This window comes from Vidua macroura, chromosome 5, assembly GCF_024509145.1.
Source record: "Vidua macroura isolate BioBank_ID:100142 chromosome 5, ASM2450914v1, whole genome shotgun sequence".
NCBI lineage: Eukaryota > Metazoa > Chordata > Aves > Passeriformes > Viduidae > Vidua > Vidua macroura.
Genome location: NC_071575.1, coordinates 7,475,452 through 7,619,630, shown reverse-complemented (window position 1 = coordinate 7,619,630; position 144,179 = coordinate 7,475,452). Strand labels below are relative to the sequence as shown.

The window sequence follows — 144,179 nt, the reverse complement described above, 5'->3', positions numbered from 1 at the left end:
TGGAGTTAACAAATGCACGTGACTAAACTCCTGTGGTAACTGGAAACTGGGCAAGGTTTTCTGTGTAACTTTTGGGTTGGTTTTCTTTGTCACTTTGCCATTAAGAATTTATGCTGTTAGTTAAAAAATAGCTGCTTGTAGGATTGAACTTTTTGTTTTATTCTATTGATTTTTCTTTCTTATTCCTTACCCTCCCCATTCCAATTCAGTTCTTAAATTCTTCTTGGTGGTTTTCTTTTTCTCCCTTCAGTTTCTTCTCTTTTGAGAACTGAGGAGGAAATATTGCTGAATAGAAGTTGCAGTATTGAATATTGTTCCTTTGAAGCTGTTGGTTCTTAAGATGTCATGTGAGGTCTCTGAGAAAAAAAGTGGTATGGAATTATATTTCAAAATGAGCTGTCTATTTTTTGCCATTCTAGTGAGGTCATTGACTTTAGTGCCTTCTGTGAGATGGTCAAATGAGCAAGAATAGGGTTTCCAGATATTTCTGGTTACAGACTCTTTGTGTCCTTGTGAGGTCTCTGGTCATTTCCTGCTGATCACACCACAGATTGCTCCATAGCTTGGGAAGCCTGTGAAAAATCACTTCCCCTTTCCACCAGCATCTCTTTTTTTGCTTCATAAAATTTTTCCTGTGGACCTGGAGTGATGTTCAGGTTTTGCAGGTGGGAACTGCTGCTTTAGACCACAGTGGATGGGTCACCCCAGCTGGTGTCACAGGAAGCCTGTTGTTCTTATCCATAAGAAAACTCTTAACAGGGCTTTAATTGCCAGTGGTGTTGGGCTGCAGCTTATCTTTTAATGAAGGGAGGCTTCTTACCATCTCACCTATTTGACATGCTGAAAATCAGGAATACCTTTCCTACAAAAATAAAGGGAAACAGAGGGATGGAGGCTGGCCACAACAATATAGATCCAGCGGGGATTGAGTTAACAAATGCATGTGACTGAATTCTCGTGGTGACTGGAAACGGAGCAAGGTTTTCTGTGTAACTTTTGGGTTGGTTTTCTTTTGTCACTTAGCCATTAAGAATTTATGCTGGCTGTTAGCATCAGTAATATGGCTTCTCTTAAGTTTCTAAAATTAAGGATCACAGAAGAACTTTGGATAACTCCCCTCCTACCTTTGTATTATTAAGCTTTTTATTCTTGTACTGCGTTAAAGCAACTCTCATTAAAATTCATGGGCAGTAACCTTTTGATCAGAGGCAAGAAATGGACCTGTTCAATAAAAACCTCTTGTGAGTTTGTAAAACAATTAAACACTCCCCATTCACTTGGCAAATTAAGTTATGAGGAAGAGAAATGCAATTGTACATCTTTAGTATTCTCGAGAATTTGGAAGGAAAACAGTGCTGTGACTTGGTTTTTTTTTTTTTTTTTTATTCCATACAAAAGATCTGGAGAGAACATTTATGTTTCACTCTTCCAGGGTGTGGCGATCTGGTAGATGCAATTCTCTGACCACACCTGAACTTCTCTGACTAGTGGAATGAGATAGCAATCAACCGAATTTCTGCGTAATAGAAATCACTAATGGAAATTCATGACCCTTGTAGAAGTACTTCAAACTGATTTATTATTTTGACACTTTGTATTTGCATGGGATAATAGGCATTTTGCATGAAATATTTATTATCTGCACTTAAAATTGCCCTGGGTGGTTAAAGAGTTATTTTGTCCTACTGGCACAGAGAAAAGCAAATTCAGGATATTGCTGGTAAAAAGAAATCAGAGTTTACCAGAAGCCTTTTAAAATTACACTTTCAATAATCTAGACACAGCACTAACTATCTGTAGAGCTTTTCTCTACAGGTAGGCTGAGTTATTTTATCCTGTTTAAATGTGAAACTGAATGTCTTGTTTGGGCCAATAATGAAGAGGAGAAGCATTTGCTTCTCACCAGGAAAGATTTTCTCCTCAGACTGCACAATCCAAAGGACCCTGATCCTTTGATTAATATAGGAAGGCAAAGGAGAGTAGGGGTTTCTCTCCTGACTGTATTTAAGGATGGTGGGATTCTCTGGTAAGAACTGCAGAATTCCTTGCCTCCTTGACCTGTTTCCCCCATATCACTACCTTAAGAACATGTGGAAGAACTAGTGTCAGCTGGCTTGAGGCCTTTAGCCTTCTTTGCATAAACAATTCCAGGTCTTTTAAAATGTTTCAGCTCCCTTAAAAAGCCAGGCATAAACGGTGGGAACTGTGGAGAGATAAAGTACAAAGCTTTCCCCACTAAAGGACAGGGATTAAGAGTTTTTGAAAGGAGTTAAAGGAAAAATACAATAACAACATTTTGTTCTTTGTAGAGAAGTAACATCTTTGACTGTACAAGCCAGACACAAGAGAAAACCTAAAGGTTGTTTTGCTTGCTTTTTTTGATTGTTTTTTTTTTAACAGTGACTGTGATGCTGGGCTGGATCTGTCTGTCTGGTGAAGGGTGGGGCTGTACAAACACATCAGTTCTCTGCTGTCAGGGAGTTGGGGATAGATTTTTAGAAGAAAGAGGAGATAAGAAGTCACAGATCCTATGCTGATGTCATCTGGGTCATCCTAAACTCTTGAGCTCATCCATGGAACATAACACGAAGTGCCTTACTTCTGGTCTCACCTTTCCAAACAAATTTTAAGGTACTTTGGTTTATTTCAACACAGCAATATTTTGGAATGGTGATGGGTGAGTGGTTCCTTCCACATCTGGGGCTGTGAGGGAGAGGCTGGTCTTGGAGCTGGAGAGTCAAGACTGGCATTCCATTGCAAAATGGAATGAGTCACTGCAAAAATGACTCACAGAGTCACTCATGCTGATAACACTATGTGGAAGGCACTGGCCTTTTTTCCAGTGCTGGTAGAAATGTGTTTGGTGTTTGGTATCCATAGCAGACAGATTCTGGAAGAACTCATGCCAGGAGTAAATCTGTGCATCCTAGAAGTGTGTCTGCTTTCTGCCACGAGAGAAAGGCTTTGAAGAAACCGCAAAGCCCTGGGGGATTTCACTAGAAATTAGGTCTTCTGCTATAACTGGAGGTGTATCTGGAAGTGAAAATCAAAAGCCAGACTTCTTAATTTTCCTTGTTTTTAAAACACTTTTTTGGTTTTTTTTAACTGAGATTTGAAGAAGTTTAGAAGAGATTTGGGCACATCCTTGCAAATATTTGGCATAAGACATTTGTGTATGATGTATGAGTAGTGATAATGTCAGGAGAGCAACTGGAAAACCTCAATATGAACTTAGGAACCTGTACAAAATTGTTTCATGATCAGTTATAATTTTACTGGAAAACCTCAATGTGAACTTAAGATCCTTTATGAAATTGCTTTGTAATCAATTATAATTTTCAAATTTTGAGATAAAATGCAAAAATTCCAAAAATTCCACAAAGCATCCATTCAAAATAATTCAGATATCCTTACTATTACCAATGATGAAAGTAGACTCCTTCAGGAAGGAAGGGTGATAAAAGGATGGAACCAGGCTCTGCTTGGTGGTGCTGGGCAATAGGACAAGAGGGAATGGACAGGAATTGATGCCCAGGAGGTTCCACCTGGACAGGAGGCAGGACTTCTTCTCTGTGCAGTGACCAAGCACTGAACAGATTGTCCAGAGAGTGGAGTGTGGAGTCTCCTCTCTGGGGATATTCCAGACCCCTCTGGACACAGTCCTGTGCCCTGTGCCCATCTGGAGCAGGGAGGTGGGGCCAGATGAGTCACTGTGGTCCCTTCCAGCCTGCCCCATTCTGGGATGTGGAATATGTCATCATTGCTTAGGGAGAAGGAAACACACTTGCTTTTTTAATTGTTGTGAAATCCAAAAAATTGTCTGGATGCCCCTTAATTTCTCACAGCAGCAGTTTGACATCACTGGAAGTGTAACCCACTCCTTTTCAAGTTAAATTACCATTTAAGCCCCCCATGCTGCAGACAGCACTGCTTGTACCTGGTTTCAGTGTGAGAGCAGGATCATGACTGGAGGACGGGAGACCAAAGCTTTACCAAACAAAAGTTACGACTCTGGAAGATTGCAAAATGCCCGTTTGGAAATCATGGCTGTAACGTGTGCAGCTCCAAGGGTGATTCATCTAACTGCTATGTTGATGTCTGCATGTGTCAGACCTTTCTGTGTGGGTGAAGTTATTTTAGGAGCAGGGGACAGGAGTGGGGCCACAGGCTGTGGCTGCTGTCGAGGGAGGTGCTGGCAGGTTAGGCAGGTCCTTGAGCACAGGGCCCCGTGATGTGACACATCCCTCTTGCCACAATACAGCACTGTGATGTGTGTGGGGACTTAGGGCAAACCTTTCTAGATGGCAGATTAAAAATCAGGTATGTGAGGCTCAGAAATGATTGTTGTGGAAAAATAATCCTGGTTTTTCTAGCACACGTGAGAGAGAAATGCAGGCAGCATCAGAAAAGAGTGAGATGGCTTCAGGTCTGTGTCTGACAGCCAAGAAAGCCACAGGTAACAGGTAACTTAACAGTCTCACTAGATGCTTTTATTTCCCTCTTCAAAGGAATAGAATAGAATAGAATAGAATAGAATATTTCATTTATAAGGGACACACAACAACCATCTAGTCTGAGTACGTCAGGCTTAACCAAAAATTAAAGCATGGTATTAAGGGTGCTGTCCAAATGCCTCCTAAACTTGATTAGTAACAATGATCCCAAAACTGAAAATATTTCTGGTCTTTGTTCTGTTCCAGCCAGAGGTGGATTTCCAGGTGTTTTCCTCTAATTCCCCTGGCAGTCCCAGTTTCATGGATCCACAGAGCACAGGTTAGGGGGGTGCTCAGGCTGTTCTTCCCACTGCTGTCAGGTGTATGACTAGGAAATTGTCAAGATATTATTTTTAATCAGATTCATGGTTCCATTAAGAATTTTGCAATTTAAATTTCTGGTGCAAAGTAATCTGAACACTCTGGCAGAGTCTCAACTGTATTTATAAATCCTTTCGTATGTATAAGTATAAATATTTTTCATACCTAGCTAGAAACATTAGTTGTGGAACTGATCTTTGAAATGCTGGAGAGTTACCTTTCAGTCAATTTAAGAAAGCAGGAAAAGTAATGATATCCAGCAATGGAGAAAGGGGGAATGTTTCCCCCCAGTTTTTCAGTTATGCAAAAGTGTTTCATGACATTTTTCCTCCTGTCCTCTCAGAAAGAAAATAGGCTTTCTTTATGCAAATGCCAAGAACTAAAAAAAAAAATCAAAAACCCCAAAAAGTCATACATGAAAATTAAAAAAAAACCAAAACACCAGATGCTTTTCAATTTTAGCAGTAATGGTTTAATATTAGGATCTGTTTTGGCACACAGAAAAGCTCCTTAATCTCTGTCCTCACTGAAAATTAGCAGGACTTAATTATTTAGTGGCTATTTTAGATAAGCTGTCACAGAGTAACCTCCTCCCTGTCCGCAAGGGAAAGGATTCTATTTCTGAGTAACTACACAGCACTTGCAGGTGAAGTCAAATAATTTTTAATTCTGAATTAGCACTCGTGTGGGAGCTGATCTAAACATATATTCCAACAAAGGTCTAATAATGTTGGACTAGATAAGGTTGATTATGCTTTTTGGGTTTGTTTTCAACTTCATTTTCCAAACATGGATTTGGATTTTAGCTTGCATTTCACTCTTTGGTAATTAAAGCAGCTATGCATGGCCTAAAGTGTGTGACATAAAAAATAGCTGCTTGTAGGATTGAACTTTCTGTTTTATTCCATTGATTTTTCTTTCTTATTCCTTACCCTCCCCATTCCAATTTAGTTCTTAAATTCTTCTTGGTGGTTTTCTTTTTCTCCCTTCAGTTTCTTCTGTTTTGAGAACTGAGGAGGAAATATTGCTGAATAGAAGTTGCAGTATTGAATATTGTTCCTTTGAAGCTGTTGGTTCTTAAGATGTCATGTGAGGTCTCTGAGAAAAAAAGTGGTATGGAATTATATTTCAAAATGAGCTGTCTATTTTTTGCCATTCTAGTGAGGTCATTGACTTTAGTGCCTTCTGTGAGATGGTCAAATGAGCAAGAATAGGGTTTGCAGATATTTCTGGTTACAGACTCTTTGTGTCCTTGTGAGGTCTCTGGTCATTTCCTGCTGATCACACCACAGATTGCTCCATAGCTTGGGAAGCCTGTGAAAAATCACTTCCCCTTTCCACCAGCATCTCTTTTTTTGCTTCATAAAATTTTTCCTGTAGACCTGGAGTGATGTTCAGGTTTTGCAGGTGGGAACTGCTGCTTTAGACCACAGTGGATGGGTCACCCCAGCTGGTGTCACAGGAAGCCTGTTGTTCTTATCCATAAGAAAACTCTTAACAGGGCTTTAATTGCCAGTGGTGTTGGGCTGCAGCTTATCTTTTAATGAAGGGAGGCTTCTAACCATCTCACCTATTTTACATGCTGAAAATCAGCTGACAAAGTGTGCTTTTTGTGGGCCCCTCTTTTAAAGTGCAGGTGAGTGTTCATCTCTGAAATTACCAGGAGGTACTTGAGTATCTTCTCAAGCTTTGGTGAATATTGTCAATGTCATACAGTGTTGCCATTTTTACATTTGTTTGTTTCTAATGCTGTCAAAGTGTAGTGGGCAGACCTCCAGTGAGTATATGCAACATGTTTTGTAATTTATTTAGCCCCAGCTGCTATGAAAAGCGTGATAGGAGGATACCTTTGCTGCTCTCAGCACTTCGGAGCCTTTGAGCAATCACAATTGCTGTTGTCAAATGTAAATCAGCTGGGAAGCTCTTGCAGGATACTTTGTACAGGTGATGGATGTGATGTTGCCAGCTGAAATCCATCTGCTTTGATTCTTTTGCTGCCTGTGCTTCCTTGGGCATTTATTTTTTTATTTCAGTGATGGAAGCAGAGAAGCATAGATCATCAAGACCTGCTTGGGGCAAACCAATCTGTGTCTTTCAGAGCAGAAGTGAGAAATAAGGCTGCTACAATCAATCTGTGAGTTTCAAGTATTTTAAAATGGAAACAACTCCCACCTTTCCTGGAAAAAAGTCTTAAGAGTTCAGTAAATAGCATGGAAAAGGAATACATCATGTACTGGGGCTGCTCTTTAGAATAGGCAAAAGGTGTAAAAGCCAAGATGGGAAAACTCTGGATGTTGTGATTCAGTGTAGATAAGGGAGGTCACACCAAATTTGAGCTGATTTCCCAGTGTTCAGTCAGTGAGTGTATTTTCATTAAATCCAGCAACTAAGCATGATATTCATGAAGGAACAGGTTGCTAAACATGCTTTTCCTTTTCCATATGATGCCATCAGGGGCAAGGTAACATCCTCTCCTCAAAGACAAGATGTGGTGGGTAGAGCAAAGTAAATACATTTATAGTAAAGTAAACATGTTTATAGAAAAGTAAATACAAACATATTTATTATACTATAGGTTACAATTATTCTCTCATGTGTTTCATGTTATGAATCACACTGCCTTGGAATGAAGGACACACTTCTCCAAGTGCTCCAAATCACCATTAATTAAATGATGATTAGTTAAACCCTCCTGAAGGAAGCTGGGCTAGCACATACCCTGTGGTATCCCTCAGGAAGGTTTGTTTTCATGGGAAGGGTTTCAGAGATTAAGGGATGTTTTTAAAGTCTCAGAATTGTGTTTCTTCTTCTCTCAAGTTCAGCTTGAGTTGTGTTAAACTGAAAATCTTCCTGTAAAGGCTGTTGCTCTATTTATGTTCTACACTGGCATAGTATGTGAAGCTTTCTTATTGTGGAGTAAAATTATTGGGCTTTTGATTGTTTGGTGAACCCATAGGTGGGTTTAAATTTGGCACTAACAACTGCAGTGCCACAACCTCCTTTGATTAAATCTCTGATGAAACTGGTGGATAAAAACAAGGGTCAAGATAGGGCATAATTGAAGACCATCCCTTATATAGCTATCAAATGAAGTAAGGGCTGAAAGCCTCCTTAGAAATGGTATGTGCATTTTGGATTTTTTTTCACTTTTGCAAGGAGGCAGCCTTGCGTTTTCTAAGTTTAAAGTTCTGTTCATTTTCTTATCTTAAATTTGTAATATTTCTGAAATCACCACCTGAGAAGTTAAAGAGGTTGTAAATAAGCATCACTATATTATTTCAGTTATTTTTGCATTGACACAGTTAAAATCCTTTGGGTTTGATTTAAGAAGTCATCTTGTTCACTTCACTACTAAATTTGAAGTTACATTTATACTGTGCATAACTATAATACTGAGGGGGAAAGAGGTTAATAATTAGTATAACTGACGCAGGGGGGAATAATTTCCTCTTCAGAAATCCTTTGAAATAGCTGAAGGTGTGCTTTCTGAGAGCTAGACTAGGTATTCTTATTTTCTAAAAATATTTTAGCTGCTTTGATAAAATCTATGAAAGCTCCTTCTGGAGGAAGGAGGGATAGTCTCTTCAGATCACAGAGGGGATAAAGGTTTGAAATAAAATAGACCCAGACCTGGATAATCCAGACTTGAGGAAAAAAAAATAATATAGGAGCAGTAGACCTTTTATAGAGTCTTGGGAAAAAGAGGAGTAGAATTTTTAACTCTAGCAACCAAGTCTTTAAATGCCAGTAGGCAGAGGCAGACTGTGAGGTGTGTCTCAAAACTGGCATATGGTTCTAGTCTATTAACGCTCCAAAACTTCAAGAAATGCCAAGTAATAAATCACCTTTCTAAGAGAATACTGTGATCCTACTTGTCTGGGTGCTTTGTGGGGTTCCTTTTGAGTACATTGATATTAGAGTTTGATTTATAGCAAATCAATTTGTTCCTGAACATTGAAAATAGCCTATTGTATATCTGAACCTGGACACCCTGTATGCAAAGCAAACCTCAGTTCTGCCTGTCTAGGTATGGTCTTTAATATGGTATAAAATCTGATATGTCTAGTTAATATGAAGTGTGGATACAGGTCTTGTATAAATACTGTGGATTTGTGATTTTTTTTTTTTTTTAGGGATTTCATTTTTACCTTCCATTACTTGCATAAAAACTTGTTGCCATGAAGGAAACCAATGTTTGGTGTGACTCCTCACAGAAACTTGAGGGAATGTTTGGCTGGAATTTCTAACCTGCCAGCTCTATATAAAACAAGAAAGGGTTTATTTTGTTCAGTTGCAGAGTTTGGTATTGACTTTAGGCTGTAGTGCTCAGATGTCCTCAAATCACAGGGCTTTGATCTCATTAAAAATAAGGGTCTCTTAATGATGTTTAGCAATGACTCAGGTGTGTGGATATCTGAATTTAAGTTTCTATACTTGGAATTAAGGGCTTGACTGGAATTGCTAAGCTTGAAGATTCTGTGAAGTATCTTTATTCAGAAGCAAATCACAGAAAATAATCTGAAAAGGGTGTTTGATTTTCTTTAAGATTACCTTTGTGAATTTAGCAATCATAAAAGGTAGTGGAGAGACAGGAATGGAAATAGATCAGAAACAAATGGATGTGGCATGAGTTGTAACAATGGATTTAATGTGGCTCCACCTTGAAATTAAGAGTCCTGCAGAATGGCACCCTTTTACCTGGCATGGCTATCCTGTTGCCTGTCACGTGCCAGGAGTAGGCATATTCCCTGTGGGTATGGCTTGAGGTTTCAGTTTAGGGCATAGCAGTTGTCACTCTGCCTGAAACTCTGATTTCCTGAGCATTTTGCTACCAATTCTTTGTATGGAAAGCATGAGAGACATAGCTTTTTTTTCCGTGTGCCCTCAGCACCCTCCCTGCTCTAATTTCTGATCAGAGCTGCTGGTTTATATATTTTTTTCTCTATGGAATTCTGTTCTCCCTGCTTTACACTCCCCTTAGCTAAAACACAAACTTTGTATTTCCACAGCGGGGCTTGAATCGCTTCTTTAACTTTCTGGGTGGAGGAGGGAAGTCTTTTGAGAAGAATATGGGAACACTTTGTGCAAAGGGCTGGGTTTATAATTCAGCATTATCCTGGAGCACACTAGGATAGTCAGCAAGTATGTGATATTGAAGATTTGCCAGATACCAGAGCTCTGGATGACTGGAATATATTCTTCAGAAGGCTGTGAGATCTGACTACACAGCTATTCTTTTCTAACCACAGAACTAACAAGTGTGTCAAAGCTGGGTTTTCCACTGCTCAGCTGCCACTTGGAAATAAAACTTTTAGGAAAGTCCCACATCCTATTTGAGTACCTGAATTAGAAATGCATATTTCAAAAACTCTCCACATGTAATTCAAATTACATTAATGTAATGTAATTTGTTAATTTTGGCATCTAAATGTGTGTTGTTCAAGTGCTTGATCCGACCGGGCTCAAGCCTGGAGTTGGATGATCTAAAAACAAAGCTAAAAAATCCACTGCCAATGATGTGATATTTGTGATGGATATTATTAGTAGTTTTTTTGCCATTTAATATGTTTTGGTCCTTTCAAAGTCAGGGGCCATGCACCTAAGTGGGGGCATCTCTTTGCCTTGCCTTGGCTGCTGTGACCTGGGTCAGGAATTGGTGGGGAATGGAGAGGGGGAATTGTGCTTTCTGAGGAGCTTCAAGCCCAGGGTGTGAGACTTTCTATGTCTTAGGTGTCCAGCTTGAGATACAAGGTCAAGAAATTGAGAATATTTCAATCCTCAGATGTTTATGCATATAATTTCACAAAATACCTTCTATATGGAACACCCCCACCCCAGTTTCTCCAAGGAATGTGTGGAAAAATTCCAGCTAAACTGAGGTGTCTGATTTTCTGGATAATTGTCTCATGTATTTAATAGATATAATGGAGATGTATAGTCTGCAAGGAATATACAGGTGTCCTGTTTGTTGTGTTATGGGTTTGTCTTTTCTTTCTTTTCTCCTTCCTTCCTTTTATTCACGTCAATAGACCTGATCTCTAGTTTGGGATGAAGGGGAGGAGAGGAATGTCATTCTCTCTGCAGATGATTTACTTTATGTGTCTGTGACTAAAGCAAATATTTCTTTTCTCCTATTATATTTCATTCTTAGGGTTGAATCCAGAAGTGACAGCCTTCCCATTAGTGTGATTTGTGGTTGGTTTGTTTTCACTTCAAGGGCTCCTCAGCACAGCTAGCAGCAGCCCAGTAGGTACTTTTCCACTGGATCCAAATCCAGGTGTGCTCTTGTAATTTTAAAACTTCACAGTTAAAAGTGCAGAGAAAATATTTCCCCAAACCAGCTGGAATTGTATTTGCACAGTTAGAATAATGTAACTTGCCTTCTCTTATCACAGTGATCCTAGTATTGGTGTTGAATCAGTACCAAAAAGAAATCAGTGAAATAAATTTAAAAGTTCAAAGACATTTTTATCTTAATATGCCATCATGTGATCTGGGATTATAACAAATACAGTCGTGCTTCAGAGCCTGACACATCCTGGGCTGGCAAAATTAGTGCTGTCTAGTGAGCAAATCCTCTGCTCAAAATCGGTATTAATAAACTTCAGGTTTAATCTGGCCCTTGCTGGACTTGGTCTCATGATGCTGCAGGGGCTTGTGCCTGTCAGAAGGGGAGTTTTCCATGTATATGAAGATGTGCCAAAATACTGCCCACAGCAAGACTGGTTCTATGTCAGCAGGAGCTGCAGAAGGGTAACAACACACTTGCTGAAGAGTGGGAAAAGTGAGGAACCAGGGAGAAAAGTCCTGGCACCTGGCAAGGGAAAGCCCTCAGAACTTGTCCTTCCTCCCTCTTCCAGTGAACACAGCTGGGCTGGAAAGCTCAGGGTGCTTGGGGCTGGTCTCCTCCTGCTCTGTCTCTGCACTTACTCTGGTAGAAATGGTTTATTAAGGCCAGAAATGACTGCAGGGCAGCCTCTCTAACCACCACCAAGAGAAGTTTAAATTTATTCCTGCTTCCTGTAGAGCAGGATGGATTTAAAGTACCCATCTCCCCACAAAGCAATCTCTAACTCCATATTTCTTGCTTCTCAGCAGATGGCATTTATAGCACCTTGTTAAGCCCTGGGTTTGGAGATTTCTTTAACACTGGGAAAAACTTATTGCTGCCCATCCTTACCTTTCCGTGAACAAGGATTTTTGAAAATTGCTGTTTCGTACAGACGTGTGCATTTTTGAAGGGGAGTTTTCAGGATACTTCTTTAACCCTGGCTGACTATTTTGGAGTCTCTGGCTTCCTGGCAATGACTGTGTGGGACACACAGTGCTTTGTCTTTGTGCTTGTTCTTTTCCTGTTTCTTGATCTGTTATGCTCCCTCTTCTGGCTTAGTGCAACAGTTTCTGTTATTTCCCATGCGGGGCATCCTAGGATGTGTTAATTGGTTAAAATGTTCAGAGAAAGCAAGAATCAGGGGAATTGGCTGGTCTGGTGATGAGGCCATAAAGGACTTCCAGAAAACATGGTTGAGGACCATCATGTTTTCACTGCAATAGCTAACAAATGCAGTGTCCCAAAATTTGGGGCACAAATATGCAAAATGACCTTTGTAAATAACTGAGGTGGCCTTGGTAGATTGTTATCGGAGGGGCTTTTGGTGTGTTGACAAGGAGGGGGGAAGTCAGCATGAACCTCTGGTGCTTAAAATCTTCTCTGAAGTAGTCAGTGTTTGTTAATGAAGGGCATGAAGCTGTATTTCATGCTATGGCATTGTATTTTTACTCCTTTCAGTGTACAAAGCTTTGTCTAGACTAGGATTTATGTCATTTGTGTGATTAGCTCCTTGGTGTCTGTAAACTCTAGCCTAGGTATGAATGTGTCTTTCATCACTTGCAAAGGCTTTTACCTTCCCTCCATTCCATGGGATTAAACTTGACAGGTTCAGTGTGCTCAGTTTTGACTTTGTTTTGTTATAGGTTTTTTTTTTTTTTTTTATTGCCCACATAGTATGGTGCTGATGCTATTTGTAAGGTAGAGTTGTGGACCCAATCCCTACTTTAAGTGCTGCACAAACTGAAAACAGCACCAAGGTGCCAGCTCCAGATCATTTGCAGTGTATGAAAAACATGAAACAAAAATTCCTGGTAGCCAGGAGGACCACAGAAATTAGTGAACCAATACTGGTCATGTCCCTGGCAATCCCTGCAGTCCTGTTTTGTCCTTTTACCCTGACGAGGTGATGGTCTGAGCAGATCACCCTGCCATGACATGTTTTAATCTTTGTCAAGATCAATGTTGTGAGTAGCATTTTTTGGTGCTGCTGAACTGCTCAGCTCTGGTACAATTCAGCAGTGACCAGATAAAACCAAACTGAGAACAGCTGGAAGCATTATTCTGTTCAGAACATCCGTATCAGACTTATCTTCCTGCATGGTTGAGTAGCATTTCTGGGGAAGTTCACAAGCCTTCCTTTGTCCTCACCATGAGTCCTTCAAACGGCCTCCTTGTTCTCCTGGTGCATTACTTGTAAAGCAAATTAATTGATGAGAAGGGACACTGACAGGAACTGTGGTTCCTGAGTTGGTCAGAGGCTTTCTAGCATTATCACTGGAAAATTCTAGTGAGGGTACAATGTGCCTGTGGCACCTTTGGTTCAGGTATCCATCTGTCCCCTTGCCAGTTCCTTTATTTTTCAGCACACTGGTTGATTAGACTCCTAGGGATCTCAGGAAGCCTCCCAAACTGGGATGAAAACTTTCTGGAAATGCAAAATTATCTAATTTCCACCCCCACCCCCAGCTTAGCTCAGTTATCACCAGATTTTGGAGTTTTACAGGTCTAATGGGAATTTCCAGACTGCGCTTCTGTGCTTCTTCCTCTTTGATCAGGAGGCAGGACAGGAACTTTGCAAATCCCATTATATTTTCCAGATGGAGCATTAAAAAAATATGTCTGTTAATATATAAATAATTTTGGGAACAGTAGCACAGTTAAATATCCCTTCTTTGTTTACAAACTACAGTCAGGGGGAAAAATCCCAAACATGGACTGGTTTATAGTGAGGCAATGCTGGTAACTGTTGAGTAGATGCTTCAGTTTTCCTTTTCTGGGAACAAGATTCCAAGATTCCCTCTTCGCCCAAGGTTGCCAAGGGAGCACGTAAACCCCCATGATTTGGTCAAAAGTGGCTGAAGAATTAAATATATATTAAAATATGTATATAAATAAAGTTTAAACTAGCCTTTAAGTACATATCTTTAGGAAATTTTAAATTTTACTTTCCAGTGCTGTTAATTCCCAGCTGTCAGCCAGGAGCCCAAGAGATTTCAAAGAACCTGGTCCCATAGGAGGAGCTCAGCATGAATTTGAGTTCACTGCCCCAGAACCACCTTCATGGCTGAGCCCTTCCATAATTTAGTGGCATGCAGAGCTTTGGACATAATAAAATGTCATATGAGATGTTTTCTGCTGCTTAACAAATATGACACCTTGATGTTTTTAAGTCTCTGGAAGGATTAAATCTTTGATTTAGTAATTTTGTTGTTCCCACCACTAGGCTGATTCTTGCTGGTTCTAGTTACTGGAAATACAAGCTCCAGTGCTTTTCAGCTTTTCCTTGAGGAATGCTTTGTTTGCTTTGCCTTCTCTGAACAGCCCTTTTTGCTCTAACTTGAGTTACAAGTTTTAGACTGCGAAGCTACAAATAGCTGAAAGTAGTGTTAAAATATTTAAAGCTTAATTTGCTTGTAAAGCCAGTAGATTCCCAAGCCATGCTGAGGTCTGCTCAATGATCTTTGTGATTTTTTTAACATACCTTCCTCTCTCAAGCCTTCTTTCAGTGGTGCTCCTAATACTTTGGTTTGGACAGTTTTTTGTCCTAAATTTGTGCAGCCCTTAACATAGTGAGACACTGCGCTGTGGGTCTTGTAGGTGTTCCTAGGGGTCGAAAATCGAGGTATTTTTATTTCCTCTTTATAAATGACACTCTTTAATAAAAAATAATAAATAAAACTCCTTTTTTTCCCCCTCTTTATAAATAAAATGTAGTGTAGAAGGTGTTTTCAGTATGAGATTTAGGCAATTGGCTCCATGCTTTTGAGTCTGGAGAAAATCAGTGTGTGTTTATAAGAACTAAGTTCCACGCTGAACTAAGTTCAATAAACAAGATGTGACTGTGGTCCTGATTTAGAGAATTAAAAGGTATTGTTCTTTCTTTTTCTTTCTGTTTTCCCAAAGAAATGACTATACTATAATGTTTTGTAATGGCTATAAAATATTTTCAATGTTTTTTATTTACGGAGAAGTTGTTCTGGTTTTGCCACCATCCTGTTTAGAGTAATTGATGGCTCTGCATCTTAAAGAAGTAGTTTATTTACAGAATCACAGGATAGTTAGGGCTGGAAGGGACCTCAGGAGATCACCCAGTCCAAACTCCCTGCTGAGGCATGATCACCTGGAACAGGAACACATCCAGGTGGGTGTGGAATGTCTCCAGAGAGGAAGACTCCACACCCTCCATGGGCAGCTGTTCCAGTGCTCTGCCACGCCCAAGGTAAAGAAATTCTCCCTCATGCTGAGGTGAAACTTGTTTCAGTTTATGCCTTACAGTTGTAATTAAACTCGTGGCTGCTCATTACTTGTAAGTGAGGAAAAATGCTCCCTGGAAGCAGTTTTGGCACTTCTGCTGTCACTGTAATGGCTATAAAATTGTCTTTATGCAACGAGTGTGGCACCTGCTCTAGCAGTGCCTACTGTGCATTTCTGCCTCCTGTCACCTGAGAGTGATGACGTGACCTAGGACGTGATTCCTAAATCAGGGGTGTCACAGCATGTTAATTAAACAGTCTGCATTAAAGTAAAATGGCTGAAGATGACTTAACTTTTGGAAATCTTTGGTGTTCATTTTCTGAAGGAAATTTGAGGGAAAATAATTTTCATACCCAGTGTTGGAAGGTGGGATGAGAAACAGCAGGAAAGGCACTGCAGCCACCATGGTAATCCACCGGAATACCAAGTCCTAAGGGTGGGTGCACTCTCTTCTCATCCCACCAGCTTCAAATTAGACCTGATTTTTGCCATTCTTTGTATTCTGTAAAATCTGCCTTAACGTTCCTGAGATCCCTCCATATCCATGTGTGAATCTGTCCTTGCAGACTGCTGGGATCCATAGCTCAGATGTGTAGGTGCCTTGGGGCCTGAGGACTTCTGGAACTGTTTGAACCAGAAGGATGTGAACAGAAATAAAAAGCCAATAAGATATACAGATATATTCATCCTTGCAAATATCCTCAGGCACTGTTCCTTTGAATACCCTGAATTTTTCTGCTGAACAAGAAAAGGAGAAAGGAATATGTCCTGATTACTTTTGTTTGACAAAGAAAGGAAGCCTAATTTTTAACTGGTTTGTATTTTCTGAACAATTTATGGCATGATTTTGTTATTCAAACACACAAACAAGATCCTGTCTTTTTATAGTGCTTCTAAAGATAAAATCTTTGGCAATGGGCTCATAAAGTAGTAAGCTCAAGGTATCTCACAGCTTTGAGATGTTCAAAACCTAAATTTTTATTAGGATGCAGTTTTGTACAGTTCTTGTCCCATGGCAAATGGAAAAAGATTGGATTACTTGGTGCATTTTTTTTTTAATCAAGTCAAACTTAGAGGGTGTTTATAGAAATTGCATTAACAATTAAAAAGTTCCATCGTATTAGGAATAGTCCAGTGGAGAAACACACACATGCTCTCCATAACCTCCAGTCTGTGAGGGGTGAGTACCTGTCTGATGGGTTGGGCATGAAGGGTTATAGGGAATTAGTGACATCAGGCTGATTCCATGATCCTTGGTCTCTTCCAGCTCAGGATATTCTATGATTCCAATCCCTATCCATATTGTCAACTTGCTTGATGATGTTTTGGAATTGTAGAGTATTTACTTTTATTTGGATGTTAAATGTGGGGATTGGGAATTCTTGTGAATGTCTCAGCTTTGCTTTTCATCTTGAAGCCTCTACCCTTCATGTTTCAGGAGAAAGATCTTGTAAGTGCTAACCTTTGATGGTAGAAAAAAAAAAAAAAAAGCATATGAGAGAGCCAATTAATATTCTAGAATTTCAGAGTCCCTGTATTGTGGTTGATTGTCTTGTGATTGATATCTTTTCTTGTGATTTTAGGGTATGTACTATATACCAATACATGAGGAAAAAGCAGGAACTGGTGGAAAATTTCACCATCTGAGCTTTTTGTCTTTTTTTTTTTTTCCCTACTCCTTGTGCTTATATTGGATGACTGCAGGAAAAAAGGGTGGTGATGGGAAATGCACATAAGACACAGATTTGTTGATCACATAATGGTGTCAATTGTTCCCAGCAGAGCAGTGAATGTTTCTGGGACTTAATTGTCCTCCACAATGAGTAACATGCTCTGTCTTGTACTGGGGTAAATCAGCCTTTCAGAGGGAGAAACACATGATTTTTGTCTTAGTGATCTGCTTTTTCTTAGAGTTGGTTCTTCCTTGGCATTATAAAAACAAGCGAAATAGATTTTGTATGGCTATGACTTCTTTTCTTTTCAAAAGTGATTAAGATAATGCTATAAATGTTTCAGGTAATGCAAGGAGTTTCCATAGACCAAATTTCAATCTTAAGGGACCAAGATCATCCTTCCTGGTGAAGACTTTCAGAAACACCCTATTATTTAATGGGAACTGGCATCTCTCAGCAGTTCAGTGGAATTCATAGCACTATTCCCAAGTTTTTTCAACTGTTTTGTTTGTTTGATATATTAATATTTACATTATACTGCTTGAGGGTTTTTTAATGAATTTTGATGGGTTTATGAAAAACACAGTGTATAACAAACCTTACACATCTTTAGTGAAATCACAACTTTGGCAAGTTGTATTGATGCAATCATGCCTGCATTAGGTGCCTAAAGGTGTTTGGGCACCTTTAAGATTTGACATAACCTCATGTAGGTGAGTAGAAAACATACCAACAACTGAGTGCTCATCACATTGATTATATGTTGGCAAATCATAATTTACCCTTCTGTTTTGTTTCTGATTATTGATAGTATCCATCTCTGCCTTGTGCTATTTAAACTGCTGAAGTGGTAGGAGATGCTGGTGAAGGGAGGAAGGGATATGGATGATGCTGCATTCTAGGAATAGCAGCAGTGTTAAATATTTAAACCTGGCACTAGCTCTGGTATCTGGAGTTAGAGATGAGCTGTGAAAACCACAAAAAGTGAAGAGAAATGCACTTTAGAGAGGCAACCTGGGAGCTCAGTTCATTGAACTTAAACTCTGCTGGGGATGATGGAGAATTGTCTTGAACTCATTATCCAGGAAGGGATGTAGAGAAAACATAGTAATAGATGTTTCTTAAATTTCTATTAAGGTGCTGTCTGAAGCTTAGGCTAGCAGAAACCCGAGTTAGAGTTTTTAACATGGTGTGGCTTTACTTGTCAGAACAGTTTGCTGACAGTTGTGTTGAAATTTTAAATGAACTCCTGGTGCTGTTCTTGTTTGAAAAAATAATTAATTTGGGACAAACCTACAGGGGTCAGCCTTGAACACAGAAGTTCCAGCTGGCTCCTGAGCTGGGCATTTTATAACAGTTGTGACCCTGTAAAGAAACCTGTGCTTGTTCAGGAGCATCTCAGGAAGTCTGTCATTAGTGATCTTCTTAATTAGTAAATCTCCCAGGGCCCTAGACCAGCCCTGTGTGTAGAGCAGAGGATGTTAATTAATTTATCCTTGTTTACATGCTTGTGATGCAAATATACAAAGTATTGTTTACTGCACGAAGGGGAGAGGGGTGAAATTGCTTCTCAAAACAGCAGCACAAGGTCTGTGTTTGCTCCCTTCTGTAATGGCAAAGGAAAAATAACCACTTAGGCTTTTTAATTCTCATCTGGGAAACTGTTGCTCTTGTTTCAGTTGCCAAAACTGCTGAAACTCCTGGGTTCGTATGGATGATCAGCTGTGATTTAGGACTAGAATCACAGGCGCTTATGAGATAGATGATTCAAAGTCAGACCTTTTGGGTTTTTTTGGTCAGAACACACACGTGAGAAAGAAGGCTTCCCTCCTCTATTTATTTTCATCTGTCTCCCCACACTAAGAGGATATTTCCCATCTTTTGGCTGTTCCTGTTTATTTTTCCTCCTTTCTCAGTATATTAATATTTTCCTGTCAGGACAAATTTAATTAGTGGATATATGCAGGTGGGTGCAGGTATTGGTGTATATCTGCACATGCATGCATTCATCATCCTTGATTAAACCTCATATTAAAAGCTGAAAGACCAACTGAGGACATTTTTCTTATCTGAGATTTGGAGATCTCTCTGTGTATCTGAGGATGACTGGCTCATTTAGTAATTAATTATTCTACTGAATCTACAGAGTCACAAAGTGAATTGTTACTGCAACTGTTTTATAGACCTGCAGCCCAGAAGTGTTGGCTACTCCTTATTTACATGGTTTCAGCTAAAGACATTTCAGCAGCCATGCATTTGGACAAATTTAATCCCAAGGGGAGGGATGAACTGCTTTTAAAGCATGGAATTGGAAAACTGACTGGGCATCACGCTGCATAATACAGGTTTTCATTTTCTCTTATTATATTAATGGAAAAACTCCTTTGCATTTTATATTTTGGGTGGTTTTTTTTTGGTTTTTTTTTGTTGTTTTTTTTTTTGTTTTTGTTTTTGTTTTTTTTTTTTTTTGTGGTTTTTTTTTTTTTTTTTTTTTTTTTTTTTTTTTTTTTTTTTTTTTTTTTCCTTCAGCATCCTGATGGTGATTTTGTGGTGGTGGAGTGGTTGGTGTCTACTGTCAGTGCTGATGTTAAATTATGACAAAGATGCTAAAATGTTTTGCTGTCTCTGGAACAGGCTCCAAAACCTCCCACAGGGTAATTGTGAATAGCATGCATGTATTGGGTACCCTGCTTATAAAATCTTGTGCTTGTAAATACACCCTATAAACCAGTAAAATTATAGAGTTTTAACTAGTTGGGAGTGGAGGGGTGGGGGGGAAATCGGAAAAACACATTCCAGAGGAGGGGGAGGAAATCGTTGAGCTGGCCTTGGCCGGCTCTCTGTATGCAGGGAATTTCAGCCCGGGGTGGAGGTACGAGACATTAACAAGGAAAAGAGAGAGAGCAGTGACCGCCTGTCTCCAAGCCCTTCCAGGAGGAGGCTGGAAGTGGGCGATGCTGTTCTGCCCTAGGAGCACACGCCCTTCCCGGGAATGCTGCGTAGCTGCCGGGTAGAAGTCGGGCGCATCTCGGCGAGGTGATACCTCACTTACATAAGGAAAAAACTGCCCACAGACCAGGCGAAAAATCATCTTCCCTCCTGCTCTTCTGTTTAATTTCTGACGGCTTTTTGTAATGTAATCCAAATTTGTGAGGCTTTTGGCTCTTCAGCCAGCACGGAGTAGAGTAGTGCCGCTGACCTCAGCAGAGCAGTACTAGCTGGCACCGGCTGAAAATTATGTTGTGCAGCTCTAGTGTCCTCATTCCCTGCATATAGAGGAGGGGCGTTTTGCTTTGATGTGATGCTGCAGACCGCAGGACTTGCGGGATGCACCTTGGCTCATAAATTCCAGGTCGGGATGCCACCTGGCAGGTTTGGAGCCCCAAGAGCGGCAGCCAAGAGCATCCCTTCACCCGCTGCAGCCTGCGGTCCTGGCGGCTCGGCTGACTCTGTCATAACCCCGGGAAGGGCTGTGAAATTGGAAATCCGTGAGCTTGCCACCAGGGAAGGTCTTAAATTGGTAAAAAGGATTATCTCGGATAATGCCCTTCCCTGCCCAGTCAGTAGGGAGAGTGTTCAAATGTTGGCTTTGCCGTGTGAACTTCCCAGCCTGTGGAAGGATGTCCGGAGGCTGGGGGCTTTCAAATGCAAAGTGAGGGTCGTTAGTGCCTCCCATCCTCTCTGAGGGGTGTCTTTCTTTAAACCATGATCGTTAACTGTGCCAGGAAAAGGAGCTGAACACTGATGACCCCCAAAATGCACTAAAGCCTCTGCAATTCATAGGAACTAGCGCTTTAGCCCCTTTCCTGTTTTGTTGGGGTTTTTCTGTTTGTTTGTTTGTTTTTCTCCCTTCCTGGTATTTTTTTCTTTTGCCCCTTTCCTGGTCCTTTTGCTTTGTTTCACTGTTGGATCTGTAATGGGAAAGTTAATTTGAATCTCACTTGTGGAAAAAACACTGAAACATATTTTCTTGGAGACTGGGATAGGATAAAGAAATCTGTCTAGTTGATTTTTTAATTTGGGTGTTTTTTGTTGGTTTGTTTTTTGGGTTTCTTTTTGACCAAAAAGTAGGATTCTGGTGGCTAGCAGCAGTTGCTTAGGAAAAGAGAAGTAAGAAATAAAGTGTAACATTAAAGGATGGGATTTCTGCTTGTAATACACAGCAGGGCAAAGACTTTCTAAGCCAAAAGCTGTCTCTGATTCATCACTTGATCCCTGAGATTTGATTCCTGTAATGCAGGGGCCCTTAATTAGTTTGTCAGACTCCTTTTTGACACAGTGACCTGTGCTGATACCTTCCAGTTATGTGTTTTAAAGGCAACAACCCCCTGAGGATTTTATTGCTTGCTCCTGTGATAAACTGTGGTAACTTGTTTGTTCATCAAAAGAATTGGAATATTAAAGGAGGAAATATAAAAATTAAAGTATAAGGGACTAGCCTGCTTGTTAGGAGATAGGGGAGGACAATAAAAAAAAGCAACTGCTACAAACCGCAAGGCTATAGACATATTGCAAAACTGCAAGATCACAAGTATGATTAATCACCATATAGGGAGCTTTTTGTAGCTTTTTTGCAGACACAGGCTAAGGATGTTGGGGGATGGCCGGAGCTGATTATGAAATCAGCGACCACCAGGCAACGGCCACCGGACTAGACAACGTAGGAGTGCTCCAGGTACGCCCATCACTGTCCAGAACCGATTGTGAAATCAGCGATCACCTGCCTCGACACAACGCAGAAACGACGCAGAGAGATGCTCAAGCTACGCACACCGCTATCGCAAAAGACGCGAATGAAGAAACCTCCAAGAAACTATAAAAAAAAACTGAATAAGGGAATGGGGTGTGGGACACTGCAGGAGGGGCAGTTTGGAGACCCCTACCCACCCAGCGCTGTTTTGCTTGCTACTGCTTGCTGTAATTAATAAAATTCTAATTGACCTTAAAAAGGCTGAATCAAATTATTCGCCTCAATTTATCACAGCTCCCAGCCTTTACCTTCAGAGAAGAGAGGAGCACTCATTTCCTACCTTCTCTGAACTGCTTGTGATAGGACTCACAAAGATCTTCTATCATTTCTCTGATTTTCCAAGACTGTAAGTTTCCTCTGCTCACAGAGAAGTTGCTTCCTACTGCTGATCATAATTTTATCTTTTCTCTTTCTGTCTTTTCCTATATTTCTGAGTGTACCTTCCTTCATTTGATTTTTTTTTTGAGTGGCATCAGAAGATGTGGCATTTGGGGTTTCTGTTTACTCCGAATTCCAGGAACACTTTTTTTAGATCCTATAAAAGCAATCAGTGCAGTTGCCTGCAGAAATTAAGTGATTCTCATGCTGACTTTGTCCAGGATAGAATATTTCAATTCAAACATAGTTGTAGCAGGGCCAGGACTTGTTGCATGCAGCCTGGTATTTGAACAAAGCAATGAAAAACAGTATTATGGATAATTTTTCTCAGAAGTCCTTCCTGTGATGGTTCTGAGAATGGTCTATAGGTGTTTTTTTGGCAGCACTTCGTAGCTGTTTATATATTTTTCTCCCGTGTCTCAGGTGTATTGTTTGGAAAATTACATGTCAGATGTGCCCAAGCATCACCAAGCTTTATGTATGAACAATGGACAATATCATTAATAAATGCACTCTTTAATTACCATTCCTTGTTTTTTGGGGGGGAGAAAAATGAATCAGGATGAAAAAAGGAAGTTTGTTCTTTATGTGTCTGTCTCAATTAATTCTGTTTGTTATGTTCCCCAAGGTCACTAACACGCTTAAGAAGTGTCACAAGGTCTGGCTTATCTGATCACTGTTCTTATTTTTAAGGAATTTTCCCAGGTATTCTCACTCTACCTTCCTTATGTGCCAAACAAAAAAAGTGCAAATCAAAGCCCTGCTGGATTTAGATGTGCAAGAGGAAGTTGCCAAATGAAATTACTTATTTGGGACTCAGGAAGTGAAAGGATTAGAACTGAGAAGATGACAAGAGACCATGGTGACAGAAGATCCAATTCCCCCTATCCTGAGTAGTGCTGGCATTCCCATAAGGAGAGGCTTAGGGAACATCTAGCTGGCATCACTCATGTGCAGGCTCTCAGGGGTAGGAAAGACCTGCTGAGATGTGGCAGCTGGATCCAAAATTCTCAGTCAGTGCAATGTGTTGCCTCCTAAGGTCTTTGTTAATCCTAGAAGTTATTGAAAATGTGAGGAATAGGACATGGAAAGTCAAGTAAGACTTCACAAACTCTGTTTTTTGTGTATTTTTGCTCAATGCTGTATACATGCCCATAGATTTGGTGCCCACTCTGAAAATAAGTCAGAGCAGGACATGCTGTTCTAGAGGAACATTTCAAGGAGCAAATGTGTTGCTCTGATAGAAAGTGGCAAAAATCAACTAGTTTTGCACCTAGAGAATAAACCCAGGGCATTACTAGCTCTGAATTTTTTTCTCCTTTAAGGCAGTTGTTTAGAGAAAAAGCTTAATTGTTCTGTGGCCTTTGAGGTGGGGAGCATCCTACTATTCCCTTTGAATAACATTGTGTGAAATAAATATGCTGCCTGTTGGCTCAGCCAGTGAGATTTGTCACACATACACATGTGAAAGGTATTTCAAAGGCTTTATCTGTCAGTTTTTAAAACTATTTCCCCTCATTGTACCTTCCTGGCGATTAAGAGTGCCTGATTTCCACGATAGCAATTTCATCTATTGTCTTGAGAATCAGGTGGATATGACGTCTGCATTTTTGTCTTTCCTCTTAAATGGACAAGAGTTCCTGGCTTGTACAAAAACAAGAGATTTCAGACTAAAGTCATTCCAGTCTTGACTTCTGAAGCACCAGGGGAACAATGGTGTTGTAGGCTAGAGGTGGAAACTGGAGGAGTTTCTTTCTCATGTGCAAGAGGAGTCTCGCACAGAAGAAGGTATATTCATTTCTAATTAAGCCAGTGATAAAACTGTAGATGGTTTTATACTGGCAGATCTTACTGGATTGTATTCTGATTTGTTAGTGGCACCTGCTCCATTAGAATTGGGGGAAACTCCATCTGCAGTTCAGAACAGAGTGGGAGGTGGACGGGGACTGATGGGAACCTTGCCTCTTTTCTCTGCCTGCTTTGTAAAGCAAAAGGGTTAACAAAGATCAGCAGTATCTGATTTGCCACAATAACACTGTGCATGCACCAAAAATACAGTAGCAAGTGTGTATTCTGAGAATAATAATGCCCACTGTTTCCTTCACCATTCTTTGTAGTGTCATTCCCATGCAGTTGGCACTTCTGAGCTATCTTGCAGCCTTATGTCAGTTTGGGATTTGCAGCATTATATTAGACTGAGTTATAGAATAGATCTTTCTTTTCCTGTGTTGTGTATGAGTCAAACTCCATGTTTATTTATGTGGCTGTGAGTTGGACCTACATAACTAAGAGCATAAGAAGTATGTGTCTATACCTGATATCTCAATTTGTCTTTACAAAATGCAGTCTAGTCTTTAATTGGAGAATTCCTTTAGGAAAAGGTGTGTCTGGTCTTCTAGCATTAATATATTAACTTTGGTATATTTAAGCTTCTCTAGTTGCTTATATGATCACTGAAATTAATTCCCTTAGATGGAGCTCCCTGAGCTTTCATTTGTAACACTTGATGTTTTGCCACTGAACCCATGTAGTTCACAATCTGCATGAACCTCCTATCGTATTATTAATTATTATTTTTAAAGGCCTGGTCATCCTGGAGGTAGTTTATAGACATATGGAAAACAAAGACTGATGTTCTGGTTGTAGAAAGGAGGAGGCAATGCTAAAACTGATTTTGTTGAATGAAAATTTTCACCCTGGGTCTCTAATCTCTGCAAGATTTCCTCCCTTTCCTTCTTGCCCTTTAGCTCAAGCATGTTATCACCCTGAAATCAGTGGATTATGTGGTTACAATGGTCTGCCAAGCAAACCTGCTGGCTGCTGCAAAACTTGTATATTCTTTCTTTCCCACTGTGGCTGTTTGGGTGCAAATCTTGTGCTGCAGGGGTGACTTCTACTGGAGCCAGCTTGGCTGAGCCAGTCTGGGGTGCATCTTCACATCAGGCTGGCTGAGAAATAATGCTGTGTGTTGAAGGGCTTTGTGTGCAGGGTGTTAGCTGAGGGGAAATGGGATATGGGTCTGTGTTGGGTTGCATTTCCCATGGAGGTAGCTGACTTCCATGCCCTGAGAAGTGAAAATGCAGGCAGAGAGTAATTAATAGCTCTCCTAGATTACCTAGTTAAAGCAGGATGGAGGGCAGCTGAATTACCATAACTGTCTGCATGGGTTATGGCTTTTTGAAATGTTGCAGAGCCTCAATAATAGTCTTCTTTATAAAGAAAGGATAGAAAGTGATGAGGAGTTGTGAAACAGACTGTGTCTCAAATGAAGAATATTCTAAGCTATCTCTTTGATTTTTAACAGATGCTCCTCTTGACAGTGCTGCAAACAAACCTACTGCTGGCCACTGTAATCACAGGTAAGAAAACTGGTTTGGACTAGAATATATTTTCACTATTTTTCTTGTGAGATATGAGCCCCCCTTCCCCTTTTTGTACTGACTTGGATGACTCTCACCACGCTGAAGGCATCAATAAAGTAATTATTTTTGTCTGTTTACCTAGAAACAGGCACTGTGTTGAGTCCCAAACACTCCCTGAATTCAGGGACATTTGACTGCACAGGATATGGGGCTTTCCTCGTGCCCTATAGGCTTTAGTGGGCTTGCAGGCAGGCACAAATGAACACATGGCATTCCTCAAAGGATCAGAACTTAAATTACTCCTGCAAGGTTTGGGCTGGTGGAAACAAAGTAAAAAAAGGCATTTCAGTAATGCATATAATAATTTAAAAAAAGCTGTGATCCTATGGACTGCCATGCTAGGCTTACAGTCTGCCTAGAAGCCACCAGGACATCCGTGGGGATAAATTCCAGCAGAGAAATTCCTGAACTGCAAAATGATTGTGTTAAATTGCAGGTTAATGTTGTGTTTTGATACCTAGGGTTATCAGGGGTTTCACTTCAGGAGTCATCAGTTGCCCGTTGCAGCCTTTTTGGGAATGACCACATCAAAACATTTGATGGTTCCTTGTACAATTTTGCTGGGTACTGCAGCTACCTCCTTGCTGGGGATTGTCACAAGCACTCCTTCACGCTCTTAGGTGAGTCTGAGCTGGGTTCCATTACTGGGAAAAAAGACAAATAGTTCCCCTTTGTCAGATAGGATGGACCACTGCATAAAAGGGGTTTTTTGTTTGTTTGTTTGTCTGTGGGTTGTATTGGGTTTTTTTAGGCTTGTTTTGGAAAGTGGGATTACTTCTGGGGCTTCTGTTATCCCTGGTACATTCTGGTAATGTAGCTCGTACATAAATAAGCTGCTGAGAAGCAGGGATTTTCTTACTACTCCTACTAAAAAGAAGACCTTTACTAATTTTGTATTTTTCAGGGAGATGTGGCTGAGTTAAAGCTGAGTCCAGGAATAAGAACTATACAACTCTTTAGAATGAATTTTATCTGTATTCTAAACACACACCAGTAAGAAAAATCCCACCTTCTAGGACAGAAGACCTTGGAATTAGCATAGGCCTCTGCAGAGTTATTCTTGGGCATAGAAGTGATGATATATGTACCAAAACTGTATGTGACTTTCATACCAACTGCTTTGGTAGATGTTTTTATATTCACTAATAACTGTTCTGTGTTGGTCATAGTTTAAAATAAGTCTTTACTGGCCATAAATTGTCTTCCTGAGTCCCAGAACTAAGAGTATTTGGTTGTGTTTCATATCCTCAGGTGATTACCAGGATGGGGACAAAATTGGTTTCTCTTTGTATCTCAGAGAATATTTCAGTCTTCGCCTCTCTTTAGATGGAGTTGCGATGCAGGAAGAAAAAAGGTACCTGTAGGAACTATTATTCTAGCAGAAAACAACCTGATGGGTTGTGTGTGTCACATGCTGAGAATTTCCTGTTTTTTCTCCACAGGGTTTCCATACCTTTTGCCTCCAATGGTATATTTATAGAGAAGGAGGCAGGTTATTATAAAATATCCAGCGATGAGCACGGCTTTGTGGTGAAGATTGATGCCAGTGGAAACATTCAGATACTCCTTCAAGAAAGGCACTATAATAAGACCTGTGGGTTGTGTGGCAATTTTAATAAATTCCTTGAGGATGACTTCAGAACTCGGGAAGGTAAGGTTACCACTAACTGATTGTATGTTAATGGATGCTCTGCACACTTTTCCTGATTCAACAAAGATGTTGCTGATCCAGCAAAATGTTTCTACAGAACCTGTCAGGTACCTCAACTTGGTGAGCTGAAAAGCTGTCCAAGTCCTTTCATCTTCCTTTCTCCTGAAAGGAAATGGCAGTCACATCTCATTCCTGAGGACAGCCCAGGCATCTGAACGCAGCATGTTTAGAAACCTGGAAACTTTCAAATGCAAAGATAAAGCTACAGGTTAATTCATGTGGGGAGACTGGCTAGAAGAAGACCCAGTAAAAAAGCTGTGTGAAATACCCATTGATTCCACATCTAATTTTTCATGAATTAGCCAAGAGGTAGTAAGAATAGATAGTGTAAGAATAGAAAGATGCAACAGCAGAAGATTAAATTCCTGCTGCTTGCAGGTTTGGCGTGGGATGCTGTTCTATAAAGGGGTTATTTTTAATGACATTGCACCACCTATAAGGGCTGTTGGATGGGGGGTGCACCTTATATCGCAGCAGCTCCTGGTGAGAATGAGAGGCAAGACCACCTTTGCTGCTCAGTACACCTTTGTGTGAAGATTCAGAGTTTCTGAAAAGCCCTGAACGAGACTTTAAGGCATTGGTCTTGATTTGTGGTATTTCAGAGTGTCTTTTAATTCTGAGTGCTTACCTGAAGAGGAGAGGTTTGAAGTTAGTTAATACATTAATATATTAGATTGATAACATGAAGTGTGCATTAAAAATAAATAATACTGAAGATAGAAAGGGAGGCAAAGCAGCTTGGAAAGGAGCCTGGCAGTGCTCCAGAGATGTGTCCTATTGGCACTCAGGATACATAAGCATAACTTCAGTGTACAGAAAAAAAAGGAGATCTCATGGTGTGTTAAAATGATTAATCTGTCCTTCAGCAATGTAAATAATAAGAAACAAACTCTGGTCACAAATCTGCTTGCCAGGGCTTGGATCCCTTGATGTCCGAATGAGATGAGATAGGAAGTTTATGGCTTTTTCTTGAGACAGTAAATAGTAGTAAGGCCCTTAGAAAAAGCAGAAATAAAAAGGAAGACTGTAATGCTTTGGATTATTCAAATGTACAAAAGGCCCCTCTGCTGCTCATGTTTAAATGTGTTTCATGCTGTATTTAGAACGAATACATTGTTTTACAAGCTGGAGGCTGTATTTTCCCTCTTAAAAAAAACAGTCCATTCACAGCCACAGATTTTGGAATGTAATAAAGTCCATGACAGGGTCCCTGCTTGGAGGAGCTGTAAAATAATAGAGGTGACAGAGAAAATGTGTTTTCTGTGTCTCTTACAGAAGTCAGGGATCTTCTCATGTTTACCCACCTGTGTGGATACACAGATCTGTGATTTTAGCCTGAAGAATAGAACTGTGTCAGAAATTCTGCCAGTTTTTCCAGTGATACAAAAGACCTTTCATTTAAACTAATTTAGAAGGAATTAGACTGAATTATGTTTGAATTTGTTGTATCAGTGAGGGATGTCACTACACCCACACACTGTTTGTCTCCTTGGCAGCTCTGCTGGTTTGCTGGAGCATTTCTTAACTTGCTGCAAGTAAATCAGTTATGGAATAATTCAGATCACTTCTTTTTTGTTTGCTTTTTAATATACTGTTGAATCTAGCTTCCAGGTGGGGGGCAACACAAACAGCTGGGAGAGGTAATATTTTTTAAACAGAAAAAGTAGGCAGCCTCTTGGGAGCCTGTGAAGCATTTTACCCTTTTCCTTTCACTGAAAGGATCAAGAGTTGTTCTCCTTTCAGGCTGATTAGATCTCCTGAAGGTCAGCCTATCCAAGGATGTGAGCTTGGTGTAAGGACTTAGTGATCTGACGACAGTGAATGGTTGCCTTAAGGTTGCCAGCAGGCTGAACTGTCCTGTTGGTGTGTCCATTGCTTCCTGTTAAAACCTGGAATTTATCAAATTGAGGCCTCAGTTCTAATAAATCACATTTCTGGGATGGATTTTTGTTGGTAAGAGATGTGTTAAGATCTTTGAGCTTCAGAATAACATGCAGTGGAAACAAAAGAAAATATGATTTTTCCATATTTTAGGGAAAGAAAGTATTGTGGTTTAAGAGCACAGTTAATCTGATTTTTCCCTTAAGAAAGTGGAATATAATATAGAACTTCATTGATTACATCTGAATTGTTTTTAGGGTGGTGGTGAAAGAAGAGGCAAAGCACCTGTTCTGTAAGTGGATATTACCACTTACAGCAAGTAAATAAAGGAGGCATGAACAGAAGGGTGTTTAAAACTTAATGAATGCTGTAATTGCTTTTCTTTTCTCTTGATATATTTATATATCTGTTCTATAATCTATTTAAACGTGCTGTTGTCATGATGCTCTTATGACTCCTTGCTGTGTTTTTAGTGTGGAAGTGGAGACTGATGAAAATCTGATGAGAGAATAACACACATTGTTTCTGTGTACACTTTGGATGCTCAGCTGTTGAGGTCTGGAGCTCTGAATGATGAGAACAAAAATTACCCTGGTAAATTAACACTGGTGTGACTGAGCTTTGAAGGCCTTAGGTGTTAGTTCTTGAACCCCCCAAAAAAGTCTTTCCAGTAGGTTTTGGAGTTCATAGAATATCCTGAGTTGAAAGGGACCCAGCAAGTTGAAAGGATCAGCAAGTCCTGGCCCTGCACAGGACACCCCAACAATCCCGCCATGTTGTCCAAATGCATCTTGAGCTCTGGCAGCCTTGGGGCTGTGATGATTTCCCAGGGGAGCCTGTTCAGTGCCTCACCACCCTATGGGGGAAGAACCTTTTCCCAAAGTTGCAGACCCACTGCCCTTCAGACAGGCTGGGGTGCCATTGACTGCCATTGACATGGTTCCTACAATAGCTCATCCTGTGGAGAAGTGCTCATGTCCTGTCCAGACTGACAAACAACATTGATTTTATTCTATGGACTTGCTTGTTTATTGGAAGCAAAACCGAGCTAAAACTTGAAAGTTTGTTCTCACACTTTAAGCATAACTAAAATATAAAAAGAAATGTCTCAGAAGCTTTCTAGGATTTTTGTTTGGTCTTTTGTCTGTTTGTTTTTCTCCTAGACCCTAATGAAGGGTTTCCTCTCTTTCTTGACAGATAAGGTCTGGTACTTTATTGCCATTCTGTGAAGGCTTCTAAGACTTGCCAGTTGATTAGGCTCTGCTTTCTGACCTCAACATGCACTTCTAACTGGTTGACAGCCTTTGCTCATACCAGAAACATGAAGCTGAGTTCTTTCTAGATGCTCAGATACCTATTTGACCACCTTCAGCCCATGTGCTTTATTCAGGATCTGGGATTGAAGTTAGATCTTTCTGTTGTGAGGAGTGTGGCTGCATCACTAGGCTGTAGAGTTCTGGAGGGGGTTCTTTCCCTCTCCTGTTCAATATTACCGATTTTACATTCATTGAACTGGAGAGGGCAGGAAAGATTTTGCAGCCTGTGACTTTGCTATTTCATATCATTAATTTGATGCAAACTATGAATCAATTTTTGGGCAGCCTTACCAATAGTTTTGCCGGTCTGGAATAATGTAAACCTGTGTAAAAAAAGTCCCCAAAACAACAAACAAAAAAAAAATCACCCTCACCTCCCCCGCCCCCCCCCCGCCTCTCCATTGCTTGATAAATAACCAACATGTGAAAGTTGGTTATTTACTGACTGAGACTCCATTTACCAATTAAGACACACAGGACTATAGTGTCTTGACCAAATTTCTGCATTTATTTTTATAGATGAGTTAACAGAGCCAGAGAGAGTTATCTGATGGGCCTGTGGCAATTTGGAAAATCTACAGGAGGTCCAGGGAAGGAGGTCAGGGTTCCTGGGTTTCTGCTTCCCACTCCATGCCCAGAGCATGAGGTGGTTTTTCCTGATGCTTTGCTTGCCTGACCATCAGTGTCAAAGTAAACAAGCTAGTGCCAGTTTCAGATTTCTGAAAGAACTGTTGATTGGAGGCTCAGATAATCATAGTGAACAAGGATTTTGCTGTGAAGAGTGGCCATCACCAATCTGAAAATTGTTCTGAAGGGAGACAGACGTGAGGGCAGCAATTGAAGCACTAAAGGCATAGTCCAGCAGAACACCCCTGGAGACCCTCCACCCCTGGAGGCTGCTCAGGTAGTGGGGGAGTGGCCCTCTCCTCAAAGACCTCTGCAAGGTCACAGATGTCATGATGTGTCTGGGGTGTTAGCAGCAGGTGGGATTCATGTTGTCCTTTAATATCTGCCTCCTGAACCCATCTTGCATGCTACAAGGAGATTCCACCCTAGCTGGCTGCCTGGGGGTCTCGCTTTTGAGGAGCCAGTTTACCTGCTGGGATCCGTACTGTGGTCCATATCAGGCATCTGATCGTCCCTTCTTCAAGCACTTCTGTCCAAATCCTTTGTTTTCATTACATTTTGTGACAACTTCTGTTTTCCACACATTTCCTGCAAGTCTTAGGCAAAACCAGTGCTTTAGCCAAAGTCCACCCAGGCTGCATGGAGGCCTTCTGGGTGTAGGGTTCTGATGAGCCCTATGAGGGAGTTGTTTTGTTGCTTCTGCAGATTCTTGGGTGCTTCCAGAAAGAAGAGGTGACCACAGAAAGGACAGAAGGCAAAACAAAACTCTGCTCTGCAAGAGATGAGGGCAGTCCCACTGTGTGGTGGGATTGCCGTGCCAGATTATGTTGACAGCATCACCTGCCCACTTAAACCCCAGATTAGTTTTTAGGCTGTTTTGTTGTCCCTTCCATTGCCTTTCCTCTTCTCCCTTCTCAAGTTGTTCAGCAGAAGGAAATGGAGGTGTCAGGTGGGAAAGGCCAGGGATGTTGGCAGCTGCTCTCCCCTCTACCCAGAGCAGTCAGATGTGTTAGGGATATTTGTCTCTCCCCATTTTTCTTCCTGAATCTTCATCAAATAAGTGAAGTATTTAGGTTGGAAAAGACATCCAGGATTATTGACTCCAACTTTTTAGAGATCACCACCTTGTCAACTAAACCAGAACGCTGAGTGCCATGTCCAGTCATTTCTTGAGCACTTACAGGGGTGGTGACTCCACCCCCCTGCTCAGCAGCCTGTTCCAATGTTTGACAATCCTCTCAATGAAGAAATTCTTCCTGGTGTCCAACCTGAACCTCCCCTGGTGCAGCTTGAGGCCATTTCTTCTCATCCTGTCCCTTGTTTCCTGGGAGCAAGGGAAGAGCCTGATTCCCACTTGCCTGCACCCTCCTGTCAGGGAATTGTGCAGAGCCAGAAAGTCCCCCCTGAGCCTCCTTTTCTCCAGGCTGAGCCCCTCAGCTGTTCCTCACATGACTGGCTCTCCAGACCCTTCACTTGAAGTGTGAGTCATAGAATGCAGCAAACAAAGACTTAAAACCACATAGTGCAAATGTTGCGTAAAAGAACTGCATAAGAGTCATAAATTTACAAGCACTGCAGAAGAAAAAAAAAAGAAAAAAATGGAAGGAGAGAAATGAAAAAACAAGTGACCAGTATTTTAGGGCCAACAGTTGTCCTGACCTTCAAACCTTAGCCTGTGGGTGAGGGAGCCCCGGGGGTAGCTACCAGCTGGAATCCTGGCATGGATGTGCATCCAGGGCTGGAGAAACATGGCTTCAGAGCAGAGCCCAGCTCCTGTTTACACACCTGCTAGGGAAAGGCTGCCTTACTGCAAACAAAAGGGAATCTGGCACCTTGCTTCTCCTCAGGCTGGCTTGCATTGCTGCTTTAATGTTTATAATATGTGGTAAGCTAAAGGGTTGTGTTCTTCTTGTTGCTGCATTTCTTTTCTTCTTCTGAGTCCTGTCTGCATAGATGAAAATTTTCTTTTATCCCCTTTCCCTGGGAGTCCTTTGCTATGTGCTGTGGGCCTGATACATGCTACCTTTAAAAGCCCCTAATTTCTAGTTTACAAAAAAGTCTCCAGATCTTAATACCTCTGCCTTAGCATTCTCAGTGCAGTTTTCATGACTACTCCATAGTTTAGGAAGAGTTTTAGTGGTCTATATATTCCTTGTATTTGTACTAAACAGGGAGCTCAATGGAATCTTTATTATCTATACATGTATATATTATTAAATAGTCTATAGGTATACTTGGGAAGAATTTCTTTTCATTTCTTTTGGTTTTCAGATACAGCCAGGCTTGTATTTCAATATATCCTCTGCATAAGGTCTTGAGAATGCATTAACACTGGCAATTGATATTCTCACAGGCATCACAATGGGGTGTAAAAAAATTTTTAAAAAAAGTAAAAAAAAAAAAAATTAAAAAATACAAAAAAAGGTCACAGATTTTTTTTTTAGTAACAGGTACCCACACTAGGAAGCTGGAACTAGCAAGGCCATGGGTGGCAAAAGAGGGTGGAGGAAACATTCCCTCTCTGGGAGGATCCCCCTTCTCAGAAGGATGGAGCAAGAGCAGCAGAGAAGTGGTTTGCATCTCCTGGGAAGTCATAGCTATACAAACTCGTTCAGCTTTGCTTTAATGCAAAATTTACGCAAATTTTGGTAAGCCTGGGCCAGGAGCTGCTTGTCCTGGTACAGAGAAGCATGTTTCAGGACATCTTACCCAGGAAGAGGATGGGCCCAAACCATGATGGTGCATATTAAGCTTCTTTGCACACAAGATTTAGTTTTGGACAGGAGAAAAATCAAGGCCAGCTAGGATCAAGAGTGCTAATGCTTTCTTCAGTTAGGGAAAGCAGATGGGTTTGTTTGCCTCTCTAATATGTTTTGTGTTTTATTGACAACTTTTAAGTGGTAAGAAGATGTGCAGGCATGCTTTGGCTCCTGCAGATTGTCGCTGACCAGCAGCAACTCCTACCATGTTCATGCAGGCATGAGGGAGGTGGGAGCTGCTTTCTGCAGGCTTTAGTCTGTCCTTGAGTGTAGAGACGACCTTAGCAGAACAAAATCCATATCACTGATAGTGGCTTTCCTACAGTCAATCTGTTTGGAATAAAAATCCATTTGATACAACAGTTTATATTTTTAAAGAGAGCTTTCGGCAGACTATCACCTTAATAGCAGTCAATAATGCCCACCTGTTGCTAAAACCCCTCAAACAGCCGTGTTGCTTCTCCTCTTCTTCCTTCCCAGGGACCCTGGTGGGGAACAGTTACGATTTTGCCAACTCCTGGGCTTTGCACAGTGAAAACAAGCACTGCAAGAGAGTGCAGACTCCAAGCAACACCTGCAACATTTCATCTGATATGGCAGAGAAGGTTGGTGCTGCAAGATGCCATTCTGGTTTCAGTCCTCCCCTACCTGAAAGGCAACTTGCCTGCCCTTTGGCAGAAGAACAGAAATCACAGACTATTCTGATTTGGAAGGGATCCACAAAGATCACTTAGTCCAACTCCTGGCCCTGTACAGGACAGCCCCAAAATTCTACCCCTGGGGCTACCCCACTATTCCCTGGGGAGCCTGTTCAGTCCTCCAGCACCCCCTGGGGGAAGAACCTTTTCTGATATCCAACCTAAATTGGATTGTTATCTATCTACCTACCTACCTATAACCATCTTCCTCTTCCCCCCACCCCAACCATTAAACAGACAAACAAAGAGAACATCAGCTCGTTTGAGGCTGAAGTGTGAATTACTGCTAAAGAAATGATGATGTTACTTGGGAAAGGTGTGTTTCAATGATTCTTGCAGAATGAGGAATTAGTTAATTCCCTTTCTGATTGTGCCAGCAGGGAAGCATCAGTTCTGAAGCCTCTGTGGGCACTGCCTCCCCAATGGTATTTGTGAATTTATTGCAGTTTATATACTTGGGAGTCAGCAGAGGAGGGAGATGCTCCAGCCAGGCTGTTTTTGACAGAGGAGATGTTTTCTGTTGGTATTCCAAAAGCCCTGTGTCACCAGGCTATTTTCCTTCCTGGGAGGAAGTTCCTTCAGCTACGTGTACAGATAGTAGTGCTGATTTAGTGAAGAAACACAGAACTGTTTGCCTTGGCCAACTCTGTGACCCCCTCTGCTGCATCAACCTTTTTCTTCTTGTCTTTTATAAGTACAAACAAGTTTCCTGTTTCCCTTAGACAGGGTGTGGATGCAGGCAGATGGTCACCAGCTCAGGGAAGAAAGTAGCTTTGAATATTTACTGAAGCATGTGATGTTAACAGGTTATGACTGTCGTGGTAAATTGAGCCTTCATCCCTTGAGGGGTTACAACTGATTCCATGTACTCTGTTGTAAATCAGAATGATTTCCTGGGTGCCAGGTTTAGATTTATACCAGAGTGACTGAGGCTGAAATGTAGTTGTTAGTTTCTCACTATTCAAGTCCTGTAGACAGGTATTTGCTAAACTAGACACAAATAGCTTCTCAAGAGTAGTAGCACTTCCTGGAATATATCTACTCTCCAGCTAACCTGGATGCTGGTTTCTTAGCTCCCTGGAAAAGGCTAACTAAGAGTTGGACAAGTTGCAGAGTTCTGACTCTTTATACTTCCATTAAGATGTTGGATGGGGATGCTTCAGATGTGTTGTGAAATTCAGTGAAGGATGTTCATGCTCCTCAGCAGTTCAGCCTCACTACCTGCAAAACTGGCTGAGGAATTATAGCAGTGATTTCAGGCTGGAAATCTCCAGCTGATGTTTCTTGCTTGGGCAGAGGTGGTGTGTGGGGGGTGTTTCTGTCATGGCTGGGGCAGACTGAACACCTGACTTGAGTAAAGGTGTGTTGTGCCAAGCACCAAAGCATGAGAGTTCCAACCTGGCTTAGGCTTTTTTAGGGACAGGGTTGCTCAACAGGAGCAAGGAGCTGCTGGAGCCAGGCCAGAACAGGGACACCCAGGGGATCAGAGGGATGGAGCAGCTCTGCTGGGAGGAAAGGCTGAGGGAACTGGGATTGTTCAGCCTGGAGAAGAGAAGGCTTTGGGGTGACCTCACTGTGGCCTTGCAGGGAAGGTGCCTGAAGGGAGCTCACAGGAAAGATGGAGAGAGACTCTGGACAAGGGTCAGGAGTGACAGGACAAGGGGGAATGGCTTCACACTGACAGAGAGCAAGGTTAGATTGGATCTGGGAAGAAATTGTTCCCTATGAGGATGGTGAGGCCCTGACACAGGTTTCCCAGAGAAGCTGTGGCTGCTCCATCCCTGGCAGTGTCCAAGGCCAGGTTGGATGGGGCTCTGGGCAACCTGGGCTAGTGGAAGGTGTCCCTGCCCATGGCAGGAGGTGTGGAGCTATGTAATCTTTAAGGTCCCTTCCAACCCAAACCATCTTATGATTTTTTAAACCTGATTACAGCTCTAGAGAAAGGGTAGTTCTTGTGACTGGTTGTTGTCCCTGGAATTTTATCTGTTCAGGTGAGTTTAGAAAGTGTCAACATTGCAGCTGGGGAGTGGCATGCAGGGTGGAATCCAGTCTGATGGGTCAAGTACAACTAATTTGGATTTTATACAGATGCTGTTAAATATTGATGCTTTGTTGATAAAATTTTCTTTCCCACAGACTGAATGAAATTATATTCTCTCGTGTGAGTTCATAAGCTCACAGCATTTAACACTGCATTAATTTATTCACTGTGCAAGAATAAACACAGCACTATTAACAGAACTCTGACCAAACAAGTGTCTGCTGAAGAATGTAGGGCTTTTTAATAGTGTGCTTTGTTTGCTTGCCTCAGCTTCAGGAATGTAAATCTCCTTGGTCTCCCAGTCTCCCTCCCTGCCAGGCAGTCAGCTGTTAGGTGAGGGAAACAACAGCTCTGCTTCAAGGCACTCCTCCCACCCCAGTGCCCCCACACTGGGTAGGGCTGTGGTTTTCTTTACCCTCTCTATCTGCCCCCCCCTCCCTGGCCAACAGCATCCTTAGGAGAGATGGCTTCTGGCTTCTTTCAGCAGGAATTGTAATGACAGGATGAGGGGAAATGGCTTCACAATGACAGAGAGCAGATTTAGATTGGATATTAAGAAGAAATTCTTTGCTGTGAGAATGGTTGGGCCCTGGCACAGGTTGCCCAGAGGAGCTGTGGCTGCCCCATCCCTGGAAGTGCCCAAGGCCAGCTTGGATGGGGCTCTGGGTAACGTGGGATAGTGGAAAGTGTCCCTGCCCATAGCAGGGGGGTTGGAATGAGATGATCCTTAAGATCCCTTCCAACTCAAACCACTGTATGATTCTATGCATTGGAATCAGAAAGCCCTGCTGTCCCTTTATCTTTAAATCCTAACAAATGTTGAAAAATATTTTTTTTGAACTTTCTGTCTTGTTTAATGGCTCTGTGTGTCAGCTGAAAAGTCTTGAACCAGCTCCCACTCTTACCCCACTGTTGCCAGGGCCTTTCCCTGCCCTCCACCTCTAAAACACACACACACTTAGTGTGATTAGCTGCCTTGCCTCAGGATCCAGAGAGCATTCCAAACTGGGCAGTGTTGGAGGGAGGAAGAAAGCCTTCCTACCTTGCCCTGCCAGCTGATGTTTAGTTTCCCAAAAGGAGCCTCACTGCATTGTCTGATCCTTTTTTTCACTGGTTTAGGCTGTTCAACAAAGTACTGCAATTTAACAGGCTCTAAGATGACCAACAGCATGGGAAACATGGATTTGAAAGTATAAATGGGTGATCTGGAAAAGGAAGGCAACGAGGCAGCCTTGAAAACAAAAATGTGTATGGTTTAAAGTATTGCAATTGACTGCTGTGTTCTTATTCGTTACCTTTATTTTGTAGATTTCACCTCTAATAGAAATGATGTGTGGTGGCCAGAGGTCACTGTATTATTTCCTTTTTTCTTCTCTTATTAGGAAATTATACCTATAGTACGTTAGATGTGAAAATTAGTGAAATTAAAATTCAGCTAATTTCTGCTTTTGCTGAAATTCAGCTCTTACTGCAGTTGGTAAGGAACAGTTCCCCCACTATCCTATTAAATACTTCCATATGTAATAAAGAAATAGCATTCATTCCCAGATCTGAAAACAAGTAAAAATTTTAGCTTTGGACCATAATTCATCATGGTTGGGGTCCAGCCCTGTCCCTGGATGTGTTCAAGACCAGGTTAGGTGGGGCTTGCAGCAACTTGCCCTAGTGGAAGGTATTCCTGCCCATGGCAGGGGATTGGACTAGAGGCTCTCTAATGTCCTCCAACCCAAATCACTCTATATAATATAATAATATATTACATGGGTGAAAATGAGGCCTGCTATATCTAAAATATCTTTTTTTTTTTTTTATCAGATTAATCAGCATTCAAGGGAAGTGATTTCTTTCAGTTGTTACCTAGTCTGCTCAAACATACAGCCAGTGTTTGGTGTATTAAACATACTGGGTTTGGATACTTTTAATTTGAAAAGGTGGGTGGCTAAATCTTTCTCCATGAAATATATTTTCTGAAAAACTATACCCAGTTAATGGCACCAAAATATACCCTTCCTGAGTGTTCTGGAGAATCCATATGTGTATCTGCACACCACTGGGTTTAAATTCAAGGGAACGAGAGTGTCTTTGGTTTCTTCTGTTATTTGTTAGGTTCTCTCTCTTTAACGGTAATTGTTGAGCCATGGACAAATGCAGTTCATGCAGCAGCAGAAGGAAATGCCACAGAAATGGGAAGAATGTACGAAATTCCACCTCCAGCTCTGTGTGGTGGGCCTGGGGCAGAAGGAAGGTCAGCAAGTTTTGTGGTTGCTGAGGGTTGCCAGTGCCAGGACCCCGCCAACCTATTTAAAGAAACATTTAAAATAGGACTAGTGCAGAAGGGAAGGGAGAAATTTTACAACCTTCACCTGCATTTCAGATACTGCAGTCAGTCCTGCTAATTTTAATCCTGCAGCCACCTTTACCCTAAGCACTGTTTCAGCCTGAGGCTTCACTCCCCAATCTGTTGGGTTTAACTATTTCTTTGTGTGGAGAAGCTTCCATGAGCAGGAATGTTTACAGCAGTGACTAAGGCTGCCAAATATCTAATATTCACCACTGTCCTCTAAACGAAAGAGTAAGGATCTCTTAGTCCAGCCTGAGCAGTGAGTTTTAAAGAAAGGAAGGAATGAAAATAAAAATAGTTTGCAGAATGGTTAGAGTTGGAAGGGGTCATTGAGTCCAATTCCCTGCTTCCAACAGGACCATCCTAGGTCAGGCTGCTCAGGTCCTTGTCCACTCACATTTTGAATATCTCCAAGGGTGGTGGTTCCACACCCTCTCTTTGGCTGCCCTCATGGTAAAATTTCTTGGTTTTGCATCTATTTAGATTTACCCATACTTCAGCTAATTTGTCATGATAATTGAGATATGTCTGAGAGATGGGAAGATTTCAGCTATAACTTTTTTCCTAAAGTCACTGGAAAATCTGATGAAATTTGAATGGCAAGAAAACCTTTACACAGAGAAAACGAACTGTTTGTTGCTTTTCAACATATATCACTTGGTTTCTAGATAATCATCTGGAGCTCAGCCTTTAGCTATGCTGTTAGTGAACAAATCCAAGACCAAAGAACTACAGGAAAATAAAAATGGGTTAATTTTTTTGGTATGTAACTTCCTTTGTTTTTTAAGTCACTTTCCCATCTAAAGTGTTCCTTTTAGTGGAATATACAGTCCGAGTTTTGCTGTTTGAGTTGTATTAACAGGCTATTACCTTAAGAAACTTCATTCGCTCAGCCCCTAAACAGGATTGTTGCATATACTGGTTTTCTGCTGTACTTGATACTATCTGGATCAAGGCTTTGATCCAGGACTTGCTGTACTGCTCATCCTCTGACTGGCTCTGAGCTCACTTTTGGTTTTATCAGTTTCATCTCCAAGCCCTGCTTTAATAGCTTTCTTGGCTGCTTCTGTTGTTGTTACTCCCACCCTTAGGGCACCTTTTCAGCTTTTTTGTACTTCTGTGAGTCTTAGAGCAGCACCAACCACCATTTATGTAGTTCCTGCTCCCCCCCCTTCTAGTGTCTTTTTTCTTTTCCCATCTGGTTCAGCATGGTGGGTGCTGTCTGAGGATCAGAACTATTCAGGCTGGAGCTGAATTTCTGATTTTCACCATGTCCAGCTCTCAGTTAGCACTGTTTTAAGTTCCCTGAGTCCTTTCTCAGAAAGCTCAAAACCTCTTTGCACATGTGGTTATTCCCTGAGCCCTTTGCTAAACTTGGAACACATTCACAATGGAGTAGACATTTCTGGTTGGTTTGTTTTCATAAGCAAGAAATTCTGTCTTGTCTCAGGCATGTACTAGCTTGAGTGGATCACCTGAACAAAACACCCTTTAGACAAAATAAAAAGGTATTTTCTACTCAGCAGTTTTCCTAAACAGGCACCATAGCTGCCATTCAGAGAAGACATCTTGATTTTTTTCCCTGTGGGGTTTTTTTGATCTCCATTTTTAATCTCCCAGAAAATGAGAAAATGAGGTGCTTTTTAATTATTATTATTATTTTTTTACACAGCAGCTTGCATGTGCTGTCACCTCAGGTATATGTAAAGTTATTTAGAAGTAATGAATTGTAACTGTGAACCACTATGAAGAATATGCCATCCCCTCTAACCACTGAGTATAACACCTACAAAATACACCATGGTTTCCATTTGCTTACATAAAACACTGACAAATAAGTAGAAGAAAGTTATGTTCCAACTCTTTGTTGTGCTGGGGTTGTATCAGGAAATTGTTTTTTCACTTAGCTAAACGCAGTGCCATCCTTTCAGAAAGTTGTGCTGAGGACCTCAGACTCATTGAACTGTGACATAATGTGCACATAAGAGTTTATCTGGGAGCCTTCCCTGGAGAATTTAATCATACTCTTAAGTTTTTCTTAGGTTTTGTTTCACATATGTAATAAAGAAATAAGTTAAGTTTCTTCTTAGGTTTTTGCTTTCTGAAAGAAGAGGTCTGGATACCTCCTCCCATCTCCCTGTGCTGTCCTCCCCTCATGCTGGCTCTCACCACACTGATTTAACTTGGGAGAAGAGCAGAACAAATTGCTTGTCTTCCCTGGGTTATTGTTCTCCTATTTATCTGAGCTAAATTGACCTGTTGTGCTTTGGACAAGCCAGCAGGAGCGATGGGAACGTGTGGCCAGAAGTGGAAAACAAATTTCATTCCTGAGATTTCAGTCAGACTCAATCTTTCCCTCTGACACCCGCTCTGGTCGCTTGTTATCCAAAAGATTGGCTGGTTGTTTTTCTTCCTACCTACCTTAGTTCCCTTCTGTTACTGTGTGCACCTTCCTGGGAATCCAGGCACCATCCAGTTCTTTTCTGGGAAGACAAAGGAAGTAGAATGCCTCCATCCTTTTGCTGACTGATGGACGTGTTTCTGTGTGAAACATCCCTTATGTGATACTCCATTCTACAACAATCAGTATATTAATGTATCCGTGCATGTAGTGAATAAATGGGCAGAGCTCACTCTTGGCTCTTGACTATTATTAACTGTATGGTGGTGTTCAATAAGAGCTGTGATGTTGCTAACAACAGTGGTGATGGTATGCTTGGAAAAGTTGAGTTTTCCCTTGTCTTCCTGAGACTATAGGAAGTAATTTTGTCTCCTTTTCTCTGTCTCTGTCCCTTTGCCTCTCACTTCTCGTGCAGGGTGTCCTGGAGACCTGCCAGCTGCTGAGCACATCGCTGACCTTCTCCCGGTGCCACCATCGAGTGGATCCTGAGCCGTACATCAGTCTCTGTGAAAGGGACATCTGTGCCTGTCCCCAGGGCATGGACTGTCACTGCCCTGCCTTACTGGAGTATGCCAGGAGCTGCGCTCACGAAGGAGTCATTTTGGAGGGGTGGCCTGAAGAGAGCTCGTGCAGTAAGCTGGCAGATTTATTCCTAGGCTGCTCATCCCCAGTAGGATCGTGCCTGTCTTGCAGATTTTTGTCCTGCAGTTAAAAGCAGCTGGTGCTTTTTTAGGAGGTTGGTTCATTTATAGGAAGTGCCTTTGCTCACTCCCCCTTTCAGCTCTCCATCACTCACCTTTTCTGGAAGTTCTTGTCCCCAAAGCAGTATTGTTTGAACTATTTATAAAGAAGATCCTGAGCTGTTACCTGTCCCACCACAGTGTACACAGTCAGTGAAGGCTTATTTGATACACAAAGGTATAGACTAAGATGTTTTGGTGCTATTTTACAGATGGTTCAGATGTAAGACATTTTCCAGCCTGTATTTTTAAGTCAGCATCTTTGTGAAATGCTCTCTAACGTTTTTGCATAAAGACAATTGTTTCACCCTTTATTTGCTTGAATCAATTACCTTGAAATTGAGATGTTGCCTTTTCTAATCTAATTTTTGTCTAGGTTAGAGATCCTGATTGCATCTTGAACTGCTGCCTATATTAGCCCAATTCTGCTAAGTTCAGAGGTCCTGATTGCGTCTGTGCTGAGGTTTTGCAACAAGGAAGTGCATAGACTGAGATGGATTTTATTTATAGAGGAAAAGTCACGTTTGCACCTAGTGCTGAGAACCGTGGTTTAATACAAAGCATTCAATAAAATAATTTTTAAAAATCCACTAATATGATGTTCTCAGTGATTTTTCTAATTTTTTTTCTTATGAGAAAGGCCATTTTCCTTGGGATGTTTGTGTAAATTGACTTAATGGGGTAAACTGTTTGATTTGTACCGACAACACTTGGTTTTCTGGTAAAGATATTCTGCTATTTGCCACTGAAGAAAATGGTGCCTTCAGTGTTATAAAGGCACAATAGTTAGGGCAGCAAGATGCTGCCATCCACTTATTCTAGGGATTGTACAGTCTGAGTTCTAGCGGTAATTTATTACCTTTCCATTGGGACATAAAAGGGATCTATTAAAGCTCATCTCCTTGCTCAGGGTGTGAGCCAGAGAACCCATTTTTGCTGGGGCTCTTTGTAAGTCTGATTAAAAGCCACAAGTGAAATGAGCCTTTCTGTGATCCCAGGAGCTTTGAAGCTCATTTCTAACCCTTGAATTCATGAGCTGCAGTTTGTTTTTTTCTCCTGAGTCAGGAAAGAAGGAGCTTAATTTTCTATCACCCTTCAGCTGTGCTATGGTGCTTTCTCAGGAGATGATGATGATGATGATGATTATAGAAGTATGGAATGCTCTGCTGTGTGGGAAGGGCTCTAGTGCTGGGCACACTGTGCAAGTGTGAGTTGGTGCCTGAGCCCAGGGCAAGATCACTCCTTTGTTACCCTCCCACCTCTGCAGCAGAGGATTGGCTTGGAAAGGGCAGGCTCTAACCTTTTCCTCCCACTTCATGCCCCCGCAGTCTTGTGTGTATGCATTGAAGAGAAGGAATGCCTGTAATAGTATGTTTGCATAATGGCCTGGCCTAGATAATGGCAGCAGTGGAGATACCAGGCATGGGTGTTATCCTGAGCTGGTGGTTCTCTGGAAGAAGGAGGATGGGATTTCAGAGTTTTAACTGTCTCCTGGCTCTCCCTGGAAACACTAAACAGGATAATTTCACAAATGAGTGGAGTAAGTGCATGGTTTAAAGGTGCAAAACAACCATGTCTGTCCAAATTGCTTAGATAGTATTGCACAACTTCTCCCTGGGTTTGATTATTCTTAATGCACTTGGGCTTAGTTATTAAGATTCAATTTATTAGAAAACAAATTGACTTTAACCTCCAAGTATTTACTGACAGACGATATTGCAGCAAATTGAAAATCAAATATTTCTAAAATGTCTAAATAAATGTCTAAAATGTCTAAAATTTCTAAAATGTCTGCTTCTAAAAAAGAAATAATCATTTGGAAGCTGACATAACTTTTTGTGTCTCTGTGGTTCAGCCCTTGATAATGAAGGGATTTGTTGGTTTAAGAGTTACTGAGGAATTTGCATTTCTAATTTGTTTTAATTGTTTCAGGGCCAAGATGTCCAGTTGGCATGGAATATAAGGAGTGTGTATCCCCATGTGCCAAAACCTGCCAGAGTCTGAATATCAATGAAGTTTGTCATGGACAATGTGTTGATGGCTGCAGCTGCCCTGGTAATTTATTTACTAGGTTATTTACAGAGAAACATTTGGCAATCAGGCTACCTATTTTATTAGAAGAAGGAAAGCTGTGTCTTCCCTTAAATTTTCTTGAAATCAGAAACACTTCTTTTTTTCTGGGACCATGCCCTAGAATAATCCAGTTTCTGTAGTGCCTGTATGCTCACTCCATGAAAGGGCCATTTTTCAGGGCCAACTAAAAAGTAAATGTTACTGTGAAAATTAGTACCAACTAATATTCCAAGATTGCCTTTATTTCTTGGTGAGACACTGCTTGCCTTTGATGTACTCCTTCTGAATTGCTTGGGTTAGAGGCAAATACAGTTAGGGGAAGAAACAGCAGAGAATGCATGAAAGGAATTTCTTGCAGAAAAGCAGTACATGTAGAGCTTGCACTGAAATTTCAAAGGTCTTCATTATTTAGGTGAATAATTTAATTTATTATTGAATCTTCCATACAGGAGATTTGATTTGATTAAAGGGAACAGCCCAGCCATGCCAATTTTCTACTTCTGTCTGTTGTACTTAAAACAACTGCAGGAGGAGAGCTTGATTCCTGGCTCCAAAGCTCCATATGCTTCCATTTCTAGCTGGTTTTTTTTGTTTGTTTTTGTTTGTTTGTTTGTTTGATTTTGTTTATTGGGTGCTTTGTTAGTTTTGAATACAACTGTCTCTGCATTTCAGCCTGTCTGGGCTTTGTGAATGCGCAGAGGTGTTTAGTGCTGCCTTGTACAAGATGTCAAGTGTGATGGAGGTTTGCAGAGCTTTGCTTTCCAAAACAAGGCAATAATGACGATGCCAGCCTCATTTGAGGAGTCACTGCATTCAGAGTTTGGTAGTTTCCCATTCAGCTGCCTGCCTCTTCCTTGCTGGAGGTTCAGAAGTGTGGCAGGACCTGCAAAGGTGACAGGTGATGTAACCAGACTCCGGAGATTATTTTGTTGTGAAGGATACAGCTACTGTATTTGTGCAGTCCTGGAAGTGTTGGAGAAAGCTGAAGGAGATGAATCCACTGGCTGCACAAGGGCTCCTGCTGTACTTTTCCTTTGGTAGATGCATTGGTCTGTTCTGGGAAAGGTCTAAGGAGAGAGGAACTGAGGAGCAGAGAAGCAGGAGCTCCACAGAAAGGGTAAAGGGCATGAGAATAACAATCAGCAGTTCAAAACTTTTACTGCTATTTGTTGCAAAGCCAGAAAGGAAGAACCTCGATTTGAGTTTGATAGAAAACCAGGAGGATCTGACAGATGACTAGAAGGATTTTTGATGAGGATTCTACCTTCACTTAGCTTCCCTCCAGTGCTCCAAGGGCAAACAAGATCTGAAGGATGTTTGACAAATGTCTTCTTTCTTTTTTACTTTTTTCCCCTCTGTTAAATGCCCCTCATGATTACATTAATTGCTGTAAATGGAATTACTCTTGCCAGGAAAAAAGGCAGGCACTCTGTTTTCTTGTGTTCTCTGGAGACCACACCACTCTTAAATGCTCAGATCTTGTGGTGATTCTCTCTCACTGGAAGGATTTTCTCTACAGCCAAGATCTTTCCAGGCAGCTCTATGGGAAGAATAGGAGAAAGAAGACATATCTGGGTGTTGCTGCCAGGGAAAAGAGACAAAATCTCTGCAGGCAATTGGAAGGAGTCCCTCAAAGAGAAGGCAGAGTGGTGTTCAAGAAAACAAATGTTTTGCCACAGCAGCTCTTTTGAAAATGGGGGAATATCAACTCTCTCTCCATATAGGGATTGAATAGTAAGCACTATAAACTAACAATAGAAGCAAGGACAAGTTTCTACCTTAGAAAAATCTTGTAACTCCTTTGTGCCTCTGTTTATCCTTGGAGGATAAAGAGCTCTCTCTATAGAACACATAATTATAGTTGTGTAATATGGAAACCTCAGCAGCTGGACCAAAGTTGGGAAGTTGGCCCTTTTGCTTTTTGTCTCTGCAGAAGTTCAGAAGTGGCTTTTTTCTCTCAGACTGTCTCTGTTAGATTTAAATGGTGTCCAAATTAGTTTCTTCATTCCTCACTTTGCCTCATCTTTGGTTCTCTTATGACAAATACAAGACCTGTGTGGAGACCCTTTACTGCAGCCAGTGAAGTTCACGGTTTTTCCAACAATCAAGTCCCAGGCCAGCTCTTACTAACTTTGTGCTCCCTCTGTTTAAATTGCCCATGTCCCAACATGTGTTCTGGACCTGAGGATGTGCTAAGCAAAGAGCTTTTCTGGGAGCACCAGGAAAGCTTTGTTCAGCAGGTCTGAAGGAGAGGCAGCACCAGAAGGAAAGCAGACACCAGCCCCTGTGAGGCTTTTTGGCAAATCTCATTCCTTTTTATTGCTGTCTGTGACTAAGTATGGATAATAATGCATATGAAGTCTTGGCAAAGCATATGAAGAACAAGAAAATCTAATCGTATTTATGTTTCTGTCCCTCTGTGTGTGTGTGATATGGGTGTCTGATGCTACCTTGACCTATCCAGAGGGGCTGCTCCTTGATGGTGAACACTGCATTGAAAGCTCTGACTGCTCCTGCATCCACTCTGGAAAACATTATCCTCCTGGCTTCACCATCTCCCAGGACTGCAACTCATGGTAAACCCTGTGCTGCTCTGGTGTGGTTGCTGTAGATATGTACTGCACACTGGTCAGTGACTGTTTTGCATTATCTTTCTAGAAATCTCTCTTCCTTAAAAAATTTCCCCTTCACTGGCAAAGGACTTGCTCTCTTACTGGAATTCCCAGCCCCTTCCAAGAAGTGAGCTGTTCACAAAGGCAAAATCAGCTCTGTTTTTAAAGGGATATTTGATCTGATAGAACAACATGAAGGTCACACTCCTTCAAAGAGCAGAGAACTACCTGTTTCCTGTGGATAAGACAGACCAGCAGGTTCCCATGTCTGGGTAGTGTCAGTGGTGGCGTCTTTGTTTTGACTTCCTACTTGTATTTAACCTTTAAACCCCATTTCTTTACAAGAGGAATTAGCCAAAGGCACGTCCTTGGAACTTGTTACAGGACTAATGAGTCTTCCTAGCATGGCTCACAATTTTTCTTTCACCCCTGAGTACCAGACTGGAGGGGAAAACCAGCACTTTAAAGAAAGGAAGAGGAGTTAGTCACATATTCCTGATCTGGTTTTGTGTTCGGTGTGGACATATTTGTGTAAGGAGTTTGGACAACTCTTTACTCAGAAGTTTCCAATTGGAGCACAGAAGGAGGAGGACTCAGTGAAGGCCATGACTTGCAGAAGAAAGGTGGTCTGTGCATCATCCCTGTTAATCAGAAGCTTTTCATTACCTGCACCATGTGTCCCAGAACACAAGCCATAACCATGATATCAGCATTTTATCTTTTTCCCCACAGAACTCTGCAGCTTTGAGCTTGGCCACATTGTTCAACCTTAGTGCTCTTGGGAGATGAGTGTAGCCTGACAGGCTGGGTTTTTTATTGCTTGTGTTTTGTTACTGCTTCCTATTATTCAAACTTGATGCTGCTGTGGAGAACATAATTCCATTGACTCTACATTTAACATCCTCAATAATCTGCCTCCCCACAAATGGTTTTCAAGGGCTGGGATAATTAAAGGAATGAGAAGAATATAGTGGCTCTTGAAACAAGGAGTGCAGAGAGGGCTGTGGAAGACACTGGAGGTAATCACAGCAGGGGAGTTTGATGTAAGAAGAAGTAAAGGGGAATATATTTGTTTAAGGGCTAGTGAGGCAACTTTCACTGCCTAAAGATGGGCTGTGAAGAGGATGGGGCCAAACTCTTCCCCAGAGGCAAACAGCAAAAGGTTGTGAAGCAATGGACACAAGCTGCAAAGGAAATTCTGTTTTGACACAAAGAAAAATTCTCCCTTCTCCAGTGCTGTAGTGGAACAGCTGCTCAGAGAGGCTGTAGGGCCTCATCTTGGATATTTCTAAACTCAAATGGGCAAGGTCCTGACCCACCTGATCCAGCTTTGACATTGCTTTCTCTGAGTTGGGGATTGTAGTAAATTATTTTCCTAGAAGTCCCTTCAAACATTTTTTCCCCAGTGATTCTGTTGTATTGACAGATATACCTTGAGAACTGCATTGAACCCATTCCACATCAGTGGAATATAGCTGAAAACTCCATTAAACACAGAGCTTTGACAGGGAAAACCAGAAATCCTTGAGTTCTGCAACCATACCCATTCATATTATCAGCAGTTGCTGTCAAATGACGGGAAGAAGGGATGAATACATTAAGAAATGAGGTTGTGGGAGATGGAAGGGATGTTGGGGACTGATCTAACTTCCCCGGGACAGATGACAGTTTTCAGTTTTTTTGGGAAAAATGTGCAACAGAAGATTTATATTCATGTACTTTTGCTTAACTTGCTGCTATCTCTTTCCTAGCATTTGTCGACGTGGCACGTGGATTTGCAGCAACGGGGAATGCCCAGGTATGTTGGCTTCACTCTTTCCAGGTTTTGACAAATAAGCCTTACCTATGCCCCTCCCACTCATGCCCCACTTATGTTTTTGTTTTTTTTTTTTTTTTACCTCAAAAAGCAAATCTTTGTTTTTCCTTGCTTGCTCCTGTACAATCCAGTTGGGATCCTACTTTTAAGTTCTTCTCCTGAGACAAGTCAGACTTGCCCTGTGTGGTTTATGTGTAGCAACGAAAAATCCTGTTTGGTGGGAAGGCCAATTCCTGCTTTGATTACTTAGTTTGCCAATTTTAAGAGTCTGTATGTTCAGAGGATTGGCTTGCAGGTAGAGGAGCACTCCTGGCTTTCTTTGACCAGGTACAATTTCTCATTGTACCTTATTGACCATGACAATTCCCTCATGGTCATGTTGCAGCCAGAGCCCCAGGGAGAAAGTGGCTGCCCTGCCTTCCATGGGTGCTGGCAGACTGGAGAGGCAGCTCTGCAGATGCAGACTAGGGTTATGGCTGGACAGGAAAACAGCAGATTTCGAGGCTATGGTGATTTTTTGTTGAGATGAGATTGTGCAACCCTCACAAGTTGGGGGAATTGCAACAATCTTAAGGTGTTCTATCAAAATGTCTGTCTTTTTCTACTAACATGAAACTTCCCTGACCCATCGATGCTCTGTTTCATCCTGCTTTAGACCAAAAGAGCACTTCCCCCAAAGTATCAGCACTTAAAGAAGAGGATGAGGGTGGTGTATGCAAATACTCAAAATGGAGATGACATTTTTTAGTGAGCTGTCCCCTGTGCTTGCTCATTAAGGATCTCTACAAGTGCAGAGAATCTCACTGTCTAAAATACAGCCTCAAGCACACAGCCCAGGCTGATTCATTACATCTTTTAGCTAATGGGCAGTAGCATGATTACAAACAAGAAATAGGCGCTTTTCTAACTTCAGTTTTTCCTTACGTTATAGTTTTTAATGTCCTTGCTCTCTAGGCTGTGAAGACCAAATTTTTATCCTTAACTCTGGCCACATTTTCTTCATAGTAATTATAGAAGTGAAGATAAATCTGGTATTGAGGCTTGCAAACAGATGTTGATATCCAGCTCTGTGCAAGAAGTAATATAGCATTGCAGCCTTTTTCTGAATTGGGAAGCTGTCCCAAATGAGCAGAAATGGAAAAAAAAAAAAAAAAGGCAGCTTATTTTTGTACCTTCTGACAATATATCTGAATCAGTTTTCTGCTAGGCTTGTTCAAGACTGAATGTTGTCTACCTGCAGCTGCTGTACATGTGCCTGCTAAAAACTATAAGCTGTACTGGGACAGTACGGGAGGGCAGCAAAGCCACACAGAGTAGCCAAATTTATGTTGTTACCTGTGATGTTTGTCTCTACTTGAAGTAATATTGCAGCATATTTTCATTGTTGGTTAGTTGCCACAAATATTTCTAAAATCATGTGTCCAGAAAATTTATGTAGTTACTTGTATAAACTCTAGGTAGTTCTGTTTTTCTTTTGGCCAACTTTTTTTGGTCAGGAAAGATTGCTTTTATGAAATATTGCTTTTATTGTGGGAGTGAATTGCCCAGCTGTAAATTTGGTGATAAGATGAATCCAAAGCTGGAGCTGGCTGGCACTACCAAGAGGCTTTCAAGCTGATATCATAAAGGAAATAATTATGAAGGCAGAAGGTTTCAGGAAATTTCATGGGATGCATTATATCAAATGGAGTAGACAGAGGGACCCATAAGAAAAGACTTGGCCACAGAAAAGAAAATTCCCTTTCAGGAGCAATGCCAAAGGCTGGGACTTGTCTTAGATAGCAGCCCTCAGTTCTCTGTACTTCAAACCTGTCCTTGTTTCCTTGTTGCAGAGAATGCCCTGAAAATCAAACTCCAAGGGATGACAAAGATCCATGAAGTGCTGGACTTCTGTTAGGGTCGATCAGAGCTGTGCAAGGCTGGGAATCCTCAGGATCTGTACTTTAGCATCAGCTGCTTTAAGATAGTAAACACTGAATAATATGCTGAAGAGGGAAATGTCCACATGATGTTCATTAGACAGATCTTCTGTGGGACTCAAAGGCAGCAAAGAGAGAGTAACTCATGGAGTTCACCTGCCAACTTGTAACCTTTCTCCAACCTTTGGCTGGTGATGGCCAGTGTAGACCCAGCACTTGAATTTTGTTCTGGATGAGGAAACACCTTCAAATATTGATATGTTTAAATAGCTCCTTTTTCTAGTAGAAGGATGGTCTAGCAGGCTTTCACATTATTCTGTGAGGATTGTACATGTAGCTATAGAATTATTTTTAACTTTCTGTTAGTTGAGATGATGGTTCAGGGTGAAGTCCAACATAAATTCTACCCTTGGAAGGACTCCCATAGACATTATCTTCCAGCTCTTCATTCTCGTAAGGTATTTTATGTTAAAATAACGTATTGGTATTTAAGGCATCCCAACAAAAGAATACAGGCTTTTCCATAGGCACAAATTTCAACTCTTGACTGCAATTTATTCTGTATTCCTCTGTTACTACTGGTAATGCCTTACAGAAATAAACAGTGAGATAAGGATCTTGCTGGTGCTTTCTGGTCTGTGTGGAGCTCAGGCCTTGTACAACCTGTTCCACCAGGGCTGCTCTTCCCCCTCAGAGGCTTGTAGGGGCTGAGCAGGATTTTGCTTAAATCTGGCACTGGGATGATTAATGGCTTTTTGCTTTTTCCAGGGGAATGCTCTGTCACCGGCCAGTCCCATTTCAAAAGCTTTGACAACAAGTATTTCACCTTCAGTGGGATTTGCCAGTACTTATTTGCCAAGGATTGTGTGGAAAATTCCTTCTCTGTAATCATCGAGACGGTGCAGGTAACAGCAGCCTTGGCTGGTGCTTCTGCGCATGCTCTTCAGAGATGGGGCAGGGCTGTAGGACTATGACATGAATTGCAGAGGCACAGGCCAACAGAAGTAATTTCCCTATGAGATAATTAGTTTAAATAACAGATATGCAGTCTTTCTCCTTAGTTAATAAGTGTTTTGCTTCTCCTCACGACCATTCCCAGGAGCCTGCCTGGGGATGGAGACTCGTGATGAGATTTGGAGAATGGGCCGTTGCAGACTTTGCCAACTGAACAGAGGCGAGGGTGCACCCCTTGCCAAGCACCCTGGTTGCTGGTGCCTCCTTAGTACCTGTGGGGAAAGGACATTTCCTTGGACCCCAAGCAGAGTGTGCTGGCAGAGCAGTGCCTTGCTTCATTTCCCATTTAGTCAGATTGGCTGGTGACTTTTTTGTACTCACACAGCAGCTCCTGACTTCGCTGCCTCCCCAATGGATGTGAGAGAGGCAGCTGCAGAGAGGCAGGAAAGGGAGCCAGACCAGTGCAGGGAGGGATGAAGGGGAATGTCACAGGGAGGTTACACAGTTGTGAAATGAATCGACCAGTTGTGCTTGGGAAAAGGTGAACAAACCTGGAAACTGAAAAGGACCCTGAGGGAAGGAGAGGGGAAGAAAGGTGATGGGGACAGAGGAACTGAAAGCAGGGAGACAGGAGACTGACAGGAGGGAAGGGGAGTATCAGCCTGTCCAGCAGCACTAGGGAAGTGCAGGCTTTGGAGAAACGGGCTGTGACAGTTCTCCACACCATCTGTGTCTGTCTCCTGCATTAGAGAGCTCTGATAGTGCAGCTCTGAAGTCATCAGTGCTTGGGAACCTGCAGGACAGGTTTCCACTGAAACTTTCCTTTCGAAACCAGGGAGGAGACGTGGGGCCCCCGCAATCCCTGTTCCTCATCTGGTTATCCCACAGCCAGGAAAATAAACACCCCAGGAGCCTCGGGTAATGTGACCTGCGTGGCTCTTTCCCAGGCTGTGTGGGTCAGGTGTCCTTCCTGCCCCTGCCACAGCTCTGGGGCTGGTCACTGCCAGGGGTCTGGTGGAACACCCACAGATCCCTCTCTAAGTTCTGAGATGGGGAGCTCGGCCCTGGTGTGTGATTAGCAGGATAATGGAGGGAAGGCTGCCAGCCTGCTGTTTGTGGGATGCAGAAACCAGATCTATAAAACCAGTGTGACACTCAACACCTCCCAAATTAGATACTAAAATGCCTTCTGGGACTAAGTCACCAAGAAAGTGAAAACTGGATGTTTGAGGCAGATTTTCCCTTCTCTGCAGTGTGCAGATGATCCCGATGCTGTGTGCACTCGCTCTGCTTCTGTCCGGATCCGGGATATGGACAACAGCATCGTTAAAATGAAACACGGAGGAGGAGTTGCGCTGAATGGACAGGACATACAGATCCCTTTGCTGCAAGGTGTGTTCACACGGGCTGACTCTGGCCAGCCACTGAAAGGCTCCTGCTTAGTAGTGGTTTTAGACATGCCTTAGCCCAGCTTAATCAAAGAGTGTTTTCAATGCCAAACTCTCTTGCAGTCTCTTCCAGAGGCTCTGTCATTTCAGCTTCTCTCCATGCAGCAGACAGATCTTGACTTGGCTCCTCTAAAATCAGGAGAATTAAGCTGGTCTGCAGTTGTGAGATGTATGGAAATCACTGTTGGTCTATTCTTTTTTGAAATGACTGTTTTTCAACCAGAAGTTTGAAATCATGGAATCACAGAATGATTTGGTTTGGACCTTAAAGATCATCTTGTTCCATCCCCTGCCTTAGGCAGAGACACTTTTCACTATCCCAGGTTGCTCAGAGCCCCATCCAATCTGGCCTTGGACACTTCCAGGGATGGGACAGCCACAGCTGCTCTGGGCAATCTGTGCCAGGAACTCAGCACCCTCACAGGGAAGAATTTCTTCCTGATATCCAATCTAAACCTGCTCTCTGTCAATGTGAAGCCATTCCCCCTTGTCCTGTCACTAGATCTTGTAAAAGCTCACTGGCACCCTGTGGTTGCCTTCAGGTGCCCTCCGTGTCCAGCGCATGGTGAGGAGTTCAGTTCGCCTCACCTATGGGGATGATCTGCAGATTGACTGGGATGGTCATGGAGAACTCCTAGTGAAGGTACGTTTTCTGTCTGTTTTATTTCTGCCTGTTTGCGCTCTCTCTCATTCCACCCAAGTATGTACAAAGATTTTCTTGTCTGAAGTCAAAAATTGCTTTATGTTGCATGTTAGACATTCCTTTCTCTTTTGCTACCCCCAGAGTAATATACAGGTTCTTTTGTATTCCAGAAATAAACACTTCATCTTAGACATCTTAGAGCAGCTTGGTAGCTTTTTTCTCCTCCTTTTTTTTTTTTTTTTTTTTTTTTTTAAATGTGTGTGTAATGACAGCCATTATTAACCATGAACCGTTTTGTGTTTTGTTCAGCAGATATCCTCCAAACTGGAGTTTTGTTTTTGTTTGCTTTGACTGCCCTGTCTAAACCAACAGATGTGAATGACTTAAAATAAGGGAAGGAAAGGCCCCCAGAGACACAGTTACTCATATTTTCCAGGAAATAGAAATCAGCTCATAGAAGATGTGTTGTGGGCTCCTTCTACTGTGAGGAATATTTGAAGTCAATCTTGATTAACAATTAGGTTTTGTCAGTGCTGCAGACACAGCGAAGTGTAGAAAAACCGAGCCAGGTTTAACAGAAATGATCTGTGAGGAAACTGTAAGCACAGACCTGCTGCCTTTGAACCCCCCTTTTAATAGAGGTCTGCTCACTGAGAGGAGTCTTGCCAAGAAAACCAGTTTTCCTGGGATTTTCTGCCGAGTGGTAAACACTGCCCTCCTTGAACCATGGCATTGCTTTTGCATTCTCCTTGCCTGCCCCAAAATCTGGTTTAAATGTCATGTCTGGCACAGCACAAAGGGTTATCAAAGCCAATTCAGAACTGAGTTCAAGAGTTGAAAAGAAAACATATAAGAAAGGTCTGGAATAATTTTAGAAAGCATCTGTGGGTTTGTGGTTGTTGTTTTGATTTAATCTGTATCTCTGTGCTCTGAGGGTCCTAAAAGTTCTTTTGGGGCTTAGAATAATTCACTTCAGTCCCTTGGCACATCTCAGGAGTTTTGGTTTTCCTCAGTATTCGAAGTATTTTTTTCCCTGGTCAGAGACCCATATAACCTGGCAAGTTTTTTGTCCCACTGAAAACAAACCTAATTTTCTGCTCCAGATCGTCTACCCATAAAAGCAGTGGAAGTTTCTCCAGTTGTCTGCTTCTTCCCTTGCTGAGCATCTAAAGCATCTATTTAATTGCTTTTGGAGAGTTATTTTATGCTGGATTTGGAGACTGACCTGTTGCCAAGTATTGCTGACAATAACTGGAGGAAGTGATAACACTTCCATTACCTTGTTCTGGCAAAAATTCTTCCTGTGTTCCTCAAGAAGGCTCTCCTTTCTGTGACTGTCTGATATTTGTGATTTGAGCTTCCACTCCAAAATACTCCACAATCTGGACTTGTGTGAGTCACTGCTCCATCTGCAGAGTACATGAAAGAGTAGTAATACTCCTAGTATTTATTTATTTTAGAATATTTATTCTCTAATTGTTCTTTTTGATGCTCCATATTTATTCTCTGACCACCGTATTTGAATGCTGGGTAGTATTAGGTTGTATTTTGGAGGATGCTTTTTATTTATACAGAAAAACTGTTTTCTTTGAAAATGTAGATTTTTCTAACTTTTTTTTTGTTTGTTTCACTGTTTACTCCTGCAAGCCTGCCTACACTAGCACTCAGCTACATGGATACAGAGGGCTAATGTAGCATCAGAGCTCCTGTGCTTGTAATGTACCTGCAATGTACATTACAAACAGAAACTAACAGAAACTGACAGTTCCTACTAAAATAAAAGGTATTGGTGCCTCTGTGATGCAGATGTTGCTTAGGAGATTTCTCCCTGTTTACCTCTAGGTTTAGGGTCATCTTTCAGCTGCCCCTTGATTTGCAGCAGGAATAAAACAGGGTGAAAAGTGCACCTGCTCTGTGGATTGTTGGAAATTCTGCTTTTAGTGTGCTTAAAGTTTCTCTGGGCAGGAGGAAGGTCTAATGTGAGGTAGCTTTAGGGGGTATTAGTTTATTCCTTATTTTATCCAGGGTCCTCAGTGTTGAGGGGAACATCTCCAATATTGCCTCAATTTTGTGATAAAACAGCCTGTTTTAAATTTCCTTCATCATCCAATTTTCCTTTAAAATATGAAATGCTCCCAGGTGCCATTGGAATGGCATGAAAAAAAAAAAATGCAACCTCCACTGTTGCCCTGCTCATTTATATGAATGAAGGGTGAGAACAGGGAAAGACTAAACTGGACTGCTGATCAAGGCATAAAAATAAGTTATTTTTCCTCTTAGTTGCCTTCTGAAATTCACTGTACTGTGCAAAAATTGTCCTGCAGCTACTAATAGTAGCAATTCTGTTAGAAGTTTGAAAATACAGTACAATGGCATTGTGTCTGTAGCATTTTGATGTGTGTTCAAGAATTTTCTGGACTGTTAAATTGTGTATGGTTCATTCCTTAAAAAATCTTGCTCTAAGTGGTAACCTGTTCTGGAAGATGACCAGGCTAATGTTGTGTTCCTTAGGTGTCCCCAGTCTACTCTGAAAGGATGTGTGGGCTGTGTGGAAATTATGATGGGAACCGAGGGGATGATTTCCTTACACCTTCTGGCATGGTGGAATCCCTTCTGGAAGACTTTGGAAACTCCTGGAAGCTCAATGCAGACTGCCAGGACTTGTTAAAACAAGACAGTGACCCCTGCAACCTCAATCCTCATTTAGGTACTGAACTCTATCCAAAATTAACGTGTGCAGCAAATGGTGATCTACCATTTACATAAAAAAAGGAAAATAAAGAAAAAAAAGAAGGAGCTAATGTTGCATACATTACCACCACGGTGGCTGTAATGTATGTTTTAAAAAACCTAATAAACAACAGCAACAAAAAAGAAAAGGAAAAAGAAACCAAACCCACACACACAGACTTGTATTGATGCAGGCTTTGTAAGCAAAACGTATATTTTGTGAAAATTGAGAACAAAAATTAGTTTCATTTTGCAAATATAAAAAGGCAGCAGAAAGCAAAGGCCCTGTAAAAGGAATTACAACACCAGAAATAGTGCTAACAGAATGTAAAAGCATTGCTTTTCCTTGATTTGTTTTACTAGTGAAACATTATTCTTTCAGTAGAGCTCATGACATATGAGCTATGGTGTTATCTGTGCCTGCCTGATCCTGTTTTATTCTTGTGGGGTTTGTTTGGGTATTTTTTTTTGGTTTATAAAAGGAAGAGAAAATGCTTACTGTGGCTCCTCTGGCTTTCCTTGAAAGCCATGTTGATTGATTGATTGATTGATTCAGTGTGAGCATGTCATTTTTCTCTTTTTAGCCAAATATGCTGAGGATTCCTGCTCAGTTCTGATGTCTCCTGCCTTTGAACCTTGTCACCGTGAAGTGTGTCCCACTCCCTACGTGAAGAACTGCCGCTTTGATGTTTGCTCCTGCTCCGGTGGCAAGGATTGCCTGTGCTCTGCCATTGCTAATTATGCAGCAGCCTGTGCCAGGAAAAACATCCTGGTGGAGTGGAGACAACCCGACTTCTGCCGTAAGTGCACTGCTGCTCAAACCCACTTATTGGCCTCCTCCTGAAGGAGTTTTTCTAGAAACATTGTGTGAAAGATCTAGAATGAGATAGCAGATTTTCCTTATGCCAAATAATGAGAGTACATCTTTCCTCCACACTGGTAAGGATGCAAAAAGTGTTCCCAGGGACTGCTCAGCACTGGGGGAGAGAAGCATTGATCTCACACAGATCCACAGAACTTTTCCCTGGATTTCCATTTTCAGTTACTCACCTGGAAACTTTCTGAATGTCCTAGGGTAGGAATCTCCCAAGTGATTTGTCGTAATCCATGAACTGTCCTTTTTTGAGGCCCAAGCTTCCCAGGTCCTGACCTCATCAATGACTCCTGAACGTGGGGTTATGGAAGAAGCACAAAAGGGCAAGACAAACTTGTATCAGAAGAGAATTTTGGCAGTCTTGTGGCACCACCCCTGCTCAAAGCGAGGCTAAATTACTGTAGATTGCCTGAGGTTTTGTCCAGACAAATTCTGAATATCTGCAAAAAATCGAGGTACCACAGCCTCTCCGACATCTCTCTCTCTTATCCAGAACGAGATTAATAACCACATTGCCAAGAAGCTGGAGCAGAAGAGTCCAACACCTTTAATTTATTTTAATTCTCTCTTAGGTCAATGTGGTAGTAAAAAATCCATTGCCATGTAATTTTGATTGAGCACGGACATACTTTTCCCATAAATATTTGTGAAGTGAATGTTTTTCCATTTTCCTGAGCAACTTTGTTATTAAGGAAAGAAGACAATTGAAAAATCTGGGGGAAAGCATGTGTGCTTGGCAGCTCTCCAGATTTGTTCTGTTACTTTTACCCAAGCAGAGGGTGGGAAAAACATTTATAAACTGGGTGTGTAAAAAGTGGAAAAGAGAGATCTCTGGCCTTCGACCTGGTAGGGTCTGCAAGGTCAGTAACCACAACTTTTGCAGACTGGAGAGTGCTTGCTGCAAATGAGGACAAACCTAGTTTATATTAAACTACTGCATGGTTTTATAATATTTTACCTAGTTTATGTAAATGTGCAGATAGTGGAACAGTAATGTAATCAAAATCCTTTCAGAACTCTGCAGGTCTGGAGGCTGAAAGAAAGAGCAGTGATAATGCCCCATTGCTCTTTCTGTAATTGAACAAGTCAATTTTCACAATTAATCTTTAATAGTGCAGAGCTGCTTCTTCCTTTCTGTGCATTACAGAGAGCTTTGTGCTCTCACAAAGTGACGATTTCCCTGATTGCAGATCCATCAGCCCCCCTTAAATAATCCTGATGCCCTAGACATCTCCTGACACATGAAGGAGAGCAATCCCTCTTTCTTAATGGGTTTGAGATGTGAATGTGCAGGTTGTGTAATTTGTGCTGATGGCCCAATGCACTGAATGTGTGTTCCACCCCTACCTTCATCCCCAGAGATTTGGTTTCTTGGGAAATGACTTGACAGAGCTTGCTTGATTTGGAGTGGATAAGTGTCAGGGAGCAAAGTCATTAGTGTAGCACAGCATTTCTGCTGTGTGTCAAGCTATCAAGTGCATTCAGCTCCCCTATCTTTGACATTATTTCAGTTGCAGTTTGATTATTTAAGACCTGACTCATACTCCCGTAACCCACCATGAATAAGCACCAGAGCCAATCCCTTCATGCTGCAAGGGAGGAGCAGACAGGCCACACTGTGAAGGGCTGTGTCTCTTGTGCAGCTGCATGTAAAAAATTGGTGAAAACCCAGGCTGAATGGCTGAGCCCAGAGAGTGGTGGTGAATGGAGTTAAACCCAGCTGGGGGCTGGTCACCAGTGGTGTTCCCCAGGGCTCAGCAGTTGGGCCAGTTTTATTTAATATTTTAATCAAGGACCTGGGTGAGGGGATCGAGTGCATCCTCAGTTCATGGACAGCACCCAGCTGGGTGGCAGTGTGGATCTGCTGGAGGGCAGGAGGGCTCTGCAGAGGGATCTGGACAGGGTGGATCCATGGGCCCAGGCCAGTGCTCTGAGCTTCAACAAGGCCAAGTGTTGGGTCCTGCCCTTAGGTCACACCAACCCCCTGCAGCTCCAGGCTGGGCAGAGGGGCTGGAAAGCTGGGAAAGGCCCTGGGGGTGCTGGGGACAGCGGCTGGACGGGAGCCAGGTGTGCCCAGGGGGGCAGGAGGCCAATGGCACCTGGGCTGTGCCAGCCAGGGTGTGGCAGCAGGGCCAGGGCAGTGACTGTCCCCTGTGCTGGCACTGCTGGGGCCACACCTCAGATCCTGGGGCACGGCTGGGAACCTCAGGACAAGAAAGACACGGAGGGGCTGGAGCGTGTCCAGAGAAGGGAATGGAGCTGGGGAAGGGGCTGGAGCACCAGGAGGGGCTGAGGGAGCTGGGGGGGCTCAGCCTGGAGAAAAGGAGGCTCAGGAGGGACCTTCTCACTCTGCAACTCCCTGACAGGAGGGTGCACCCAGGTGGGCATTGGGGTCTGCTCCCAGGGAACAAGGGACAAGAGGAGAGGAAATGGCCTCAGGTTTCACCAGAGAGGTTCAGATTAGGTTTTATGTAAACATTATTCGTGGAAATTGTTATCAAGCACTGGCACAGACCGCCCAGAGAAGTTGTTGAGTCACCATGCCTCAAGGTATTTAAAAGCCATGTGGATATGGCACTTAGGGACATGCTTTAGTGGTGGACTTGGCAGTGTGGGGTTAATGGCTGTATTCAGTTGTCTTTTCCAACCCAAATATTTCTGTGTTTACCTGTCTCATGTGTGTATTGTTCCATGGCACAGGGGAATCCATCAACAGGTCCCTAGATCTTTCTTCAGATTTTAGGACATGTTGCTAAGCCCATTATGTTCCTTAATGTGGTAGTGCTGGAGTGGTTGGTGGCTTTGCATGCCTTCTGAAAGAGGATTTGTATAGGATAAATCTGAGAGTGCTGGAGTAGGGTATTAAAGACAGGCTCTGAGAAGCATCTGAGAATGTCTACACGGCATGGTGGGCCTCAGCATGGTGGAGAAGCTGTGTTAGATCTAGTCCTGGCAGGGTGCACCTCCACCCAGAGGTGGCAACATTTTCACCTTGTGTTACTTGAGGAACTGGTCATGGTTTGTCTCTCACTCTGATTTCAAAACCTGCCCACAAGAGCTGCATGAGCTGTTTGATGCAAACACATTTTTTCCAATGCTTTCCCACTGTTTCTCATCTTATTCCTGGGATAGGCTGTGCTTTGAGCACAGCATTGAGCTGTTTTGGTTTTATAGGAGCCATCCACAGAGACTAGATGCACCTTCCCTCTTCCTCTCATTTTCCTGTCAATAATGGGATGGGGTATTTTTTAGTGGCAGTGTATTAAATAGTGTACAGACTTCAGGCCTCTCGCAGATCACTTGTCTTGCCTTTTTGCTGTTAAAAACAGATGTTGCTGGGAAGGGATCGAGCAGTGTATTGGGATGTGGAGTGTAAGAATGGCATTTGAATGCATAACTGGAAAAACAGGGGATGTTCCAAAAATTTTAGGAGGTGCATGGGCAAGGAAAATCATACAATGGTTTGGGTTGAAACTGACCTTAAAGATCATTTTGTTCCAAGGGACACCTTCCACTTTTTCCAAGTCCCTTGCAGCCTGTCCTTGAACACTTCCAGGGATGGGACAGCCACAGCTTCTCTGGACAACCTCTGCCAGAGCCTCAGCACCCTCAGAAAGGATGAATTTCTTCCTAATATCTAATCTAAACTTGCTCTCTTTCAGTTTGAAGCCTTCCCACACATGGATTACAAAGCTTTATCAAAGAAAGGAATCTACTGCAAATCTCTCCATGTGGACAGGGAGAGTTACAACTGACTAGAAAGTAGGGCAGCATGTTTGGCTCATTTATCCCATCCTTTTTTGAATCTTGAAACTCATAAACTGATGTACCCATCTGAAATCTACGAAACCAGTTCCATGCTTCCAGAGGTTCATGTGTAGCAAATAGTACTTTTGGCTGAGGCCTCATAGTAGTCCTGCTGGGATGTGACTTTAATAATGAAAGTTATTTTTAAAATGGTCCTCAGCCCTGGGCTGTACCTGTTCAGGGTTTGATTTACTGCAAAGATTAGGCTGATGTAAATCAGAAGCACATTTTTGTGAATGCTGCCAAAAACTCCTGTAACAGTGAATGAGTATATCTTCTGCTCAGTCCAGAGTTAGGAAGCATTTGCTGTATTGATGAGCACGCATTTCTTGGGCTGTGTTGTCAAAGGTACATTAAGCACTTTGGGCACAACTCCCAGACTTGGGAGATTTTTGCTCTTAAGAAGAGTTCAAGTCACCTTAGATGCTTCTGGGTGGATTTTCAATTTAGGGTGTTACACTCCCATATATGGGGCTGCAGCAGCCTCAAGAGAAGCTGGTGCTCTCTCCAGTCTCTCTCCAGTAGACAGGAGTAATTCTTCATTTCAGAAGAGTTTTGTGAAGGTGACCACGAGCCACTGGTCAGCATGTAGGCCTTGCTTTGCTAGTCCAGTGAACACCTGGCTGAGGCTGCAGGACCATCCTGTTATTCCATGGCTGCCAGAGTTCCCAGGGGTGTGTGCTAGAAGAGAGTAGGGTTTATCACATCATTCTGCAGGAATGACAAGAGGAAGGGCTTTCTCTGTAACCCTTTCATCTTGGTTTCAGCAAGGTACAAATGTGCCAACTTCATTTGCAGCTGCTTCCCTGAACATCATTCCTCATCACCTTACAGCTGTTTGCTGTGGAAGGTTGCTACAAAGGACAGTGTAACTCCTGGTTATCAGGAAGCCTGTTAAATTCAAACTCTTGATAAAACAAGCCCGTTTCTTGGCTTCTGCAGTGTGTTGTCATAGCTGCCACCTAGTGCTGATGCTGATGTGTGCAGAGGTGAATGCCTCAAAATCGGCCCTGTAGAAGTGGAGGTTTTAAAAACGAAGAAGCCAAAATGGCTCCGAAGGCCATAATTAGTTTCCATATCAAAGAATTCATCATCAAAACTTGTTAGTATCAAGGTTTGGTGCCACTGTCCTCTGGAGCCCAGGCTAGCTCCCAGATGGTCCGGCGGCAATGGCAAGAGTGGAGAACCGACCAGGTTAGGACATTGCCTGAGCCAGAACCTCTGAGCCAAATGCCCAGCACTGGACACCCCTGGATGTGCAACGAGGATCGGATAAAGGAGGCAGGAGAGGCTCTCTTGTGGTGTGAAGTCCAGCAGGTTTATTGGGTGAGGTGAGGGGAGGGTACACAGGAGAGGAGAGCTGAAAGGAATACAGGCAAGCAGAGCCCCCAGCACAACTGCGCACAGGTTTTTAAAATGTCACAAAACAGGGGTTGAACACAATGAGACAACCAATGAGCAACTCTTAGGGTGTGGTTTTCAGGGATGCCACAAATCAGGGTAAGGGAAGGAGAGAGGGTTCAATCTGGGATTGGTCCCAGAGGTGAGGAACAGGGAACTTTCTAAGACAATGGGTAGGGTTTAGGTTGACAGGGCAAAGGGGCAGGGCTGCCTTGACAGGCAGGGAAGGGTCTGAAAGGAAGGGAGGAGATCCTTTGAGGGACAGTTCGGTAGCAGGGTACAACTTAGGGAGAACATGGGGGATAACAGAACGTACCACTTTAACAATCAACCTAATAGAACTTAGTAAAATAAACAAGAACCGCAACAGTTTGACTCCATGATTGCTAAATTACTTCATTATTTGCACCTGTTTCCATAGAAATCACAGAGTGCTTCTGGGATGTGAGGCTGTTGAGTACTGCAGCACTCCTGTTTACCAAAGCAAAAGAATATTTTTCTACTACTTTTCTACTTATTTTGACCAAATAGTCCCTAAAGATGTTGCAAAGAAGAGAGGTGTATGTGGCACTTGGAATGCTCTTAATGCATGGGATCATGGAATGGTTTGGGTTGGAAGGGACCTTACAGACCACGTCATTCCAACTCCCTGTGATAGGCACAGACACCTTCCACTGGCCCAGGTTTTTCTAAGGCCCATGCAGCCTGGCCTTGGACACTTCCAGGGATGGGGCAGCCACAGCTTCTCTGGGCAACCTGTGCCAGGGCCTCACCACCCTCACAGGGAAGAATTCCTTCCTACCATCCAATCTAAACCTCCTCTCTGTCAGTGTGAAGTCATTCCCCCTTGTCCTGTCACTCCAGGCCCTTGCCAAGAGTGTCTCTCCATATTTTTTGTAGGTTCCCTTCAGGATAGCTTCAGTAAGGTTATCCTGACTGTGATCCAGGTAATAACAGAGGTTGGACTGAGCTTGTGTTTCATGATCTGGGCAAAATTTTGTGGCTGGATTTCCATCACAGTGCATGGTAGTCCAATCCTGACAATTATTGGGAATTTCCTTTAGTAAGGTTTTGTTTGTGTGTATATATAAGCAGTGCCTTAGGCTACGCCAGTGCTGCAGTTAAGGATGGATGGTGTAACGCTCCACTGATGAGTAAATTGAGTAAACACCTTTTAATCCCAAGCTTCCCAGTCTGTTTTAGGCAGCTCTTCCTTTAGCTGGATTTGGATCAAACGCTCTTCTCCCTAATGTGTTTCACCAGCAATGGCCTGTCCTGAGGGCCAGGTGTACCAGCAGTGTGGGACGCCGTGCAACCAGACGTGCCAGTCCCTGTCCTACCCGGAGGAGGACTGTGAGCAAATGTGCCTGGAGGGGTGCTACTGTCCCCCCGGGCACTACCTGGATGAGCACGAGCAGTGCGTGCCCAAGTCCCAGTGCTCCTGTTACTATGATGGGGAGATCTTCCAGCCAGAGGATGTCTTCTCGGATCATCACTCCATGTGGTAAGTGCACTGCTCGTAACCCTTCCCTACACACCGTCACTCCAGTTTTTGGAGGGCTCGAGTTGTTGACTGGGTGAGTTCCTGTGCATCCCCTGAAACTAGTTAAAGAAAAGGTAAGATTTTGCCTCCAAGAAGCCAAATGGTGAGTTTTGCTGTTGTATCTCTCTCTGGTTAATTTCCAATACCACCTTGCTCAGAATCACTCATTATTAAGCCCTGTCCTATGAACAGTTCCTGCCAGTTTGAAATGGAGCTTAATTACTGACAATAACTACTTTGTGGGCTTTTAAAATGTCACTTTAATGTACTGTGCTATACTTCTTAACTGTTAAAACCTAATTACCTCTTGTCATACATACAAGTATTAAAAAGCATTTCTAATCGTTAAGTTGAGTAGCAGTACACTTGGAGTGGGAATGCAATCGCCGGGCAAGCCCAGTTTTGGGAACAGTGTATTCTTTTCCTTTCTACCACGGAAATCCCAAGTTTCAGGAACTAGGTGGTCCCTTACCTCTTTCCTCAGCAAAGCTGACTATTGTCTTGCTTAGCTTTATCCCCATGCAGCTGCCCTGGATCCAGCAGGACAGGGCAGCTGGGTTTCCATGCCACTGTATCCCATCAACTCCTTCAAGAAAAGTTCGCCTTTAATGTTGGTAGACACAGTGAATGGAGAGCAAGAGCTCAGCCCCACTGAGGTGCAGTTTTGCATTCTGACAAGATCCCTGTTGACTGAAAATCAGCGTGAGTGAAAGCTGAATGCTGTTTCATTAAATATAAGCTCTGTTTGTTTTTTTTAGCTATTGTGAGAATGGATTCATGCACTGCAGTACAAACAGAGCTCCTGGTGCCTTCCTGGCAGATGTTTTTGCTGATGAGAGGCCATCTCCCAGAAGTTAGTATGCCTTAAAATATTATTTTATTTTGATTTGTTTTCTCTTCAGTCTCTTGGTAGTGTAGATTGGAGAAGAAATTCCAGAGGTTGCAACAGCTGTTATATTGTGAGATTTTTTTCTTTTTTTTTTTTTTTTTTTTTTTTTTTTTCAGGATAGAAACAAAAGGGATGTGTGGGAGGGTGCAGGGCTCACTGAATCTCACCTCTCAAAATTATAATTATAATTAGCCACGGCAGTCTCTCTTGAGCCGAAAAGGTTAAAGGATGCCTTGGCAGTGATCTGAGGTCCCCAGTTGCTATTTGAGGATCACAAGACATCAGTAACTCATCAGTTTTATGCCTTCTGCTTCTCACTAGTGGGATGCAAACTCTTTCCTCGTGTAAATGAGGCTTTTAGTGGCCTGAAGGTTAAACTACTGCCAGGTTTCCAGTGTGCCTTCCAGCCAGCAGGAATCTCCGTGAAACCTCCTGGAGACTGACAGCTGCCATGTTTCCTATCAGTGGACAGGTTTATCACACATTTAGCTGAAGGAGAGATGCATGGGAACACTTCTAGCATGTAGCTGGGGTTTGCAGCACTGGAGAAACGCCAGCAGTGCTCTGGGATCTTTTGGGTTTCCTACTGATACATGGATAGCACTTATGGGATTTTCAATGGCACAGGGGGTTTGAGACTGGATGTGTCTCAGAGGGGACAGGACTAGTGGGGCTTTGGCCTAAGAATATCCAGGAGTTGGATTTGGTGATCCTTGTGGGTGCCTTCCATCTCAGGATAACCTATGATCCCTATGGGAACACCAGTAGAGCCAAACACGGTGTCTTCCACGGCACACTGACAAATGCATCTGTACGTGGGGTCTGGAGGAAATTTCTGGTTGATATTTGCCAGTGCATTGGAAACAAAGGGTAATTGTTTGTCTTTGCACCTTCTCAGGTTAAACCACCTTCTAGAGGAAAACACTGTAAATGCCTCTGTAGGTACAGGGCATTGACCTGCTTAATGCTGCTTGCTAGGACACCCATGACAGTGTAGCTGGTTGGGTCACCTGTTCTTAAGGTGAAGCCTTCCAGTGAATATCTCACCAAACTCTTCCCTTAATGCTCCTAAGACATACTTTTCCTGATAATAGGATGTCAAGACTTAGAAAACCTCAGAGAGGCATATTGCTAGTATCACTTGAAATACTATCCTGGAGCTTCTTGGGACATTCTGAACTTTTGTCAGATCCTGCAGTCTCAAAGAGTGTTTATTGAAGCTCAGGGCACTGCTATTTACAGTCACCAAGACTGTATTATATTCAGTGTGGGAAAGGGGTCTAGATACAATAATATAAGATGCTGTTGCTTCTCAGAATATCAGTTTTCTACTAGCTTTGTACAGGGCCTGTACAGGTGTTTGCATAGCCCCAGTGCAGTCTGGAATTGCACTTTTATGTTTAGTGCAGCTTTTTTGCTTCAGTATTAAATACCTGCTTTCATGACAGCCTGAGGTCACTCCAGGGGAAGTAGGGGCTGTTTTCTTTGCCATGTCATGTGTAGTGGTGTTGCTCCAGGCTATATTCTAAATTAATTTTCTAATCAAAGAAATTAATTTTCACATCAAAGATCCGCCTTTTAGAAAAACACTGTGCCAACAAAACTTGAGTTCTAATTGCACTTTTTGTGATCTCATTTTTTTAAAGTAAAAAGGAGCTTGACATGCAGATCCCCCATGGAAAAAATTATCTGTCCTGCCAACAACCCAAGAGCAGAAGGAGTGGAATGTACCAAGACCTGCCAGAACTATGACTTGGAGTGCATCAGCCATGGCTGCATATCTGGATGCCTCTGTCCAAAAGGGATGGTAAGCAGGTTTCAATACAGCAGCGAGAAGCAGGTCCTCTTTGCTTTCTTCCCTTCATTCTCTGCTACCAAGTCTTCTTGCAGCTTGGAAATAAGTGGTTGTGAAGTATTGACTGTCAAGTTGTGGCTGGCTTAAAGAGCGTGTACTAGCACTGAAGATGAACTTCAGCTTGCAAAAATAATTATTAATCAAAATTCCAAAGCCTGCCCTGAAGACCAGTTTACATTTCCTTCAGCACTGCTCCTAAACTCCTCCTCAGTCTTGCTGAACTTTCTCAGCCAGAGACACAGGAGTACACCCATATTCAGGTTGATCATAGGGATGGAGCACCTCTCCTCCAAAAAAAGGTTGAGAGAATTGAGGTTGTTAAGCCTGGCAAAGAGAAAGCTTTGTGGCCTTCTGGTGCCCACAGGAAAGATGGAGAGAGACTCTTGACAAGGTAGTGGAATGACAGGAAAAGGGGGAATGGCTTCCCACTGACAGAGAGCAGGTTTAGATTGGGTGTGAGGTAAAAAGTCTTTATTTGTGAGGGTGGTGAGGCCCTGGCACGGTTGTCCAGAGAAGCTATGGCTGCCCCATCCCTGGCAGTGTTCCAGGCCAGGTTGGATGGGGCTCTGAGAAACCTGGGCTAGTGGAAGGTGTCCCTGCCCATGGCAGGGGGTTGGAGCAAGATGAGCTTTAAGGTCCCTTCCAACCCAACTCATTCCTGATCCAGCCATCCTTCCTGCTGATATTGGTTCCTCCTTGTTAAGTCTCCAGCTGCCTTCCTGTGGGTTGTACCAAACTGAAGGTTCCCTGTGAGAAGGAATGTGGGATATGAAACTTGCCAAGGTGATGCCAGAATGTATCTCGGAGTTGCAGGTGTTGTACTAAGCACACCTTTTTTTTTTTCACTGAAAAGAGGCTTTCTGGGGTCTAGGGTTGTATCCCACAGCAACCCTCAAATTTAGTAAGTTTAAGTGTTTTCTGCCCCCAAATTCCTTCAATTATCTTACTAGAAAAACAGCTCTTCCCAAATTCTCATTATGCAGTAATTTCTAGCAATAATATAAACATATATTTTGAAAGTTGCTACTGTATTTTGCTGATGAACACACATTAATATAAATAGATTCTATTCTAGAATAAAATGCCAGCTCTAGGAAAAAAGCTCAGGCTTGTGAAATGTCTTGGAGGTGAAAAAGAACAGAATCTCAAGTCACCCATACATTTTCACCATGATTTTAAAAACAAGTGTTGTTTCTTTTCACATTTCAGTCTGTAAATGTCTATCCTTTAAGTGAAAAATATTCCTAAATAGTAGCGAGATAAGAAATCTTAAAATCTTCTCTACTTTAAAGTTCCCAGAGCTCCAGGGTGATCAAGCTTTTCTTTGCATTCAGCTGACTTGGTAAAGGAGCTTGAGATTTTTGGTTTCAAAAATGGGACATGGTGATAGTACACTTTGGACATAATTGTAGAAAACAAATTATGATAATTGCTCCACAGGAAAAAAAACCCAACCCCCATAGTAATTAACCTTCAGGTTCGGTACGGTATCTTATATTCTTTTTCAGTGAGTTAAAACAAAGAATTGTTTCATAAAATTGTTGCCAAGAGAGCAGTCTTTGGCCTTTTGGAATTGGAGACTTCACCTGACTTTGCAGTGATGTGAAACACACCCCTGAGTTCAACAAGGTGGTTTGTCAGGTTTTGAATTGAAGAATTAGGCTCACTATTTAAAAGAAAAAAATTCTCTGTCCACTAGATGACAGTATGGTTTAATCTTCACTAAACTCAGCCTGGAATTACTTGTTCTCATTGGCTTCCCTTGTGGCAGAGAATAAAAATCGTGAGCTTTACCCAAGCCATGATGGGAGAAGCCCACATAGAGGTGGTCTTGTAACCACTGCCATGCAAAGTCAGGATCAAGCCCAATCCCCATTCAGGTGTGTCCTGTTTGCCCTGTCTTTAACTCCTGGCTTCACAGGAGCTGTCAGCTCGGTCTCAAAGAGCACTTTCCTCCTCCTCACCCAATGGGATTAGGTTTGGGAGAGCCTTTTTTTCTTATTTCTGTGCTCTGCAATGAGGCTTGTGCTCCCCCACTAGAGAGAAGGATTTGGATGGTGACCAGGATCTCCTTGCCATCCTGTCCTTTTCTAACACAGAGACTCTGGGAGCACAGAGACAAAGCTCATCAAAGTCAAAGTCTGTGTTTTCCAGGCTTGTCCAACAGAGGTGAGCAATAAAGGGGCTGGAAAAAGGAATTACCATTTCACTTGTCAGTCTCCTGTATTGGTGTTCTGTAATCCTGCCTAATTTACAAGCAATCACAGAGGTGAGCTGCTGTTTGCAGGAAGGTCTGTGGGAAGTAACAGATTACTCAACATGTGTTCCTGTAAATATTTCACATATTATCATGCCAGGAGAAATTGTGCCTTCTTACTGAATTGTTTTTTTCTTTTGTGATACAGTAGCATATGAAAGTTATCAATGCTCACAGATAACTTATTAACTTGAAGATAAAACCCAATTTCTTTCAACTTCTTCCAAACTTTCAACTTTCTTTCAAAAATAAGTTTTCTGGTTTGTCTTGACTTAGTATTTTACATTGTTTTGATTTCTAGCAAATAAAAATGTTTAATAGGTCATAAAATAATTCTTCTCTCTTTGATCATCTGGAAGGTGGGAAATTCTCCATACTTGTCACCCTTTTGCACAGCAGAAAAGAGAAATCATAACATATGTGCAGAAGTGTGGGGAAAAATATACTTTCTCAGATTAGTTTACTGCACTTCAGTTTTTCCCATTGGAAAATATTCATAAATATACAAATTGAGTGTTAACCACCTTTCTGGAGGAAGAAAGGAGCAGAACAATCACAGAGCACAAAATCCAGACACTCCAAAAGTAGAAAATTCATTTCTTTATGTTCCCAAAAACAGACAAAAAATTAAGGTTTAAAATTTAAATGAAATATTTCATTGCATTCTGACTGCTGAATTAAAACTATTTCTAAAATTTTGATACATTAGTAGGAAAAAACAAACCTACAAATCCTACACATCTTAACCAAGAAAATTTTGTTTTTCACATTCTAACTATTTTCAACTGAAATTTACCTGACTATTTTGATTTCTCTGTTGTATATTTTTTATTGTGGGCCTATCATATGTTAAAATGTCTTCATGAGGAGATGGGCATGTCAAATAAACATCAGACACATGCAGCTAACATAAGAAAGAGAAGTCAAGTGTAAACCAGCACATTTTGATCTTCTGACATGTTAACTTTTGTTCTCACAGTAAGGGTGAGAGGCTGTTTTAGTTAAAACAAAAATTTAGGGAAGAAATTCTTCCCTGTGAGGATGGTGAGGCCCTGGCACAGGTTGCCCAGAGAAGCTGTGTCTGCCCCATCCCTGAAAGAGTCCAAGGCCAGGCTGGATGGGGCTCTGAGCAACCTGGGCTAGTGGAAGGTCCCTGTTGATGGAACTGGGTGATCTTCAAGGTCCCTTCTTCCCCAAACCAATTTCTTATTCTAAAGCTGATTAGCTATTGGGTTCTAATCTGACCCACTTCCATTATTTAATCCCATGCTTCTTCATACCTTTGGCTGACTTTCCACTGAAATCCACACATGTATCAGGAGGAGCAGAGCAATGTCTGAGCTTCCCTTGACAGAGGGGTGTACTCATCAAATTGTGTTGACCAAGAGAGTTCAAAGTTTAGGTTCATTGAGTTGGATTTCAGGACCATAGGATCTCCTGACTTGGAAGGGGCCCACAAGGATCATCCAGTCCAACTCCTGACCCAGCACAGACACCCCAACAATCCCACCCTGTGCCTGAGAGCATTGTTCAAACACTCCTGGATCTCTGGCAGCCTTGGGGCCGTGACCATTCCCTGGGGAGCCTGTTCAGTGCCTCACCACCCTCTGGGGGAAGAAGTTTCCTAAACTCCAACTTTACCTTTCCTTGACATGGCTCCAGCCATTCACTTAGGTCCTGTCCCTGCTCACACAGATCAGGGCCTGTCCCTCCTCTTCGCCTTGTGAGGAATCTGCAGAACTGCTGTGAGCTCTGACCTCAGTCTCCTCTTCTCCAGCTGGACAGACCAAGTGCCCTCAGCCACTCTTCCTGTAGCTTCCCCTCCAGACCCTTCACCATCTTTGTAGCCTCCTTTGGACATCCTCTAACAGCTTTAGATTCTTATATTGTGGTGCCCAAAATTGCCCCCTGGACTCAAGGTGAGGCTGCACCAGTGCAGGGCAGAGTGGAGCAATCACCTCCTACGAGTGTGGGAAAGGAGAATCTTAAAGGTTCTGAAACTTGTAATATTGTCCTTCCTTTTGCAAGATTTTTCAAGGTTTAGCAATTAATAAGACAGAGCAAGGAAATTACCTACATTTCTGTTTGATCCCCAAGTAATGGGAGAGTTGTTAGTCAACCACTTGTAATCCCATGGATGCAGAGCATCATCCTAAGGGTATTAAATGGTGCAAACAGCTGCTGTTTTCATTACAAATCTCAGTCTTTTCATGTTGTTGCCTCCCCTGTGCTTCTGCCTCCTGCCATCTCAAGCACTCAGGACTGCTAAATCTCCTGTATTAACTGCAGTCCATTGATGGATTGAGAGACTTCCAGAGAAAATCCAGCTGCTTGTGAATAGTGCTCCTGGCCTTGTACTGTAGTACCACATGGTCCTTGTAGTGCAGCATGGCAGCAGGCTGCCAGATGTGCCCCAGATTTTGGATGGGGAGTTAATTGGCCCAGTAGATTGTGTGTTACTGTTAACAAAATCATAATTCATTGAGTTTTGCAGAAAAAAAATGATCATTCTTCTGGTCATAGTCTACTTTGGGCTTTTGTGTCCTGTTTGCTGAATCCCACCCATCCACTCTGTCAATATTCAAGACAAGGTGCTCTTCCCTCTTTGTTGGTGGTTTTATGGCTGCTGCACTGGTTGTGATAAAAATGCTAATACCAGTCTGTACCAGTTTTTAGGGAGCAAGGAGAAGAGGTTCTGATTCTCTTTTTACTAACCAGATGTCTAATCCCTTGTTTTGTATCCAGAGGCAAGCCCTCAGGTGTATTGTGAACTGTGTTGCTGAACACTCTGAAAAAATTTAGAAATGTAGCCACGAATGTGAGGTCATATTCCTGCTTTTTTCCTAAATGCCACCAGGAAGGAGGGAAAGAAGGTATTAAACTCTTCTTTCTGGTCTTCTCTGGACTTTCTCACCATCCTTTGTAAAGGTGAAGGCAGAGCTGCAGCTCCATTATCTAGAAAAGCATTTCTTTGTTTCCATCTTGCTTTTATCAAAGTGATTTTATTTGGCATAATGCAGCTCTCCATAAGCCACAGAGCATGTGGAGCTGCATATGAAGGAAGGGTCTGTGAGTTGTGAAATCTTTTTTGTGAGTTGTTCCATGTGGCAGTTCTAGGGCCCCATAGGAAAAGGCAAAGCTGTTCTTCTTTATTAACCTGGCGTTCAGACTACATTGATCTCATTGCCCCATATTTAATGGTAAAAAAGAAACTATTTTAATGATTTTGCAGAAAGAATTTAAAGTGGGAAGGTGATATTTTGTGACTTTTGAATGAGAAGAAGGGGAAGGGCTCTCCATTTAGGTATTCAATGAAACAAGAGCCAAACCTATCCTGGCTTTGTCAGAACTGCTATTGAGTGAAAAGTCAGCATAGCCAGCTTTGGTTATGTTTGATTCTCTGAAACTGGGGGTCATAAAAATGGAAAGTAGTCACAGAAAAAGAAAACAGAAAATGAATGGAAAAACTAAATAGTCTAAAGTCATTACTTGTTTTTCTTTGGCTGTAGTTTTTTCATTTGTTTTTCTTTTTTCTGCTTTTTTTTTTTTTTTTTTTTTTTTTTTTTTGTTTAAGTGGGACAAATGATTTGTTGTTATACAAAGAGAAACTCAGATTAGAAGGGTGAAAATGAAAATATGGATAGAACATAATGTCCTATTTCCCAGAAACAGGACCTGTTGCAGAGAGAGCAAAACAATACCTCAAGTGGACTGATATTTATCCTGCCTTCCAGGAAATAAATAGGAATTTGAAAGAAAATGAGTGATTACTGCAATTTTCAGATAGAGGGTTGGCTTTGTTAAGGGGCTGTTGTCTGTGACAACAGAACCTGTATTTGCACATGGGTGGGTCAGGCACTGTGGCTTCTGGTTTCCTTGATGTTCCCATTTCCATTTTTAGTCCATCTGGGCCCTTTGTGTGCTTTTCTAGTAGGCCCTTTTCCAGTTTGTTGTGTGTGAGAAGCTATTCGCCTGCTCTCCATACTCAGGTTAACCTGGTTCACTGCATCCTGGACTTTCTCATTGTGCCATTCTTCTGTAATGTCATCTATTCTCCCAGCAGCTTGAGATGGTGGGAGCAAACTGTGGTTTATGTACCTACAGCTCTGTTTATGTTAATGGCTAAAAGTATTATTAGCACTGTACCTTTCTCACCTTGGATAGCCTTCATCCTTTCTTTTATTCCTTTCAACCTTTCTTTTATTTTCCATCCACGCGTTCTGTGCTTGCTCCTGGCTGCTTGCTCGCCCTGCACATGGCCATGTCTCAGCAGCCCCAGGTGGTGACAAACTGTGTGTTCTGCTTAGGTACGACATGAAAACAAGTGTGTTGCTCCTGAGAGGTGCCCGTGCTTCCACAATGGAGGAGAATATTCCAAGGGAGAAACGGTGACTAAGGACTGCAACACCTGGTGAGCCACTGGAAGGATGTTTTTTCTCTTTAGGGGGGTCTACTGTGTTTCTGGTAACACCAAATGTTGTTTGCTTAACAGATCTCTTTTAGAGAAAGCCAGTTTTTGCAGCATATTAATTGCACAGGCAGCACATTCCCTTTGCATGTTGCAGAAAGATCCAAGAAAATTCCATGCAATGTCTAGCAACCTCTACCTCGTGCCCTACAAACAGTTGTGTGTCTGTGCAACTCCTCTGTACGCACTAGATAGTGGATTTTGCAACAGAAGATAACAATTTAGGACCTATATGCTTTGGGGTGGGAGGAATGGAGCCTGGGCTTTGTCACTAAGCTTTGCTGTTGTGTTTCCCTTTTTGTTGGCTGTCTGAGGCCTGTCAAATCATCCCCTTTCAGCCAGAAGGGGTGTGATGCACCAGCTGTAATATGTTAGGAGCTCTTCAGGGAAATGATAAAGAAATAGGAAGAGACAAATATCTTATATCTCAAAAGAGTTCTCTATTGATATATTAAAAAAGATGAAAATAGATGGGAAACTGGTACTTTCTTAGAAGAAAAGAGTGAGTGCTCCATGTCTTTCACCATTATCCTGCTTGGTTGCTAGAAAAGGATTTATGGGTTCAAAGGGGAGTTCTAGGCTGCTCAATTTGCATGGAGGGAAGCCCTCAGCACTTTGGTAAAGTACAGTGGGCCACTTTTGGCTTCTCCTGCACAGCACATTGGCTGCACTGGAGGTGCTTTGTTTCCCATGTGTGTGGTGGGGTTATGGTGGCTCTTTTCCTTCAGAGCTCCAAGAGTCCAGGGTGTAGGACATTCAACCACCAGCACTGTGAAAATCATGGGGTTTTTTTGAACTCAGACTTGAGAATCTGTTATGCATTCTACCCTAAAAGTTCCTACCCAGCTCTGTAGCAACCCCAGGAGCAATGTTTGTCATCCCCTGTATGACTGGCTGGAGTTGGGTCAGAGAATCAGCACCACTGAAGAGTCCAATGCTAGCTTTTTGTTTGGTACACTGCTCTTTGAATAATAGTGATTTCAAGTTTTGCATTTTGTAACTAGTGGCACCACTCGTAACTAGCATGAGTTAGCCTTGGATGAAGGTTTTGTATGGAAATATTAATCTCCCAGTGTTTTGTTTAATTTCTTTCCTTTGCAGCTACATATAATATTGTGAATCCATGTCCTGTAATTAAACCTGGGGAAAAATAGGCTTGAAAGGTAAAAAGATGGAAGAGAAACTGATGTTTTTGTCTAGGTACATATTCTATAATCTGCTTACATTGCAGTTAGGTAAAAGTGACTCAGCTGAAAAACAAGCACCATGAAAATTTTATTGAAACAAGAAGAGTACAGCGTAAAACTCCTCAGTGTTAAGAAGGTTGCAAGATTCCTCACAAAATAACCATAATCAGCCTTTTTATTTTCAATTATTCATATAATCTTTGATCTTAAAGTAATCATAACCATGTTGCTTCATTGTTGTAACTGCCCACAATTCTGGCAATACCATTGTAAATTGTATTTCATCAAATACATAGAATTTCCTTCAATATTAGAGTCGAGGAAATGTTAGAAACCAGGCTTTTTCTCATTGATAAAAAGCTCTTCCTCAAATTCTAGTTGTTTTTTTGTGAATGTGGAAGTAAAATTGGAGATAAGGTCCCTTGAAAAATGTCACTAGGGCTTTTTTGCACAATATGACTTTGAAAAGTTTCCTGATAGTTCTCAGCAAATATCAAGTCAAATGTCATTTAGAAAGTGATATAGGAAATTACTATTGCTTTGAGAATTAATAAGAATTGAGAGTCTGCATTTTGGAGGTCGAGGTCTTCCTTTTCTTTTGTTTTTGCTTTTTGTACTGCTGTTGAAGGAGTTCTCATTCTCACTTGTTCTTAGCCAGATGTGAACACCTGCAAAGGCAATATATGAGCCAGAGGTGTCAGATTTGGCGTTTACATCCAACTTGACATATGGGAGACCCTAATTCATGAACAGCAGAATGTCTCCAAGCCTAAGCCAGTGGCAAACCTTCTGTTATGCAATGTATTGGGAATTCATTGTGGAGCTCAATGAAAATTTTGGAGTCACACTTGTGCAGCAGTGCACTGCAGAAATTTGCTAATCTGAATTTAACCACCCCATGTCCCTTATAATCTGTCCATGCATGCATTTACAAAATCTTGGTCTTGTCTAACTGTTAGCAGAGGAGAGGGGGCAAGAGATTTAATGGTACTGAAGTTTCATTCTTTGAAGAAAATGTCTTGCCCAATATTTATTGTGATGTGAAATGTTACCAAGATTAAATAATGTCTATGCTCAGGTTTAGGCATTATTAGAGAACTCAGTTCAGTGCCCAGTTTTTCCTTCAGATAGCAATTTGCTCTTGGGAAAGTACTTCAAGTTTTTTATCCCTGAATTTTTATGTCTGTAAAGTATGGATAGAATTCTTTCCCTGCCCTCACAGAGCTTGCTTAGAAAACTCCTGGGGCAGTGATGATGGCCATCTGCATTCATGGAGCATGTAGTGGATGAATGTTTTGCCATCCTCCAGCAATATATTGCTTATTAATTATTAAATTATTATTATTAGATGTTGTGTCAAATGGTATTCTAACTCTCCACTGATTTTGAGTTTTATTTTATTTGCTCAGTCTTTTGCTAGTTAGCAAATCAATTTATTTCACTGATCAAAAGCTTGCAGATGTCAAGGGAGAGCTCCCCTTTCATATTTGCAGCTTCGGTAGCAAGGTTGAGCTCCTCCAGGATACTTCTAGAAAAGGGCAAGAGTGGTGGATGCTCTGTTTTGCTGAAAGGGTACGTGGAGCAGAGCAGCATATCCTGAATAAAATTCTAGTATAAAAGTATATTCCAGCAAATTCTAGTATAAAAGAATATTCCAGCAGACTCTGTCCTGTCCTATTTTGTAACAGGGAAATTCAAACCACGCAGAGTCCTACACACAGCTTGTAAGAAACAGGGAAACACATCCCTTATTAATTTAATCTTAATATACTATTTGGATTTATGCACCCACTGCTAACATATGCTGATTTATGTTAATGAGAGAGCCTCTCATCTGGTGGTAGGGAGCTCCTGGAGGCAGAGACTGTGGCACTTTCACTTTGCCTAAAGCACTTTGCATTCTCTTGCTTTTTATTTACATCGAGATAAGGACAACTGTCACTGCCCCCTTTTCTCTCTTACAGTGTGTGCCAGGGGAGGAAGTGGGAGTGCACCAGAAATCTCTGTGATGGCACCTGCACTGCCATTGGTACAGCTCATTACTTGACATTTGATGGATTGAAATACAAGTTTCCAGGAAACTGCCAGTATGTGCTAGCTCAGGTAAGAAGAGCATGTCAAATGCTAAAGCTGCCTGATCATATAAAAACAATTTTACACCAGGTGAGAAGCACAGTGTTTGGATAAATCATGGCTAACTATTTCTAATTACTAAGCCAGATGTATAGTAGAGAAAAATAGAGCTTATTAATGTCTTCAGAGATGTCTTGAGAATTTTAAAGAGTGAATTGTGCTCTATATCAGGCTGTCATGTGTCTAGCTGGCCATCGTGAACCTTATGAGAGCACCTTGGTACAGAGCAGAGCTGTCTGAATCTCATCTCTAAAAGGGAATTCTGGCTATCCATAAATCAATGTTTTCTTCTTTTCCTTTTTGTCCTGTAGTGGTAGCTTGCTGTCTGGCTGAGTGAGACAAGGAATGCTCAGTGAACCTTCCCTAAATGCACCCAGAGCACAGGCTCTGCTCATTCCCTTCAGCATGGTCCCTGTCTTGTTCCATGCACCACCTGCTTGGAGTCCCCTGACAATATCCATTTTCCTCACAGCAAGGAGGAGAGGGGGATAAAGGCAGAGCACACTAAAACCAACTTTTGATTTGTGGAAGCAGCCAGAATTTAGAATTAACTAAGATAACGGCTCATCTACATGCAAATTATCATGTATTTAGAAATGTCTGTGCAAAGAAGAATTTATCTGGAAATTTGGTCTGAAACTAGAGGGATTAGCTGCTGATTGGTAACAGCAATATTCTGCAGTTACAGTGGGACATGTTTCTTGGGTGGGCTACTGAGAGTCCTCATGAGTCACATTCCTCCTTACAGTTCTCCTTAGGGAGGAATGTGTGATCAACCTGCCTCTGCCTAGGTCTTTGAAATATGCTCCCACCTTGATTCCAGCTGGATTATGTTTGAGGAGTGATTGCTTTGCCACTACTGAGAGCTCTGTCTAAAGGTCTTATGGGCAGCAATACTATAGGCTACTACAAAACTACTTAAAATGGAGTTCAGATCTGTTTTCCTTAAATGACAGACACAGAGAGCTCCACACAGGGCCTTTTTCTTAAAAGGTGTGTACTGAAAAAAATGAACACAACCAAAAAATAAAATCTGAAAGGCCAGAGAGAGATGAGTCGTCATGTAAATGTAGTAGGAACTCTCCAAGGATCTCTGAAATATTGGACTTAGAAGAAAATCAATACATTAAACTATCTTTGTATTCAGATGTGCCCTGTGCCTATCATACATTTTTAAATATCACAGATGCTGTAACATGGTGGATTCTCCCTGCCAAAAAATACTCTCCAAATAATGCATGTGTGTGTCACTGGCAGAGTGTGCCTCACTCTTTAAGGGATGAAACACATGAATATCAGTGCTAAGCATAAAATAAATGAACATGGGAACAGTTGCCATGTCAATATATATCCTAGTGACCACAGATTACACAGTGTTGTTTGAGGCTTCTTTTTTCTCTGTGTTTTTCAAGTGCTCTGCATTACTGACTCATTTATTTTCTTATCTGATAGGATTTCTGCAAGGGTGACTCTGGAACATTCCAGATACTCATTTCAAATGAAGGTTGTGGCTTCACTGGAGAAAAGTGCACCAAAAGGGTTATCATTTTATATGAAGGAGGGGAAATAGAGCTGTTCAATGGAAACGTATGTACTCTTTCTTTTCTTTTTCCTTCCTGTTTTTTTTGGGGGAAAACAATTTCAGATTTTTCAGTAAGCTGAGACATGAATGACCTCACACTCAGAGGTTCTTGATCATAAAACGATCAGGTTAGCAGGATTATATTTAACCATTTCGCTTCCAGAGGTATAATGCTTTTTTGGTATTTCTGCTATTTGATATTTCTGCTGTTTCAGTATTCCTGCTATTTCGTGATGCCAATCAGTTTATCTCAGATAATCATAGAATGGTTTGGGTTGAAAGGGACCTGAAGGATTACCCAGTTCTACTCCCCTTCCATGGGCAGTGCACCTTCCACTATCCCAAGTTGCTCAGAGCCCCATCCAACCTGGCCTGGAACACTGCCAGGGATGGGGCAGCCACAGCTTTTTTGGGCAATCTGTGCCAGGGCCTCACCACCATCAAAGGGAAGAATTTCTTCCTAATATCCTGTTCTCTGTCAGTGTGAGGCCATTCCCCGTGTCCCATTCCAGACCCTTGTAAAGAGTCTCTCTCCAGCTCTTTTGTAGCCATTTTAGCTATTGGAAGACTGCAATAAGATCTCCCTGGAACCTTCCCTTCTTCAGGCTGAACAGTTCCCACTTTTTCAGTCTGTTTTCACAACAGAGGTGCTCCAGCCCTCTGATCATCTTGGTGGCCTCCTCTGGACTCATTCCAACAGCTCCACATCTTTCATATATTGGGCATCCCAGACCCTTTCTAAACATGGTTTGTCAAAGCCTGTTTCCAGCAACTTGAAGTGCAAGGAAGGGCTAAGAGATGACTGACCTGTGGCTAGTAATTGGAAAAAAAATGGAAGAATTGACCAAGAATCATTTCCACATCCCATGTCCCTTCCCAGCAGGAAATGAGCTTTCCAGAGGGCAGAGTTCAGCCATTTGCCTTGAGCACTGTACCAATTCTCGCTGCCTGTGAGCTCAGCCATTGCAGGGGTGCCGTGGATTATTGTTTCAGTCACTGCCTTTTCAGAAGTCCTGTGCTCTGATTGCAAGAATGTTCACAGTGAAACGTGAAACCACTCTATATTTGCCTTGTTTTGGGTTAACATACAAAGCTGTACCAGGTTTGGGTTTGGCTGCAAATTGCCACTGGGCTTGGCAGGAACACAAAAACATGACCTTTATTAAAGGTGTCTGTGCAGTGCACCTTGACAGCATAGGATCCATACAAGCTTTTGGGTGCTGCAGGAATGAACGCAAGACATATTGGTTGTCCAATTCTTCATTTCTACTGCTAAAGAATCCCTGGCTTGGCTGAGGGTGAATAGCAGTACAGGGTTCATTCCATCTAGCTGGGCTTTGTCTGAAAGCTTCTTTAGGTGACAGATTTTCAGAAAAGCTGTGATTCCATTTGGATACATAAGAAAGGGCCAGAAGAAAACAGCAGGTGATTTAGGCATCCAGCAGCTCCAGCATCTGAGGGTGTTTGGTTCCTGAGGGATCCTGTCCTTGTAAGACCTAGGTCTGTATTATAGCACTGTCCACATGACCCTGAGTGAATTTTCAGTTGTCTTTTTGGAGAGTTTAAAGCTCAGTGTAATAGTATCTAGAGCAAGTTTGCTTAGAAATAACAACAACTAAAAGAGACATTAAGGAAAACCACCTGATATGTAGACTCCTAGGCAAATTCTTATGCAGTGATGACTTTCTACACTCTTTTTTCCTCAAGAATCCTTAGAAGCAAGCAGAAGAATCAGGTATTCTTTTGGCCATTAAAATGTTTCCAATTAACATTGTTTTAAGATGATATGTTTTGAGAGCAGCTTCTACTGCTGCTGGTAAATGGGGATTTAATTGACATGTTGCAGTTCTGGCTGACATTTAAAACAAAAATGAAATAATTTTTGATTTTCTGAAACTAATCTGCAAGTTTGCAAGGTCAAAAGTTTATGACTTCATGGTTGGGCAAAAAGCCTCCATAACCATAAAAATTCTGTAATTTAGGTCAACCTCCCAGCTCAACTTTGTCCTCTTCTGTGTTTTGGAACCCTCTGAATTTGGAGAGACAAAGACTGTTCTAGAATTTTAAGTGGTCAAGTGATTATACTGTGTAGTAATGTGCTGGTCATAGGTGAAAGTTAAAAAGCTTTCGATACCTAAAATATCTTTTAATATCTTCCCTAAAGACATTGAAGACTTTTTTAGGAAATCCATGGAAGATGTAAACTGTCTTCTCTGGGATAAATGTTTCTGATGATAGCTCAGAGATTAAAAGAATTTAATTACTGTGCTGAGCGTTTACTGAATTGAGCAAGAAAGAATAGTGGGATAAGGAAATATTTTGCCCTCAAAGTAGGAGAGTGGGAAAATGGTTTCTGGGCTCTTCTTTCTCCCTTATATTAATTGCTATTTGTACTGATTAAATGTTTCCATCTGCCTCTTTGAGAACTAAGCAGTTAATGCATTAATATGGTGCTTAAAGTAACAGCCATGCTAGACTTTTCTCTTCAAATGTGTTTAATATTCCTATTAGAGTTACCATTGAAAGGGAATTGTGGTGTGAAAGAGAGCATTTTAAATTAATCTCTTAAATTCTTAGTAGCTGGAGGCAGTGAATTTGCAGCCAGATGGAAAAAGAAAGGGGCACACAGGGGAAAGGAAAGAGATGGAAAAAATGAATAGACACCAAAAGGAATCTCTCTGGATTTTTCCTGTTGGTGTAGTTGGTTGGGAAGAATGTCCTTCCTGACTCCAGAATAAGACTGGTCTATCAGAGGCCACTGATATGGTTCTCCCAGTTCTCATTACACTGGAACCAGAAGGACAGAATTGTTAAGTTTCCTAAAAAGCTGAAATAAAAAAGGCCCGAACCAACATGTAATTAATCAGTGAACCAATGGCCAATACTAAACTGGTGATTAATTGAGTATACCCTGTCTTTATCAGCTCCACTTCATATATTGGCATACCCTGGGACCACATTCAAAGACTTTGGAAATGGGAGGAGATTGAAATGCTGTACTTGTATCCCAAATTCCTGGTTTTCTCTGGAGCATCTGAATAGTGTATGGAAACTCTCTGGAGAACAGCATGATTGGAAGCACCTGTTAACATGTCCCACTGGGAAAATCACCTACCTTAAATAATAATTAGAGATACTGCTGATAGCACAATGTGTTTCTCTCATTCAGGTAAACATCAGGGTACCTCCGAAGGGTGAAAATGATAATTTAGATGTCATCAAGTCTGGCCGTTATTACATCATTTTACTGGGCAAAAGCATCAGTGTGACCTGGGACCTGGCCATGGGAGTCTCCATTATCTTAAAAGGCAATTTCAAAGTAAGTGGTTTTTGCTTCACCTCTTATTCTCACTAAAGAATGCACTTAACCTGTCCACCTGTCCCTGGGGAATGCTTTTTTTTTTTTTTTTTTTTTTTTAATTAATGCAGATTTTCATGGTATATTAGGTACTTGTTCAAAAAATTGAGGGGTTGTTTGATAGTACTGTAGGACTGCCTTATTTTCCTGGTTGTTCAACTGTAAGGGCCAAATCCTGAATAATTGGAAATGAGTTATGACAGAAAGGATGAGTGCTGTGGGGCCTCAGAGTAACCATGAGTGATTTCTTCTGCATTCAACAAGAGCAGCATAAGAGCCAGATTTACTGGTGATGGTGATTGGACAGCGATCTCCAAAAATAAAATGGCATTGTAAGGACACACTCCAAACAGAGCCACTGGGCACTGCTGATTAGATCAGCTGTTCTTTCTGGAGCCCCTGGGGACAGTGTGGTCCTGCTTTCAGCAAAGCAGAGTGGGAATGGGAGCTACACATTCTCTGAGAGAGACTGTGTCTGTCTGAGTGGCCTTGGCCAGGCCATGGGTAATTCAATTTTTGAACCTCATGGCATTAAAACACCAGGCTAAAAAGACTTCTTAACAAAACCCCAAGCTGGTCTACAGTTGTAAGATTAATGTTTTCTGTGTTTCTTTCCCTGCAAGGATAAAGTCTGTGGTCTGTGTGGAAATTTTGATGGAATCCAAAACAATGATTTGACCAGCAGCAGTGAACATCTTGAAGTAGATCCAGTTGACTTTGGGAATTCCTGGAAAGTTAATTCCCGCTGTGCTGATGTTGCAAAGGTGATTGTGAATGAAGTGTGAAAAATAATTAGTGTGGGTTACAGTATCAGTGAAGAGTGGACAAAGAGCTTTGGAAGGATTAAAATAAATAGAAATTAACTCCTTCCCTCATGTTTTTGCCAAATAATATTATTTCTTTAAATCTGGTAAAAGGTCAATTGACTTATGTAAAGCTTCTGGGCTGCCTGGCTTCAGAAGAATGTTAAAATAGCCAATTTATATGGTAGAGACTGTTCCTAGAGTTATCCAGCTCAGATTCTTGACATTCAGCTATCACTGGAAATCTCATTTTAGAGTTTAATCTTAAAAAAAACAGCTGTAATTTTCAGTCAGGGGGAGTTTGAATAAAAATTTTGTTTCTCCCTATTCAAATTTCTATATCCCAAATCTTAGACTGTCCATTATGAACAATGGAATGCACAGGTTAATTTCTTTCTATATGGTTCTCTTTTTTGTTTTTAGTAAAGAGCATTCTGCTTTTATTTTCAGGTTAGAAAGGCTTGAACAGAAAAAGCAGGATACAGGAGAGGATGGGAGAGCTTATTGCTAACCATAATTGCATGTGAATTTTGGGGAGGGTAGCTGCTTTCTGAAAGTGTTATCTATATCCCAGTACTGGAAATTTCTTGGGGTTCTAAGTATATTACACATAAGAGTCTACTTCCTATTTTCCAAATGCAGAGTTTTGAAAGAATGAAATTGAGTAAGAAATTTGTATATAGCTGACAAACAAAGCCCAGAGCATTTCCAAATGAAATGTGTAAGGAAATACCTTGAAAACAACTTGTTTTGACATTTGCAAAACAAAGCATTTCATTCAGCTAATGCTTTTCTTCTCTTGAAAATTTGTCCAAGTGATCGGGCAGGGGGTGGAAAAAGCCTTTTTTAGATCTTTTCTTACAAGATTTGAATTACCAGACAAACACACTGAAGCACTTATTCCTGATCACGTGAAATCTTCTGGGTTAGTTGCTAATAATGTGCAAGTGTGACATAGCCACAATATTACCTTGCTGAACGTCACTTTTTTTCATTTGACTGAAGCGCAATAAAAAGTTACAGTACTGAGGAGTGAGTCCTCAGGGTCAGACTGAGAAGGAGCAGCTTCTCATTTCAGTGTCATAAGCACAGGACAGGACCTGCAGGGTGTTGCTGTGTTAAATTCTGTGTCAATACTAGTGCTTCTTAGATAAATTAAGTGGGAGGAGGGAAGATTACTGAGCTATTTTTATTCAGCATCAGCCTTGGATATTGTCTGCTGAAATCTGATCATATTTTTAAGTCTCGTGGACCTTCTGAGGAGTTGTGGATGATCATTTGTCAGGTTGGGTGTTTGGTGCAGTGGGTCTTCCTGTCATCTAAATCTGAGTTAAAACTTCAGGGTACAAGTAAGAGCTGGAGAAAATCAAGGAGGTGATCAGCTCTGCTGCAGCAGGATCTGTGTGTATTGTGCAACAGGTTGAAACTTTACTCAAAGAAACAATTTCCTTTGCTAGTGAGTCTCTTACTTCAATTTGAAGAGTCCCAAGGTCCTGAAGACAAGGCTAATGCTATCTCTGCTTGTCTCTTACAATATTAAGCCCAGCTTGGAACAGACCTTGATGTCTCCACTGTGTGGTGGAAATATAGTGAAGCAGATGATGGTAGAATCATCGTGCAGCATTTTGTCTGGAAGTGTCTTTGAAGAATGCACAAAATTGGTGAGTATTGGGTCACGTGTTTCACATTCTTCAATCCTGCATGATCTATGCTGGCATTGATTACAGATGAGGAAAAAAGTGTGGTTGTGCTGGACAGCATATAGGACTGGGTGAAGGCTGGCTGGTGTTCTCATCTCTCACCTTGTCCTGTAGTGCAGGCTTTGTGGGAAAATGCACCTTTATGGGAAAACACACCTATTAAGCTATGAAGTAACTTCTTCCCAAGGGAAATTTTACTGTACAATCCAGGGACTGCACATGAAGTGAAGCCTAAGGGTTGAGCTTTGAGGGAAGGGGGAGTTGAGCCAATGCAATGCCTTTCAGGCTATGTTATACCCAAGCTCCTGCATGAGAGGGATGGGGACAAGGCTTAAAAATATTAAGAGATTGGAAACTGCAGTCCTTGCTGACATCAGCAGAAAGATTTGCCCTTATTTATGTGGCGCCTTGACCCTTGGCAAGCAGAGCAGCCAAACCATCTGAAGGTTAACAATGTGTACAGGAATGAGATGAAGGACTCAGAGTGTCCTTTGCCCTTCTGTCCTGTAGGTGAATCCAGAGCCCTACATTGACATTTGCCTGTATGACACCTGTGCTTGTGAGTCTGTTGGGGACTGTGCGTGTTTCTGTGACGCCGTCGCGGCCTACGCGCACGCCTGCGCGCAGAAAGGGGTGGCTGTTCACTGGAGGTCACCGACTCTGTGCCGTAAGTACAGAAAACACGAGGCAGAACCGGGTGCAAACGTGCAAGGGCTTGGCTCAGACTGGTCAGATTTAGCTCTGCTCCCGCTGACATCCAGAGAATTTCACGTTAATGGGGCTGGGATAACAGCGCTCTCTGACACTCCCATCCCCTGTTCTGCTTCTGGCAAACCTGTTCCATCAATTAGGGGATGTAGTAGCCCGTGGTACAAAATCTAGAGAAAGAAATAGTTTCAGTAATATATATGTACATATGCATTAATTGAAGTTTACAGTTTGGGGTTGTGTTGCACTTGCTATTATCAAACCTAAGAATTTCTGGTCTAAAGCAAGTATTTAATTGTGTGAAAAAAGATGTGAGTGTGAAAAGGTGGTCTGCCCTGATTGTAGTCAAATGATAATGTAGTAAAATAATCTTTATTTAAAAGTGGAAATATTTATTTTTCTAGATATATGTGGTCCCCTTTGTACAATGTTTGGTACCATAGTTCTGAGAGGCATGGTGTATATACACTCTGCTTTGACTTTTTTTTTTTTTTTTTTTTTTTTGCCTCTGATTCTGTCCCTGCATAGCACAAAGCTGTGAGGACCTGAATAAACAGGAATTAGATTATCAGTGTGAATGGAGATATAACAGCTGTGGACCTGCTTGTCCTGTCACATGCCAACACCCCCAGGCTTTGGAGTGTCCTCTGCAGTGTGTGGAAGGATGTCACGTGCACTGTCCTGCAGGTAAGTCCATATTTTGATTTATTTAAACAGCTTTTCTTCTTCTTAACAGGTTCACTGATGTGTTTTCACCACAATTCCTTACTGCCTGAGGAGGGAGGTGGTTGGGCATCTCAGTTTGGGTGTGTGAAATGGACAGTGTGTGGAGGGCATGAAATGGTGCCCAGAAGAAGAGTATGAACCCCTGCCAGCAAGGATGAGAGAGGATGGGATCAGCTTGATGAGACTGGAGGATTAGGGGCTGTGTGGGAACAGAGATTGTTGACTCTGTGATTAGAGTATGAATTTGTGCTGGAAATTGATGAAATGCTGTGCTTCAGAGCAGCTACAGCAGTGAAACCCATTGTCTTCACCTGCTTATTACCTCCAAGATGCTCCTGAGAGTGCCCAGCTGGCATCCTCCCATGAGCATGAGCTTCCAGCTTAACTATTCCAACAACTGCCTTGTAGAAAAGGGAAAGGAAAAAATACAGGAAATATGGGACAGGGAGAAGAAAAAGAAGAAGGGAAGCAATAAGGTATTTTAAGATCCTGAGTAGCTATTCTGGGCCCTGGTATTTCTGATCAGAGCAAGGTAGAGGATAAGAGGAGAAATAAATAATATACATGTAAAATGGTAAATGCCATTTTCCCCTGATGTTACCGATACCCTGACATCTTCTATGCTTTGTTCTAAAGATATATTTACCTTCTGTGTGGTGCTGGCTCTTGCAAGTATATACTGGGTTAGGTGCTTTCAATATCTAAATAAAAGCCATTATGAAGGAAGGAGGTCCTTCTCTGTGTCAAATTGGCAGTGGCCACAACACCAAGCAGAGTATTCAGGAGGTTTGAGCCCACCTCAGAAGCACTGTTTTGTTTTTAACCTCATGGTTAGTTTTACAGTTCATGACAACTGGCATCTTTACACTGCTCTGCTGTTTTGAAACAGGGAAAATCCTTGATGAGCTGTCCTTGGATTGTGTCAGTCCAGAAGACTGTCCTGTGTGTGCAGTTGGAGGTGACAGGATCCCACATGGAAGGAGAGTAGTTTTGAACAGAGATGATCCACAGCACTGTCAATCTTGGTATGATGGGGTTGTGCAGGGAACAAGCATCCCTCTTGTGTAGGATGAAGAGTCAGGGATGAAGTACACGCTCGTGAATAAGTTTATGGATGTAACTTTAAATATATCACTCAAAAAGAAGCTTGGAAACCATCTTTTATGTCAGTACCCCTTCACAGAGAACCCAGAGCTGAAGTTTTTCAATGACGGCAATAGGGATTATAGGACGTCAACTGAATTGAAGCAAGTGAAATCTATAAATTCCTTTCAACAAAAGGCCTTTTCCCATGTGTTGGTGGCCCTACTGGCTTCAGATATTCCACTTCTTTTTGTGCAATGTGTGATTCAACATCAATAAAGCTGTCAGACTCCTTCCTTCTGCCAGCACTAAAAAATTTCTGTGTGTAGTGCAAGGTCTGAATGTGCACTCAGTCTAGAACTTGCTGAGATTATTAGCAGTTGGAGTTGAGTCCCATTACTGGAAAACCAATTTCCATGAGATATTCAGGTGATACCCGTGGTCTGATCCTGCATACAGGCATTTCCAAATAGGATTAAATGAATGGCAGGGAACGTGGCGCTGTGCACTGTGCAGGATGAGGGCCTTCTGCTGCAATGCAGCAGAGACTGTTTGCATTTTGTTTAATGCCCTGTGGAATATTATGAAAATGTGTCATTCTCTGGATGTCTGGACCATGGATGGATATTTTCACTAGTGACTTATAATGCTGTGAATAAAAGAGAATTTTCCAACTTGTAAATTGATCAGACTTAATGGAAACTGAGTTGTAAAACTGCAGCAGCTATTAGCACAGACCAACACCTTAGCTCCAAGTGCTCTGAACCTCACAGAAGCTCAGAATAGGTAAAAACTTACAATTCCTGGTCTCTAGCCAGGGCTGGTGTGCAGCTGAGCTATAAACCCAGAGCATGAGACTGTTAGGCTGATCAATTAAATACATACTTTTAAACAATATACGTGAAAAGCCCTGAATTCCATCAAAAGGTCAAAAAAGAGTCTTCTTAAATGAGTCTCTGTTCTCTAATTTTTGTAATTCTTAATAATAATTTATCTTAAATGTTGATACACTGGCTGCTGCTCAGAAAAAATTTCAGAACATTAGGAAAACTTACCTCACTAGGGAAACATCCTTTTGCATAGCTGTCACCTAATTTAGATGCCTACACCATCTGTACAAACAATAGAAAATATTGCACAAAAATGAATTTCATAGCAAACATCCAAAGGAAATTGGAAACTAGAAGAGTCTTGTTCATATTAGGATTAGAATAATAAATCTTCTGTTGCTGTATGTTAATGCCAAAAGTAGCTGTGCATTCTGCAATTAGGAAGACACTAAAATGACCTTGAAAAGAGCATAACACTTCTATTAAGAGAACTTAAATGAAGGTGCCAAATGTAAAGTGAAGTATTTTCCTGGAAAATGCCACCTTCTTCCAGTATTGACTCATGTAGTTTGTGCATCCTGGGTTTTCTCTGGCACTGCAAACAAGCATTTTTTGGTGGTTGCTCTTTTGTAACCTTTTCCTACTCTGTTCCTTGGACTGTCCAGTAAGACAAGGAGAATATATGGACTGGTTCTGTTCCACCCTGTGCCTGAGTGCAGGCATGTTCTTGCAAAAAATTTTGGGCACAACATTTTTAGCAGGGCCAGGTGGGGCAGAACGAGGGGTGGTGGTTTTAAGCTGAAGGATATTCAATTTATATGAGATATAAGGAAGAAGTTACCAAAGGAGTAGGTAAAACACTGTTACAGGTTGCCCAGAGAGGTGGTGGGTGTCCCATCCCTGGAAATATTTAAGGTCAGGCTGGACATGGCTTTAAGCAACATGATCTAGTTGAAGATGTTCCTGCTCATTGCAGGAGAGTTGGAAAGGACTTTAAGGATTTCTTTGAGCCCAAACCCTTCTGTGATTCTAGGAAGTAAAGAGAAACATGCAGCCAGGAATTAGAAGGGCAGAAGTGTTAAAGCCTTGCTAAAGATGGATGAATTTTAAATGAGTTCATAAAAGGTGGAGGGTGACAGAGGTGAAAAAGCTCATGGTGGTGCAGAAGGATGAATCGTGGAAAAGGCAGAGATAAGGGAGGGAAAAAAATTGGGAGCTGAGGTGGAAAGGGGAAGAGGAAAATGTGCTAATGGAGGTGAGTAGAAATGGTGAGGGAAGACACAGAACTGAAAAGAGATAACATCTGTGGTTGAAATAAAGCATTTAAAATGCGAAACTGTACTGAAGAAGAAACCATGGTAAATAATAGGAAGATAAGAGAGACATAAGAAACAGTGGAGGATGAACATGTGCCAAAGCTGTATCCAAACTAAAATGAAGTCAGGAACAAAACCCACCAGGAATGTAGAGCACTTTAGAGGTAGGAAAAAGATTGTTAATTTGAGTAAGGTTAAAATCTGTGTAAACCTGGCCCCTGCAGAGAGTTTGCTGAGTCATATCAGAGGTAAAACATCTCTCTTACTGTAGGATTTTACTTGGTGTTCATTGTCTCACGTTTTGGTTCCTTGTGAAGCAGACCAGATCAGCCAGTTCAGTCCACCAGTGGCCTGTACGTTGCTGTACTACTGATACTCAGTGGTTCCGAACCAGTTTCCAGACACAGATTTTATCCCTTCTGCCAAAGACTGTTCTAAGGAGTTTCTTCTGACAAGCACACCATAGTTGGTCACATTTCCTGGATCTAAACAAATATTCATGAACACAGGGGATTTAGGTGTACAATACCATATGGGAAGTTGTAGGGAATTGGGGTGGGGGGAAAAAATATTCATATCATGTTTTGGTTTCATTGTGGTTTTGAGATGTTTCGTTTTGTATTGGTGTTCTTTTATAACATGTGGATGACTTGTTGTTATAAGCATTGCTTTTTACAGTTAAATTTGATGTTTTTCTGATTTGATGATTTTTGTAGTCTGTGTGAAGGGAAGAACTTAACCTGTGTGGACTGTGAGCCCATGGAGGACACCCTAACTCTAACAACACCTATTCCAGAGGAGGACATTGAGCTACCAGCCAGTGCATACTCATGCAGCAAGATGATGGACTTGGCCTTCCTGATCGATGGCTCCAATAAACTCTCAGAGGAGGATTTTGAACAGCTGAAGACTTTCATAATTGGTGTGATGAAACAACTCCACATCTCCCAGAAAAAAATCCGAGTGTCAATTCTGGTGTATAGGGCTGGTCCCACCATCTATCTTAACCTTAAAGATATCAAAACAAATTCCCAGATGAGAAGAATTGTCCAGAACATAAAATACACAGGTGATAAAGAAGCATCTGTCTATGAAGTCTTTAAATACACTGCATTGCATGTGTTTGGAAAAGCAGAGAGGACCAATGCTGCCAAAATTGCAGTGATATTTATAGCAAGCAGGTCTCAAAAAAAAATCCGTGACATGCTTGGGTTTTTGAAGAATAGAGACATCACAGTAATACCTGTGGGGATTGGTCCACATATCAATGTGGAGCAAGTCAAATTCATGGCAAAGATGTTTCCAGGTAGCAGAGCCTTCCTAGTGAGCAATGTGTTGGAGCTAACGGATCATAGAGATTTCCTCATTGATCACCTGTGTGATCTTGGACCTGAAGAAAGTCTTCTGTTACCAGCTACATCTGCTCCAACCATGTCCAATGTCATATTTCCTCCTTTGGGACTCACAGCCCCACCACCTCTTTCAGAAAAGTCCCATTCCAACAGGCTGGATATTGCTTTTATTGTGGAAGGATCTGACAATGTTGGGGAGGAAAACTTCAATAAAGTCAAGAAATTCATTGAGAAGGCGGTCACAGGAATGAATGTGGGACAGGAAAATATTCACGTTACAGTCATGCAGTATTCAGAGACTGTCAGTCTGGAGTATTCCTTTAGGGAAATACAATCAAAGGAAAATATTATCGAGAAAGTGAGGAGTATACCCTACCAGGGAGGGAGGGCTACAAACACTGGCAATGCCCTCGATTATATTTCCAAACATACATTTACATCAGTGAATGGGGGCAGGCAAGATGTTCCTCACTTGGTATATATGGTGTCATCCAGTCCTTCCACTGATGTTATCACACGACCTCCCAGGAGCATAAATGTTATTCCTATAGGCATAACCCCCGGTGCCAATATCCAAGAACTCAGAAAGATCAGTCAGCCAAATGACCCAATTATCCTGAATAGTTACAACAGACTTATTGAAGAGGCACCTGAATTAGTGCTGCAGTCGTGCTGCACTCATGGGATGAAATTTTGGACTGAAATCACAGGTAAGATTGGATGAATTTTCTGTGTGATTTCTTCTTTCTTCTGTCAGGTCTCCTCTGTTTACCCTGTGGTAAACTGAAATTTGAAGGGTTCCCTTATCTGGTTTGGTGTCTTGCTGTTGTATTCTGATGGGTTTTTTTTTTTTTTTTGGGTGTTTTTTTTTGTTTGTTTTTTTTTTTTGTTGGTTTGGGTTTTTTTGTTGTTGTTATCATCTGCTGTATGTTTTTTGCTTTATTCCTCTGAGAGTAAAACAGAGTCAGTAGAAAAGCAGGAATTGAAATATCTATGTATCCCACTGGATATGAACCTCAAGGCTTTCATTAAAGGGGCATCACTAATTGTTTCAAATGGTCATTATGCTGCTCTGTTTTCCCAAAATGCAACTGGACCTACCCTTTCTGCTCCCACCACATTAGCAGATGCTACTTTTGGTAATTATATATAAAATAACTTTTTTCCCTCCCCCTCTCACCCTCAGAGTTGTGCAACAAACCCATGGACATCATGTTTCTTCTGGATGGAAGTTCAAATATTGGAGCATTGGAGTTTGAGGAAATGAAAAGCTTTGTGCAGGCATTTATTAAAAGTGTTGTGGCTGGTATGTATCTGCCTTTCCATTCAAACACAGAAAGATGTTTTGTATTCTTTTGCTTATAGGGGACAAACCAGCTTCTCAGTGGAGGTTTTTGAATTCTTAATTTTTAATTACTCATTCCAATCCCTCAAAGCACTGACTGCTCAGTGTTTATTTCCTGACCCATGTGGGATGGCTGATGCTTTCTGGGAGCGCTAAGCTCACTGTGCTTGCAGAGTACTGATAGGGGGATACACCTCTGGTCAGGCCATTCCTTATCTTTCATTATCAGTGCAGCCCCCCTGGCAGAATGCATTGTATCCTGCACATACATGAAGGGATCATGTAGCACAGGGATCAGTTTAAGACATTGTGTGGGTTGTACCAAGTGCATCTGCATCCTGTGTTTCCCCAGTAGAATTTAACAATCATGGATTTTATGTTTTTTCAGTCAGAATTGTATTTCTTTTTGATCCAGAATTAAACCACTTCCATGGGGCAACTGCTGTTATTGGTAGTGTTCATATATGTCTTACAAAGCATTGATAAAGACTCATTGTGCTCTATACATGAATACTTTCAGTAGGAGGACACAAAGAGAAGTATAGCCAATCACTATAAACATTTTGCCTGGTTCAATTTTGCAAATCTGGTATTTTTAACTGTCTATATAAATGCCCTTTTAATAGTTTTATTTGTACTTCTTACATAGTGTATAATCAGGATGTCAGAGAGGAACATAATTTGGAATTTATCTTCATTCCTCTTCAAAGGACCAGCTCCCTGGATTAATTTTGTTCCATGCACATCACTCCAGTGCTGTATGAGAGACGGAATTGGGCATGAAATGATCCAGGGAGCTTGGCCCATATGACAAATGGAGCATCAATCTACTGCTTGTGCAAAACAAGGCGCATGTTTAAAAAAAGAAAAGACTGTTTAGACAGTTTTAAAATGGAAAAAGAATAATACTGAATGAAGATCAATAAAACAAAATTCTTCAGTTGCTGTCATGTTGATCTGGGCTAAAATACTGCATGCTGACTCCTGATAGAAAAGCAACTGTTTCCAACAGCACTTGCATATTTTTTCATCAGGGAATAGTTCAGTTTTGGTCTTTTCACACTCTGATGGAAAACCATTGTCCAGTTGTAAATCACAACGCCAATGTTTCTTTAGATTTATTTTAAGACATGCACTGCCTAAAGTGTTTATTTTCTACTTCAGGCAATTCTTCAATTCATGTATCAGTTCTCCAGTATGCCAGGGAAAATAATCTAGAAATTTCATGGAACATGCCTCAAGAGACTGACAAGCTTGTAGAGATGGTGCAGTCCATTCAACAAAGGGAGCAAGGTCCTACCAGATTAGGTGAGTGATTTTGTGAGTATTGGTGTTTAAACAAGGGGAGGAACAAAACCCCAGAGAATGCTAAATATAGGCTGGCTACAAGCACCAATTTATGTCATTGAGGTGGCAACCTTTCCTGTTAAGGTTCAACCTCTTGTTATGGTTCAATTTTCTCTATTAAAATGTATTCATAGGTTACACAAATTATTGTTTGTCTTTAATGTATTTTGGAAACAAGCCTTGAAGTAATGCTCAGGATTTGCATTCATTATCTTTCAAGCAAGCAAAGGATAATTAAGGAGTAAAGACTTTGATCATTGACCTTTCAGTGCTGGTTAGTTGATCAGACATTTAGGAGCAGAACTGCTCATGCTGACTTCAGGAGCTACCCTTGCCAGATGTTTGTGCTGAGCCAGTGTAGCCCATCTGGATGAAAAATAGCAAAACGAGTTATAATCGCTGTGGTTCACTTCCCTCACCCAAGTTGCCATGCTGGTTCCAGAGGGACTTGGGCTAGCACAAGACTGGGGATGGTGCCAGGGAGCAGAGAACAAGGATTTCCTAAGGCAACACCTCAGCTGAAGAGTTACTTTTGCAATGCCATCCTCTGTTTCAGACAGACAGGTCCACTTCAATTTTCATGTGCTAAAACATCAGATTTCCCACTGGTCTGTGGAAACTTGATGCACACACAAATATCAGTTGCAGGGTTCAGCAAAAAATTATTCTCCTACAGCATCTTACACCAGATACCCTGACAATTTTGTTCTTCTGGATTGGAACCACATTTACTCTGGCAGCCACCTAACATCAGGGTCCTGTAAGCGTTGAGGAATACACAGATTCTTGGGGTCTTTGGACTATAAGGAGTTATTTGTACAGAAAAGTGCGAAATAAAACCTGACTTCCATAGTTCGCAGGAGGATTGGCTCTGATTGCTTTCTCAGCCTGGAGAAATAAAAATACCAGATGGCTGATGAGACTTCTATAGGCTCGTTGTGGGATGAATTGTTGCACACAAATAGATAAGTTTTGTGAAGCCTTCCATGTAATATGTAGAGAAAGCCACCCGGAACTGCAGGATAAACAGAGCAAACACGGCCTTTGGGAAATGAAATGGGAGAGGCAGCCACATGACATCCTCGTTAGTGATTTGTTTATGTCTCATTGGAAAATGCTCAGAGACCGTGATCGAGGATGTGCTATAATGAACCTAAGTGGAATAGAGTAGAAGCAGTTCCTCCCAAATGAAGTCATGAAAATATGGTGCTGTGTTGCACCTTGTGATGTGTGTGAATGTAGCTGGCTGTGCAGGAGACAGCACTCCTGGGAAGTGCATGGTCACTCAGGCTCTTCTGTCTGTGCTCGGGCTTCTGGAAGCACAGAGGCTGCTTGACAAGTGTAGATGGCCCTGTCTGGACGCTGCATTTTCTTAGGAAATCTTTTCTAGCCTTTGCTTGATCCGAATTTACCCATCAAATAATATCATTTCTATCAGACCAGAGCTGTTTCTTCTTATTTGCACTTGCTGCCCTATGGTAGAAGAAAAATTCAGTGAAGCCATTATTCCATCTTTGTTGATCCAAATCGTGCTATTTTGGTCCAAAAAGCTCTATGTGCAGAGGGCAATTGTTGCTACCACTGCAGAAGTCTTACTTTTTGTAGAAAGCATTCCCTTTCCTGCATTATTTAGCCATAAGGAAACTCCAGGAGAGATTTTAGTAATAAGAAATAATGAAAAACTACTGAGTATGTGAGGGCATAAGAAGAACAAGAAAGAGCAGCTTATACCACAAATCTTTCCCATGCTTGTGCAGTGGGGCCATTCAATAACATCAGGCAAATTCTGGCTCAAGTAGCCTATCAAGAAGCAGCTCTGGGGCTATTCAGACATCATGAAATCGTGTACAACTTCACATAAGAAACAACCGAAAAAAAAAAGAAGGAAACTAACTAAACACTAAAGTGATGTGTACAAGACAACTGAGAATCATGTAAATGTGTCTCTGTTCAGCATTTGTGGGTGTTTAGGAGAGTCACAGGGAGCAGACTGAGCAATCCCTACAGTAAATACTGCTTAACACTTTATAAAAACATTATTTTGCTTCTTTATAGCCCTAGTAAAAGTCGCTCATTTAGGCTGACATTTTCCTGCCTCAGCCTCAAAATTTGGAGGAAGTATGTTCTCTGTGGCTCAGCTGTATAAAAGCATCTTTAGGGAAAGAAATATTTCTCCCCTTACCCCCTCCAAGAAAAAATAAAATCTTAAATTTATATTCTTCCTCCAACTTTCCGTCATTATTAATATATTTGATTAGCAGCATTCAGCTTTGCTGTCGGGATTGAGAAGGTATAAATGTCTTTCTCCTAAAAATCCCCTGTGGTTTTGGAAGCAAAGCCCCCCCATAGCACTTTTCCTTATTCGCATCTCTCCCCAAATGATCCACTCTATTTCGAATTTCCAAAATCTTGCCCCCTCTCACTCAAGGCCAGCAGCTGTCCTGATCAGAGGGCTCCCACCCACTGACAGAGACTTTCACTTATTCCCCACAAATATTGCTGAACTGGTGGTGCCACCTCTTTTTTGAAGCCAGTTTTGGGCACCATTAATATTTTCCCTGAGCTGTTTTAATTCACTGCCCTTCAGGGGATTTTTTGTTTGCTTTTTTTTCCCTAGTTCATTTCTTATAAGATTTATGAGTTGAATGAGCTTCTGGTGGAGTCTGGGTTCATCAGAAGCCCTTGGTGGCAAGAGAAATGCATGATTTGTGACCTGCAGAGGAGAGGTTTTTGGGGCCTGTTCCATTTGGTGGTGTTGAACTGACAGGTCTGTGCTACTCATGAAAAGCTCAGCACACATTAATCAACGTGTGTTAATGCCAAAATATCAATATTCATGTGCCAAGAGCTGACCACTGAAAGCACTGTGGAATCAGTTTTCAATAGCTGATTTGTTTCAAAATTAAAACAATCTTCTATTTTCAGTGAAAAATCCCAATTCAGTGCCAAGTGAAGAGCCTAAATTAAGATACAAAGACCAGCTTCAGGATTGTGGACCTGGTCTAGTGGGAGGTGTCCCTGCCCATGGCAGGGGGGTTGGAATCAAATGATCTTTAAGGTCCCTTCCAACCCAAACCGTTCTGTGATTTTATGATTCTATGATTATCATCCTGAGGAGTTGTTCCTGGTTAGGCAAGTTCTTGGTTAAGTAGTTGCAGTCTGGAATACTTACAGCATCCAGACAGTGTCGGCTGCTTCTGTATCACTTCAGGTTCTGAGGAACCATTCTTACTTTGTTTCTTTCCCAGGTCACTTTCGGGATTTGTGGGAGATTAAGATCTCTTGTGGTACTTTTTTTTGGTCAAGATGTTGCAGAAATGTTAGAGAAACCACTGAGGCCACTTAAGGCACAGATTACAAATTCCCAGCAGGAACCTCCCTCTAATTGGAATCCCCTGTCTGTCACAACTCTACAGACCCTCAAGGGGCTTTACATTTCATTCCTTGTTTCTGACAAAATTAAAGAAAATAATTGCAAAGGTTTCTCTTAGGAAGTTTTTGCTTTCCCTGAGGTACCCACCAAAACATTAAATGTCCGTGTGCTCCAGATTGGCTAATTCTGGGATGAATCTTCATTTTTATTTATTGGATGTATTTCAAATATTTCTAGGGCACCTTGTGCTCATTCAGTTAATTCCATGATGTCCATGATTGCTCCCAATCCAATATTTGTGATTCAGACGAACATGCCTTTTTACACATTTTAACTCTTCTATCCAAATCATTACTGAAACTATTCAATAAGGCAGAATCTAGTGTAATTCCCTGTAGACTCCTAGTAAACACCTCCAGCCCTATTCAACAGATTGTCTTTTGTCCTTAAAGCTTATTTATGTCTATTTAGTCAGCATGTAGTCCTTGCTCTGTGTGAACCATTGTGAGTTGTTACTTCAGAATACAAGTCTAACTTTAAGATCCATTAGGTGTCAAGTCAACCAGGAAAAGGTTCTTAAAAAGCCTTTTCTGACTCAGAATTTCAGCATCAAATGTTCACAGTCATTATTTAATGATTATTCCAAATGTGAGCACTGAAGGATGGGGAGAAGATGCTGTTCTGTGCTTGGAATGATTGGTCTGTCCTCTCTAAAGCAGCCTGTATGGTTCACTTGAGTTTTTGTTTTCACTTTTTATTTATTTGCATTTTTTTTTCCCTGGACATGCCCAGTGAGTGGCAGTCATACCCTACTGACTGAGCTGGAAGGTTGCTGGGGGCTCACCACCTTTGGTGGGCTGAGGTAAGGGCTAAAATGGCTGAAAACAACCTGGGCTAGAGGAATGTGTTTCTGCCCATGACAGGGGAGCTGGAACTGGATGATCCCTAAGGTCCCTTCCAACCCAAACCATTCTGAGATTGTCTTTATATTTCCATGCTGTGTAAACTCTTTCCAATCTTAATAAAGCCTTGTGCATGGTGTTGTTTAATTCGGTGTAAATACTTATAGTTCCTTTATTGATATGAAAATGTCAGGTTTCTGTTGTGTTGTGGTCTCTCAATATGAAAATGTTGAAGTTGGTTGATTTTAGCAGTGAAAAGTTTTTATTGTGGCCTCTGAGGGATTTGCTGTTTCCCTCTGTGGTGAGATGGAGAGACGAATAGCTGAGAAGTGACAGCTTCCAGCTTGAGATGGGGACTTTCTGAATCCCTCTAGCAGGACGAAAGTGTTCATTTGATGATGTCTTCAGACACCTGGCTCTTTTCTTCAGAGCTGGCTTCAAAATAAAGGGAGAAATCCAAAGAGTTTTTACTATGCTAAATCCAATTTTCCGTGCATTAAATTGAGTAACTGCTTTTGGGGCCTTTGAAATAGTCACTGGTTCTATTACAACAGTACTTGATTTCTTTATGAGAAATTATAAAAAGAATGGATTATTATTTTTCAGTTTGCAAATATGTATGGAGTTTCTGAACATTTTTAAAATTAATGTGAGAAGAAGAAAAATGGAGCTGGACTGGCTGCTGACCACACCAACCACACAAAAGTCAAAGGGTCATTAAAGAAAACAAATAAGAAATTTCAAGTACTTTTCACAAATGAATGTGAAATCATTTGTGATTCTTACTGTGCAAAAGTTTAACCTAAAATATGTTTGGAAGTTAAATACTTTTTTTGGTAATTGTAGGACCAGGGGGAAATGAGTCAATCTTCTGGCACAGTGACCATCCTAGAGCAATCTCAGGGATTTTGAATATAGTGAGATTTATTTGCTGTATTTTGTTTTATCCTAAGTTATTTCTAGCTAATGTGCCATTCTGTATCTAACATTTACCTTGACAGACACAAAACCATTTGTAGAAAGGATTGTGGGAAAGCTGTACAGGACATGAGTTAATGCCTGAGGTTAGTTATTTTTTTGTGGTCAGGAAGAGTAGTTTGTGAAATGGAATCACCATCACCTAACAAATAATGGTGTTTTAAAATGTGTTTTGTTGCAAATAGAAAACCATCCAAAATGTCAAGGTTTTTACTGAATATCCAACTGCTGTTGCCATGGTATAGAACCACTGGATGGTTTGGGTTGGAAGAGACCTCAGAGATCATCTTATTCCAACCCCTGCCATGTCCAGGGACACCTTTCACTATCCCAGGTTGCTCAGAGCCCCATCCAGCCTGGCCTGGAACATTGCCAGGGATGGGGCAGCCACACCTTCCCAGGGCAGCCTGTTCCACTGGTGCCTCAGGATCCTCTGAGTAAAAAAGTTCTTAATCACATCAAATCTGAATCTCTCCTCTTTCAGTTTAAAACTCTTCCCCTTGTCTTATCCCTACCTACCACTATAATAAGTTGCTCTCATTCTTTTTTCTAAGCTCCCTTTAAATACTGTAAGGCTGCAGTGAAGTCTCCCTGGAGCCTTCTCCCAGGTGAACAATCCCAGCTCTCCAAGCCTTATCCATAATAATTTTGCTTAGTGAGATTCCTAGAGTTTGTCCATGCTTGCAGCAGCTTGGGAAAAGGGTTTTTGCTTCTATCACTGAAAAGGTGTGGGTGACATGGTGCAAGAAGACATCAAGTACAAAGTGTTCAGGTTCGCTAAGGTGTACTGGGGCTGTGCTGGTGAATTATCTACAGGCTGACTTCCAGAGTTTTACAAATGCATTTGCTATTATAAATTGTACAGTGAATTCCTCAGGCAAACCTATTTTTGCTCCACAGTTATTGCAGATCACTCAGAGGAAATACTCTTTCAAGTGTTTATTGTTCACTAGTCACTGTTTGCTCTGAATGTCACATCAGTCACCTGATTTCACTTCTTGTTCCTGACCTGATAACTTCCAAGCCCAAAGGAGCTTTTAAGAAAGCTGCACATCATGATTCCCAGTGTAAATATTTGTGCAAATACATGTCTAAATGCAGTACTAACAAAGTGCTCTCTTGTTGAGGTCGTAATTTGCCTGAGTGTTCACAGATGTTAAATGAATGGGCAGCAGCTTCCCTTTTAAGCCAGTTTGTGATTCGGTAGCTCAGGTAGAATTTCTTTGCAAGTTTTGTGGGGTTTGATGTAGTTTTATTTATTTAATTATTATTATTTTTTTTTTTTTAATAAGGCTCACCTGGTTGTATTATGGATTACACAGAGTTTAAATTTCAGAGAAGTTGCTGGTAGTGTGGGGGCAAGATAGGCTTTTCACACCCGTAGGGAAAGTCGATGAAATTAGGAAAGCACTAGATCTTTTATAGGAATCAGAACAACTTGTGTGAACAGCTCAGGATGATGCCAAGCTGTGGATCAGGTCGCCACTGGATGTCAGTGTTGCTTGGCAGTTCGAAGCAAGAATATAATCCCCACAATGTCTTCTATCCTTTAGGGGTAGCAGTACTTCTGGGAAAGGTAACTACTTAAGTGAGGAGCGTGACTTTGTTTTCATGGCTAAGGAAAGGGAAAAAATTCCTGTCACTGCAGAGACTGGGATGGTCTACAGATGGAGTTGAGGATGGTCCTCCTGTGTTTGGATGTCTTAATAAATACTGGAAGATTTTTAATAGCTGAGATCTTTCATGTAGCTGCAATAAATCAGACATTAAGAGTCCTTTAAGAATAAATATTTTTCGTTACCTAATAGTGGAATACACTAAAGCAATATAAAATTTAGTTTTATAGTCTCCTGTGACTTTTCTATTATATCTCTCATTTCTCTCTTAATTTCTTCCTAGGAAATGCCATTGATTTTGTGGTCCAGAATGTGATGTCGGAATCCCACGGGGGCAGACCCAGCGCATCAAAGGTCGCGATTGTCATCGTGTCAGGGAGCTCACAAGATGCTGTGGAGGCTGCTGCCCTTTCTGCAAGAGTGAACAGTAAACCTCGTTTCACTGTCACTATTTATAAGTAGAGTTGTTACTTTTTAAGTAATGAGCTAGAACAAAAGATGGAAAATTAAGACACTGGTGTGTTCATGTAAGTTCTGGAGTTACCGTGTGTAGTGTTGTAGTAAGGAACACACCTGAGCAAAACATGCCCCATAAACATGCCTTTGAGGTACTGGGAAATTCAAAATCAATCTGCAGTCAAGGCTGACAGCTTCCCCAGGACTCACAAATTAGTAGCATCTCATTTGCTGAGATCCTGTGGGTAGACTGGGATAACAGAAATGTGGTCTAGTATCATAAATGCAGTACTGTTGCAGTACAGTGAAACTTGAAAAGTTCAATACCAATAATAATAATAATAATAATAATAAATAATAATAATAAAAATAATCATCATAATCATAAAGATGATGATAGTTTTTATCAGATTCTTCACTGACCTCTACAGGAATATAGTTTTGCTATCAATATGCTGCCTGATGATTTTTCAAATTTTCTGGCTGTTCTTTCAGTACCTCAGGTTCCTCAGGTGTTCAGCTGAGGAACTTTGACTTCGTTTGAAGGTTGCTGTGGGAGTTATTGAATAAGGCATGGACTGTATAACAACTATCAACTGTTATTTTTAATTAAATGGTTTGAAAATAATCCAATTTCTGTGTAACTGAAGAATGAAAACAGCCTATTGAGATGATTTTTTTTTTTCATTTAAAAAGAGTGAAGATGTCATTAAGTCTGCAGCTGTGTTTTGTTGCCCATGAACGATCTTATTATACTTGGGACTAATAGAGCTCATCTTAGCTAACAGTGTGATTAGAGCAGCACCATTTCAGCCCTTAGTTGCCTTTAGCCAATGTGGGGGGAATGATGCAAGTAACACATGAATATTAAGTGTTGGAGAAGAACTTTTCCCAGTTCTATTTTTTTTAGAAGCAAATGAAAAATAAAAATTATATAATCTTTAGGTTGGAAAAGACCTTTAAGTTTATCATGTCCAACCATTAACAAAGCACTGCCAAGTGCCACATCCTTTAAATACTTCCAGGGATGAACATTCCATGTCCATAAGCAATGATTTTCTCCTGTGCCTTGTCTATTTCAAACCCTTCCTTCTCTTTTCCTAGGAGTATCCCTGTTTCCAATTGGTGTTGGGAACAGATACGATGAAGGGCAGCTGAGGACTTTGGCTGGGCCATCTGCTGCTAACAGAATCATGAAGCTCCAGAATTTTGAAGATTTATCCACCATGATCACATTGAACAGTGATTTTATCAAAAAAGTGTGCATGGGTAAGTCATGACCTTGTGTCTGGAGCATAACACAAAAATTGAAATGCAAAACCAGGATGATTTTTCTTCATATTAGAAGGCAATCAGATGCCCTGTTGTGAGTGTTCCACTGACAACCATCACAAATGCTGACCTAGACCACCTTCATCACTTAGGTGTGAAACCAAATTTGAGCCCTTTAAATATGTATCCAGCTGCTATTCCAGTTAGCTCAATTCCAGCAAGGTTTTTAGAACTGCTTAGGCCTGAACTTTCAAGCTACCATCTTAATAAAAATCAATCTTGATAAAAATTTTGATAATCAGTACTCAGGACTAGTCAATAACTGAAGGACACAAGGAAAGTCGAAGCTGTCATGAATGAATGGGGCATATTTCAGAATTTTCAGGAATGTTGTGAGCAAAGATTTCAAATTATGTGTTTTTCAGACATTGTTATGTGTATATCTACAGAAAATTCAGCCAAAATATAAGGAAAAAAGAAAACTAATAAAGAATTTGCTTTCCCAGGGAAACAGATACTGGGGAAAAAAAAAGTGTAAAATGTTTTAAACAAACATTCATTTATTTGTAGATGACAACACTCCTTCTCTAAGGAACCTTGCTTTAACTCTGACCAGGATATAGATATTTATCCCTCATCTCCTTGTTGTTATCCCTGTTCTAATAACATCCACACATTCTCACCACAAGCCACTGCCTCGTGGTGTTAGTCATTGCAGAGATTTTTGCCAGTGTTACAAAGGCTTAGTTACATCTCCACTGGAATAAAGGGACTTTTTTTTTGTGGAGCCGAGGACCTCTGAGAATGAGGAAGTTGCAGAGTGTTCACAGTCCAGCTTGGAGATATCTGATCAGCCTCCATTGGGATCACTTCTGGCCTTTTAAAATCTCTCAAGAGCATCAAACAGGTGCCATTTTCTAGATTTAAACAGCTGCCATTTTCTAGATTTAAACAGCTGCCATTTTCTTTCCTCTCTTTTAAAATAAGCTTTTAAAGATGCATTTCCTCTCTTCACACTGTAAAATATGTGATTTTTCTTGCTGTAAATTACATTGATCCAAGATTTAGGATGGGGAGCAGGAATTTGGAACCAGTAATTATTTTTTTATTGCAATCTGTGCTGTAACCTATTGGTACTAGAGGTGAAAGCTTTGTATTTTTTATGAAAGCTTTTCCAACAGCTCAAAAAGCCTTGAACTATGGACATATTCAACACCTAAAATCTGAGAAATATGGCTCTCTCTTTTGCTGATGGTGAAGATTTTGCTAGGGGGTGAAAATTTGTATTTTTTCGTGGGGATTTATTTTTTATTTGGATTTTTTTCCTCTTTGTTTTGCTTTATATAAATTTCATACAATCTGTAAAGCATAATTTTCCCCTCTAGACTCATACAGTTGGATTTCTTATGCAGAGGGAGTCTTGCCTTTTGTATGGAAGTGTACCAAAAATAATACCATTAAAAAAAGGTTTTAAAGAGTTCCTAAATGATTTCAAAATACATTACTTATCCTGGAAAAGACAGAGCAGAGAGTGTATACAGGATAGCATAGTCTAGTATTCTACAAAGAACTTGCTAGTCAGTGTCTTAATATCCTAGAGACTTTGTCATACCATAGTACAAAAATGAAATTGCTTCCAAAATATCTTTAGGTGTGTAGTGAAAGCACACAAACATAGAAACTGCAATTCAGTGGGTACCCTGTGACTGTTTAACAGTTTATATGAAAAAAATGCTCATCACAGTCATGACTAAATGTAAGGAAACTGAATTTGGGTGTTCTTATTGCAGCTATTTGTGTAGTTTTGCTGTATTGATCTTCCTGCATTTAATAAATGTAGGTGTGGGAATTGTCATTGCCTGCTAATTCCTAGGAATGGTCTCAGTGGATTACAAGATTCTGAGGTAAGGCTGGACTGTGCCTCAGAGCCAAAGCCATGCTCATCCTTTAAGCACCATCTGGGCAGAGCTGTGGCTGTACAAGAAGTGCTGTAGAATTGCAGCCCAGTTATTGCTCATGGAATATTTTGGGACCACGGTCATTGTTTATGCCTTTTGTGACTTATTCTTGGGACAAATGCCTGCAGTTTTCAGGGATTCACATACTCTAGCATAAAACCCCCCAAACTTCTCACAGCTTAAATCAAGCTTTTAAGTAAGCAATCTGTATTTTGGTGACCATCACTTAAATGCTTGATAAGGGAATGGGATGACTAAAAGATGTCTGCTTCTCTTTCAGACCCAGTCAGAGAATGCATAGATGAGGATGGAAACAAAAAGAGAGTAAGTGCATTGCCTGCTTTGGCCATCTGGCTTTTAAGTTGCAAAGTTTGTGCAAGAACATGAATATCTTCACAGTTAACCTAAAACAAAAAGCATGGGACAATATCAAGCATGATTTTGGAAGAAGAAAATGTTGGATTTTGAACTGGTGGGATAACTTTGCACACAGAGGAGGCTTCCTCTAACATTACCTCATCTTGCAGAGTGTTGAATGTTATTGAAGTCAGTGCAGAACCAAAAGTTCTGACAGTGTTTGTCTTCCCTGACAACAAAAATGCATTTCCATCTCTTGGTGAGAGGACTTCTGGGACAACTACACATGGCCAAACAAAGGTGCACGTGCAGGGGCAACTTCATTGTCCAGCCACTGTTCTTCTGCTGAAATTACAAATTCCTTGTCCCTGTGGCAATTTTACAGGAAGAGAATTATTGTGTGATAGTTATGTCTCTAGGGAAAAATCATCTCTTTAGCAAGGAAATCAAATTTCTTGGAGTTTGTTTGTGCAAAAGTTCTCATTAATCCTGAGAAAATGCTCAGAAGTGTTAGTGAACTTCTCTGATCTCTCAAAAGCGATCCCACTCTAAGAAATTGGTGTTCCAGATGTTGTATATGGTTCAGATTCTTCATCTCAGGTGAAATGCCAAAGTTTTTCAGAGTACATGAATTTAAAAATATTAGCATAAGCTTGTGCCATGTGTTCTAGTAGGGATCAGTTTATGAGTTCTATTCTAGGATTCATCTTGAATTTACAGTACATAAAAAATATTCCTTTGTTTTTTCCCTTGTGAAGACATGAGTGTGAAGGAAGGGTATGGCTAATAAGTGAATATGAATTACCTAAAGACAGAAATTATATCAAAGCTGCTTTACATAGTTGGTCTCAATCAGCTGGTCAGAACACAGAAAGGCTTTAGCTAAATCAGACGCTAAGTATAATCTGATGGCTTTGAGGCTGACAGCTTAATTAAGAAAAAAACCCCAACAAACAAAAGCTAAACTTGAAAAACTTCTTTATTAAGACAAAAAAAAAAAATCTGATTTTGTTTGAACTGAATGTGTCCTCTGGGCTCCTAGGAGCAGACACAGGTATGTGTAGATAAGTGCTGGGAAGGCTAAACTTGAATTTCAGACACGTCAGGTTTCATTTTTGGGGGTGACAAACTTAAAGTACATTTTCCATTCTGGCTGAAATGCTTTTAGAAGGAAACAGACCGAGCTCCAGTCCATATAAAAATGAGCCACACTTTCAAATGGCAGCCTTTAGGGGGATTTTGAGTTGCCTCTTCTGTCAGCCAGGAAAAATAGGTCTTGGAAAGCACTTTGAGGCCACAGCCTTCTGGAGCATCCCATGGAGCCTACAGGACACCGTGGAAGTTCCTGCCTCTGTGGTGCAGCATCCTCTGCTGTGCCTCACTGGCTCTAAGGTGCCATTGTTCAGTTCCCCTCTTCCAGCACAGCCCACAAATCCACGAGAAGGAAGAATCAAGGCTCTTGCTTCCCTGATTCAGAAAACACAGGCTTTTAGATTGGCTTCACAATCTTTCAGGCGTTGCTCAGAGAATTCTTGCAGGAGGCTCAGCTCCCCAACTGGGATGTCTGTCATGCACCTGGAAATTGTGGGAACTGATCTCCTGCAGTTTGCAAGGAAATATGAGTTCTCAGGATGAAAAAAATCTCAGCCTAAATCCTATCAGTGTCAAGAATATTACGATTTGTTACCTTTTTGTGTTTTGTTTTGTTATTACCCCTACCCTGGAGGTGACTGTAGAAGGAATATTCTTGATTAAGGTCATTGTTAGTAGCAGATCAAATGTGCTGGGTCAGGCCAAAAATCCATCCAATCCCCTCTACTGTGTGGCCAAAAATAGGACCCAGGGAAGCAATGTTAATAAATATGTATAAAAATTCCCTGAACTATCCTAGCCATAAACAATTTGTTGCTCAGGGACACCCTGAGCTGCAAGTGGCACCTTTTTGTATTTGCTAATGCTTGATAATTTTGTCCTCTGTTTGTTAAGCTGTTCTTTGAATCCTTGGAAGTCTTTAGTACTCATCATGTCCAGTGGCAAGGGGTTGAAGGAGTGCCAAACATAGGCTGTGTAAAAAACCACTGGTTCAATGTTTTAATTAGATTGTTGGCAGAATATCAGGACAATTATGATAAATTAGGTTTTTTGTGTTATTTTTGTTTTACATAGTTAATATTCGTTGTTAGTCTTGTTTCGAAATTTAGAAGCAGGCGTAAAGGTGGTAAAGAAGTGTAGGTTTTTGTCTTACAATAGTGATATTTCCTCATGAAGTGATCTGTAGAGCAATTTGCATTTCTAGGCTGTTTAAAGTGGCAAACCTCATGTTCCTGAGCTATTACCATGGCTTTTCTAGTATTGTTCAGCTCTTGGCTTAAAGAAGAGACAAACAAAAAAATAGCTTCATCTAAACTAAGAGATAACAGCCAAGGGAGCTGCTGAGGTGCGTGGGTCTCTCTCCTGCAGATGCACAGCAAGACACAGAGTGTGCACGTCCAGGTCTGTAGGTTCAGAGCTCCCTCAGAGAGGAAGTCTGAGGCTTCCTGCAGTGTCTTGGCAGACTTATCCATCACAGCTTAGAAACCCTGACTTTGCTTTCCTTTCTGTCCTGCTTTTGCTCCTGCAGTTTCATATCAATTGGGATTTAGGCTCTCTTTGTCTTTAGAGTCCCTGTGTTTTTCTCTGCGCTAGGATTCTTGAAGCTTTTTTATCCCTCAACTTTTTTTGTTGTTGTTTTTTTTTTTGTTTTTGTTTTAGTGTCTTGTGCTTCGCTTTTCTTGTCCAGCTCTTAGATGTTTTCTAATAAATGTCCTATTAAAGAGTGACTAAAACCAATTAAATATGTATGGAAGCCAGACTTGCACAGCTGTATATGTACCCTTCCAGGTGCTTCCACTTTCAGTGAGTTGTAGGAGAGACAACTGTAATTAAAAAGCATTCTATCTCTTCTTACAGAAATACTTTTGTTGTCCTTAAAGCTCTTCTTTCACTTTTTCACAGCCTCCTCTAGGCTCAAAAGCCTGAAAAAAGTATTAAGCAACTTCCAGTTGCCTTCTCAAAGTCCTGAAACATATAAAACAAGTCCAGTAAATTAACCTGAATTTAATATGTAATTTTTTGTGGCTGCAAATCAGGCAGCTTATGTTTAGACTTGATGGCATCCTGTAGCTCAGAGCTACAGAGAAATACTTTCAAAATTACAATGGTGTTGTTACCTAGGTATTTTTATCCCTTTTTTCGTATCTTCTATGGTTAAACTGTGAAGGACAGGATGGGAGATGGCCATTCCCAGTATCAATTCTCTTTTCTTCCCCACATTTCTGCTTGTGAATATCAAGGAATGTTACCCAGCTCACAGAAGCACTGATTCACTTGTACTGGTGTTTCTGGACTCACCTCTGTGGAGACAACTCTGGGAAGTGCTGTTTCCCACATCTGGGGGTTTTCCTGGGAATGTCCACTTCAGGGATGAACACTGTTTTAAAACTCATTCAGCCTACTTATGGACTTTAGAGCTCTGCAGGATTGAGGCCAGAGAGCTTAGCTTTCTGCAGATAGGAATCTTGAGACACTGCACATCTATTTCTCTGTCATTTATTAGTACGTAATCCTGGTGCCTTAAAATTCAGACTGCCCTTTAGAAAACAGGTATATATTTTACATTTAATTCTTTAGCTCTAGAAATCCACTATGTACATGTAATAACACTGATCTGGTAAAGGAACAATTTCCCTTTGGGAAGAAAGGAGCTGTTTTAAAGTTTCAGAGTTGTTGATAAAATAACTACAATATTCTATGCTTTCCTAGTTTGGAACAAATAGTAATTCCTGTTGTGCTCTGACCATCTGTGGCTTATGAAAACTAAAGGATTTGAAATTTAAAGTAAAGCTGAGGGGAATTCTTTGTTACTCTGCTCTCCATGCATGTTGTAGGATGGCTAAGTTCTAACTATAGGTGGTTGGAACAAAATGTGTCCTATTGTAGGCCGTTATTTTTAGCTTGGAATTTCAGCCTGCTTCTCAAGTGTTTCTAATTTAAACTTTCTCATCCTCATGAAGTCCTTTATACAGTGCATTCCATTATTTATTTTTCCAAGGCTAATGTGAGTAGCACTGCTGTCAGGGTCACTTCACTTTCTGGCTGTAGTTCCGTGACGCCAGCCAAACTTTGCATTTTTGGTTTCAATTGTTGCATATCTGCATTTCCCTCCCTAGCCTGGTGATAAATGGACATTACCAGACCAGTGCCACACAGTCACCTGCTTCCCAGGAGATTACACAGTTCTGGAGAGCCACCACATCAACTGTGAGAGGATGCCAAAGCCTGTGTGTCACAGCAGCCTTCCTGCTGTTAAGGTGGAGGAAACTTGCGGCTGCCGATGGATGTGCCCGTGTGAGTATCTGTCCGTGGGTGCCTCTCCCTCCCCATCACCTGAAATGTTTGACCACAAATGTAATGCTGAGTGGAGCTTCTCAGCCACTGGACACTTTAAAGGTCATCAGGGTGGGGGGAATTGCTGTTTAATTGGTATGCAGACATTTAAGCAAATAATTAGGAGTGTAAGAGCCTAACTGATGCTGGAATGCCTAATGCTACCTGCAAGTTCAGGGCCACTGATATTTTGCATTAGTGGAGGGACAGTGTTTTATCAGGGAATCTCACACTCTATTTCCAAAGCTGTGTGAGCTGGAAAGGAAGATGTATGGGAGGAACCAGGAATTTATCTCAGCAAACTGTAAGCAAGCAATGGTCCATCTCAGGGCTTAAGGGTTTGGCCTGCCCTCAATCAAGCAGGTACAGTACAAAGACATCAACAAGAAATTCTCCATGCCTCCAGATAACTCACATGGAGTGTCTGAGCAGAAAGGCTGAACACTGTGTGACTGGTGTCTGGGCTGGGATGACAGGTACAGGAATTAAGTGCATCCACTCACATTTATAGGGTTAGAGGGATGCAGCCCTGAGGCTGGTGATCCGTTTATTAAAACATAAGTGGGTTTAAATCTAAATTCATATGCTTAATTCTTAGAAGTAGATCAGAGCCCTCTCTCTCTCTCTCTATATATATATATATACACCTCCTCTTCATAACATATAATATCAATTCAAAATATCCTCTGTTGAGCTGGCTGATTTAAGTACAATTTCTTCCAGCCACTGCTTAAAATACCAAAGCTCATAGCTGGATTTTGATCCCTGAACTCTTAGACATACAAATTTTTTTACACCATTGTTTTGGCATTTCCTAAAAGTGTATTTGATGACCTAAACACTTTAAATCTAACATTTCTGGTTTGCTACAAGGATTTTGAAAAAGTAGAAATATCTAAAATACTTATGATTATCCATCTGAAGGCATTTAAAAGATATTCTTCGTGATACCTACCCTTAAGAAGTGCATCTTTATTAAATTTCTTGATCCTAAACACATAGCTAGCAATAGGAGGGCATTACTTCTGACATGCAAGACATACCTTCATAAAAAACCTTCTGAAAGGAGTAAATGAAAATAACAGTTCATACTGTTAGCTGATTATCAGGAAAAGCCCTATAGGTCATTCGAGTTAAGATGAGCTAAGAACTGTTTATCTCTTTATGAATTTAATGAGCCATGGTACTCCAAATTTTTTTTTCCTGAGGTTGTCCAACTTGTGAGGGAAAAGTAGGTAGTTTTCATGTTGCAGAAGGAGGGAACAAAAATTCCCCTCCCCCTCTCACCAGAGCTGATTAAAAAACCCCATGGGTCAAGTCGTCTTTTAATGACTGCTCAGTGCAACCAGGGTGATTCTGTGCCAACTAAAGCAACATCTGTAGCAGCTGGAAAGGTTGATTCTGATGCTTTTTGAAACAAAACTCTCAGCAATCAAAATAGGAGAGATGGGTATAGCAGAGCAGGTGCTGAGTAGGAGCTCAGTGTGAGGCAGCACCTCTGTTGTTATGGAAGGAGGCTGGTTAGGCACCCATGAAAATGCTGCTAAATTGACTCATGATTCACTCATTTAGAGAGCTAAAACACAATTTCCAGCCATGGCTTCACAGTGTGGATGATGTGACAAATGCTTCTGCAAAGAGGAAGTCCTTGAAAACGTGTTCTTAGGTCATCTGAGTTCAGAGGATAGTTCAGAAGTTACACTGCAAAGGTGCTTGCTTGCTGAACTAGTTACCAATTTTATAGCAGCGTGATTTGCAATGTGATTCATGGCTGTTGTGTGCTCTTAGACTGCTTTGAAATGGATCACTTTAGTGCATTTTGTGCTACAGAAACCTATGAGAAATTTAAAAGGATTCCCATTATCCTTAAATCTTTTTTAAAATGTTCATGAATAAGTAAAGATTGAGAAGTGTGGTTTTCTTGCTAACTTGTTTCATTGTTATTTATATATGAACTTTATCAGCATTTACAGTGAAATATCTGAAGATGCTCCAGTGCTCCAAAGGCCTGCCTCCCTCCCTCCCTTCCTCCCTTCCTCCCTTCCTCCCTTCCTCCCTTCCTCCCTTCCTCCCTTCCTCCCTTCCTCCCTTCCTCCCTTCCTCCCTTCCTCCCTTCCTCCCTCCCTCCCTCCCTCCCTCCCTCCCTCCCTCCCTCCCTCCCTCCCTCCCATGCTGTTTTTCCCTGGAAAATTAAATTTGAAGGTAAATGAATAGGAAAAAGATTATTTCTCAGCTAGAAGCAAAGTACTGAAATATTAACAATGGTAATTTTCCGCCTTACATGTTTTGCTGGCATTGATTTTATTGTCCTTTTTATCCTTTAAGCAAGAGATTTGAAAACATATGAGCCAGAAGCATCAGGTTTTATTTTGGTTCTTCTGGGATTATAATCTTCCTTATTTTCCAGTTTTTGAAGACAAGAAAGTGTTTATAACCCAATGACCAGGACACTGAGCTGTCAGCTGGCCATTGGTTTATCCTGTGCATATTATTTCTCTGCAGTTTTCCTGTTTCCTGTCTGAAAAACAAAGTCCCTGAGTGTCAACTTGTGACATATCTGATAAGGGTGAAAAAGTGTTATTTGGAATCAAATGTAACTGTACAGAATATCATGCAATGCAAAGGTTGAACAGTGTGTTACAGTCTTTCTACAAACAGTAAAGGGATTTTCCCTGTTTCATTTTTACATAAAATCTATTACTAAATCATATTGAATGTGAATAAATTTTAGGCAAAGGGATTTTTTACAAATTTATCCAAATATTTTATAATACTTATTGTTCCCAGACAAAGATATTGCAAAATATCCTCCACATGTGATGAAGTATTTACCAAAGTTTCTTGTCAGTGTTTGCTGCAGCATTTGCCATTCATTACCTTCCTCTCTTTCCCAATTAGGTGGTTCCCCATGTCCACAACAGTTGTGAAGAAACAGTAAAATGTTTTTACATGTTTTTTTGTTGTTGTTGTTTATTTTCAGGTGTCTGTATAGGAAGTTCATCTCAACATATTGTCACTTTTGATGGGCTGAATTTTAAGCTGACTGGCAACTGCTCCTACACCTTATTTCAAGACTTGCACCACGATGTTGAAGTCCTGCTCCATGAAAGGCCCTGCAGAGCAGCACCCAGGATGAACTGCATGGACTCCATTGAAGTGACGCATCGTGGTGTGGCAGTGCAGCTCTTCAGGGACATGGCAGTAAGCAAACACCATGAATTCATCTGTGCATTGTCTGCTCATGCTGCAGAATTCAGTTTATGGGGACAAATTTCATCTCTTGATCCAGTTTCAGCCTATTTTTAACATCTCTTCTCCATTTCATGGTACAATCAGTGTTCGCATAATGAGCCAGACACATTTCCCCTCTTGCTCTCCCTGTTGTGCTGGTGTGCCAATGTCAAGAACATGGGATTTGGCAATCTGTCCCTGACACTTCTGCCAGAAAGGCAGGATTACAGACAGGACATACTGCACTCTGATTCCTATCTTTTGGTCCTTCATGCTATGTTTGGTCCCTGGGAGCGTGCTCTGTCCCTCACAGAGCTGCGCCTGACTGGCCAGCTGAAGGCTTAGGGAGTTGCTTCTCACCTTGTGTGCAACTGGACCTCAGCATTAGAAGAAAGGGCAGCTTAGTATGCATTACATCTGTTTCATAGAGAATATTCAAACTCAGCCCATTTTTCAGCCTCTGGCTGCTCAGACGTACAGGAGTTGGCCAATTTGCCAAAATGATCTCTTCTGACTCATGTAGCAAAACAGAGTGGACCAAAACACCTACACCAAGTTCTGCATGGTGCTGACAGCCTTGACTTCCACTGAGACATCATTTGAACCTCACAGCATGAGGTTCTTAGTCTGTAAACATGTGGTGCTCAAAGAGTGCACTTATATAGGAAAATGTTGGAAGAGTTCATGTAATTCACAGGATGAAGGTCAAGTACTTCTGTATGTTTTTAGACTCAATAGAAACCTTCAGCTGGAAAAAAATGTTTCTTATGTCCAGATTCAGTTGGATCTTCAGGTATTTGTCAAGTCAAAATGTGCTTCAACAGTAAAATAGGGTTGATTTGTAATTGCTTGCTAGAACTGATGTGACAACCTCACCTTTTTTTTTTAAACAGGTGACTGTTAATGATGAAAGGGTTCTTATCCCCTATTCCAGCAGCTTGTTTGAAATCACTGCCTATGGAGAAATAATGCATGAAATCAAATTCTCTCTTCTTGGACATAATCTCACATTTACTCCAAGAAACAATGAATTTATTCTTAGACTTAATTCAAAGAGCTTTTCTTCGGGAACAAAAGGTCTTTGTGGTAAGTTTGAAAGTTAGTACTTTTAACAGCTTCCTAATTGGCTTGAACTTTTATTTATTTATTGCAATTTGTGAATCTCCAAATCTATAAACTCTCTGGGTGAACTGGTCCCACACTTTTGGGGGAATACTGAATATCTGTGTAAGTTTTTCTGTTCTCATCCTCAATGTAACAGCTCACTGATACACAGTAATACTTTAAAAAGAAGAGCAGAGACAGCTTTCTGTTTTTTCTTGCTTCGAGTTATCTTTTTGAGAAGATTTGTTCTTTTTTTTGGATATGGGTTTAATTTTAGATTCTTACAAATTCACTTCTGTGAGAAATCTGACCAGTGCTTGCAGTGAAGGTGAACAATTTGAAAGGGCAACTGCTACCTGGATGAGTTAATTCTATGGTATCCTCAGTGGTGTAATCTAGACAGAGATTGTACCTCTGTGGCATGACCTGTACCTCCTTTAGTGAGGAAATGAGAAAGAAGACCTAGGGTGTTTATGCCTCTATTGACAACAGCTATAAAGGAATGTCATTAATTCCTTGAGCCACCCCAACCAGCGTCATCCGCCCCATCCCTGTTTTTTCCTAGGTTTATTTTAGCACTGATTATTCAGAGATTTTTCTTTTCCCCTTACTCACCCTGCCAGGGCTGTGTGACCAGAACCACGTCAATGACTTCACGCTGCGCAACGGCTCCGCCACGGCTGACAGCAGCGTGTTTATCCAGGACTGGACGGTGGCAGAGCCGGGCAAGGTCTGTGACAGCCGGAGGGAGGACAGGTGCTCCGAGCGCGCGCCCGGCCACTGTCACCTGCTGCTCTCAGACCGCTTTGCGGAGTGCCACAGCATCATCACCCCCAACATCTTCTACGAGGCCTGCATGGAGAGCAGCTGCTACGAGGAGGAGGCCTGTGAGATGATCACTTCCTACGCACACATCTGCAGGGAGTATGGCGTCTGTGTAGACTGGAGAACGCCTGAGCTTTGCCGTAAGAGTTTTACTCTGTGCTAAAACTGATACAGAAATTGCCCCTCTCTGGGACGTCTCATCAGTGTAGTATTAATTTTTCAAATGTTCCAGATCAAGTTTATTGTACAAGTGGTATTGCAGATCTTGTAACTGGTTGGTCACCCACTAAGCTGAATGTTACGAGAGAAGTGTTTATTGGTAAACTACTAACTGATAAAATTCCAGGCTAGGGGGGAAATAAACCGTGAACAGGTAACCACAGCTATGTGACAGTACCTGGCTCTGCAGCCACCAAACCTTTGTGGCACCAGTTTGGGCTGAGAGTCTGTCAGGCTCTTTTAGCAGCAGATATCATTGCTTTGAGCAGACTTTGGACAGTCTGAGGTGGACAGAGAAACTTGGACTTGTGGAACTGCTTCCCAGCCCGTCACTGTCATACCTGGCACAAAATAAGACTGTAGCAGCCTGAATTGCTGCTAGTAAAGTCCAGGGTAAAGAAGCAGAAAGGGCCTTTGCATGGTATCCACAGATGTTTAATTCAGCTGCGTGGTGAGATGTTCAGGTCCCTGGCGCACACACATGGAGAGTCCTGCTTACCCACTCCCCAGGGGCCCGGGGGTCAGCCTGGTCTCAGGGCAGGACAAAGATAAGGAATAGGGAGAGAGTGGCTCAGGGACATAGGAACAGACATAGGAACAGGGGAAGGAGCCAATGTTGTTTTAACAGCTTTGAGGGAAATTTCTTGTGTCTGCCTAACTTAGGGGATGGCCCCCAGGGTCCCCACATAAGGCTTTTCTTTGTAGCAGTTTCCCAAAATCCTCCCATTTCCATCAAAGCCGAAACTTTTGAGAACGTGGTGGAAGAGCCAGTGTGATTTTAAGTTTCTGCTACAGCCTCTCTTTGTGGTGTCATTTCTTGCCAGGACATGCCAGCTAGGCTGACTGAACTAGCTGTAATTTGCTTTACAAATCTGGTTCTCCTTCTGACTGGGTTTTGCTTGTGTTTTGGAGGTGAGAAGTTTGTGCTGTGTACCAGGATGTGAGTATTGCACATTGCCAGAACCCAACCAAAGCAAACAAGACACCCATGCTAGAGCCAGACACTGACATCTGTTGCTTTGTACACCTTGTCTCCTAAATTCTCATAGACAAGTATTTCTACTTTCTTTTCCTGTTCTTTTTTCCTTTTTTTTTTCGCTCCTGTTAGGAGGCATACCTAAAGATCTGCCAAAAATGCAAGGTATCATTAAGTACAAGTAAATAACTCTTGAGGTGGTTTATTCTCCACCTTCTCCTGTTAACCTTTCTGCAGTGATGGTTGCAGACATTCAGATAGTCCCTCAGTGTGTCTGGCTTAGTTGAGTGCCTTAGATGTGGGTGTGTGTAGGCATTTTCTTTCCCAGCTACCTCCTCACAGAGTGTCTTGATGTCTCAGTTGGTTTTCTCACCTCCTACCTCTCTAGTTTCTTGTTACTTTGCTTTCTTTCCCTGGATACTTTTCATTTCAGAACAGAACCAGCATCCTAAAGGCATGATACAAAAGGAGAAAAGTGTAAAACAAAGGCTTTTTTTTAATGTTTTAAACTCAGACTGAAGGAATGATGGGATAAGAAGTCAGGAATGTCAGTGTGAATTTGGCCTAAGCCTCCACTTAATGCTTGAAATATCTTTCCAAGATCATAGGTTACTGAACACAGTCTGTTTGGAGTATAGTCCTAGAAAGCAGAGGGAGAACATTGCCAGCCATTTTCCAAATCCAGTGCCTCAGCCAGACTTTGCAAATTGTGATGTCCAAAGCTGGATGTCAGCAGATTGCCTTAATAACTCTGTGCAGTTTTCAAATTCCTATCTGGTTACATGGCCCGTACAAGGATAGACAAAGAGTTGCTCATTTTAACACTAATTGCATAGAAGTCTTAAGTGTTCTAACAATATCATCATTGTCCCTCTGCCAGCAAATGCCTGTATGCAACTGACAAAAATTTAAATTGTCAACATTTGATATATCCAAGTTGCATTAATGACTAAATAAACACTACAGTTTAATAATCATGCTACCACTATATGTTTAATATCAGTAGCACAGTTCTGGATTACCTTGCTTTCCTCCTTCCAGTCCACTGAATCTCTGTCATTCTTGTCGAATTTTACTTGAGGTTTTGTCATTCCATGTTGGAACATTCCAAGCAGAACAAATCTTTCCTGATTGCTCTTCCTGGGTGAGTGAATATACTCTCTGGAATTCAGATATATTCAGCCTGGAGAAGAGAAGGCTTTGGGGTGACCTCGCTGTGGCCTTGCAGTGCCTGAAGGGAGCCCACAGGAAAGATGGAGAGAGACTCTGGACAAGGGCCTGGAGTGACAGGACAAGGGGGAATGGCTTCACACTGACAGAGAGCAGGGTTAGATTGGATATTGGGAGGAAATTCTTCCCTGTGAGGGTGCTGAGGCCCTGGCACAGGTTGCCCAGAGATGTGGCTGCCCCATCCTTGGCAGTGTTGCAGGCCAGGTTGGATGGGGCTGTGAGCAACCTGGGATAGTGCAAGGTGTCCCTGCCCATGGCAGGGGGTTGGAACAAGATAGTTTTTAAGGTCCAGACCAAGCCATTTTATGATTATATGAAATAATTTGCTTTAACATGGAAAGGGTTAATGCTAAAGACTTTTTTTTTTCTGTCACCATTGGCTGCTAAAAGAGTATGTGTAGACAGATGAATGTTTTCTTGTTTGTTTGTTTGGGAGCTCGGGTTTTCTCTCAATGTTTTTTTGTCAGGGGATTGAAAGAAAGTTTTATAAATCTCACAGCAGTCACAGGCTGGGAAATAAGAAACATTTTTTCTAATTGAAGCTGTAGAGAAAAATAGACTTAAGGGAATACATAGTACGGAAGCTGTGTCCATAGGTTTTTTGAATAGCTGTAGCCCTAATTTTGTTTGCTTTTAGAGACAATAGCCTCAGGTTTGTGAACACATCGGTAAAAACTTTGTTGGCTTACAGGGCTATGCAACTTTCCTTGGTTCAGTTAATTCTGTTAATAGGACAATTCAGTTAAAAAGATGCAGAAATCCAGCAGGTTTAGTTTTGAAGTACCAAAATGTTCTGTTTGTTAGCTTTCTTTAGTTGTGTGGGAACAATGCCGCCTATCAATTAAAAAAAAAAAAAAAAAAATCTTTCTTCAATGCTTTACTCTGTCCTGGCTATCTCTTAACCGTATACTGTTACCATACACATAAGGTTCTAAATTCTTGTCTGTAGCCCAGTGTTGGAAACAAAATTTGACAAGTGAACACTTGCCTAAACCAATGTAATGTTGGGGTGAGTCATATGTTGGTGCTGATTCATGTGGCCTGAAAATGTGGTTTGCTGATTTGTGCTGCAAGGTATCAGATCCATTCATTGGGTAATGGCTTTCTAAAATGGAAAGAATTCTGAAGAAAGCTAGATAGGAGAGATTGATTTTCATTTCTTTAGATCTCATAAATAAAGGTGGTGTTTTCTTCTCTGTCTTGCTCAGCAATAAAATGTGCCTCACATCTGACGTACAACCACTGCCACACAGCCTGTATGAAGAGCTGTGAGAATAATACCAAAGTCAGTGTCTGCAAGGATTATCCCACAGAAGGCTGCTTCTGCCCAGAGGGAAAGATGATTTTTGGTGACAGCTGCGTTAGTGAAGAAGTCTGCACTCAGTGTGTCAGCGAGGATGGCACACACCACCAGGTAACTACATGCACAGCAACCTCTGGCAGTGGCTTGGATTCACAGCTTTGAAAGTAAATCTGTTTTCCCTTTGGATACTATATTTTCTAGCTTAGTTCCTCCTAATCTGCTGGCTGTCAGCCCCATTTAGCTCCCCTAGTGTGAAATTGGCTGGGACTGGATATAAAGATCACAGCTGGGACTGTACAGACCTGGCAAGGCATGGCAATTCCATGTGGAGGGGTGTCTAGAGGAAAGAGAGGAAGAGTGATGGCATAAGTGAATATTTACCAAGATAAATGTCTCCATTTAGCAGACTTTTATGAGTAATGACAATTTAATAATAAATCCTTTTCTTAAAATGTCTTGTACTGTCTTTGCAAAGCTCACTGAAATCCTCATGAGGGGCAGTGGAGAGACAGGCATCAAACTCTTCCCTCTGTGACCAGGGACAGGACCCAGGGAACGGCTGGAGCTGTGTCAGGGGAGGCTTAGGCTAGATGTCAGGAGAAGGTTCTTCCCCCAGAGGGTGTCAGACACTGCCCAGGGAATGGTCATGGCCCCAAGGCTGCCAGAGCTCCGGGAGCGTTTGGACAACGCTCTCAAGGCACAGGGTGGGATTGTTGGGGTGTCTGTGCAGGGCCGGGAGCTGGACTTGATGATCCTTGTGGGTCCTTTCCAATTCATGTATGAAATATTTCCAGTGGTTGGTGGGGAGTGGTGAGACCAAGTCAGCCTTTTGTCAAATGGTAGTTTGTCTATATGTATATATATTTTTTTTGGGAGAATTATTCCTTCAATGAAATTAATCGTTTTGGTTTTACTGAAAATCTACTTTGCTTAGTTAAGGCAGCCCTCTCTGTGGCAGTGTGGGATTGGGAAAAGCTGTGGATGCTGGGTACCAGACTGCAGTGAAAGACACTGCTGATTCCAGCATCACACAGTGTGTGTGTCCCCTGGTCCCCTGTTCCAAGTAGCATGGGTGGTTCCTCTTCTCTCCCAGCTACTCAGCTCTTAGAGTTTGCACATATATCAGCCAGTCCTCTTCTGGCTGATGTTATAGGATTTTTGCTATATGATTTGAAGGAGAAGGGACTTTAATTGCAGTGTTTTATGGGCTTTAGATCCTTCATGAGATTTCTGGGGAGGATCAGCTCATGTAGCTGTTTTGCCTCTCCATCATTGCAGGCAATATAATAGACACTTGGGTGAGGATTTCCTTAAACTCCTTCTTTTCTTCTGGTGTTCATTCCTCTGTTCTTTTCTACCCTAGATTGTGTTTGGACTTATGGGATTTTAGTCCCAACACTCACACAGGGTGGCTTAAAACATGTAACTATCTCTGAGTATAGGTGCACTATGCTTAGATTTGTCCTTTTTGTTTTTCTCCCTATCTCCAAAGGGCTCAGCAGAGTGTTAGTTTTAAACCATGCTCCAGAGTTTTCCAGATGACAGTATTTTTTTTTTTTTTTGTGGCATCCTGACCTGCTCTACATGTTCTCACCCAGAACCTGGATTGGTTGTGCAAATTAAAATGTCTGATAATCCTTCCACTCTTACCTCCCTATTCACATGGGTGTTACATATGCATGGTTCTGTGTGGGTGACTTTGACTGCAGCTTTAATATCAATGATTTCCACTCTCCTGGGAAGGAGCAGTGATTGAGAAATTATTCTCTTTACTGGTGGTTTCTGAATGTGCTCATTACCCCCAGGTAGTCACCACAGTGATGGTTTTGGTGTTAGAGGTGATACAGTGCTTTTCCAGTCCTCAATCCACTGCAGAGTCAAGTGAAGACACTCCAAATAGTCTTCATATAAAAATATGCACTATTTATTTCTCTGTGTTGAAGAATTAGGGAAATTCAACACAGAGAAATAAATAGTGCATATTTTTAAGTGCATAGGAAATTCTTCTCTGTGTTACTAATTAGGGAAAGCAGACACTTCTCTGTATTTCCCAAAATAATGCTGTTTCCCTTATTACCACTGAACATACAATCATGGTATGTAGTAGCACCAGTCCACTGTTGCTCACAATAGCCTGCAATTGCATTTATATCTAAGCATTTTTGATGCTTAAAACAATAGTAATTCCTCATCCCATCCACACATTCTTTACGCCTTTTGCTAAATTGGCACACGACAGTCATTGCAGAATTATGTGTCCCCTTAGTTTTTTACTGTTAACAGAGCATCCAATCCTTCATAGATAAATCTTCATAAATTTTCTGATTTTCCAGGTTAATGTTACTCATCCTCACCCACTCCCATCCTCCCATCCCATCATACCAGAGCATGGGATTTCTGTGTAACACTCTGTTGGGGTTTTTCCTTCAGCACATGGAAACATGGATTCCTGAGAATGAGCCCTGCAAGATCTGCACGTGTCTTGATAACAAGAGGATAAACTGCACGGTCCGACCCTGCCCGACTGTCCAACGTAACTTCAATATTATTCAATATTATTCAATATTATTAATTCATATTATTCAAATTTAGCTCTGTGATTGCACTTGAATTGATGTTCTGGTTCCTGGCTTCCCAGTTCTTATCCAGACTTGTTTCCTGGATGTTTTCTCCAGCTGTCCAGTGTGGTCCATGTGAAGTCGCTCGCCTGCGCAGGGGCCCTGGCCAGTGCTGCCCTGAGTACGAGTGTGGTAGGTTCTTGTAAACTCTTGGAATCTTCTTGGTTTGTATATTTACCAGATATTTCTAAGGTATACAGTCCCTTAAAAAAATTATTAATTCAGAGCTGCATTTTTGATACCATTGAATTGTTGTACAGTCATCCATGTAGAAAACCAAACAGTTCCTAAGGATATGAGTCTCCATTCACTTCCAACTTTGTCTCTCTTTCTGTAGTAGATGAGGAAGGGAATGGAGCAATTTTTTTTGTCTAATTGACATTAGAATGGTTTTTTTCTCAAGCATTTATTTTTGAACCATCTATATTTGCCTATTAAATATAACATTAGAACCTTAATCCTCATAACCCGAGCTTGAACTCTTCTCTAAGCTATTTTGAAAACAAACTTTGACCTGTTGAACTCTAATGTACTTCATATTTTAAGACAGCAATTGAGTGTGAGTTTAATGGGGATGTGCATGTGTGTGTGTGTGTGTTTTCTTGAGGACTAAGTAGGTGTGGTTTTAAACACTCTCTGAATTTCTGCTCTTAGTGTGTGACCTGGTTTCCTGTGATTTGCCTCCCGCCCCTGTCTGTGAGTTTGGCCTGCAGCTTGCCCTGACCAACCCCGGAGAATGCAGACCAAATTACACATGTGGTAAGATCATTTTTCCTAGCAGGGAGTGACACTGGAACACTGCATTTGAGCAACACTGACAACTTCCTTTAGGCATTATTTTCCCCCCCTCTGAAAAGTTTAATTTTGGTGCCAATGGATGTTTAATGATTTCCCAGACTTGGCAGGAGTGTATTGCTGGCACTTGGAGTACACTTTCAAATTAAGGACAAGAGAAACACTTTACTCTTGGACATGTGTTCTCTGACCCTGATGCTTATTTTATAAATCTTGTTTGTGTATGAGACAAGAATTTTTTTGGCAGGGCAGGAGCTTTTGAGTTCCCGAACTAGAGCCTTTTATATCTGCATTACTCCTCAGGCTTTAAGCACATCTATAACAGTTTGAGGTGGTGATTAATGCCTTGCTGCCAGAGAACTGTCCTGTTCTCTGGCAGCACTCTGAAAATCCATGAGCTTGACACGGTGTCCACCTTTTCCTGCCAGCCTGCAACAGGGAAATGTGCAGCTCCACCCCAAGCCTTTCCTGCCCATCACACCGGATGCTGACCGTTGTCAAGACTGAGTGCTGTGACAAATATGAGTGTATCTGCAGCTGTAGGAACTCCACAGTGAGCTGCCCTCTGGGCTATCTCTCCCAGTCTCTCACCAATGACTGTGGCTGTGTATCAACCACATGCATTCCAGACCAGGTAAGGGGAGTGAAATGTCTTTTTCATGGATGAGTGTCTTTTCCACACGGAGTGGCAGCACCAGAGCAAGCAGGCAGCCAGCTAGATATGAATAAACCCCCCAGTGAGCCTGCTGGAAAGTGATGCCAGGGTACTTTTAATTTACAAGTGCCTGAAAGAAGCACACTATGAATTCATACTATTGCTTCTTTTATTACAGTAATTTATTTTGGCATACAGTAATTTAAATTGACAAACAGTCCATTTTTTGTAACTTTGAGATAATATAAAAAAACATTTGAAACTTAAAGGTTACTCAAACATCAGGAATTTCAGAGGTGATTTTTGTTTTCAGGTGACACATATACATACTTTGGGACCACTACTGTTACTATATATTCTTCCAATCCCATACTAAATTTATTGACATATTTGGTGCACCTTACACCTAAAATTCCTTGTGCTCATTGATTACCTTTGTCTCTGTCTGAGAAGGTGTTGTGTCTTTTTAGAACGATATCACCACTTTTAAGTTTTTAAGCCAAATTATGACTCTGCAAAAGCTTTACCAGGGTATATTTTTCTTATTTTGCCAACCTTTTATTAATTTGTTATATTATGTTAACCTTTAAGATAAAGTTGCTTAGAGGAGAGGTTGCAGGGCAATGTAACTTTTTCATTAAACCTGGACATAGGGTTACCTTGTCTTGCAGCACAGGACATCTACCTTTTATTGTCCATTTCTAAGTAGTTCATGACCTTGCATAATTAATTTTATGTCTCTGAGGCTTACTTGCTCTAGCTATAAAAATAAATGTTCTCTCTTTAATACCAAGCTGTAAATTTACTAATAGGAAGTCCAATATAAGGGATGGCTCAGCTTTTTAGGGGTGGCTGTGGTGGCCAGATGATACAAGAAGATGAAAGCTTTTAGCTCCAAGTAGGATCTCTTCAGATCAGATGGTTTAGCTGGAAGAAGCTTTGTCTTCAAGGCTCCTTCTATAGGACTTACTGTTTATTATCCCTAAATATTGTGTCACATTATACTTACAGGGAAACTGAGGCCCTAAGCAACTCCACCGACAGCAGATAAAACTCTCTAATTTATTTTCTGTAAAACAGTAGCTTTGTTAGTACTTATTTTTTCCTTTCCTCAACAGGCTGGCCACAATTTTAAGACCTGTAGCATTTCTAAGGGATTCAAAATATTCATCAGACTTTATGGTTGGTTTCACACCTTAAAATGCAGCCTTTGGAGCCAGCAGTGTGCCCTGACAGCAGCAGTGTGCTCTTTTATGTATTAATTATTGCATTTAATAGGTGTGTGTGCACAACAACATAGTCTATCCTGTTGGGACAACCTGGGAAGATGGATGCAGGGAATGCTCTTGCAGCCATCTGAGGGATGATGTTACAGGACTTCAGATGACAGAGTGTCATGACAAAGAATGTGACACGTTCTGCTCTCAGGTAAGTAACACAGAAACCAATGCATTACCCAGCAAAGCCCTGGTGGGGACCTGCAATGATCCCTTTTAAGCCTCCTTGTTTAGAGAGTGACCAGAGAAACTTAGAAAAGTAAGTGTTGTAGCAATGGGTTATCTTGGGAGCAGAACCTAAGAGCATGAGTCTGAGCATTATTGACTTTATTTCAGGGTTATTGTTTTAGGATTGCATCCTGCTGCCAAGAAAATCAGTGACAAATTTATTTTACATTTTGATAGAAGAAAAACTGCATCCTGAAGTATCTGTCACTTACACCACTTGCACAATAAGTATTCATGATGTCTGAAGTTCAATTGCAGATGTCTGTTCTAGCTCAAGTTCACTTTCTGAAGTTCCCATTTCAGCTGTCTGTTGCTAAGCTCTGCCTATTGTAGCAGTAATAACACCTCATGCTGGGACCTTTATTGTGCTTAGACATCTGCTACATCCTATAAAACCCCATGGTTTACTTTTGGAAGCCTGCAAAGGAAGTGTGAGCCATTTTTTTATATTGACTTAGATGGTCAAACAGGAAAAGACAGATAATTGGTACAAAGAGTTGGTAGAGGAATGTGATTTAAGCCAGATATTAGGAAAAGGTTCTTCTCCCAGAGGCTAGTTGGGCACTGGCACAGCTCCCCAGGGAATGGTCATGGCCCGAAGCTTGGCAGAGCTCGAGAAGTGTTGGGACATGGTGGGATTGTTGGGGTGTCCTGTGCAGGGCCAGGAGCTGGACTCGGTGATCCTTGTGGATCTTAAATACTGCATCATTCTCTAGCACCAACCAAAAGCCTCTAATCCATTAGGAAAAAAAAAAAAAACAACAAAGCAAGTGCAGAGTTTGGTGAGTAAGTCTGAGAATGCCAAATGCAGGAAAAACCATGAGAGTAGATGTAGGAGTTTTTACCTGTTGCAATACAATCCCTTCAGTTTCCATGTGTAGAAAAGACTTGTCTATATTATGGCAATTTTTATGAAATATTAGGTCTAAAGCATCTGGCTGTGTTTCAGCTCATAGCAATAATTTATCAATAATTTTTACTCCAATAAAATCTCAATGCAGAGCTACAGTTCATTGACATTGCAGCATCAAAAAAAAATCCGGTTAAAAACACATAAAAAGACTTGGTGGAAACGATGCCAGTTCTTTATGAGAATTTGTCATTTCTTCAGCTCCTTTAATGGTTATCAAGGTTGTACAACCAAAACTGTGACTGTTAGACTACCTGGATAGCTCAGATTTTTTTTTCCTTTGCTTACTCCTGATTCAGTGGATATACATATCAAGGACATCAGCAGTGCTGTCATCCAGTCTGAATTGACCTTAAAATTATTTTTCAATTCAGATTAGATGGCATTAAAAGTTTTATCGATATCAAATACATACTTTAATCATGAATCATTACTAGGATGATATTTAGACTCTCTGCTGCTCCTGGTTATTAATTTCATTACCAGGTGTTAAAGTTGTGCAGTATAATTTTTGACAGTGTAATCTGATTTCTGTGAAAACAGCTTGGAGGTTTTTTATCTTGCTACACCAAAAAAACCAAAAAAAACCAAAAAAAAACCCCCAAAAAACAAAAACAAAAAGCAAAACAAACCCGCCCCCCCCCAAAAAAAAAAAAAAAACAAACAAAAAAAACCCCAACCTAAAACCCCCATAACATGTACTAGCTCTTGGATTTTTACTTCTCTTGAGTTTGCCATGCAGAAAGTTGCATCTGATACTTCAGATGCTTCAGACATGTATTTAGCAGACAAAAATAATGTAAAACCAAATGCTCAACAGCACAACCTTTCTCACAAAGCTGGGTCAAGGTCTGGCATCACATTTTATGATGTTATATGAAATAAACTTCTATGTCAAAGTCCTTTGATTATCAAGGTTTGCAAATGTGCTTCATATTGCAAATCAGGGAGAGTTCATGAAGGGAGGGAGAAGTTGTGAATCCCTCAGTAATTCAGCTTGACCAAAATAAAATTATGCTTAATTTTACAGGCATTTTTCACATGAACAATATGATGTGACAGAACATCTTCCCTTGAACTCTGTGATGAGATCAGAGTTATGATTTGCCCCTTGGAGACTCCCTGGCTATTGCATATAGGATATTTTATTTCTGATTAGATTAAAGATTTTTGCTTTCTTGCTTTTTTTTTGCTTTCTTAGGTATTTCACTGTTTCAGTATTTGGCTGCTTGTTTTAGGAGATTAATATGTATTAAAAGTGGTAATTGGGATTCCTGTTGTTTTTGTGGGTTGGGGTTTTTTTTTGACCTCTTTTGCTGGATTTATAAGATTTTTATTTAGTAACAGAGGGTCTACTGTTCAATTTTCATGCTGTTTATTTAGTTTTCCATACGTAGGTGTAAGACTTTGATAAGATACGTAATCTCTAGTGTTGCATAGTAGTTTAATTTTGTTATCTTTGTAGAATTTTCTTCAAATGCCTTTTGCAGGTGAATTGTTGCTTTAAACTTTGTTGGACTTGTCAGTGCTGAGTTAATGGTTCAACTTGATCTTAAAGGGTTTTTTTAAACTTAAATTCTATGATTTAAATGATTCTATGAAAAGATTAAATGATCAGTCAAAACCGGTCCCTGGATTACATGTCTGAGCAACCTGCATCCCCTCTCTGCTTAAACACAGATGTCTGAATGTGCTCAGACTGAATCCTACCCTTGAATTTTCTGGACTGGGAAGGGTAATTGCAAGTGCTGATCAACCTCCAAGATGCCACAAGAGCAATTTTTACCTTTAATTTGCCTTTGTAAAATACTTCAATATATATAAAAAAGGGGTTTTTAAAAAAGTTATTGAAAACCCGTCATAATTCTATCTGTCCTTTTTCAAACCTTCCTTTTCATAAAAGGTTGCTAACATTAAACATCGATCCTAAAAGAAAATGCTGGTATGGATGCTCTTGTTTGCCTCCTCTTCCTGGATAAGGGAGTCCTTTTCTTTTCTTCCTTCTCCAGGGCTACAAGTACATTGTGCCAGAAGGAGAGTGCTGTGGGAGATGTCAGAAAACTGCCTGTGAGGAGCTGCACTTTTGGCCTCGGGGTGATGAAGATCCTCCTTTGCATGAGGTGAGGTGCCAGTGGGATTTGCGACACTTTCCCTTCTCGCAAAAGCCCCCGGAATTATTTTGTGTTCCATGGAAGGAGATGAAGACGATATCAGCTTTTTCTTCTACACATCAAGCAACACTGACAGACGATGTTTTGGGTATCCTGTGACCTACCCAGTCAATTCCGACGTGCGAATCCTCCCCACCCTTTTCTGGGCCAGATATTTTGTGTACAATTACTAATTTCAGCCACGGTAGCTTGAAAGAATGTTCATTGGGCATAATGCCTCCCTGGCTGTCAGCTAGTTGTTTAAATTATTCTAGTTAATTTGTATTGCAATCTGCTGCTGTCTTAAAAAAAGAAGCTTGTTAAAGTGTCATTTTGCAACCTGCCTTTTTCCTTGTTTTAGCATGAGGATTTCTTAATGTGGATCACTATACTTTTCTGCTTCATCAATAGCCATCAGAAGGCCTATTTTTGTGTCCCACTGTCTCTCACTGACTTTTTTTTTTTGTCCTAACACATTAATAATTATACTCTGCAGTCTCTTCCTTGCTACGTCCTCTTGTAACTCTTCTGTAATTAGTGAAGAATTAAGCATTTAAGCCACTAGAAGAATGTGTTTCCAAACTTTCTGAGCAAAGATGTTTGACTGTGGTTGGGGATCTGATCTTGGGTTTTGCTGTTCTTGAAGTGTATTTAGAGCTGTATCAGTGGAGGAATTAAACTACAAAGCAGTGAGAGCTCCTCCCAGCACTGAACTGTGGCAGCATCTTCCTCCTGGCTGCTGTTCCCTGTCTGTTCCCACAGATAGCTCTTGAATTTCCCACTTTGTCTGGCCTGTGGGTGATGATAATAAGAGAACTATCAACAGGATCTCGTGTTTTCTACATTTGCAAGTGTTTCAGGTCTAGAGCCTATTGCTAAAATCTCCTTTGGGCTTAGCAGAGCAGATTTGCAGCAGGTTGCAGCAGAAAAAGGGGCTGCTCAGCTGCAGTGCAGTGCAGCCAGTCACCAGGGAATAAATGCAGATTTAACTCCAGTTAGGAGTGCTTTTCCTTCTTCAGATGTTGTTTGACCTGTCCCTTTTGAAGGATACTCCTCTAATTCTTAGTCCCTACAAACTCAGCATGCTCTATGAACTGATTGTCACAGAAAGGGTTTGAGGAGAACTGTTGAATGACACTGTTCCTGATGAAGTAAACGTGCTTTTGGCAAGCCAGCATCTGTCTGGAGTGGCCTTCCCTCTATCCAGAGGCACAAATATCCCTCTATCCAGGGGCTGCTTGTGTTTAATCCACTCTCAACTTCCCCTTAGGTCGGCACAGAGTGGCGATCCCCCTGGAACCGCTGCATTGTCAACGAGTGTGTCCGGGTGAACAACGAGGTTTTTGTGCAGCAGAAGAATGTTTCTTGCTCCCAAATGGATGTGCCAGAGTGTCCAGAGGGAACTGAGCTGCGCTGTGACCAAGTGATTGACTGTTGTCCTTCCTGCAGATGTGGTAAGGTTTGGGGCGTGGTAAACGGGATCACTCCTGCGTGAATTGTTTCATGGGGTGATGTTCTGGTTCTCAACAGCAATTTGAAAAGTGTGTGTTTTGGAAGCATAGCCCCACTTTGAAGGGCTCCTGTGTAATTCAGACACTGAGTACTGAAGCACCTGCTGCTGCACCCAAAGCTCCATGGGCAAAAGGGGAGGAGGGGATTCTGCCTTCCACTGCCTTCCAGTGAAGGGAGCCCGCAGGAAAGATGGAGAGAAACTGTTGACAGGAACCTGGAGTGACAGGACAAGGGGAAATGGCTTAACACTGACAGAGAGCAGGTTTAGATTGGATATAAGGAAGAAATTCTTCCCTGTGAGGGTGCTGAGGCCCTGGCACAGGTTTCCCAGAGAAGCTGTGGCTGCCCCATCCCTGGCAGTGTTGCAGGCCAGGTTGGATGGGGCTCTGACCAACCTGGGATAGTGGAAGGTGTCCCTGCTCATGGCAGGGGGTTGGGACTGGATGCTCCTTAAGGTCCCTTCCAAGCCAAGCCTATGATTCTATGACTACTGACATAATCTTGACTCAAAAGTCTAAATCAAAACATTTGGGTAATTGGCCTCCATCTGGGAAGACTCACAGTGATGTTTAGTTGACAAGTGTGTGTGCCAACACAGAGTGAGGAGGCAGCAGTAGGAGGAGGAGAGGATATATGCTCTCTAAGTTGCAGAAAACCGGAATTCATCTTCTGAGAGTGTGAGGCTTGAACTGGAGGGGAAAGTTTATTATGTTCTGCCATGTACTTGTTCAAAAAGAGCTCAGCCAGAGGTATTTTTATGCAGCATCAAGTATAGCTCTGACAATTTGTTGCCTTTCAAGGTATAATGTAAGGGGGCTCAGTTATGCCTCTTTACAGTGAAACTGCATGCAAATTTCTTCAAACTGGAGCTGTACTGGAGTCAAAAAGCATAACTGTGATTGATTAGATCTTGGAATTGTCTTTATAATGGTAATACTAAGTGGAATACTTTGTTCTTTTTCAGTGCCCCTGAATGGTTGTCCTTTGAATGGCACTGTTATTGGGGTAAGATGCAAATTCCTCTTACCTTTTGAGATGACAAGATATTTAAATATATGAATGAACTTTTGAAAGACAAACACTTGTCAGAATTTACACACACAGAATACAGGGCAGCTTTTTTTCCAGATAGAATCTCTGCAAGGAAGACCTTGGAGTAAAAGCAGTGCCAGGGGTCTCAGCATGTCTGTGTCCAGCTCCTGACTCTGCCAGGGTCTTCCTATATGACAAAGAGCATCTCTGCAAAATGGGGACAGCAATGTTTCCTTATCTTGAAGGATGCTTGAAAAGAGTGCTTAAAAACTGTGGTAATCTGCATTTTGTAATGGTTTGCAGACTACCAAACACACAGGAAACTCTCTACGAGGGTTAATCTCCCTAGTGAGCCTTGCCCACTTGGGGGAAGCAAAACCTTCCCATATTCTACTTAGAGGATAAGGCAGATTAAAGCAAGGATGGAGACTTCCTCCACCTGTGTGGAAGGAGAGGTATCCCTCCTTGGCTATTAGCAAGAACAGGAAAGCTGAGCTTCCTCCCTGTTTGACCTCTTTTCCCTTTCAAGATCCCTGCTGATATGCCCTGTGAGGAAATTTTTTCTCAACTGCGTATTTAATGGATAGATTAAGACATGTTTAACCCAGCCCATGATAGTGGGAAGGATGGGAGTTAAGCATCTGATCTCATTTATGCCGAATTTATCTTCGGAGAGCTCTGTCAATTGTCCATTGTTTCCCTAAATCCATATTCTGGCAGCACCTCTGGTGTCAAAGAGCTCTAAATATTCTCACCATCCCCTAGGGAAACAGGTTCTCTTTAGTAATTTAACCTAACTTTAACCTGCTTTGTCAACATGTGTCTTCCTTTTTCATTTATTTTAAAGTAAATGTACTCAACATTTATATTTATATTTTAGTGGTGTGGCAGAGAGAACCTTTCTCCATCTATTTCTTGCGGTTTGGATATTTTTTTTTCATGGTCTAAAGGCATAAGTCTATCTGTTTTTTAGAGCTAAAGCCGTATCACCAAGCATCCATCATTCTGTGTAGAGTTGACTTTCCTGTAAAATTAAATCCAAGGAAAAACTCTTGTTTTTTCTTGTCAGAAAAGAAAAGCTTTCTTGTCAGAACACTGGTTTAAAATGATAAATTGTGGAGTAATCTACTTTCTCTTTGATCCCTCTACTTGTTTCCTCTATTGTATGTTGTCAGAACTAGTTGGCATCCTATAAAGACAATATTTGTAGGGAATATCAAGCAGGATAGTAATTAGCAGCTCTTTTCACCTTCTCTTATTATATATTCCACTTATATGTATAATTTCTGTATTGCAAACCAAAGCTGTTTCCAGTTGTGTGCTGTTCTTCCACGACCAGCTAATTTTTTTCTCCTCCAACAATATGTTCACCTCATCTGCCAAGTAAAGTACTTTTTCCTTCTTCAAGCATTTGAAAATATTTGCAAATAATTTAAAATGAAACTTAAACAAATTTTGAAACAAAATGTCACATTGAAGGCAAAATGAGAAGTGTCTGTGTTTTGAAGACTTCAAAATAAAATGTTTCAGCTTCTGCAATACTGAAAAAAAATCCTAAAATTTCTAAAACTAGCTTCATTTAATGACTTACTATAAGTTAATTAGCTGCATGTCTGAAATATTTTGAGCACCTGGTGTCACTACAGCTTTGTCTTGTACTATTCTCTGCTTCTGTGACTGCTTCCAGAGTCCTGGTCAGGAAGGAAGATGTGGTGTCCACAGAAGTTTATACTTCCTGGATTTCAAACCCTTTATGTTGGGTTCTTTAAGAATAGGCTTCAAGTTTCATTTTATATCAAGGGAAAACTTTCCTACATTAACTCCTTCCCTGAGTAGTTCCAAGTTTTGAGTCTTTTACTGGTAATTGATTGTGTCATTAATTGATTTACTGGTAATTGATTGTGGCATTTCTGGTAGTTGATTGTGTCCTTTATCCCTTTACATTTTTATCATATATCTGGTTACCAAGATTATATTCCAGCAATTTGGTGTATTGCATCTACTCTGCTGTTCTTAACAATGCAGTGGGTTTTAACTGCAAGCTTCCAAGCAGGTGGCTGTATTTACCAAAAGGATTATCTGTATCTCTCATCTGTTTTCTCAGGCTTTTACTGAGTGGCATATTTGAAGGTGATCTGAGCAGATTTGAGCTTTATGCAGGTTATTTTGGTGGCACTGGGTTAGGAGGTGTTGACATTTTGTTCCAAGCTAGCCAAGAAAGCAGATGATAGGTGTGTTATGTAAAGGGAAAAATCTGTATCAATCCATTATTTTGTTCAGTTCTGTCATGCTAAGCAAATTTGGGACTGGGGCAAGACCTTCCCCCAAAAGCTCAAGGCACTTGTGTGTGAAGATTTCATTTCAACACATCTCTAGTAAATCCCTATGTTCCTGCCTCTCAGAGTGATTATCATGTGAGTTCAACTTTATCTATTTTATACTTTATTGGAATGTTAGATCTATGAGAAGAATGCATGAGGATGTCAGTGATATCAGTCGTGGCTTTGTAGACCCTATCTTTATGATGTTAAAGCCTAGAGCCACTGAGGCATTCTTTGATAAAGAATGTCATGTGGTCTGCACTAGAATTGTCACTCTGGTGTCTGACTGCTTTCCAGTGTTGAGACCAAACAAGAAATCTGGATTTTCATAAGATATGTGCTCTCCATCTGTTGTAGTGTAACCCCAGCTAGCAGCCATTTGCTCACTCCCCAACAGCAGGATTGAAGAGAGAATGGGAAGGGTAAAAGTGAGAAAACTCCTGGGTTGGGATAAAGAGGGTGAAAGTAAAAGCTGTGCAAGCCAAGCAAATCAAGGAATTAATTCACTGCTTGCCATGGTTGGGCAGGTGTTCAGCCTTCCCATACAAGCAGAATGGTGGGTGCTCCTTCTTCTCCCCACTGTATATTCTGATCATGATGCCATAAGGTCTGGAGTGTCCCTTTGGTCAGTTGGGGTCACCTGTCCTGGCTGTGTCTCCTCCCAACCTCCCAGGCACCCCCAGTCTCCTCAGCAGCCTGGCAGTAGGAAAAGCAGAAAAGGCTTTGGCTCTGTGCAATCCCTGCTCAGCAGTAACAACATCTCTGTATTATCCACCCTGTATGCAGCACAAATCCAAACCACAGCCCCATTCCAACCACTGGGAAGGAAATTGTCTGTACTCCAGCCAAAACCATCACACCCTCCCTCTCCAGGAGCAAAATTTTGAGTGTATCCCCATGCCTGCCTCCATTGCAGTTTTTTAACCCTCCAGATTGATGATAATCACTACAAAAGGTTAAACCTGGAAAGCTGAGGAATCCCATGTTCAGGTCTCAAGCTAAGCTGTTAAAAGATGGGAATCTCCCTCTTGGTATTTCCTCTTTCATCATGTTTTATGTGGAGGATCCTTTTTCTAGACTTCAGGAGAGAGTCATTACTGTTACAGGTTGTAGAGGCCTGAGCACCTCTGTTGTCCTGGGGCATAGAATAAGAATGTAGTTAAAATTCTGTGCTCAGAACATATGTCCTTCACAGTATTGGCTCTAAACTACCCATAAATGCATTACTTTTACACTGTTACTCTGGTCAGCTTCTTGTTTTTTGCTCCATCTGTTTCATGAGCATTTTAATAATTCAGAAAGGAATTTGAGGATATGCACAGTACCAAGTGAAATCATGGTGGCATTCCATAAATATCTGAAGCACATTTCAAACCTTTCATAATCTAGCAAAATTGTCTATTTATCTTACTTATTAGTTTTTACAAGTTTGTGCAAATCTTGAGTAGGCTGCTCCTGCTTTGTCCCTTCAACCTTTGTGATTTATTTTGGGGTTGAAATGAAGGGCTTTGCACTTGGGAGGAAGAAAAAGTTTGTCTTTAGAATTCCTTTCAGTGTAGGGTAATTACTGATTCCACATATTTTTGTTTCTTAATGGTTTGGCATTTTTGCTCTGCATTTTAAGTGTAATTTTTGCTTGCTTTGAAAAGGTGATGGGATCCAGAAAACAAGGTGCTGGGGAAGAGCTCAGGGCATTTGAATTGTGCTCAGCCTGATTTGCTTATAACTATGGACAAGTAGAGCTCTTCAGTCACTAATCCTGTTTTCTTAAAATTTTATTTATCTTTTCTTAATTTTAAGCTTTTAGGCCTTTAGAGATTCCAAGCAGTATTGTTACAAAAACAATAGCAAGCAATTTCTGCCCATAATCTGTGGGTTGTGATGGCTCTAGAATAAAAACTTGTTGCCAAATAAATTCATTATACTCAAAAAATGAACTCTTGGCAACCACATAGTCAGAATAAAAAAAAAAAATCTTCCTCATAACTTTCAAGGATCCCTTTCTTGCTTGCTAGATATTTAAGCAATAAAGAAATGCCAATGACATTTCTCAGATTAAGGACTTCTAAAGGGCTTTCTTGAAAAATAGCCTCATGCCACGCTGCTTGTTCTGGAATTAGAGATGAAAAAAATTAAGATCTCTGGAAACTTGGCAGCATGGGTTTCTTGTTTCTCTAGCAAAGAATTACAGTGCAAGATTTAATGAAAGAGATTTAACCTGAAGTCACTTGTTGATGTGGATTTTGCTGGTGAGATGGTCACTAACTGACAAACTGGTTCTGATGTTTCAGCATGGCAAGCGCCTGATGGTGGATCAGTGCACGACGTGCGACTGCTTCCAGTCAGCACCTCGGAAATACACCCTGAGGTGCACCAAACTCAACTGCCAGGCCTGCCCAGCGGTGAGTGGAGCAGCCTGGGGGGGATCCTTGGGAATGTGTCTGATGAGAGTCGTGGTCTTCACTGTACACACTGCTTTACGTCTGGTACAGCTCTGGGGCCTTTGGCCTTGGTTCAGGTTCTTCTGAGAAGTCTTGCTCTGTGTTCTTTCCATGAAGTAGATGATATGCACCAAATCTGATCTAAATCTTCAGTGTAGCAAAGATAACTTTACATGGTACTCAGCTCCACAGGCACAATTAATTGTTTATTTTAGATTACTTACCCTTAGGGCAATATAAGGTTTGGCAAATCATTTGCAACAGGAACTGCTGAGTCCTCTTTCCTACAGTGTTGTCTGTCCCTCCAAGGACTGGCAGTTCAGCCAATTCTCCATGCTTCAGCCCTTTTCTATGACTCTTCCAAATTGTCTAAAAGGTGGGCTCAGTAGCATTTGTTTGGTTCCCAGCCCATACCTTTGGTGATTTGAAGTGATTTTTCCCATCAATTCCCACTGGTTTTTTAAGTCTTTGCTGCTGCTTTGGTGCCGTCACCTGCAAGGAATGACTTTGGCTGAGAAAGCCAGAGGGATATATCTTCCATTTTTACTCTACTGACCAACAGTGTGACAGGATTGCCTGATCAGCTCTGCTCAATTCTGTAGTTTTCTCTCTTAGCACCAGTAACTCGAATAGAAGGAGACCTAAGTGAGGTGCAGAGGCTGGTCTGATCACCCTGTGTCCAAAAAGCACAGACCAGGAGCTAAGTTTCACAGAAAAAAAACTTGTATGCCTCTTCCTCTTCATCCTTTCCCTGGATAGTGGATGGAGCCCAATGGCCCCAGCCAAACCCAGAGCCTGTGCAAGTGGTGGCCTTGGCACCCAAAATCCACGTCTCTAATATGATCCTGTGGGATTCCTGGCTGATGTCCAGGAGGGGCATACACAGATAGGACCCTTGGAACAGAGAGGGGCAGAATTTTTAATGAGTCAAATCTCCCAGCCTGAAGTAGAACTGGAAAGAACTGCAGGAAATGTAGTTAAGTTTCTGTAGAGTAATTTCTACCAATTAAAAAAATAGAGCAAGACTGCAGGCTCAAATGATTTCCTGCAACTCTTTTTCTTGAAGAATTGTCAACAACGTCCCAGCTGGCCTGTTGTGAGCAGAAAAATGATGATGTGACTTCCAAATGATGTCCAGAGACAGGTCAGTGGTTAGGACAACCCAAGGCCAGCCAGCTTCATGTAGAGAATACAGCTCAGATAATTCATAAGTGTTCCACTTGTCCACTGGGCCATCAAACTGACCTTGACCCCTTTTATTTGGTGGTGTGGATGTAGCCTCTGACAAAAAGGACAATCTGGAATACTATTTGTGGTTCTAGACCCTAATATCACCCCTTCTATAAGGTTTCATTATAGACATAGGCTTCTGAAGGGAAAATAAATGGCCAAGCTCAGTGCTGAGCATCTTTCTCAAAATATAACTTCCACAAAATATAACCTGGCAGATCCATGAAAAAAAACCCAAACAGATACACCAGGTTGAATTTGTGGCCAGAGACATGTGTTCATGTGTATGTTCTCACCCAAAGATACGCAAGTATCCATTCTTGCTGCTTAATGCAAGGAGCCAGCTGTAGAAATTAATGGTAGAGGAATCAATATAATACATGATTAGAAAAAAAAAAGGGGGGAAACATTCCTCTTCTGCTTCTTTCACCACCCACACATTTCCCAAACAGCTCCTTTTCCCCAGGTGGCCCAAAAGTACAGACTAGACAGAAAACCCTGAAGAAAGGGCCGTTTCCATTTGGGCTTATTAAGGACTGTGAACTTGTGGTTGGGAGATATGCAGCTACCCAAGGGATGTTGCAGGTCTAGGAGAATATATCCCTTCCTAGCCATTGTAATGAATTTGTGGAGCTTGAAGGGAAAAGAAATCAAATAAGCTACAGAATGTCTTCATCCCCCTAAGGCCAGTGGGATTCACACAATTCACAGGATCTTTCCTGTCTCAAAGCCTTTGACTTCATGGTATACCCACATTAAAAGCAATTCCTTGCTAATGGATAAAATTTAAGAGTACAAATGGGTTAAGAGTACCAATTCTCTCAGGAGCACCTGCTTTCTCCTGGATGCTGAAGTTGTGTAAGGCAAAACACTGGCAATTGAAGTGCAGCCAACTCCAGCATATTCTGCTCAGGAGGGTCATTTTATGATCTGCTTTAGGTGCTTATATTTTTGCTAGTAGTGAAAGTTCACCTAAATAGCAGTGAACTATGTTTTCCCCCAATGATTTAATAGTAACTCCCCCTCCCCAAATTCTCTTTCTATAAAAAACATATGGATAACATGCATGCATGCCTTCACTGAACCAGAAAGTATTTGTTTTCTTAAAAATGTTCATCTCATCATAAGCAGCTGTTGGTTGTCTGGAGCAGCTGGGGACATTACTGTGGGACACTTCATGTGTTAGCTCAGTTCCTTTCTGCTTGGTTTGGTTTTTTCCTTTCCATCATTCACTCTATACTTTTCTGCCTCTCCACCTAGTTCTGCTCATTCTCCCATGCTCTTTTCCTGCCACTGTTTTTCCCTTCAGTGCTGTTTGTGGGGCTCCATTATTCCTCTTTTCTTTCTTGCTCTCCTTTTCCCTTATTCTGCCCTTTCCCTGCCCAGTGCTTACTGAATATTTTGCTCTTTTTTCTCCAGTTTCAGCACTTCCAAATACTTTTCCATGTCGCACTGTGTAGAATTCATTGGTTTTACTGAGAAACATTTTGCTGGATGTCATTTTGTCCACTGAATCTGATTTTTTTTTTTTTTTTAGAAAAGCTTCTTAAAATAAATACAGCATGCATGCTTAAAACAAAATAAACCCAGAAAAATGTCTTTCACCTTCTAGAACTACAGAAGGCATGAAATCCCTGGCTCTTGCTGTGGAAAATGTGTGCCAACTTCATGTAGCATCAGGCTGAGAGATGGAAGGGTTCAATATCTTCAGGTAAGTTTTAAGCACTCTTTATTTTACTTATGAGTAAATGTAAATGTATCATCAACTTCTGTTGAACCCCAGGGAAGTGCATTTTCTTCCTTTTTGATTAGGTAACATGGTATTACCAGTGTTTTTTGTATCCCAGAATAATTGATCAAGGAAGTTAATTTGTTTGTAAATGAAAAAATGGGTGACTTCATACCCCAGTGCAAAATCCTAGAGGGGCATTCTAGATTCAGGAGTGTTATCAAGGATCTTTAACTGGAATATGACTTCAAACAGGTATTTAGAGGAAATGAAAACCCTCACTTAAAATGTGAAATAGTTAAATTGAAAATGTGAATTTTGAGAAACTTCTCCAGCATAGAATCATAGAATGGATTGGGTTGGGAGGGACCTCAAAGATAATCTTGTATCAATGCCCTGCCATGGGCAGGGACACCTTCCAGCAGAGCAGGTTGCTCAAGAGCCACATCCAGCCTGGCCTTAGTGCAGGTTATGTTCTTAAACAGGAGTGGGTATTTTTCTGGTTAAACCCCATCCTCTGTTGCAAGAGACAGCATCTAAAATTTTCTTTTATTCCATTCCTGTGAAAAATCTTAGATGGGGAGAGTATGGGAAGAGCCATAAAGCGGGGGAAAGGTCTGGAGCACCCGGAGCAGCTGGGGGGGCTCAGCCTGGAGAAAAGGAGGCTCGGGGGGACCTTCTGGCTCTGCACAACTCCCTGACAGGAGGGGGAAGCCAGATGGGGATTGGGCTCTGCTCCCAGGGAACAAGGGACAGGACAAGAGGAAACAGTCTCAAGTTGCACTAGAGGAGGTTTAGATTGGATATTAATTTTTCTTTTTCACTTGAAGAATTTCCAGCATTGGCACAGGCTGCCCAGGGCAGTGGTTGAGTCACCAGCCCTGGAGGGATTTTAAAAATGTGTGGATGTGGCTCTTAGAGAGGTGGTTTTGTGGTGGACTTGGTTGGCAGTGGGAGGTTAATGGCTGGACTTGCTCTTAAGTGCTTATTCCAAAGTAAATTGTTTGGTGTAGGGATGGGGGTGTGGTTGTATATATGTTTTCTAAAGACGTTCCCAACTCCTCCAGAAGGTAAATAATTGTATATATGTCTCTTTGAAAGACAGATCATAGGCCAGACCCCCAAATCTCTCACTTAGAGAAGTTTTTTTTTCCTAAGTTAATGGAAATTTCTTCCCCGTTAAGAGCTGAAAAAGGTCAGGTTTTGGCAGTCTGGGCAGAGCTGTGATCAATATGGCCATGGAATTAAACAGAAGATAAGGACTTTGTTGATAAACAAAGATTTCCATGTTTTATAAATGTCACCACCATGGTACTTTAATTGAGACATCAGCAAAGTAATATCCTGAAAACTTCCTGTCCCCGGTTGTTTCTGTGTAAAGCTAACAGCCCTTCAATCTTTCCAGGCAAATACATCCCTTCAGGATGGCTGTGACAGTCACACCTGCAGAGTAAATGAGAGAGGGGAATTTATCTGGGAAAGGAGAATCACTGGCTGTCCTCCATTTGATGCCAGAAGATGCTTGGCTGAAGGAGTAAGTAGTGAAACAGGTCCTGTTCCCAGATTTCCTAATGGACTCAGTCATGTTTCTGGTACCTTCTGTGCTGGGGTGGGAAACCCCAACCCTCTCCCAACACCTTGGCTAAACTGAATTTGAACTTCCTCTGAAATTCAGAAAGATGTAGGTTTTCTCTGTTTGAAAATATGAGCTGTTTTTCTGTGGGACTGTGCTGACTGCTGACCCTAATTCTGTTATGAATATGAAGCTGAATATTTGAAGTATCAAACATTTACAAGTGGTTCTTCCAACAATGTTCTCAGTTTGGGATCCAGAGCAAAACTGTATAGACAATGACACAAACTGAGAAATATGCACATGAAATGCTAAGATATTTTTTCTCTGCCATTATGTGAGGTTAGGGAAAGGAATTTTCACACTGCTGTAGAAAGATCAAACTTCCACAACTACAGTTTTTTAGCAGGATAAAAAACCCTGCACAAAGTACCCACCCATCTTTCTTGTGATTTGAAATTAATTAGACAATGAGGAGCAGAGTGAGGTGTGAGTGTAGCACATGGGGCCCTGTTTTTGCTTATCAGTCAGGTTTTACACATCTTACAGGTGTTTATATCCACCTGCTCCAATTTTCTTGGGCATGGCAGGAAGCAGGGAACCTTTAGTAAAGCTTGTGGCCAAACCAGTCTGTTCATGCACATGAAACAAATAGAGAATTTGTGTATAATGTGGGAAAAATAAAGCTTCTACAGGGCATTTCTCACTTTGTGAAATTGTAAGACATGGTTTTGTTGTATAAACAAAGATTTAGAAAAGAATGCTGCATTGTATTACAGGCTTTGAGTTATTATTGTATTCAAGTGATGTTAATAGAAAATCAGTGAAAACCAGTTTACTTTTTAAACAGAATTTCTCCAACTGCATTTATTCTTTTCCTGTCCCCCCCCCCCCAACAGAACTATTTCAGCTATAAAATTAATGGTTTTCATCTTGTTGCAGATCAAAATTCTAGGGTTTTTAATTAAAAAAGCCTCCAAACTTTTGCATGTAAGCTCAGGGGTTGAGTGCAATAATAGCATCACCCTGCAGTATAAATATTTCTCCATTTTGCATTTCACTATAGTTTTTCCATAATTTGCACTATACATATATTTCTGAGAATTATATTCTGCATGATAGCAATGAAGCAAGAAACAGAAAGTTTTATAGCTTTTCAAACTTACTAGACAGATGTGATATTTCTTAAACAGAATGAAACCTGAATGCTACTGGTTTTACCCTTCTGGTTTTCAGGAATTTATTTGTATTTTATGTCTTTATTTTAGAAAGCTCCTAATAGAAGGTGAGAGCAATATTTTTTCAGGTGTTGAACTTGCTAATAAGTCAATTACTTCCAGTTAGCTACCAGCAAATATCAAAATATCAAATATTGATATTTGCTACCAGCAAATATCAAAATCAAAACAAGTTCAAAATCTTAAAATTGATAAAGAGAAGATTATTAATGTAGATTTATGATTTTGTATAATATAGAAATTCAGGGTTTTTTTGGTTTTTTTTTTTTTTTTTGCCTAGTACCCTGCTTTATACATCTTCTTTCAGCAGATAAGAAGTGTATCATTTGTACCAAAATTTGAGTTTTCTTTTTTTTAATCATTTTAGGGCAGAATTGCAAAAATTGGCAACACTTGCTGTGACACATGTAAGTAGATAATCCAGAGATCTTGTATGGAAAAGGCAGAGTGTGTAAGTACCTACATTTTCCATAATATGCAGTGTAATGAACCAGAGCTTAGCAACGTGGTTATAATAAACCATCAAAGAAGCCCACCCTGTGACATGCTGCTGTCATGTTTTGTCATCTAGAACACATGTTTTGACAGTATTCCCAAGTGCTTAGAAAGAAATAGATACTCTCCACATTTTATGCAGATGTTAATTATGAATGTTTTATTTTATTGTTCATCTGGTGATAACAGGAATGGTCCTGCACAGACAGCCTGACAAGTCACACAACCTGATACTAATGAATATGTGAGGAAAACACTTCATGAATAATAAATCAACTTAAAATTAATTAATCAAAAAAGCCCAACCCTGGTGGCAATAATGTTTTTGATAACATATTAACCAAAAATAGTAGGGGAAATGCATTCCTATGGAACAGCCTGACTTCTTAAGTGTGTCAGTTTAGGGGGTCAATCCTGCAACCCTTAATTTCATGCATCTTTGTGTGGATAATCCAAATGTCAGTCAGACATTGAGAGTAGGAAGGGTTTGCTTACATAAGGAAGGATTGCAGGGTTGAGCTCTCATTTCTGAAATGAATCACTGATGCATTTGTGAGCAGATAACCTCTCAGTTTTCTCCTCTGTAAGTAAAAGATAATACTGTAGCTTATATACAATTAAAAATAAATATCACTAAGGATTGAAATTCTCTTTTAAGGTCAGAATATCAACATCTTGTCTGTGTTATGTCTTTTAATTTTCTTATTTTTGCTATGCATGTGCTCATAAATAAAAGATGGCCAGCATAGCAGCCCATCACCACACTGGCATAGGAGCTGCTGCAATAATACCCCTGATGAAGGATGGTAACTCCTAGAGAGTTTGCAGCCTTTGCCTGTCTGTATAATCACTGAGCTCTGGTTTGAGAGATAGAAGTCAGAATGCTATTGAGAGACTGTCATCAAATGGATCAAAGAGGTAATTTGGTTAAGGGAGCTTTAATCTACCAGGCTACAAGTAAGGAATACTGAAAATTATTTATTAACAAAAGCAGATTTTGAGATTTAAAAGACAGGGTGGTGGGCAGCTAGTGCCAATCACTGTAGTTGAAGAGAAACTAGTTCCAAATGAGCACAGATCAATGAATAGATTTATTTAACAGAGTCATTTAAAAGTGATACCTCCCTGCAGCAGCAAAGGCAAACTGATCTAAGTGATGTGCTGCCTGCCTAAAACCTCCCATATTGAATGGACCTTCATATCCTTATTCCCAATGATGTTTTGCCTGGATGTAGCTCCGTTTCTCATGGACATAGATTACATTATCTTCCAAGGTCTTGAGAGTCTGTCTTTCAGATGTCTCTGTGCCATACAGAATGGGGCAAAGACCTCGTTCCCTCAAGTCCAGGCTGATGCCTTTGGCTCAGCAGAGTCCAACAAGTCCTTGGCAAAGGAGCTGGTTGAGGAGCCAGTTTCCCTTCCTATGTTATGCCTTCACAACTGGACTTTTTTAGTTTGTCTGAGGGCATTGTTCCAGCTTTTAGGTTTGTGGGAGCACACAAGTGAACAGCTCCTATTTTCTCATGAGATTTTTGTGGTATTAGCCACAGGACTTGATAATTGGCAAAGGATATTCCTTATTTTTCCACTTAACAAAGAAGTTGTGTCTCTTTTCTCTGTTAATTTCAATCTCACGTGTCTTGTTAAGTTGCAAGCACTTGCCTTTGCAGAGGAGGCACAGTCAACAAAAAAAGCAAGTAAGAGAGGTAAAGTAACTAGAAAACAAGTTGATAAGTCAGGATCAAAAAGGGGATAAAGCTGTGTTGAGGCTGATGACTTTTTTTTTTTGTGCTTTTCAATTGTGTGAACACAACTGTCCTTTCAGGTGGACAATTTTTATAAAGGAGTGATGAAATAATTAAAAGTTCCAGTTCTAGCCCTGGAACCAGAAATGAGCTGCAACTTTTTTTAAATGAAATTTAAGGTTTTAGCAAGGCACAGAGTCAATTTGGTACCAACATTCTGATGGAAAGCTGTGTTTGCTTGTAGGAAGATGGATACCTTTCCTCTTACCTTTGTGTATGTACTTAGTTGTGCAGCTGCCCTGCTGAATTCCTTCAACTTTCTGAAATGTTTTGGGTAGCACCTAAAAATCAGTCCAATATTCTGTTAAACACAGAAATTTCGTTGGTTAGCTAGAAATGGGTATGAGTAGGAGTCTGTCTTTTCACAGAGACACAAAACTATAGTAAGACTACACAGAGCTGCTGTTGTCTATGCACAAAATACCCACTGAAAAAAGCATTGGCTCCTTCACAAGTCTTTAGATGCAGACCAAAACAAGCAAGAGTTTAGAAGAAAATGTTCTGGATTAGTTTATATTTGAGCATATTAATGATGAGGTTCTCTTTGAAAGTGGGGGAACAGAGTCCCTGTTGGTTACCAGAGTTAACAGAAGAGTCTAAGACCAGGGGAGAGGTTGGTGATAAATGGCCAAGGTGACTTTAGAACAAAGCAGTCAATTGAAAATAAACATGAGGGAAACCCTTCTCTAGTGGAATTTTAGGGCTGTAGTGTGAAATTGTCACACAACTCTGCATGACTTACTCTAAGGAGACACACCCAGCTAGGGATTTTACCAGGAATAACATTTCACTGACAGCAATTTTAGGAGTAAAGGGAAGTGAGTTACAAGAAGCAATTGCCAGCAGTGTCAAACACTTTTTAAATTTTTTTTTTTTTACTTGGTAGGTGTGGAGGTGGAATGTCATCCAGTAAGTACCAGACTGCAGTATGGGAATATCAATGGATGTGTGGCTGACAAGGAGGTGCCCATTTCTCATTGTGAGGTAAATAACAAAAATCAACCCCCCTTTTTCTTTCCCAAAAGGAACCTTTTCTTCCACCATGGTTTCACTTCAGTAAGTGGAGCATCAGTTTCTCATTGACTGACTTAGTGTTAACCTCATTGGCACTTACTTCCCGAAGTAATTTGCTGATGCTGAATTTTCCCTAGTCAAACCAGCATGAAAAAAGGCACAAAGCCTTTGTGACAAAGGCCTTTGTGACAAAGGCTTTGTTCATCCCGCCCTCTTGCTTCCATCAGAAATTAATGACTCTGAAGTAGCTCTGTTAGGACTTTCTGCTTTTAAAAAAGGAATATTTATCTTCACATTTGTGAAGCTGATTTTCAGCTCTGAGTATGTAGTTAAGCACCAAGCCTCTGGGTTGACTAGGAGAATTTAAATAGGTATTTAGATAAATGACATTTTAAAAGACCTTTAAACCCAAGTGCCAAGATTTGACTTGTGTGCCTTATCAGTTCTGGGATTCCTCCATTAGCTTTGGCACCAAGCTCTTGTTTTCTACATGTCTTGTATCTTCCATAATCAGATTAAAAGTTTAATTTCCAGCCCATCACTGCTTACACCTTATATGGCAACTTTCTTTTAAAACAGGAGCATAACTTCCCTTCTGGGTGTTCCCATCTCTGCTCTTTTCAAGATAACCACGCCCCATACAAGGATTTTAATCAACCCTTGTGTGCAATCCAAGTTATGGCATAACTAATAATTCTCAGCCTCTTGTTCTGTCTACAAAGTAAATGGTCCTTAGCCATAAAGTCATGAGTATTGATGTTTCTCCTGCAGAAGTCCAGATTTTACATTGGGAATACACAGTATTGAGTACATTTTTTCTAAAGTCCTCCCTGATAATGATGGGATATTTTAATTTGATTAGAAATAAGAGCACAAAGCCACCAAAGGAAATGGACTCTGACAGAGTGTTAAGTGAGGCTACTTGTTTTGACATCATGAAGGCTTACAGCTACAGGCACTGACAGCTCGGTCTAAATTAGTTAAGTGGCCAGACAAGCAGGACAAGAAAAAATAGCACCAGCAGGGCAACACTGGGTGTGTGGGTTGCAACATTTGGGCTAAAGCACTTTCTGAATGCATGATAGCCACATTTGCTCAGAAGCCGACAGCACAGCTCTGGACATGCCCTGTGAGATTTTAGATTCCGGGCTCTTTTGTGTGTGTGAGCAGTTTCTTCACCTCTCCTTTGCTCTGCTTATGCTTATAAGAAGTTACTCTTTGAGCAGCACCCTGCATTCTGGAGTCAGGCACCTCTTTCTGAGTTCATGTTTTCAGCAGAGCACAGAAGCCGGACAAAGTCACCCACGGATATTTTGAAGGAAAGAACCAGGATTCTGAGTGTCATGAGGCTCTGTTCAAACTTCAGCTCTCTTCTTTTTCCATTTAGGGCAAGTGCAGAAGCACCACCAGGTACTCTCCTCAGACAGGGCAGTGGGAAGACCACTGCAGCTGCTGCACAGCCACTCAGACCACCACGGTGACCATCCCACTGCGCTGTCCCAACGGGACGGTGGTGCAGCACTACATCCACTCTGCGTCGCTGTGCGAGTGCCGTGCTCGCAAGTGCACACCATGGGTATTGCCCGGGAGCCCAGCTGCTTAATCTGAAGCTTTATGATGGAGGAACTTCACAATGCAAGCCTCATTTTCTCTGTATGCTGCCTTATCCATTAGAATCTTGAAAAATTGTATAGACGCAGCAAACAATAAAGCTTACCAGCACAACAGAACACGGTCTGATTCATCTTGGGGTGGATTGTAGGAGAGAGATTCCCTTCATTTCACTGTGGAAATGAATCCACATTATTGAAAAAAATCCCAAAAGAACAACTGCAAATAAATCATGCTCGGAAGCAGTTGCTTATACTTAAAGAACATTTCCCAAATAATTTAGTGTTGTCTGCAGAGACATTACACTTTCATTTCCCACTTCAGTCCTCAGTGACACACTGTGAACTTATAATTTTTTTGCTCTTTTTCCTCCCATTCTTTTCAGGGAGTACAGTAATTATGGGATAAGGCTTCAGAGTAAGAG

At 41.3% G+C, this 144,179-nt stretch overlaps 1 protein-coding gene across 1 annotated transcript; it reads left to right on the top strand.

The window, feature by feature from the left end:
* Positions 1–23,907: 23,907 nt before the first annotated feature.
* On the top strand, positions 23,908–143,874 carry VWF (von Willebrand factor). The gene is made up of 52 exons (XM_053978117.1): positions 23,908–23,988; positions 25,505–25,559; positions 26,084–26,242; positions 26,874–26,976; positions 27,065–27,273; positions 34,397–34,521; positions 41,813–42,029; positions 44,070–44,192; positions 46,675–46,786; positions 48,574–48,620; positions 51,326–51,462; positions 52,765–52,903; positions 53,502–53,602; positions 56,114–56,309; positions 56,917–57,132; positions 63,678–63,918; positions 64,716–64,810; positions 66,493–66,653; positions 73,266–73,369; positions 76,578–76,716; positions 78,199–78,333; positions 81,498–81,647; positions 82,310–82,450; positions 84,031–84,150; positions 84,700–84,856; positions 85,426–85,584; positions 86,513–86,648; positions 89,569–90,914; positions 91,391–91,510; positions 92,714–92,857; positions 100,049–100,192; positions 101,326–101,490; positions 103,732–103,775; positions 108,017–108,194; positions 111,214–111,434; positions 112,358–112,550; positions 113,192–113,533; positions 117,027–117,232; positions 119,552–119,654; positions 119,797–119,871; positions 120,394–120,498; positions 120,963–121,168; positions 122,468–122,617; positions 125,614–125,724; positions 127,025–127,208; positions 128,231–128,271; positions 132,911–133,021; positions 135,903–136,001; positions 137,425–137,553; positions 139,198–139,237; positions 142,017–142,114; positions 143,532–143,874. Exons 1-52 carry the CDS (start codon positions 23,959–23,961, stop codon positions 143,745–143,747), a joined length of 8,478 nt encoding a protein of 2,825 aa, XP_053834092.1. The 5' UTR covers positions 23,908–23,958; the 3' UTR covers positions 143,748–143,874.
* The last annotated feature ends 305 nt before the right edge of the window (positions 143,875–144,179 follow it).

Bases quoted from the DNA above. Each gene is read 5' to 3' on its own strand.
- VWF (XM_053978117.1), top strand. From the start codon at position 23,959: ATGTGCAAGAGGAGTCTCGCACAGAAGAAG. The intron at 42,030-44,069 runs GTAAGCTGGCAG...TAATTGTTTCAG, and splicing joins GCCTGAAGAGAGCTCGTGCA to GGCCAAGATGTCCAGTTGGC. The intron at 46,787-48,573 runs GTAAACCCTGTG...TCTCTTTCCTAG, and splicing joins TCCCAGGACTGCAACTCATG to CATTTGTCGACGTGGCACGT.